The following is a 121,813-nucleotide window of genomic DNA, read 5'->3' as shown; positions in this document are numbered from 1 at the left end:
TCACCTCATATGTATATGCTGTCTTCTATACTATCTATTGCATCTTAGCCAATGTCGCTCTGACATTGCTCATCCATATATTTATATATTCTTATTCCATTCCTTTACTTGTACTTGTTGTGGAATTGTTAGATATTACTTGTTAGATATTGATGCACTGTCGGAACTAGAAGCACAATCATTTCACTAAACTTGCAATAACATCTGCTAACCATGCGTAGGTGACCAATAAAATTCGATTTGAAGTGGATTTAACAAGTTACATTAATAAGGGATCATAGCGTTCACCTGGATTCACCTGGTCAGTCTAAGTCATGGAAAGAGCAGGTGTTCTTAATGTTTTGTATACTCAGTGTATAGCCCTGGTCTATGATGTGCTTCTCTATATATATTAACTTTAAGGTTATGGTGGATGACATCAAAAAATATATATAATTGCCCAAAGGGGTGAAATAAACAATGCCACGCAGAATTAGGCCAGGGCTATTATGTTTTATGTTAGGATGGCTTACCCAGTACCCTCACCAACCCTGAACAAAATGTTATCAGCACATTGTTTAGAAATGTCCTTGCTTTGTCTATTTTGGTTGGCCTTCCAGCCCTCCACCGGCACCCTGGGGTGATGCAGGAGAAGACAAGGGAGCTTTAGGGGGCCCTACTGATGGGCGAGTAGCTCATACAGGAGGAGGAGTGATATGGGGATGAGGGAGTTCTGGGCTACATGGACATCGGCGTTGGGATATAGCTGTCTGACCTACTGCCGTTGGCTGGGGATATGGTCATGTTCATGTTGCTGTTAACTATAGGCTGATATGCTCCTACTTATACTGTATGTATTCTTTTATATATGATATCTGTAGATAGTACACCGAAGTTTTCTGAGTTCCCAGAGTTACCAGCTTTAATGCTTACTTACAAGCCCTTAACCAAAAAAGCAGTTTTAAGAAAAATACCTAAGAAAAGTAAGAAATAAAAGTAACAAACTATGAAGGAGCAGCAGTAAAATAACAATAGCGAGGTTATATACAGGGGGTACCAGTACAGAGTCAATGTGTGGGGGAACCGGTTAGTTGAGGTAATTGAGGTAATATGTACATGTAGATAGAGTTATTAAAGTGACTATGCATAGATAACAGAGTAGCAGCAGCGTAAAAGAGGGGGGGGGGGCGATGCAAATAGTCTGGGTAGCCATTTGATTAGATGTTCAGAAGTCTTATGGCTTGGGGTAGAAGCTGTTTAGAAGCCTCTTGGACATAGACTTGGCCCCCCCGCTTGCTGTGCGGTAGCAGAGAGAACAGTCTATGACTAGGGTGGCTGGAGTCTTTGACAATTTTTGGGGCCTTCCTCTGACACCGCCTGCTATAGAGGTCTTGGATGGCAGGAAGCTTGACCCCCGTGATGTACTGGGCCGTACGCACTACCCTCTGTAGTGCCTTACGGTCAGAGACCGAGCATTTGCCATACCAGGCAGTGATGCAACCAGTCAGGATGCTCTTGATTTTGCAGCTATAAATCCTTTAGAGGATCTGAGCACCCATGCCAAATCTTTTCAGTCTCCTGAGGGTGAATAGGTTTTGTCGTGCCCTCTTCACGACTGTCTTGGTGTGCTTGGACCATGTTAGTTTGTTGGTGATGTTTTGTACGCTAAGGAACTTGAAGCACTCAACCTGCTCCACTACAGCCCCGTCGATGAGAATGGGAGCAGGCTCGGTCCTCCTTTTCCTGTAGTCCACAATCATTTCCTTTGTCTTGATCACGTTGAGGGAGAGGTTGTTGTCCTTGCACCACACAGTCAGGTCTCTGACCTCCTCCCTATAGGCTGTCTCATCGTTGTCGGTGATCAGGCCTACCACTGTTGTGTCATTGGCAACCTTAATGATGGTGTTGGAGTCGTGCCTGGCCATGCAGTCATGAGTGAACAGGGAGTACAGGAGGGGACTGAGCACGCACCCCTGAGGGTCCCCCGTGTTGAGGATCAGCGTGGCAGATGTGTTGTTACCTACCCTTACCACCTGGGGCGACCCGTCAGGAAGTCCAGGATCCAGTTGCAGAGGGAGGTGTTTAGTCCCAGGGTCCATAGCTTAGTAATGAGTTTTGAGGGCACTATGGTGCTGAACGCTGAGCTGTAGTCAATGAATAGCATTCTCACAAAGGTGTTCCTTTTGTCCAGGTGTGAAAGGGCAGTGTGGAGTGCAATAGAGATTGTATCATCTGTGGATCTGTTGAGGCGGTATGCAAATTGGAGTGTGTCTAGGGTTTCTGGGATAATGGTGTTGATGTGAGCCATGACCAGCCTTTCAAAGCACTTCATGGCTATAGACGTGAGTGCTATGGGTCGGTAGTCATTTAGGCAGGTTAGCTTAGTGTTCTTGGGCACAGGGACTATGGTGGTATGCTTGAAACATGTTGGTATTACAAACTCAGACAGGGGGAGGTTGAAAATGTCAGTGAAGACACTTGCCAGTTGGTCAGCGCATGCTCGGAGTACACATCCTGGTAATCTGTCTGGCCCTGCAGCCTTGTGAATGTTGACCTGTTTAAAGGTCTTACTCACATCGGCTGTGGAAAGCGTGATCACACAGTCGTCTGGAACAGCTGATGCTCTGATGCATGTTTCAGTGTTACTTGCCTCGAAGCCAGCATAGAAGTAATTTAGCTCATCTGGTAGGCTTGTGTCACTGGGAAGCTCTCGGCTGTGCTTCCCTTTGTAGTCTGTAATAGTTTGAAAACCCTGCCACATCCGACGAGCATTGGAGCACGATTCGATCTTAGTCTTGTATTGACGCTTTGCCTGTTTGACGGTTTGTCGGAGGGCATAGCGGGATTTCTTATAAGCTTCCGGGTTAGAGTCCCGCTCCTTGAAAGCGGCAGCTCTACCCTTTAGCTCAGTGCGGATGTTGCCTGTAATCCATGGCTTCAGATAACCACCTGCTTGTGTGCGTGCCCTTGCCCTCTCCCTTCTGCAGGACTGCTAACTGTATGGATCCTGGTGTGACTATCACAGCTGCAACATAACATTTCAACATGACAGAGTGAGTAGTTATTGGACATTGAGTGCGAATTGAACTATGAACTATGAGTACTGCTCCAGGGTTAATGTTATTGTGTGGCAATGGGTGTGCTGTGTTTTGGTAGCTTTCGTTATATTCAGGTGACCTGATTCGGATGCAGTGTGGCAGCCCTACCCACCTGGTGGCATGTAATAACAAACAAAAAAACAGTCAGGTGTAAATAGTGCACCCCCCCTTTCATGGGAGAAATTACATGGAATTGTTCACTATGGTGATAGCCGGAATGAAACTCCTCCTGAAATACTCAGTGCACCACAGAATCAACCGGTTTCTTTGACCTAATGGGAGGAGATCAAAGCAAAGGTGATGATCAAAGCAAAGGTGATGTGGGTGGTCCGGGCTGGAGATTATGTGGCGGGCTTTGCGGTGGATAGGGCGATTATTTAGAAGGGAGAGTTAAGGACTTGGGGTGGCCAATCAGTTTAAATTCTTCAGTTTGTTGCATTGTGAGACTCTGAGAGTATTGTGATAACAGATGCTGCCGTAGATGAGTAGTGGTTCAATTATGCTCCGGTATAGTAGCTGAAGGAGTTTGAGTTTGACGGACAGGTTGCACATACGTCTGATGACAGACAGACATTGCTGTGACTTCTTAGTTATTTCAGTGGTGTGTTATTCGAAGGTGAGTTTGTGGTCTATTGTTATTCCGAGATATTTGAATGAAGGAACCACTTCGATGGCCTCTCAGGTGATGAGGAAAGGGTTATCATGTTTTTTTTGCGGAAGTCGGTTGGTATTTATTTTGTTTTGGAGATGTTGAGATCCAGGTAGTTATTGCGACACCATTCACTGAATTGGGTAACGGATTATTGATATTGCTGGAAGGAGAGGGGGTGACGTTCACAAGGGACAGGATGTCTGTGTCATCAGGGTACTTGAAAAGGAGTGTATTGTGGTCCATGCTTTGGCAGTCATTGGTATACAGGGTGTAGATTAACGGACTAAGAACCTAACCCTGTGGCGCGCCTGTGTTGGTGATGAGGACAGGGTGTCATCTATCCTCACGGCCTGAGGTCGATGGTGGGAGATACGTCCAGGTTATTGAGCTTCTGGATTATAGTATGGCGTTGGATGGTGTTGAAGACAGAGCTGAAGTCCACAAACAAGATGTGTGCGCAATTCCCTGTTCCCTCCAAGTGTTCCAGGAGCCTGTGCAGCATGCAGACCACCACGTCATCCGTTCCTCTCCCCGCTTTGTAAGCAAACTGGTAGAGATCAAGGGAGGAGTGAATGGTGGACAGTATGATGTTAAGAACCAGTCTTTCCAAGCATTTCATGATCAGTGAAGTGAGGACAACAGGTCGGTAATGGTTGAACTCAGTCTGAGGAGACTTTTTGGGAATGGGGACAATGGTAGATGTTTTTGTGCTAATGGATAGTGATAGGTCAAACAGTCTGTGGAGGATGGGGCTGAGCTCAGCAGCGCAGGCTTTTAGGACTCAACGGAGTAGCCTGCACACTTCCTGACTTTTTGAAAGGCATGCTTAGCGTTCATGTTGCTGAATTCCTCCTCCATCTTGTCCTTGTACCTTAGTTTGGCTTGTTGAATGGCATGTTCAGTTGGTGTAGGGACTGCATATCCCAATGGGAGAATGCAATCTTCATGCGTAATGCGTTTTGATCTCGCCATTTATCCATGGTTGTTCTCGTGGGGATCACACAGTGTATACAGAACTTGATATAGTCCATTATTGTGGTAACCATTTAATCAATATTGTTGTTGGAACCAGACACGAGTGCATCCCATTTCATACAGGCGAGGGACCCCTGGAGCTGGGCAGAGGTGTCATCCGTCCATTGTTGGTAATAGGTGCCAGGCGCACCGGTTTGAGTGTGTCAAGAACTGCAACGCTGCTGAGTTTTTCATGCTCAACAGTTTCCCATGTGTTTCAAGAATGGTCTACCACCCAAAGGACATCCAACAAATGGCCGGCCAGTGGTCGAAAATGGGTCATTGACGAAAGAGGACAAACGAGGCTGATGCGATTTGTTTAGAGCAACAGACGGGCTACAGTTAGTCAACTGACAGTCCAGTACAATATTGGTGCCCAAAGACCCATAAAAGAATGCACAACTCATCGCACCTTGAAATGATTGGGGTATGGTAGCCAACAACCTTACATAGTTCCACTTCTTTCAGCAAAAAACAAGAAACTGCAATTGCAGTGGGCTAAGGAACGGAAACACTGGACACAAACTATTTGGAGTAGAGATCCACTACCAGCCAACTTGACAAAACTGTAGGAAGCATTGGCGTCAACATGGGCTAGCATCCCTGTGGAACACTTGACACGTTGTAAAGTCCATGCCCCAACTAATTGAGGCTATTCTGAGGGCAAAAGGGGGTGCAAGTCAATATTAGGAAGGTGTTCCAAATGGTTTGTAAACTCAGTGCAAGTGGGCGTAAGGAAACATAACAGCTAATTGGGCAGATTGGTTGCCACTCAAGACAGTTTTGTGTGGCTGCTTGCTGCTTCCTTGCAGCTGTTTTAGTAATTCAGTTCAACCATTTATCGCGACACACTCCACAACTCCCATGATGCTCTGTGGCACAACCCCAATACACAACAACTCCTCCCATCCTAAATTAACTGTTGGGAGAGTCTGTTTCAGAAGTCCAAGCATCTAGGTGCCCAACTATCTCTCGTATGGTAACAGTAGTCAACCTAACTATCAACAACATCTTTAGACTGTGGTGTAGTCATGTGAGCAGCTTGTGTCACTGCCGGGTCAGCGTGTCACCTGGACACAGGACCAGTCTGAGCAATGACTGTAGCAGGAACCCACTTGGGTCCGTTGAGGTAGCTCCTAGCTTGCCTGACAACTGAAACTTAATTCTTCCACTGCGTTCGCTACATACTACAGTCTGAGACTGCCATCATTGAAGTCGTTTGTGGTGAGGTCAAAATGAGGAGTGTTGTACAAAACAAAGTCGTCAGCAATTGGATAATCTCTAACCAATCAGAGTTTCAAAGCCAATGACGAATTTTCAAACATCGCTATACCACGTGTGTTCTGGCTCTGGGCCAACCCATCGGTTTTTGGGACCAATCAGACGATCTAGAATGTGTTTGTGTTTTAGAAATCTGAGGGAAATTACTCAGATCCAGACTCATTGTGTAGGAGAAACTAACGTCCGTAGCCTTTGGCCGGAGCAAGGAGTTTAGGTAGCCAGGCAAGTTCCTAGCTAAAACAATTTCTCCAGGATTGAAAGCTCTGTCCTTTGCTGTCAGTTCACAACTTTTGACTTGGCTCTCCTGTCTTCTTTGCGTTCTGAGGTTTGAGTAGGTCGGAATTTGTGTGTAGCTCTCTCTTCATGAGTAACAATACAGGCGAAGCTTTGGTGGTTGCGTGAGGTGTATTCCTTTAGGATAACAGGAAGCTGTTCAAATGTTGGTGCTATGTTCCTTGACCCTGAGATGCTTTTAAGGCATGTTTCATGGTCTGTGCAAACCTCTATGCCAGCCTGTTGGTTGATGGATGATACGGTGCAGACCTGATTGGTTGTACGCCATTCACCTGTAGGACCGTAGCCATTTCTTGGGACACTAGCTGCGGTCCGGTGTCGCTAAAGAGTTAGAGTGGCAATCCAAACTCACTAAACACTTCTCTATGCTTCTCAATGGTCTCTCTGCAGTAGTAGACATCATGAATGCAACCTCTGGTCATTTGCTATAAGCAGCCATGACCACTAGAAACATTCTGTCTTCAAATGGATCTGCAAAGTCGATATGTATGCGTTGCCATGCCTCATCCTGCCAATCCCACGGATGAAGAGGTGCAAGTTTAGGTACGTTGAGCACCTTCTGACATGAGGAACATTTCGTATTTCTCCTCAATGCTTCCATCCAATCCAGGATGTCCTTAATGCAAACCATTCCACAATGAACTGAGTGTTGCTGTTGCAACACTCGTTTCTTCAGTGAAGGCGGAAAGATAACTCTCCTCCCCCACAGCAGACAACTGGACTGTACTGGCAGCTCAGTTCTCCTTGAAAGGTAAGGTTTCAGTTTTGGAGCAACTTTACCTTTGATAATAATGTCTATCACTTCAGATAACACTGGGTCTTTTCTTGTGTTTCTCTGTACTTGTGTTGAAGTGACTGATGCATTTTCCACTTGTCTGAAGTAGAAGATGTCCACTTGGCGTGACTCTGGTTTGTCTACAGGTAGGGGTAACCTGGAAAGTCCATCTACGTTGCATTGCAGTTCTGACTTGCGGTAGTTGAAGTCATAGGTGAATGTCATTTGTCCTGATAACAACAAAGCTCACGTTTGCATTCTGGTTGCAACAAGTCACGGAATTCCAGTATGCGGTCCAAAGATGCTCGTCAGCCGATGATGATCTATAAGAAGGGTGTACTTCCTCCAGATGCTGGTGAAACTTACACACTCAGAAAATGCTGCCTAGGGCTTCTCGTTCTATTTGTGCGTAGTTACTATCTGCTTTGTTCAATGTCCTCAATGCGAAAGCGATCGGCTTCTCTTACCGGAAGGCATAATATGGGACACAACTACTCCCACACCATATGGACTAGCATCACAAGCTATTTGGATGGGCAATGACGGGTCGAAGGGCATCAGTGCCTCAGATTTCACGAATGCTTCCTCGCATTGTTCTGTCCATTTCCATGTTTTGTCCTGACACAGCAACTGATGCAGCTGTTTCAGCTTTGTTGCTAAACTCTGGATAAAGTGTCTGTAGTAATTCAGTAATCCCAGGAAAAAACTTAGTTGGCTCACTTTGAGGAGCTGGGGCGTCCAAGATAGCCTTGACCTTTTGAAGGCCCTTGGCGTTGATTACGTGTCCTAGGTATTCAACCGATTATTGAAAGAATGCATATTTTAACTCGCAGTCTGTAGTCCTTCAATCTCTGTAAGGTCGCATCAAAGTTTTGTAGATGGTTTGTTTTCGTCTTTCCCAGTAACGAGGATGCCATCCAGGTAGCATTGTACTCCTGTCACTGGCATTAAACAAAGCATGCGTGTCCATGTATGCTGATGATTTAACCATATAGGCATCAGCAACCACAGCTAATGAGTCACTGAAACCCTTAACAAAGAGTGACCAGTAATAAACTGGTCCTGAACATCTCTAAAACTGAGAGCATTGTATTTGGTGCAAATCATTCCCTATCTTCTAGACCACAGATGAATCTGGTAATGAATGGTGTGGCTGTTGAACAACACATGGTTAACTGTGACTTTAGGAGACTAAATTACTTGGCGTTACCTTAGATTGTAAAATGTCATGGTCAAAACATATAGATTCAATGGTTGTAAAGATGGGGATAGGTCTGTCTGATATAAAGAGATGGTCTGCTTTTTAGACACCACACTCCAAAAAGCAAGTTCTGCAGGCTCTAGTTTGGTCTAATCTTGATTATTGTCCAGTCGTGTGGTCGAGTCCTGCAAGGAAAGACCTAGTTAAGCTGCAGCTGGCCCAGAACAGAGCGGCACATCTTGCTGTTCATTGTAATCAGAGGGATGATATAAATACTATGCATGCCAGTCTCTCTTGGCTAAGAGTTGAGGAAAGACTGACTGCATCACTTATTTTTATAAGAAACATTAATGTGTTGAAAATCCCCAATTTTTGCACAGTCAACTCACACACAGCTCTGACACACACACTTACCCCACCAGACATGCCACCAGGGGTCTTTTCACAGTCCCCAAATTCAAGAAAGCGTACAATTTTATATAGAGCCATTATTGCATGGAACGCTGTTCCATCTCATATTGCTCAAATAAACAGTAAACCTGGTTTAAAAAAACAGATAAAGCAACACCTCACGGCACAACGCCTCTCCCCTATTTGACCTAGATAGTTTGTGTGTATCTATTGATATGTATGCTACGTGTGCCTTTGCAACAGCTAATGGGGATCCTAATAAAATACCAAATACCAAACTGACAGTGCTCTGATAGTAAACCTTTTTCTCCACAATTTTGATCTCGTCTCATCGCTGCAACTCCCCAACGGGCTCGGGAGGTGAAGGTCGAGTCATGCATCCTCCAAAACATGACTCGCCAAACCGCGCTTTTTAACACCTGCCCGCTTAACCTGGAAGCCAGCCGGCGCCAATGTGTCAGAGGAAACACCGCTCACCTGACTGCCGAGGTCAGCCTCCAGGCACCCGGCCCTCCCCAAAGAGTCACTAGAGCGCGATGAGCCAAGTAAAGCCCCCCCAGCCAAACCCTCCCCTAACCCGGACGACACTGGGCCAATTGTGCGCCGCACTATGGGAGTCCCGATCACGTCCGGTTGTGATACAGCCTGGGATAGAGCCTGGGTCTGTAGTGACGCCTCTAGCACTGCAATGCAGTACCTTAGTCCGCTGCGCCACTTGGGAGGCCCAACAACACAATTTCTTAAAACTTTGGAAAAGGGTAAAGTCTACAAAACTTAGTTCACTCTGTTTGCAACAGAACTGTATTGAGATCAAATGTCTCATTGATGAGTAAATGAACAGAATGTCGGTCAAAATCCATCTCGTTTCATCTTCTCCCACTGCTGGCCACTGCGGTTCCTCTCACTACAATATTTAGTAGTGAGTGGAAACGCCAACCGGTTATGTCACATTTATACATCCAGTGAAATATCTGTCTCATTGTTCTATATGTGATTCTAGCCAATGAGAGGGCACATATCCGTGATGGATAGAGGGCTCATCTTTGTATCTGTGCCATTATAGCGTCTGTAACTGCATGGACAACGTCATTGAGGCTATCACAATTTTAAACTAGTCAATTATCTTCTTATTCATTTGCTGATTGCTCCCAACTCATAGGAATCCCCACCCAGTTGCCTACTTAAAAATGGTGGAAGCCCTCAATGGCAATGGCCATGCTAACACAGGTCATATCCATGATGAGTCCTCTATGTCTTTTTTTCAATGTTACCAAAATGCCACTATATCAGTGTATTGGTAACAACCTAGCCACTACGACATTTCTATTCTATTCTAGTCAATATAATAGCATATTACCAACTACAGTTTTGTTGACCAAATTCGACACTCTCTCATTGGCCTCCATACAAAAATGACTCACTTCGTGGGCTTATTTTGGTGGACATATTTTGGATGGAGTAAAACCTCTCGCTTCTCCGCTTCCTCTTTGACATTAGGGGGCATGATATGAAAGTTACGCGGAAGTGAAGCAGTTTCATTCGGTCGTCACGAGTTATTACAGCCACAAAGTTATAAACCCCGCCCATTTCTAAAATGTGTCTTAATAAAATCTGATTTTAAACCTAAACACACTACTAACCTTATGGCTAACAAATAACCTTAATTTAAGACCAAAAGGCTATTTTTTAGTTTTCACAATTTTTCACGATCTAGCCAATTTTGACTTTGTGGCTGTAGTAACTAGTAACAACCGTTCGTTTCACAGGGAAATTCCTACCCGTCACCTCAGTTTCTAAACCATACGTTGCTGTCACCGTGCAGTGCGCCCCGTGTATCAAACGCTGCCTACAAACTTTTTCCAGGCTGGGAAACGATACATTAAAACGGAGAAGGAAGCTCCATCGACAGAAGAGCGGGGAAGAAGTGAAGGGGAAACCCTGTAACACTGGAGGTAAACGAGTTATCTATCCCCTGCTATGTTGGTGTTTATTAGGCCGCTCTAGTTCAGTTACCCGCTAATCACACATATATAGTACAAAAAAGTGTAACTAATGTTAATTACTGGTAGCTAGTAAAATCTTCTAGTTAACGTTAGAAACAAAGGCAGGCGTTAGCAAGCTAGCTAGGTAATGTAGCTTCTTTAATAATTTGAGGCAGGGTTTTCTTGTCAAAAAGGGCCCCTGCTGATGAGGCAGTCTGTAGTGTAAACTTGTTGGAGTTATTCAGCGACATTGGCAGCCACACCTTTTTTCATAGTAAATAGGACGATAACGTTCGCTAGTGTTTAAAAAGTGGAGCTGACTAACGTTAACTTCCCAGCTGATACAATCAGATGTTTGAAGAGGGCTTTGATAGTCAAAATGGATAAAATGTAATTAAGTTAGCAACCAAGCTAGATAACGTTACTAGCTAACAAACGCTATAGCAGCAGCCAGCGTTTACGACCGTCGTTAGAATTTGGAACTGCTGTATAATAGCTTAGCTAACTGCTACTCAATCTCATGCAAATTACTACCGTTTATTTAGTTAACTATAGTAGCTAGCTACATATGTGTTGATAGGTACCTTTTTTTTCTCGGAAAAAGTAATATTCAAATCGGTCATAATGAAAAGGAAACTAAAGTTTCTGGAAATGTATAGCAAACTAGCGAACGTTAGCTATATTTGCCATTCACCAATAGCTTTATTATGTCAACAGCCAAGCCAAGTCTGGAATCATTGGCTGATTTCCACATCCAGTAGTTTTTGTTATACCTCACTGATCCAGTATCTCACTTTGATTTCCATAGAGGTGCACAACTAACAAGATACAGCCTGGCTACAAGTTGTCCAAAAGTGTTATTTTTATTTTATCTTATATGGTCAAAGTATCACCACCTCAAGTATTTATATTAGTCATTCATTCTTAATTTTTTTCCTTACAGCGATCATGTTTGGCGAACGCCGCAATGGAAACCTGCTTGTCCAGCTGGGCCCGACGCTGCAGGCCTACCCAGAGGAGTTGATCCGGCAGCGGCGGACTCATGATGGCCAGACAGAGTACCTGATCCGCTGGTGCCTGCTGGCCATAGAAGACGGTAGTGGCTCAGGTGGAGGGAGCAATGAGACAGGAGGAGGAGGAGGGGGAAGCAGTTCAGGGGTGGGCGGTTCAACCTCAGGCGAGAGCAAGACGGAGAACATCCTGATGTGGATGTCAACGGAGGACGTCTACGCCAACTGCCCCACGCTGCTGGGCAAGCGCAAGGCAGATGGCCAGTGGCCCCTCCAGGAGGCAGAGGAGAGGCCGGGCGGAGATTTCCCTGCTGATGTCACCTTTGATGAGGTGGAGCTTTCTGACATGAAGGACGATGTCAAGAACTTGGTCAGGAGGGCCTGCAAGCAGATGACCAAGAAGAGCGACTTTGCCATCAGCATCACACACACCATCCATGTGCTGAGTGCCTACGCCAGCATCGGCTCACTGGTGGGTGTCTTCAAGGAGACGGGTGCCCTCGACCTGCTCATGGAGCTGCTCTGCAACAAGGAGCAACAAACCCGCAGAAGTGCTGGGAAGATGCTCCGGGCTCTGGCCTCTCATGACGCAGGTATGGTGGGGCTTTGATCACTTCATTCTTACACTGTCCCAGTGTCAGCCATATTGGAAATGAGTAGAGAGACTGAGGCAGTAGTAAGTGGTGGTAATACATTCTATACTTATCACCTTACTTTCTATATAGACCACTGATCTTAACTGACCAGACAGAAAAAGCAGGCTTACTGGTAGGCTAGGCAGGGTTTCTGCCCTCTTGCTTTCACCTAGACTGTCCTTTACCACTATTAATATTTCTTTATCAGTGATGAGCTCTGAAAAGTCAGGGAAAATATTTTGTGTAGACTACTTAATATGTGAGGACTTGGCCCCTGTCTGTTTTACATCTGCACACAGTTCCTGTACTCTGTTAATTAATTAGGCTATGGTCCCTGATGTTTTTGGTGTGTTGGTGTGAAACATGACCCATCTGCCTGGAGTTCCACTCCCCTTACTATCCAAAGCGCGTTTATAGTTCAGGACAGTTTGTTTTCGGTTATGCAGTTTATTGAGTGTGGTTGTTTATTGGATTACTGAGCATGTGTTGCAATGTAAAACACAGACCCCTATTAGGTAAATCAGTCACTAGGTATGTGTAATATTCTTCTGTTAGCATCATTGACCTGAATAATGGTATTTCTGCATGACTCGTAGCTTTATTTGCCAAAAAAAGGCTTAAATTCTGGATTTAGCCACTGGTTAATCTTTCCTTTGGCTGATAGCTTTAGTTTCCCTAGCATTTTCTATTGTCATTGACTGACAATACTTCCCATTTTAATTTTGAAAGTGAGAGTCTGTGGGCAATGGTAAGCCTAACTAGCAGGTTGGCATTTATTATCATGAATCTTGCTCTGGATGCAGCTCTGCAGGATAGTCACTAGCTGGCACAGCCACTAAGTCATAAAATCTGATTTTAAAGCTAAACGTAACCCTAACCACACTGCTAACCCTAATGCCTAACCTTAAATTCAGACCAAAAAGTTTGTTTTTGTTTTCCTGAATTTTTACAATAAAGCCAAATTTGATTTTGCAGCTTGCCCATCTAGCGGAAATTGCTCAGTTCTGCCTCCAATGGCAAGATTTATGACAACAAACATCAACCTGCACCTAACTATGGGAACCTGTGTAGTGAGTGCCTAAATTACATGATTAAATATTTGTGCTGTAGTCCTTAATACTTGAGGGATGCTGCTTGTTTACTTTCCCTTTAGTCATGACATGTAACTGTAATTCTGTGCAACTAGTCTGGATTTGAACCCAGACCAGTGGCAGGTAGCCTAGTGGTTAGAGCGTTGGGCCAGTAACCGAAAGGTTGCTGGATGGAATCCCCGAGCTGACAATGTAAATATCTGTCTTTCTGCCCCTGAGCAAGGCAGTTAACTTCTATGGGCTACTTGGGATGCTTGGCGGCAAATTCAAAAACAACAAAATGTCATAATTCAACTTTCTCAAACATACAACTATTTTACACTATTTTAAAGATACACTTCTCCTTGATGTAACCACATTGTCCGATTTCAAAAAGGCTTTACAGCGAAAGCAAAACATTAGATTATGTTAGGAGAGTACATAGACAAAAATAATCACACAGCCATTTTCCAAGCAAGGACATGTGTCAATAGAACCCAAAGCACAGCTAAATGAAGCACTAACCTTTGACGATCTTCATCAGATGACACTCCTAGGACATTATGTTACACAATACATGTATATTTTGTTCAATAAAGTTAATATTTATATCCAAAAACAGCATTTTACATTGGCGCGTGATGTTCAGAAAATGTATTCCCACCAAAACGTCCGGTGAATGTGTACATCAATTTACAAAAATACTCATCATAAACATTGAGAAAATATATAACAATTATTTAAAGAATTATAGATGGACTACTCCTGGATGCAGCCGCTGTGTCACATTTTAAAATAGCTTTACGGAGAAAGCACATTTTTCAATATTCTGAGTACATAGCTCAGCCATCACGGCGAGCTATTCAGACACCCGCCAAGTTCGGGGCACCCTAAACTCAGAATTAGTATTCGAAATATTCTCTTACCTTTGCTGATCTTCGTCAGAATGCACTCCCAGGACTGCTACTTCCACAAGAAATGTTGTTTTTGTTCGAAATAATCCATATTTATGTACAAATACCTCCGTTTTGTTCGTGCGTACAGATCACTTATCCAAAGGCATAACGCGCGAGCGCGGAACCAGAGACGAAAAGTCAAAATGTTCCTTTACCATACTTAGAAGCATGTCAAACGCTGTTTAAAATCAATCTTTATGGTATTTTTAACGTAAAATTCCGATAATATTCCAACCGGACAATAGCATATTCATTCAAGAAGAAAAAGAAGGAACGGTGCGCTCGTGTGACTGCGCATATCCAATCCCTTTGTTGCCAGGCAGACCACTCAGTAACTGAGCTCCTATTATCTGCCCAGTGACAGGAGAAAGCTATAACCACTTTCTGAAGGCTGTTGACAGCCAATGGAAGCCTTAGGAAGTGCAACGTCACCCCCACAGACACTGTAGCTTCGATAGAGAATCAAAATAACTACAATTCTCAGACTTTTCACTTCCTGCTTGGATTTTTCTCAGGTTTTTGCCTGCCATATGAGTTCTGTTATACTCACAGACACCATTCAAACAGTTTTAGAAACTTTAGAGTGTTTTCTATCCAAATCTACTAATAATATGCATATTCTAGTTTCTGGGCCAGAGTAGTAACCTGTTTTAATTGGGTACGTTTTTCATTCGGCCGTGAAAATACTGCCCCCTAGCCCAGACAGGTTAACCCTGTTCCACAGGCACCGAAGATGTGGATGACAATTATGGCAGCCCCCTTGCATCTCTCTGATTCAGAGGGGTTGGGTTAAATGCGGAAGACCCATTTCAGTTGAAGGCATTCAGTTGTACAACTGACTAGGTATCCCCCTTTCCCCTTTCTTAATTTGAATAAACTTTCGGAATGTGTGACATAAGTCTGTAGCAATTGACAGGCATGATGACAGTTGGCCAGTGGCGTTTCACTGATGCAATGGCAATCTGTACAATCCAAAACACTTACCACGATTCCATCCAGACTTATTAAAAATCCATTATCTCATCATGTAGCCTAGCCTACCTGCACTGAATCTGTGAGCTGTTGTTGGCTAGAGTGCACGTGCCAAGACCAGAGAGACTATTTAACGCAACAATTTTTGCCAAAACTATCGGTAGAGTTGAAAACTTAAGCGAAAAATAACATTTTGTGTGCACTACCTCATCACGCAGTCTTTATTTATTTTTTTTTCATAGATTTTTATCCGCAACAAGTACGTTAGGAAAAACACCATTGGTGGGAAAATCTGCGGATTTTTTAATATTTGCATGAAAATCTGTTGACAATTGGATGGAAATCTAGCTAGTGAAAAATATTTGTGGTATTGGTAAAGCATTGTACTAGGTCCCACAAAGCACTTCTTTCCCATGTATTTTTTTTTTGCCTTCCCACTGGCCCTTTCTTAGTACAGGCACTTGGGAACCAGATCTGCCCACAGGGGAGCCACGCCCAGCCCATCAGAATCAAAGCAAATTTATTTATAAAGCCCTTCTTACATCAGCTGATATCTCAAAGTGCTGTACAGAAACCCAGCCTAAAACCCCAAACAGCAAGCAATGCAGGTGTAGAAGCACGGTGGCTAGGAAAAACTCCCTAGAAGGGCCAGAACCTAGGAAGAAACCTAGAGAGGAACCAGGCTATGAGGGGTAGCCAGTCCTCTTCTGGCTGTGCCAGGTGGAGATTATAACAGAACATGGCCAAGATGTTCTAATGTTCATAGATGACCAGCAGGGTCAAATAATAATAATCACAGTGGTTGTAGAGAGTGCAACAGGTCAGCACCTCAGGAGTAAATTGTCAGTTGGCTTTTCATAGCCGAACATTGAGAGTATCTCTACCGCTCCTGCTGTGTCTAGAGAGTTGAAAACAGCAGGTCTGGGGACAGGTAGCACGTACGGTGAACAGGTCAGGGTTCCATAGCCGCAGGCAGAACAGTTGAAACTGGAGCAGCAGCACGGCCAGGTGGACTGGGGACAGCAAGGAGTCATCGTGTGTGTGTGAGCGAGTGAGAGAGGACTGACTGACTGACTAAATACAGGAGGGGTCGGGAGACACTGTGGCCACATCCGACGATACCCTCGGACAAGGGGGAATGCCTTGCCATTCACCTTCACACTCCTGGGCCAGACTACATTCAATCATAGGACCTACTGAAGAGATGAGTCTTCAGTAAAGACTTAAAGGTTGAGACCGAGTCTACGTCTCTCACATGGGTAGGCAGACCATTCCATAAGAATGGAGCTCGATAGGAGAAAGCCCTGCCTCCAGCTGTTTGCTTAGAAATTCTAGGGACAATTAGGAGGCCTGCGTCTTGTGACCGTAGCGTACGTGTAGGTATGTACGGCAGGACCAAATTGGAAAGATGGGTAGGAGCAAGCCCATGTAATGCTTTGTAGGTTAGCAGTAAAACCTTGAAATCAGCCCTTGCCTTAACAGCTTAAACCAGCACCATCTTCAGATTAGCCTTAACGTCGGTAGCCCTGCCCCCTGGTAAACAGTGTATGATCGCTGGATGATTTGTTTTAAGTTTAATACTGCGGGTAATGGAGTTGCCAGTGACTAGGGTTTTCAATTTGTCAGAGCTAATGGTGGGAGGCTTCGGTGTCTCAGACCCCGTAATGGGAGGAGTAGAGACCAGAGAAGGCTCGGCCTCTGACTCCGACTTGCTGCTTAATGCGGAGAACCGGTTGAAAGTTTCTGTCGGCTGAATGAGCGACACCGGTTGAGCATTCCTACAGCATTTCCCTCCAGAAGCCATGAGAAAGTTGTCTGGCTGCGGGGACTGTGCGAGGGGATTTATACTACTGTCTGTACTTACTGGTGGCACAGACGCGGTTTCATCCTTTCCTACACTTAAATTACCCTTGACTAACGATTGCGTCTGAAGCTGGGCTTGCAGCACAGCTATCCTCGCCGTAAGGCGATCGTTCTAATATATATTATGAGTACAGCGACTGCAATTAGAAGGCATCATGTTATTGTTACTACTTAGCTTCGGCTGGTGGAGGTCCTGACGAACCACGTCCAGATAAGGCGTCCGGAGGGAAAAAACAAAAATATAAACGGTAATTAAAAAGTAAAAACCGTCAGGTAGCAAAGTAAGGTTAGCAACAAAACCCACAGCAGCACGTAAACAAGTTTGCAAGTTGTGACCGGAATGAGTTTTTCCCCACAAGGGCTTTATTACATACAGAAATACTCCTCAGTTTCATCAGTTGTCTAGGTGGTTGGTCTCAGACCATCCCGCAGGTGAGAAGCCGGATGTGGAGGTCGTGTGCTGGCGTGGTTACACTTTGGAGGCGGCTTATGGTAATTTTAATATTAATTTATCTGCCAACAGCCCCGGTGGACATTCCTGACGTCAGCATGCCAATTGCACGCTACCTCAACTTGAGATATCTGTGGCATTGTGTTGTGACAAAACTGCACATTTTAGTGGCCTTTTATTGTCCCTAGCACAAGGTGCACCTGTGTAATGATCATGCTGTTTAATCAGCTTCTTGATATGCCACACCTGACAGGTGGATGGATTATATTGGCATGTTTTTAACTGCACTGCCACCTTTTAAGCTTTCTTAGCAACTTTCTGCTGGAGAGGAAATTTAGAAATATATTACCTTTTTTAAAAAGAATCCACAATTTCGTGATATCCAATTGCTACATTTACATTTACGTCATTTAGCAGACACTCTTATCCAGAGCGACTTACAAATTGGTGCATTCACCTTATGATTATTCACCTTTTTTTTCCAAGATGGCGTAGCAGTTCAGACGTCCTCTACCCTCCTCTTGTCGTGTCCCGTGTATATATATATTTACATATTTTTTTTTTCTTCACTTATCTTTATATATATATATATATATATATTTTTTTATTCTAAATACTCAACCTCAAAGCACTCTCCTGCAACCCGCCTCACCAATTTAAAAAAGAAAGTATTATTTACCTCATCTGAATTCCACAACAGAAGCTAGCAAGTGTTTAGCCATTTTCACTGGCTAACGTTGAAGTTCAGCTAGCCACGGTTAGCTGTCCTCAGCTATCCATTAGCTCGAAAAGCTATCGCCAGTTTTTTGTACAGCGCGACTCAGACCAGAGCATACCGGACCTATTCTCTCTCCTTTCCCCGATTTCTACCGCAGGCTCTGGACATTTACACCTGGATCTTGCAGCTAACTAGCTGCTACCTGAGTGACTATTGGCAACGTCGGTCACGGAATTAACACACATTATTACGGAGCTAGCCAGCTAGCCAGCTGAAGAGTTCCGTCAGCCACTCCTGGGCTATTCATGAGCTAGCCAGCTGAAGTGTCTCCTGGGCTACAACTCACCTATCCTGACCCGTTTTACTGCCGATGCGGAGCCCCATCGGGTCTTCACGACTGGACCACCGACGTTATCTGCCCGAGGGAGTTATCCAACTGGCCCCTCCGTCGCGACGTAACCTGATCGCCCATCTGCGGCCCGCTAATCGTTATCTGTCTTTTCGGCTGCGATCTGAATAGGTCTATCGGACACTTTTCTTGGGCCACTATAACTAACTATTTTGCCAACTTGGACTGGTCCCCCCTTCCACACGGAACCCCACTAACCCACAGACGGAAACGCACGAGGTGGCTAAAAACAGACCTCTCTCCCATCTTCCACCAGCTTGCTACCTATGGCCCGGCTAGCTGTCTGAATCTCACTGGACCCTTTGATCACTCGGCTAAGCATGCCTCTCCTTAATGTCAATATGCCTTCTCCATTGCTGTTCTGGTTAGTGTTTATTGGCTTATTTCACTGTAGAGCCTCTAGCCCTGCTCATTATACCTTATCCAACCTCTCAGTTCCTCCACCCACACATGCTATGACATCTTCTGGTTTCAATGATGTTTCTAGAGACAATATCTCTCTCATAATCACTAAATGCCTAGGTTTACCTCCTCTGTACTCACATCCCACCATACCTTTGTCTGTACATTATACCTTGAAGCTATTTTATCGCCCCCAGAAACCTGCTCCTTTTTCTCTCTATTCTGGACGTCACAGACGACCAATTCTTATAGCTTTTAGCCGTACCCTCATACTTATTCTTCTCTGCTCCTCTGGGGATGTAGAGGTGAATCCAGGCCCTGCAGTGCCTGGCTCCACTCCTACTCCCCAGGCGCTCTCTTTTGATGACTTCTGTAACCGTAATAACCTTGGTTTCATGCATGTTAACATTAGAAGCCTCCTCCCTAAGTTTGTTTTATTCACTGCTTTAGCACACTCTGCCAACCCGGATGTCCTAGCTGTGTCTGAGTCTTGGCTTAGGAAGTCCACCAAAAACTCTGAAATCTTCATCCCTAACTACAACGTTTTCAGACAAGATAGAACGACCAAAGGGGGCGGTGTTGCAATCTACTGCAGAGATAGGCAGCAGAGTTCTGTTCTGCTATCCAGGTCTGTACCCAAACAATTTGAACTTCTACTTTTAAAAATCCACCTCTCCAAAAACAAGTCTCTCACCGTTGCCGCCTGCTATAGACCCCCCCTCGGCCCCTAGTTGTGCTCTGGACACCATATGTGAACTGATTGCCCCCCATCTATCTTCAGAGCTCGTGCTACTAGGTGACCTAAACTGGGACATGCTTAACACCCCAGCCATCCTACAATCCAAGCTTGATGCACTCAATCTCACACAAATTATTAATGAACCCACCAGGTACAACCCCAAAGCCGCAAACACTGGCACCCTCATAGATATCATCCTAACCAACGTGCCCTCTAAATACACCTCTGCTGTTTTCAACCAAGATCTCAGCGATCACTGCCTCATTGCCTGCACCCGTAATGGGTCAGCGGTCAAACGACCTCCACTCATCACTGTCAAACGCTCCCTGAAACATTTCAACGAGCAAGCCTTTCTATTCGACCTGGCCCTGGTATCCTGGAAGGATATTGACCTCATCCCGTCAGTAGAGGATGCCTGGTTATTTTTTAAAAATGCCTTCCTCTCCATCTTAAATAAGCATGCCCCTTTCAAGAAATTTAGAACCAGGAACAGATATAGCCCTTGGTTCTCCCCAGACCTGACTGCCCTTAACCAACACAAAAATATCCTGTGGCGTTCTGCATTAGCATCGAACTGCCCCCGCGATATGCAACTTTTTAGGGAAGTTAGAAACCAATACACACAGGCAGTTAGAAACGCCAAGGCTAGCTTTTTCAAACAGAAATTCGCTTCGTGCAACTCCAACTCTAAAAAGTTCTGGGACATTGTAAAGTCCATGGAGAATAAGAACACCTCCTCCCAACTGCCCACTGCACTGAGGATAGGAAACTCTGTCACCACCGATAAGCCCACTATAATTGAGAATTTCAATAAGCATTTTTCTACGGCTGGCCATGCTTTCCACCTAACTACCCCTACTGCATTCAACAGCACTGCACCCCCCACAGCTACTCGCCCAAGCCTCCCCCATTTCTCCTTCTCCCAAATCCATTCAGCTGATGTTCTGAAAGAGCTGCAAAATCTGGACCCCTACAAATCAGCTGGGCTTGACAATCTGGACCCTTTCTTTCTAAAATTATCTGCCGAAATTATTGCAACCCCTATTACTAGCCTGTTCAACCTCTCTTTCGTGTCGTCTGAGATTCCCATAGATTGGAAAGCAGCTGCTGTCATCCCCCTCTTCAAAGGAGGTGACACTCTTGACCCAAATTGCTACAGACCTATATCCATCCTACCCTGCCTTTCTAAGGTCTTCGAAAGCCAAGTCAACAAACAGATTACCGACCATTTCGAATCCCACCGCACCCTCTCCGCTATGCAATCTGGTTTCAGAGCTGGTCATGGGTGCACCTCAGCCACGCTCAAGGTCCTAAACGACATCGTAACCGCCATCGATAAGAAACAATACTGTGCTGCCGTATTCATTGACCTGGCCAAAGCTTTTGACTCTGTTAATCACCACATCCTCATCGGCAGACTCAGTAGCCTTGGTTTCTCAAACGATTGCGTCGCCTGGTTCACCAACTACTTCTCTGACAGAGTTCAGTGTGTCAAATCGGAGGGCCTACTGTCTGGACCTCTGGCAGTCTCTATGGGGGTACCACAGGGTTCAATTCTTGGGCCAACTCTTTTCTCTGTATACATAAATGATGTCGCTCTTGCTGCTGGTGAATCTCTGATCCACCTCTACGCAGACGACACCATTCTGTACACTTCTGGCTCTTCTTTGGACACTGTGTTAACAACCCTCCAGACGAGCTTCAATGCCATTCAACTCTCCTTCCGTGGTCTCCAACTGCTCCTAAACACAAGTAAAACTAAATGCATGCTCTTCAACCGATCGCTGCCTGCACCTGCCCGCCTGTCCAGCATCACTTCTCTGGACGGTTCTAACTTAGAATTTGTGGACAACTACAAATACCTAGGTGTCTGGTTAGACTGTAAACTCTCCTTCCAGACTCACATCAATCATCTCCAATCCAAAGTGAAATCTCGAATTGGCTTCCTATTTCGCAACAAAGCATCCTTCACTCATGCTGCCAAACGGACCCTCGTAAAACTGACCATCCTACCAATCCTCGACTTCGGCGATGTCATTTACAAAATAGCTTCCAATACCCTACTCAACAAGCTGGATGCAGTCTATCACAGTGCCATCCGTTTTGTCACCAAAGCCCCATATACTACCCACCACTGCGACCTGTACGCTCTCGTTGGCTGGCCTTCGCTTCATAATCGTCGCCAAACACATTGGCTCCAGGTCATCTACAAGACCCTGCTAGGTAAAGTCCCCCCTTATCTCCGCTCACTGGTCACCATAGCAGCACCCACCTGTAGCACGCGCTCCAGCAGGTATATCTCTCTGGTCACCCCTAAAGCCAACTCCTCCTTTGGTCGTCTCTCCTTCCAGTTCTCTGCTGCCAATGACTGGAACGAACTACAAAAATCTCTGAAACTGGAAACACTTATCTCCCTCACTAGCTTTAAGCACCAGCTGTCAGAGCAGCTCACAGATCACTGCACCTGTACATAGCCCATCTATAATTTAGCCCAAACTACTACCTCTTCCCCTACTGTATTTATTTATTTTATTTATTTTTGCTCCTTTGCACCATATTATTTATATTTTATCTCTGAACTTTCTTCAAACTACAAATCTACCATTCCAGTGTTTTTCATGCTATACTTTATTTACTTTGCCACCATGGCATTTTTTTGCCTTTACCTCCCTTATCTCACATCATTTGCTCACATTGTATATAGTCTTATTTTTTATTTTTTTTCTACTGCATCATTGATTGTATGTTGTTTTACTCCATGTGTAACTCTGTGTTTTTGTATGTTGTCGAACTGCTTTGCTTTATCTTGGCCAGGTCGCAATTGTAAATGAGAACTTGTTCTCAACTTGCCTACCTGGTTAAATAAAGGTGAAATAAATAAAAATGATATCCAGTGGAACAACCACTTTACAATAGTACATCTATATCTTTTTTGAGGGTGGGGGGGAGGGTTAGAAGGATTACTTTATCCTATCCCAGGTATTCCTGAAAGAGGTGGGGTTTCAGGTGTCTCCGGAAGGTGGTGATTGACTCCGCTGTCCTGGCGTCGTGAGGGAGCTTGTTCCACCATTGGGGTGTCAGAGCAGCGAACAGTTTTGACTGGGCTGATCGGGAACTGTGCTTCCGCAGAGGTAGGGAGGCGAGCAGGCCAGAGGTGGATGAACGCAGTGCCCTTCTTTGGGTGTAGGGACTGATCAGAGCCTGAAGGTATGGAGGTGCCGTTCCCCTCACAGCTCCGTAGGCAAGCACCATGGTCTTGTAGCAGATGCGAGCTTCAACTGGAAGCCAGTGGAGTGTGCGGAGGAGCGGGGTGACGTGAGAGAACTTGGGAAGGTTGAACACCAGACGGGCTGCGGCGTTCTAGATGAGTTGTAGGGGTTTAATGGCACAGGCAGTGAGCCCCGCCAACAGCGAGTTGCAGTAATCCAGACAGGAGATGACAAGTGCCTGGATTAGGACCTGCGCCGCTTCCTGTGTAAGGCAGGGTCATACTCTGCAAATGTTGTAGAGCATGAACCTACAGGATCGGGTCACCGCCTTGATGTTAGCGGAGAACGACAGGGTGTTGTCCAGGGTCACGCCAAGGCTCTTAGCACTCTGGGAGGAGGACACAATGGAGTTGTCAACCGTGATGGGGAAATCATGGAACGGGCAGTCCTTCCCCGGGAGGAAGAGCAGCTCCGTCTTGCCGAGGTTCAGCTTGAGGTGGTGATCCGTCATCCACACTGATATGTCTGCCAGACATGTAGAGATGCGATTCGCCACCTGGTTATCAGAAGGGGGAAATGAGAAGATTAATTGTGTCGTCTGCGTAGCAATGATAGGAGAGACCATGTGAGGATATGACAGGGCCAAGTGACTTGGTCTATAGCGAGAATAGGAGAGGGCCTAGAACTGAGCCCTGGGGGACACCAGTGGTGAGAGCACGTGGTGCGGAGACGGATTCTCGCCACGCCACCTGGTAGGAGCGACCTGTCAGGTAGGACGCAATCCAAGAGTGAGCCGTGCCGGAGATGCCCAACTCGGAGAGGGTGGAGAGGAGGATCTGATGGTTCACAGTATCAAAGGCAGCAGATGGGTCTGGAACAGGGGTGTCAAACTCAAATACCCAGTGGGCCAAAATGTAAAACCTGAACAAAGTCGCGGGCCAACATTGAACAAATGAACCTTTTTAATATGGACCCAAACAAGTTTTGCTTTAACATTGAATATGGAACAAGCATCGCCTATTACCATACAATATATAATTTCATAGTGGAGACATGCAAAATCGAATTTCAAATGAAAAAACACATCAATGGCATTCATTTATTAAATAACATTTAAATAAAAATCGTATGCCTCTTTTCTATTTGCAGCCTTCTGATTTAAATACCAAAATAAACTTTTTCCACTGGCTAATAATTTTACAAATAAAATGATAATAAATCAATCAACCATTCAAGCCCATGCCTTGTAGCAAGAAAAAGTGCACAAAGAAAACGTTAGTTATTGCACACTGATCTAATCTGATGTGCCCAAGCCAGATACCTGGCATCTCTTCTTGGATGCTAGTTCATCAATGTCTGGGCTCAGGCTCTGAGCTGAAGAAATCCTCAGTATCGAGCGAAGGTGTTCATCAGTCAGACGTCTCCTGTGAGTTGTTTTGGTCATCTTCATCGAGGAGAAAAGTTGCTCGCATAGATAAGTGCTGCCGAACATGGAGAGCATCTGAGCAGCTTGGGTGCGGAGCTGAGGCGTTGTGTCAGGGATGAACCGTGGAAACTGTGCGGCGCCCACAGCATCATACTTTGACTTCAGCGTGTCGTTGCACTGGAGTTCAATCAGCTCCATTTGGATGTTGGTTGGTGCATTTTCCACATCAACTGCGAAGGGATTACTAAGCAGTTCAAACCTACATTTCTGGACATTGAAGTCGGCAAATCGCCGGCTAAACTCAGCGGCGAGAACACTGAGTTTTTCAGCAAACTGTGCGCATGGGAACTCGGCGGTAGAGATCTGCGCTTTTATGGTTTGGCAGCAGGGAAATGGCAAGGGTTTCCTTGCAGCATCTGATTCTCCCACAGGCACAGTTTAGTTTAAAGGCCCTCACTGCAGCGTACATGTCTGTGATGATGCGCCCCCGCCCCTGAAGCTGCAGGTTCAGCGCATCGAGATGGCTCGAGATGTCTCAGAGAAAGGCCAGCTCACACAAACCTTTGCTCCCGGAGCTCTGCTGTATCCTTCCCTTTGGTTTCCAGGAATTGACATATTTCCTCACGCAGCTCGAAACATCTGTTCAGTACTTTTCCTCTGCTTAGCCATCTCACCTCTGTGTGATACGGCACGTCTGCGTATTCCGAACCACACTCCTCTAGAAATTTTTTTTAACTGCCGGTGATTCAGACCTTTGGCTCTTATAAAGTTAACTACCTGTGTTACTGTGGTCATAAAATGTTCCATCTTTAGGGCTTTGGCACACAGTGATTCCTGATGTATGATGCAGTGGTAAACAGTTAGCTCACCTGCACAGTTCTCTTCCTGCATCTTCTCCCGAACCATGCCCACCAGTCCACTCTTTTTACCGCACATCGCTGGCGCACCATCTGTCGTTAATCCAACGAGTTTATCCCACGGCAGCTTTATTTCAGTTACACATTTGGAAACCTCCTCAAAGATTTCCTTTCCTGTGGTTGTGCCATGCATTGATTTGAATCCCAATAGCTCCTCCGTAACACACAGATTTGAGTCCACTCCACGGATGAAGACTGACAGCTGAGCAGTATCAGATGCGTCGCAGCTCTCATCCACAGCGAGGGAGAACGCAACAAAATCTTTTCCCTTTTCCATCAGCTGGTCATACAGATTGGTGGCAAGATCACATGTGCGATCAGCTACTGTGTTCCTGCTCAGGCTCACGTTTGAAAATGCTTGCTTTTTCTCTGGGCATACGAGGTCACAAACTTTCATCATGCACTTTTTAACGAACTCTCCCTCATTAAAGGGCCGGGCTGATTTTGCAATCTCTGCTGCCACTATATAACTAGCCTTTACAGCAGCCTCACTTTGATGTGGCTTTTTTGAACATATTCTGTTGTGAAACCAAACTTCTTTTCATCTCCTCTACTTTCTGGCTCCTTTGAATCATGTCCAGGTCCTTGTATTTGTCATGGTGTTTCGTTTCATAGTGTCGTCTAATGTTGTACTCCTTACTTACAGCCACGTTGACTCCACAAACAAGACAAACAGGTTTGTCTTTTACATATGTAAACAGATATTCTGCCTCCCACTTGTCCAGAAAGCTCCTGTTTTCTGCCTTTCTTTTCGCCATTTTTGGGAAGGGATAGCGCGCTCACAGTTGTAGCGTCTATGTTGCTATGACTACTGTCACAGAGGAGAGGGCGTTTCTGGGTCCTGTCCTGATTGGCGCGCGAAAACAACAGCAGAGCATTATGGGATTCGTAGTATTAGCGGTGAATGCGCTGTATAATACCGGCGGGCCAGCTCTAGTAGTAATTTGGTATTGTCTCGCGGGCCAAATATAATTACCCCACGGGCCAAATTTGGCCCGCGGGCCAGAGTTTGACACCCATGGTCTAGAAGGATGAGAGCAGAGGAGAGAGAGTTAGCTTGTCTCATCGCTGCAACTCCCGTACAGACTCAGGAGAGGTGAAGGTCGAGAGCCGTGCGTCCTCCGAAACCCAACCAAGCCGCCCTGCTTCTTGACACAATGCCCACTTAACCCGGAAGCCAGGCACACCAATGTGTCAGAGGAAACACCGTACACCTGCGACCGTGTCAGCGTGCACTGCACCTGGCATGCCACAGGCGTCGCTAGCGTGCGATGGGACAAGGACATCCCTGCCGACCAAACCCTCCCCTAACCTGGACGACGCTGGGCCAATTGTGCGCCGTCCCTTGGGTCTCCCGTTCGCGGCCGGCTGCGACAGAGCCTGGACTCGAACCCAGAATCTCTAGTGGCACTGCGATGCAGTGCCTTACACCACTGCACACTCAGGAGGCCTGAAATGTATATTTTTTAACATGCTTTATGAAAAGAGTAGAACATTCATTGCATTTGGCTGTGTTTTATTTTTTTATTGTAGGCTACTTTTTCTTTATTAAGCCACTCGCAATGTTTTTATTATAACAAACATTTTTCAACCCCTTTTTTCTCTGCAATTTTCGAACTTGACTCATCACTGCAACTCCCCAACGAGCTCGGGAGAGGCGAAGGTGGAGTCATGCGTCCTCCAAAACATGACCTGCCTAACTGCGCTTCTTAACACCCGCCAGCTTAACCCGGAAGCCAGCCGCACCAATGTGTCGGAGGAAACACCGTCCAACTGGCGCCGTAGGCAGGCTGCAGGCACCGGCCCGCCACAAGGAGTCGCTAGAGTGCAATGAGCCAAATAAAGCCCCATCTGCCAAACCCTCGCCTAACCCGGACGATGCTGGGCCAATTGTGCGCAATCCTTTGGGGCCATGGCCGGTTGTGGCACAACCTGGGAATGAACCCAGGTCTGTAGTAATGACTCTAGCACTGCGATGCAGTGCATTTAGACCGCTGCGCCACTAGGGAGGCCAAAATAAAACATGTTTTAATGAAGATCTGAATGTGTGTGCTCTGGTTTCTTGTATAGAATTGCCTCTTGGTTTCTGTACATTTTTCATTCCCTCTCCTTAGGCTATGAGGCTCACAATCCTTGTGGAATTTTATCTGATGTAACTCCTATCAGGAAGGGCTGAGACCTTTGACATGACGCTAAGGGCAGCTCTGCATTCCCGTCAGTGTCTGTCACTGACTGATGTTTGTTTTCATAGCTAAGCCCTGTTAAGGAAACGCTTGAGTACACAGATCTCTTGAATCCTGTCTGTGTTTACAAGTTTGCCGTATTCTGAGGTGAATGGGAGCAGATATGGTTGTAAAGGCCTTTGCTTTGTCACAAAGGCTGCGTTTTCACTAATTGGTCTTTTTGACCAATAAGGTCAGCTCTGAAAAATATCTGATGTGAAAAAATGTGATTGGTTAAAAGACCAATTAGTGGGAAAGCATAATTGGGCTGCCTGTAAACCTAGTCACACTTCTGCACTTAAATATATTTGTTCACATGGATTTCTTGGTGCAAGTGCAAAAACAAAGCACATCATTTGAAGTACTATTACCATGCCAGGATTTTAGGTTGTCTTGTAAGTGCAAATTGATTGAAACGGAAATGTATTGTTAATCAGGCGATTAAGCTCTGGTATATCTCAACTCTCCTGGGACACTGGTAACCACCTCATTAGATACTAGATTACCATTTTGCTTAACCTCTTACATCTAGACGTTCCGCTAGCGGAACACCTGCTCCAATATCCAATGATAGGCGTGGCGCGAATTACAAATTCCTCAAATACAAAAACTTCAATTTTTCAAACATATGACTATTTCACAGCATTTTTAAGACAAGACTCTCCTTTATCTAACCACACTGTCCGATTTCAAAAAGGCTTTACAGCGAAATCTAATGTTTTGCTTATGTCAGCAGAGTACCAAGCCAGAAATAATCAGACACCCATTTTTCAAGCTAGCATATAATGTCACAAAAACCCAGAAGACAGCTAAATGCAGCACTAGCCTTTGATGATCTTCATCAGATGACACACCTAGGACATTATGTTATACAATACATGCATGTTTTGTTCAATCAAGTTCATATTTACATTAGCATGTGACGTTCAGAACTAGCATACCCCCCGCAAACTTCCGGGGAATTTGCTAACAATTTACTAAATTACTCACGATAAACGTTCACAAAAAGCATAATTATTTTAAGAATTATAGATACAGAACTCCTCTATGCACTCGATATGTCCGATTTTTAAAATAGCTTTTTGGTGAAAGCACATTTTGCAATATTCTAAGTACATAGCCCAGCCATCACGGGCTAGCTATTTAGACACCCGGCAAGTTTAGCACTCACCAATATCAGATTTACTATTATAAAAGTTTGATTACCTTTTGTTGTCTTCGTCAGAATGCACTCCCAGGACTGCTACTTCAATAACAAATGTTGGTTTGGTCCAAAATAATCCATCGTTATATCCGAATAGCGGCGTTTTGTTCGTGCGTCCCAGACACTATCCGAAATGGTAAATCAGGGTCGTGCGCATGGCGCAACTCGTGACAAAAAAATTATAAATATTCCATTACCGTACTTCGAAGCATGTCAACCTCTGTTTAAAATCAATTTTTATGCAATTTTTCTCGTAAAAAAGCGATAATATTCCGACCGTGAATCTCCTTTTCGGCAAACAGAGGAAAAATCACAAAGACGGGGGCGGCCAGGGCACGTGCCTAAGCCCACAGTCCCTTGATCGGCCACTTGAGAAAGGCGATAATGTGTTTCAGCCTGGGGCTGGGTTGACGACATTCAGGTTTTTCCCGGGCTCTGAGTGCCCATGGAAGACGTAGGAAGTGTCACGTTAGAGCAGAGATCCTTTGTAAAAGATAGAGATGGCAAAGAAGTTCAAGAAATGGTCAGACAGGCCACTTCCTGTAAAGGAATCTCTCAGGTTTTGACCTGCCATTTGAGTTCTGTTATACTCACAGACACCATTCAAACAGTTTTAGAAACTTTGGAGTGTTTTCTATCCAAAGCCAATAATTATATGCATATTCTAGTTACTGGGCAGGAGTAGTAACCAGATTAAATCGGGTACGTTTTTTATCCAGCCGTGAAAATACTGCCCCCTAGCCATAACAGGTTAACGTTTAAATACCCATTTTTTTTCTTCTCATTTGTCCTTAAAAATTATTTTAAAACATCATAAAATTCCACGTCAATTCATAATGCAGAATAATGGTTCTATTACGTATGTATGACCGCTAGAGCCGGGCAAATAACTTTTATCTACCGCAGTTATATACCCTTGAAAGTGCCTCGGTCATGGCATGTTTTTTATGTCTAGGGGAAACTACAGCTTTTTAAATGCCGACACAAAACCTTCTCTGGAGATGGTTTCGAAGCGCCACTGAATGGGCATTTTACTTGTTTGTAAAAGAAGGCCGCTTCTGAAGCGGGACCGACGTCCATCACTAGGCGACCAGAACTGTCAATTAAATAATCTTGAGCTACCTACGCGCAGCCTGCCTGCCCGCAGACCACACCTAAAAAAGTACTTTGAAGGTCATGAGATAATATTTAGTTGAAAGAACATTCTGTTAGGAATTGACTCCTAAGATTCAGTATTTTTGGATTGGAGGAGACTGATTTAGTTCTGTACTTCTGAGAACACAAACACTCGCATATTTCATAGCAAGTTAGCAAAGGACTAGGGAGAGGGGAGGGGCACCGTATAAGCAGGTCGGCCACCAGGCAGACAGTTAGAACCTTGCACTAGGGCTGTCTATTGGCAATCAAAAGCTGTATCTTGCAATGGAATGCTGTATTTTGCAATTTATTGGCTTGCAATGTCTCGCAACTGTCACAAACCGGCTCGAAGTCCGTAACAAAAAGGAGATAACGTGGAGATTAGAATAACAAAAATATATTTATTAACTGAGGTAACGTAAATACAATTAACAATGGTGTGTGTGTGTAATCAGTAGTGTACGTGAGTGGTTGCGTGCATAAATGTGTTGAAAGGTGCTAAAGCAAACAAACAAAACGGCCACACAAATGCCACAACCAAAATCTAACAGTGTGTCTGTCTGCATGGAGAGAGTCTCCTCAATGAATGGGGAAGATGTGTATTTATCCCGGGACACACCCGGGCCCAGGTGTGTCCCATGTCGCTGACGACCATCCCAGCTCCTCCCGCCGAACATCCTAATAAGGAAAACAAGAGCAAAGAGAAAGAATACGGCAGACCGAGTGGGAGGGTCGTCACACAACTTCAGTAAAGCAGGGCCTATCATCAATGAATAGGCTAGGATATTCTACATGCAACAGACCAGACTGAACACAGTCTCACATCATTAGCGACGAAAAAGTGCAGGTGAGCCAGCTGCACTGTGATTTAAATTGTGTGGGGGGGGTGGGGAATGATGTTTTCTTAACGTTAAGGATCCCAATTTTGTTTAAAAATTCACACCCCTAATACTAGGTGTCATGACAGACCAACCAGTGAAAGCTCAGAGGGGTAGAGAGCACGAGAGAATGTGTGTCCACTTAAAATAACAATGGTGCTTCTGTCTTCCCCCAGGGAGCCGTGCCTATGTGCTCCTGTCACTCAGCCAGCAGGACGGTATTGAGCAGCACATGGACATTGACAATCGCTACACCCTCCTGGAGCTGTTTGCAGAGACCACCTCCTCTGAGGAGCATGGCATCTCTTTTGAGGGAATCCACCTCCCTCAGGTAGGTACCAAATCACATTCTATGTCTATGTACAGTACTTTTACTTACCAATGTGTTCCTACATGTACCGCTAGATCAGGGCTCGCCAACCCTGTTCTTGGAGAGCTACCGCCCTGTAGGTTTTCACTCCAACCCTGCTCCTGGAGAGCTACCGCCCTGTAGGTTTTCACTCTAACCCGAATCTAGCGCACTTGATTTTAATAATTAGCTGGTTGATAAGCTGAAGTTGGCGCGAAAACCTACAGGAGGGTAGCTGTCCAGGAACTGGGTTGGAGAACCCGGTCCTAGATCAAACCAGCAAATTACCTATCGCTAAGATGTAAAGTGACGTTTCCCGTGTGCTCCAGATCCCAGGGAAGCTACTGTTCTCCCTGGTGAAGCGGTACCTGTGTGTGACTTCCCTGATGGACAAGCTCAACACGGCAGGGGTGGAGTCAAGCTCTGAGCGGCAAGACGCAGCAGGCTCCTCCTCAGGGGCAGGCCACCAGCCAGAGAACCTACGTGTCCAGCGAGAGTTTGAGTTCACCATGGCCATGGCTAACCTCATCTCTGAGCTGGTTCACGTCATGGGCTGGGACCACAACCGGCAACCGCCACAGTCCAGCAGCCTGGCCGAGGGCAGGGCCTGCGGGGAGGACCAGGAGGACGTGCCGCCCCGCCGCATGCTGCGCTCCATCTTCCAGCCCCGCTTCTCTGCCTCTGCCTTTCCTGTCTTTACCACCTCAAGCATGGCAGCCACCACACCACCCAAGAAGACTGGCAGCGGCTTCAGGACACGCACAGACTTTGCCAGCCGCTCTGCTTACGTGGAATACGTGCAGGACAACCTGAAGAGCGGCATGTTGGTCCGTATGCTGGAGGACTATGAGGAAGTCAGCGCTGGTGATGAGGGGGACTTCCACTGCAGTAATGACGGCTCGCCACCAGTGCAGGTACAAAACATCACACGTTGTATCAGCACACAGCTGGCTCCTGAGATCTGATTAAGGGTTTAGAGTGATGACGGAGTTACAAAAACTTTATTAACAATATCAGATCAGCTTCAATGTGATTGGCTTATTGCTATCTGCTTCTTTTTATGGGCACAGGTGTACTGGAACTCCCTATCTCGGACCTACTGGGTGCACTGGCACATGGTTGAGATCATGGCCGCTGGCACCAGTGGACAGGGTGAGAAAGACGTCCAGGAGAAGGCCTCCTCCCTGACTGAGACCATCAAGCTAACGGCTGGTAAGAGGGGGTCACCTGCACCCACAGACTCGCACTTAAGTGACTTTCAACAATAACTTGGCTCCGAAAGCATCAAGGCTCATGAACTTTGAGTCCTAATGCACTTGCAGGTTATTCTGTAAATTCAACAAAATGCACAAATATTGTTTTATTAGAAACTGTCTAATATTGTTGGTGTTGTGCTCCCTTGTATGTAGTGAGTCAGACATTCTTCTCCAAGCCTCCTGGTGGGCTGTACTCGTTGCCTTACCTGGCTGAGGGGCTGCATGCTGATGGTGCCACCCTGAGCCGGGCTGAGTGGTGGGAAGTGCTCTTTTTCATCAAGAAGCTGGAACCAAAGCAACAGCAAGAGATCAACAACATCCTGCGTCAGAGCCTCGATGAACAGGCAAGTGCCCATCACTCCATCCTCCCCTCTGGCTTCAAATCCCTCACTCTCTAATCTAATCATTCTTCCTGCTCTTTTCATGACTCTCAGCCCCCATGGAAGTTTACCGTAGATTTCATGTTTTTGACTTGCTTCTCTCTGCTTTGTCAGATGTCAGACGCAGACGAGGCCACTCTTATCCGGCTGTCGGTGCCAGGCGAGGTGGCCCGTAGGCTGCTCCACTACCTGAAGCAGACCCTGCAGAACTCGTGTCTGTGGGACCTGCTCTGCTCCCACTCCTTCTCTAAACACTACATGCGGCGCGGTGGGGGAGGCCTGGAGGATGACGAGCTGCTGCCCGACGACTGCCCGGGCTCCTCTGGCCTGGGAGGAGGACAGAGCACCTCTTCATCTGCTGCCACTGCTTCCTCCTCTGTCATGGGCTCATTTTCTAAGAAGCCTAAGAAGGAGAGTCCTACAGACTATTGCTCTGACACCGAGTCTGAATTGCCCATGGAAGAGTCTAATTACTCAGAAGACCTGGAGGAGAAGATGAAAGGTGTGTTTGAGCTTTGTTTGTTTTTTCAGTTGGAAAACTACCTCTAGCTGTAGCCAACACCTTTTTTTCAGAGAAAGACAAGTGCAACTCTAACATGCTTTGCCTTGTGTTTTCCCCACCAGTGTTCAACAACTCCAAGGTGCAGGGAAAGAAGACGGCCTTGGAGAAGCTTGGGGAGGTGGTGGACATCATGAAGAAGAGTGGCTCAGATCCAGTCCAGCAGCTGGCTGGGATCAAGTTTATCACCAAGGTCCTAGAGGACGAGGGGCCTCAGGAAAGGAGCAACCTCAGGACAGACGCTGTCCAGACCATCCGGTAAGGCTGCTGCCTGCACACTTCATCTCTTATAGGGTCACATTTGACATTTGTGTCCTCCCAACATGATCTTTGACTTTTCTCTGCCCCCCCAGGGATAAAGTCCTGAAGCTTGTGGTCGACATGCTGAGTGGGCAGCCCAAGGAGAATGTGGTCAGCACCCTGCGTCTCACCCGCACCCTCATGGTCAAGTACGAGTGCAGGGTCTCCTTTGCCACGGAGGGGGGCGTCAAAGCCATCCTCTCTTGTATGCAGGAATACCCCACTGTCCCACAGATCCAGCAAGTTGCCCTGGCGGTGAGTTCTCAATCACTTTGTTGTGAGTTGTTTTTACTCCTGCCAGTTATGTAATCTAGCTAGATTTCTTACACATTTTTAGGGGATGACAAGTAATGAGAACTCTACAGCTGTAAAGGAGAAGCTTTCTGTCATGTTTCTGTCCACGATTGGTTTCTTCCCTCCGCTCTAGAGTCTGATGGTCATCACAGGCGCCAGTAAGTATAACCTTAGCAGCATGAGCAGCTGCTGTCTTCCTCTTTCTGAGTCTGGCACACCCGTGATGCTCGGAGTCTTTGCCAGTATTGGCTCTGCCACCCCCGAGGGCTCCAAGGGACTGCTGGCTGCCATCCCTGCTGCCATTGAACTGATGCTCAACACACCTGGGTATGTCATTTGCACCTCGACCGGCTTTCAAAGGGAATGTTAACATGCCCAACTCCTATGATTAGACTGCTTTGTTACAGTAGAGGCTAAGGGATATGTGCTCTCTCTTCTACCAGGTGTATGTTGTCGGTAAGGAACGGTCTGTTGGTGATCATCATGCTGATCTCTAATAGTAAGAGCTTGGCGGAGCAGCTGGTGGCCTGTGATGTCAGCACCGTGCTCAAGAAGTGCCTCGTGGCCTCGCCGCCAGAGAAATGGCTGGCCATCATCGCCCTCAACCACATCTCCATGGACCACAAGCTGGAGAAAAAAGGTGTGATTTCACTGCTCATCTGAACACATTCATCAATAAGTGCGGAGGTCGGGTTATGTATAGGTGTTCCTAGCTGGCCAGTTGCACATGAGCTTTTTCTGCCACGCCTCTTGTATAACTATGATAGTTCCTTCTAACAATAAATAACAAAGAAAATGACATTCCGTTCTTGTGGGCTTAGGTCCCAATGTAGACAACAGGGTTTTTTTGGGATCAAAATTGGGTTTAGGTGTTGGTTCTGGTGGGGGCATGGCCATTTTAGAGGCTCTCCTGTTGGCCACAGTAATACAATTTTGCTTTTTTAAAGCCAATTTTATGCAATTCTACACATTTTGCCATGAGACAGAGAAATCTGCAGAAAAATACAATTTCCTGCAATTCTACACCTTGCCATGAGGCTGAGAGGAAAATGTGCAGTTTTAAAGCAAATTTCCTGCAATTCTACACTTTTTGCCGTGGCTATCAGAGTGACTCAAACATTAAAGCAAAATCAATGGGGGGCCCAATGCCATGACAAAAATACTAGAATTTGGGATTCTCCCTGACTGTCTAGCTTTTATTTTGGTGATTGTTAGTTCTTAAAGATCTTACAAAAAAAAGATATAGGTCCATTTATCTTTGTATAGTCGTGGCCAAAGGTTTTGAGAATGACACAAATATTAATTTCCACAAAGTTTGCTGCTTCAATGTCTTTGGATATTTTTGTCAGATGTTGCTATGGAATACTGAAGTATAATTACAAGCATTTCATACGTGTCAAAGGCTTTTATTGACAATTACATGAAGTTGATGTGAAGAGTCAATATTTGTAGTGTTGACCTTCTTTTTCAAGACCTCTGCAATCCGCCCTGGCATGCTGTCAATTAACTTCTGGGCCACATCCTGACTGATGGCAGCCCATTCTTGCATAATCAATGCTTGGAGTTTGTCAGAATTTGTGGGTTTTTGTTTGTCCACCTGCCTCATGAGGATTGACCCCAAGTTCTCAATGGGATTAATGTCTGGGGAGTTTCCCGGCCATGGACCCAAAATATCGATGTTTTGTTCCCCGAGCCACTTAGTTATCACTTTTGCCTTATGGCAAGGTGCTCCATCATGCTGGAAAAGGCATTTGTTCGTCACCAAACTGTTCCTGGATGGTTGGGAGAAGTTGCTCTCGGAGGATGTGTTGGTACCATTCTTTATTCATGGCTGTGTTCTTAGGCAAAATTGTGAGTGAGCCCACTCCCTTGGCTGAGAAGCAACCCCACACATGAGTGATCTCAGGATGCTTTACTGTTGGCATGACACAGGACTGATGCTAGCGCTCACCTTGTCTTCTCCGGACAAGCTTTTTTCCGGATGCCCCAAACAATCGGAAAGGGGATTCATCAGAGAAAATGACTTTACCCCAGTCCTCAGCAGTACAATCCCTGTACTTTTTGCAGAATATCAGTCTGTCCCTGATGTTTTTCCTGGAGAGAAGTGGCTTCTTTGCTGCCCTTCTTGACACCAGGGCATCCTCCAAGTCTTCGCCTCACTGTGCGTGCAGATGCACTCACACCTGCCTGCTGCCATTCCTGAGCAAGCTCTGTACTGGTGGTGCCCCGATCCCGCAGCTGAATCAAGTTTAGGAGACGGTCCTGGTGCTTGCTGGACTTTCTTGGGCGCCCTGAAGCCGCCTTCACAACAATTGAACCGCTCTCCTTGAAGTTCTTGATGATTCGATAAATGGTTGATTTAGGTGCAATCTTACTGGCAGCAATATCCTTGCCTGTGAAGCCCTTTTTGTGCATAGCAAGGATGACGGTACGTGTTTCCTTGCAGGTAACCATGGTTGACAGAGGAAGAACAATGATTCCAAGCACCACCCTCCCTTTGAAGCTTCCAGTCTGTTTTTTGAACTCCATCAGCATGACCGTGATCTCCAGCCTTGTCCTCGTCAACACTCACACCTGTGTTAACGAGAGAATCACTGACATGAAATGCAGTGGAAATGTTTTTTGGGGATTCAGTTCGTTTGCATGGCAAAGAGGGACTTTGCAATTCATTTCAATTCATCTGATCACTCTTCATAACATTCTGGAGTATATGCAAATTGCCATCATACAAACTGAGGCAGCAGACTTTGAAAATTAATATTTGTCATTCTCAAAACTCTTGGCCACGACTGTACATACTATAAGTTTACACTGAATGTTTTTCCATTATTTTCAATTTTAATAAGTTATTTGTGGCCCATTAAAAACACTTAGGCGGGCCGCCCAATACTTTTCTATGTACAACCCTGGAGAAAGAGGATTAAGTAAGTCCATTCCTGAATATGTCCCCTCAGAGTTGATGGAGGAGTTGGACTTCAAGGATGCGGAGCTAAAGATGCTGGTGGTGAGCCTGAAAGAGATGACAGCCAACAAGGAGGTGATCCTGATCCTGGAGCAGCTGCTGTGTGACAACTCCTCCCAGCTAGAGGAGGAATGCAACCAGGTGACCCGTAGCCGAGAGACCTACCAGGACCTGGTGCGCCTCATGGACCAGCACCGGGCCGACCGGGCCACACAGCTCTCCATCCTCAGGTGAGACGGAGCTTTTTCGAAACTATAACATGAAAAATGGTTCGGTACTAGAATTTGTTACTGTCGGTCCTTCTGTAAAGTGTGTCTCACATCATATACGGATTGAGTCTGTCTAGTAATTTGTCTGAATCTTCTCAAGCGAGCAGAATAAGCTAGCCAGGATGCTTGCGCATGCAGAAGACACTTTTGCGAGACACTTTTGAGAAGCGAGAGGAGAGAGAGGGAGAGAGAATGCCGACAGCATGGCTTCTTCAAACGACAACATAGTACCTCCACGCCCGTAGCTTGTTGACAAAATTGGCTGCAGAATGTAACTATACGAATGCTTTGATTACAGAGCAGATGAGACAGCCTACCAAAACAACGAAGCGAAAGGTGTTACAAATCAGTGCAGTACAAGGGAGCTTTATTTCCAAAACGACATAAAAAAACTATTTTACAGATGACATTTTCATTGTAACGTCGTCGTTACTCAACGAAATGTTGATATTTTTTTGGAGTGACAATGACATGAACATATATTCAACAAGACATTCATGTTAACATTATGTGATCACACAACCCAAAAGTAATGTGAAATGCACTCATAGCTTAACAGCAATATATTTAGACTACTTAGAGTTTCTTGGCTTGCTACTAGCAGTAGCCACTAGCCAGCTAACAGCCCTGGGGGGGTGCATTGCACCCTGGGAAGTGAAATGCAATCTGGAAATTGTAGTATGCTGTGTGAAATCGATTGTATTTCTATGGTGTGTAGACTATTGCAATATACAAGCTTCAGAAATTAGCTTGTGTTTTTGTCATTTTGGAACTTAACTATTTAATTCATTAAATTATTTAGCTATAATGAATCATAGGTCTGTCATTTGACCCAATATTATGGCCATAGATGAGCAAATTAACCATGACATGTATCAAATTACATTTTTTAAAGTTTAGATGTAATTGTAAAATAGTTTTGTCTGCTCTGAGTCTCTAAGGTTTTGCGTAAGGAAATTGAAGGTATTCTTCTGCTCTTTAATATGGTGTTTTATTTTTGAAAGAAATTGAGTATACACTGGACAAAAGTATAATTGCAACATGTAAAGTGTTGGTCCCATGTTTCATGAGGTGAAAAAAAGTCCTATACATTTTTATTATGCACACAAAGCTTATTTCTTTCAAATTTTCTGCACAAATTTGTTTACATCCCTGTTAGTGAGCATTTCTCCTTTGCCAAGATAATCCATCCATCTTACAGGTGTGCCATAGCAAGAAGCTGATTAAACAAGCATGATCATTACACAGTGTGCACCTTGTGCTGGGGACAATAAAAGGCCACTTTAAAATGTGAAGTTTTGTCACAGAACATAATGCCACAGATGTCTCAAGTTTTGAGGAAGCGTGCAATTGGCCTGCAGACTGCAGGAATGTCCACCAGAGCTATTGCCAGAGAATTGAACATTGATTTCTCTACCGTAACGCCGCTTTAGAGAATTTGGCAGTACGTCCAACCGGCCTCTCAACCACAGACCACGTGTACCCATGCCAGCCCAGGACCTTGACATCCGGCTTCTACACCTATGGGATTGTCTGGGGGGGGGGGGGGGGGATTTCTGTCTGTAATAAAGCCCTTTTGTGGCAAACTAATTCTTATTGGCTGGGCCTGGATCCCCACCCTTGGCTGTGCCCCTGCCTAGTCTTGTAAAATCCATAGATAAGTGCCTAATGAATTTATTTCAATTGACAGTACTTACGTACTGTAACTTAGTAAAATCTTTGAAATTGTTGCATGTTGCGTTTTATTTTTGTTCACTATAGAATAGAAATTCTGTTTTATTTGCTCTACCAGTTATCAACATATTGTTCAATGTTTAAAAAAAACTAAAGCCCAGTGGTTATTCTGTGACTAACTACAACGCTTTCTTATTTTTTTTTCTCCATAGTATCGTTTCGGTATCGAGTATCATGATGCTTAACCTGGTATCGAAGTAAAATATCTGGTATCGTGACAAAACACTAACTACAGGGTTTACTTGTTGGAATGTCATGTCAGTGCCTAGAGCCTGTCATCAATACTGTGTAATGAACCTCAAAGGGCAGTAGGTTATGTACAGTGCCTACGGAATGTATTCAGACCCCTTTTCCACATTTTGTTACCTTAAAGCCTTATTCGAAAATGGATTAAAAAAAATGTATCCTCACCAATCTACACACAATGACAAAGCAAAAACAGGTTTTCAGAAATGTTTGCAAATGTATAATAAAAATATCACATTTACATAAGTATTCAGACCCTTTACTCAGTACTTTGTTGAAGCAGCGATTACAGCCTCGAGTCTTCTTAGGTATGACACTACAAGCTTGGCACACCTCTATTTGGGGAGTTTCTCCCATTCTTCTCTGCAGATCCTCAAGCTCTGTCAGGTTGGATTGGGAGCGTTACTCCACAGCTATTTCTCAGTCTTTCCAGAGATGTTAGATTGGGTTCAAGTCCGGGCTCTGGCTGGGCCACTCAAGGACATTCGGACACTTGTCCCGAAACCATTCCTGCATTGTTGGCTGTGTGCTTTGGGTTGTCTTCCTGTTGGAAGGTGAACCTTCACCCCAGTCTGAGAACCTGCTCCAGAGAGCTCAGGACTTCATAAAGGATCTCTCTGTACTTTGCTCTGTTCATCTTTGCCTTAATCCTGACTAGTCTCCCAGTCCCTGCCTCTGAAAACATCCCCACAGCATGATGCTGCCACCAGCATGCTTCATCGTAAGGATGGTGCCAGGTTTCCTCCAGACGTGACTTTGGCATTCAGGCCAAAGAGTTCAATCTTGGTTTTGTCAGACCAGAGAATCTTGTTTCTCATGGTCTGAGAGTCTTTAGGTGCCTTTTGGCAAACTCTAAGCAGGTTGTCATGTGCCTTTTACTGAGGAGTGACTTCTGGCTGGCCACTCTACCATAAAGTCCTGATTGGTGGTATGCTGCAGAGATGGTTGTCCTTCTGGAAGTTTCTCCCCTCCACAGAGGAATTCTAGAGCTCTGTCAGAGTGACCATCAGGTTTTTTTCGTCACCTCCCTGACCAAAGGCCCTTCTCCCCTGATTGCTCAGTTTGGCTGGGCATCTAGCTCTAGGAAGAGGCTTGGTGATTACAAACTTCTTCCATTTAAGAATGATGGAGGCCAAATGTTTTTTTTGGGGACCTTCAATGCTGTAGACATTTTTTTGGTACCCTTCCCCAGATCTGTGCCTCGACACAATCCTGTCTTGGAGCTCTATGGACAATTCCTTCGACCTCATGGCTTGGTTTTTGCTCTAATATGCACTGTCAACTGTGGGACCTTTTTTTATAGACCGGTGTGTGCCTTTCCAAATCATGTCCAGTCAATTGTATTTACCACAGGTGGACTCCAATCAAGTTGTAGAAACATCTGAAGGATGATCAATGGAAACGGGACACACCTGAGCTCAATTTTGAGTCTCATAGCAAAGGAGCTGAATACTTACCGTAATTTCCGGACTATTAAGCGCACCTGAATATAAGCCGCACCCACTGAATGAAAAAAATATATATATTATTTTGAACATAAATAAGCCGCACATGTCTATAAGCCGCAGGTGCCTACCGGTACATTGAAACAAATGACCTTACACAGGCTTTAACGAAACACGGCTTGTAACAAAAATAAATGGGCTTTAACGAAACACGGCTTGTAACAAAAAATTAAAAATTAGCAGTAAGCTTTAGTTGTCTTTTTGCACTGAGTCAATTCCTCACGCTGCTGTTTCCAACGTCTTATCATCGACTCATTAAGACCAAGCTCCCGTGCAGCAGCTCCATTTCCTTTTCCAACAGCCAGATCAATCGCCTTCAACTTGAAAGCTGCATCATATGCATTTCTCCGTGTCTTTGCCATGATGAGGGTGACAAAATGACTGCCGTAATCAGAATGATGGGACGTTTGAGAGCGCTCGATTTAATCTAAACAGTAAACAAAAAAGTTGTTTGACCTTAACCCGTTCGGCAGTTTCATTGGTCTAATGAAGGCTTCATGCCGCCAAAAAACTGAGCATGTCACAATGTGTTTTTTTTTTTGAAAAAAAATTGTAAGCGGGAAAAATCCATATATTAGCCACGTCATTGTTTAAGCCGCAAGGTTCAAAGCTGGGAAAAAAATTGCGGCTTATAGTCCGGAATTTACGGTATGTAAATAAGCAAAAAAAATGTTTTTTACATTTGCAAAAATGTCAACCTGTTTTCGCTTTGTCATTGTGGGTTATTGTGTGTAGAGTGCTGAGGAAATTATTATATTTAATCAAATTTAGAATAATGCTGTAACGTAACAAATTGAAAAAGTAAAGCGGTCTGAATACTTTCCGAACGGCACTGTATATATGCAATGCGTGTATTGTGTCAGGTGGTTACAGTTGTGACTTTTTATATTCTCTCCTGTAGAATATTGAACAAGGTCTTGGACAATTACCAGGAGGATCTGCTTCCATGGCATGAGAGCATAGAACCATGCTTGTCTTCTATGACCACATTCATCAATGACCGTGAGGTAGGAAAGATCTTCCCACATGTGGCTGATGGCACCTTAATTGGGGAGGACTGGCTCATAGTAATGGCTCAAATGGAATGGTATCAAACATATGGTTTCAATGTGATTGATTTCAATCCATTCCAGCCATTATTTTGATCTGCCCTCACCAGCCTCCTGTGGATCCTCCATGATTATAAACGCATAGCTATAATCCTGTGTTTCTATTTTAGCTAATGGTCATGACACAAGTTTATTTTATTATTATTTTTTCTAGGTTGTCCAGCAGCTCATCCGCTTTCTGTATCGCCTGGCCTCTCTGAACAAAGACTATGCCGTGGTGATGTGTCGTCTGGGCACAAAGGAAGCCCTGGTCAAGGCGCTGGACAAGCACAGTGTCAACCTGCTTATGGTCACAGAGCTGCGGGACTTAATCACAGACTGTGATAAGTACGCCAGTCTCTACAAGAAAATGACCACCAGTGTTCTGGCTGGTTGCATACAGGTTTAGTAAAAGTGCTACTATCTAACTATTCAGCAGTTATATTTTCTCTCCACATTGTTTTTTTTTCACAGCTAAACCTATTGTTCTTCAATAGAAAATAATAATTACCTTGACATGGTCAAATAACTCAAGCATAGATTGTTAACTTTTGAGTACTTGGTCAAAAAGAATGGCATCGATTCGCTATAGGTGGCGCTGTCATGATCACTCATTTAAATCATATCCACCAACCCGTTTGACCTAGTGACTTGAAACGTTGTGTTTAGTTGTCTTTACTCATGCTGAACAAATTTGCCTCAAGGACCCATAAGGTTCATTAGTATAGATTTCCCTCCATCTTTGACATTTGCAAGATGTGATAACATGCTAAAATGTGCAAAAAAATACTTTAAATATCTTCTTATGAACCATATAACCAAATAACACAATTTGGGATGTAGGCCCATGGTAAAGATGAAGTCGGAAGTTTACATACACTTAGGATGGAGTCATTAAACTCGTATTTCAACCACTCCACAAATTACTTGTTAACAACCTATAGTTTTAGCAAGTCTGTTAGGACATCTACTTTGTGCATGACACAAGTAATTTTTCCAACTATTGTTTAGACAGATTATTTCACTTATAATTCACTCTATCACAATTCCAGTGGGTCAGAAATACACTAAATTGACTGTGCCTTTTTAAACAGCTTGGAAATTTTCAGAAAAGGATGGCATGGCTTTAGAAGTTTCTGTTAGGCTAATTGACATAATTTGAGTCAATTGGAGGTGTACCTGTGGATGTATTTCAAGGCCTACCTTCAAACTCACTGCCTCTTTGCTTGACATCATAGGAAAATCAAAAGAAATCAGCCAAGACCTCAGTAAAAACTATTGTAGACCTCCAAGTCTGGTTCATCCTTGGGAGCAGTTTCCAAACGCCTGAAGATATCACGTTCATCTGTACAAACAATGGGACCACGCAGCCGTCATACTGCTCAGGAAGGAGACACGTTCTGTCTCCTAGAGATGAACGTACTTTGGTGCGAAAAGTGCAAATCAATCCCAGAACAACAGCAAAAGACCTTGTGAAGATGTTGGAGGAAACGGGTACAAAAGTATCTATATCCACAGTAAAACAAGTCCTATATCGACATAACCTGAAAGGCCGCTCAGCAAGGAAGAAGCCACTGCTCCAAAACCGCCATAAAAAAGCCAGACTACGGTTTGCAACTGCAAATGGGGACAAAGATCGTACTTTTTGGAGAAATGTCCTCTGGTGTGATAAAACAAAAATAGAACTGTTTGTCCATAATGACCATCGTTATGTTTGGAGTTAAAAGGGAGAGGCTTGCAAGCCGAAGAACACCATCCCAACCGTGAAGCACGGGGTGGCAGCATCATGTTGTGGGTGTGCTCTGCTGCAGGAGGGACTGGTGCACTTCACAAATAGATGGCTGCATGAGGAAGGAAAATGATGTGGATATATTGAAGCAACATCTCAAGACAATAGTCAGGAAGTTAAAGCTCAGTCGCAAATGGGTGTTCCAAATGGACAATGACCCCAAGCATACTTCCAAAGTTGTGGCAAAATGGCTTAAGGACAACAAAGTCAAGGTATTGGAGTGGCCATCACAAAGCCCTGACCTCAATCCTATAGAAAATGTGTGGGCAGAACTGGAAAAGGCGTGTGAGCAAGGAGGCTTACAAACCTGACTCAGTTACACATGCTCAGTCAGGAGGAATGGGCCAAAATTCACCCAACTTATTGTGAGAAGCTTGTGGAAGGCTACCCAAAACGTTTGACCCAAGTTAAACAATTTAAAGGCAATGCTACCAAATACTAATTGAGTGTATGTACATTTCTGACCCACTGGGAATGTGATGAAAGAAATAAAAGCTGAAATAAATAATTCTCTCTACTATTATTCTGACATTTCACATTCCTCTTACATCTAGACGTTCCGCTAGCGGAACACCTGCTCCAATATCCAATGATAGGCGTGGCGCGAATGACAAATTCCTGAAAAATACAAAAACTTCAATTTTTTAAACATATGACTATTTTACAGCATTTTAAAGACAACTCTCCTTTATCTAACCACACTGTCCGATTTCAAAAAGGCTTTACAGCGAAAGCAAAACATTAGATTATGTCAGCAGAGTACCCAGCCAGAAATAATCAGACACCCATTTTTCAAGCTAGCATATAATGTCACAAAAAACAAAACCACAGCTAAATGCAGCACTAACCTTTGATCTTCATCAGATGACACACCTAGGATATTATGTTATACAATACATGCATGTTTTCTTCAATCAAGTTCATATTTATATCAAAAAACAGCTTTTTACATTAGCATGTGACGTTCAGAACTAGCAAACCTCCGGTGAATTTACTAAATTACTCACGATAAACGTTCACAAAAAACATAACAATTATTTTAAGAATTATAGATACAGAACTCCTTTGTGCAATCGAGGTGTCCGATTTTAAAATAGCTTTTCGGTGAAAGCACATTTTGCAATATTCTGAGTAGATAGCCATCACGGCTAGCTATTTAGACACCCACCAAATTTAGCCCTGACCAAACTCCGATTTACTATTAGAAAAGTTTGATTACCTTTGGTGTTCTTTGTCAGAATGCACTCCCAGGACTGCTACTTCAATAACAAATGTTGGTTTTGTTCAAAATAATCCATAGTTATATCCAAATAGCGGCGTTTTGTTCGTGTGTTCAAGACACTATCCGAAGTGTAAATAAGGGTCACGCGCACGACGCATTTCGTGACAAAAAACCGTACTTCGAAGCTTGTCAACCGCTGTTTAAAATCAATTTTTATGCAATTTTTCTCGTAAAAAAGCGATAATATTCCGACCGGGAAAGCGTGTTTACGTACAAAAGAGAGAAAATAAAAGCATGGGATCCCCTCGTGCACGAGCCTGAGTCTCATAGTACTGTGACTGGCCACTATCCAAACGCGCTAATGTTTTTCAGCCAGGGGCTGCCTCGATATCATTCAGCTTTTTGCCACCTTCTGAGAGCCCATGGGAGCCGTAGGAAGTGTCACGTAACAGCAGAGATCCCCTGTATTGGATAGAGATAATCAAGAAGGCCAAGAAATGGTCAGACAGGGTACTTCCTGTACAGAATCTTCTCAGGTTTTGGCCTGCCAAATGAGTTCTGTTATACTCAGACACCATTCAAACAGTTTTAGAAACTTTGGAGTGTTTTCTATCCAAAGTTAATAATTATATGCATATTCTAGTTTCTGGGCAGGAGTAATAATCAGATTAAATTGGGTACGTTTTTTATCCGGCCGTGAAAATACCCCTAGCCATAACAGGTTAAAATAAAGTGGTGATCCTAACTGACCTAAGACAGGGAATCCTTACTAGGATTAAATGTCAGGAATTGTGAAAAACTGAGTTTAAATGTATTTGACTAAGGTGTATGTAAACTTCTGACTTCAACTGTATATGTTTTAACTTAGTTTGAGAAAAGCTAATGGATTGGTCAAAAGATGGCTGGCAGATTATAGACAAATCAAAAATCAGGTTTTACTTGTCCATTTTAAATCACTGTAAATCCACTTCACGGTGGCCTATCAACTTCAATCGCTATCATGGACGTCTCTAAGATGAACAACACTGAATTTGGAAGAAATCTATGAACTCATTCTTTGCATATGTAACGCTAATGCTCAATCATCTGCAGACATCTTCATGAAACATATCAGATTCATTCCAGATGTTGTATTTAGACTCATGAATGAACATAAAGGAAGATGGTTCGTACATGAGAGTGCTTGCTTTGTTATCCAAATTATCTTGTCCTTTGTCATCCTGTGAACCCTGTTCATTGCTGCTCGCAGCTATATTTTTACTTGTGGTTTTTAGAAGTGTTACTTCAATAGGGATGTCACACTTTGGCTTGCAAGTGTCATGCCACTCTGTTGCTAATAGCTCATTTGTAATCCATGCTGTCCTTTCTAACCAAATACAGATGGTTTTGGGCCAAATAGAGGAGCATCGGCGAAGCCACCAGCCAATCAACATCCCCTTCTTTGACGTCTTTCTGCACAATCTGTGCCAAGGTACATTTACTTTTAGCTGACTCAAAGCACAGCTAATTCCAGACATGCAAATAAATGGTGCCTAAATCATGGCTCCAAACTAACATTTCCCCTAAGTTTTTCAGTTGGTGGCATCATCCCATGATTTGATTGCACCCAAAAAAATATATATAATTTCAGCGCTACAAAAAGTTATCTTTTAAAGTAATTCTAAAGTAATCCACAATGCTTTATTAAGAAGTGTAATAGACCACTGAGATGGTAATCAATAAATAAGTTAATCCAGTGATTATCAAATCAAAATCGAATCATTTTATTGGTCGCTTACACATATTTTGCAGATGTTATTGCAGGTGCAGCGATATGCTTATGTTTCTATTTATGTTTGGGGCGGCAGGTAGCCTAGTGGTTAGAGCGTTGGGCCAGTAACTGAAAGGTTGCTAAATCGAATCCCCGAGTTGACAAGGTAAAAATCTGTTGTTCTGCCCCAGAACAAGGCAGTTAACCCACTGTTCCTAGACCGTCATTATAATTAAGAACTTGTTCTTAACTGACTTGCCTAGTTAAAAAAAAAAAAAAAAAAAAAATCTAGCTCCAGCAGTGCACTATGACAGAAAAATACAAAACAATTTACACAAATCGGGCTCCCGAGTGGCGCAGCGGTCTAAGGCACTGCATCTCAGTGCAAGAGGCTTCATTACATTCCCTGGTTCGAATCCAGCCGTGATTGGGAGTCACAATTTGTTAAATGAAGGTTAATAATATAAATAAAATAAAAATATACATTGCCTTCAGAATGTATTCACACCCCTTGACTTTTTCCCACATTTTGCCTACACACAATACCCCATAATGTCAAAGTAGAATTATGATTTTGGCTAATTTATTAAAAATAAAAAGCTGAAATGTCTTGATTCAATAAGTATTCAAACATTTTGTTATGGCAAGCCTAAATAAGTTCAGGAATAACAATTTGCTTAAGTTACATCAGTTCAGGAGTAACTATTTGCTTAACAAGTCAATTAAGTTGCATAGACTAGTGTTTAACATATTTTTTGAATGACTACCCCATCTCTGTACCCAACACATACAATTATCTGTAAATTCCCTCAGTAGAGGGAATTTCAAACACCGATTCAACCACAAAGACCAGGGAGGTTTTCCAATGCCTCGCAAAGATGGGCTCCTATTGGTAGGTGGGTAGAAAAATGTAAAAGTGGACATTGAATATCCCTTTGAGCATGGTGAAGTTATTAATTACACTTTGGATGATGTATCAATACACCCAGTCACTACAAAGATACAGGTGTCCTTCCTAACTTGGTTGCCGTAGAGGAAGTAAACCGCTCAGGGATTTCTCCATGAGGATAATGGTGACATTAAAAACATAAGAGTTTAATGGCTGTGATGGGAGAATACTGAGGATGGATCAAGAACTTTATTGTTACTCCACAATACTACATGTAACCTAAATGACAGAGTGAAAAGAAGGAAGCCTGTACCGAATATAAATATTCCAACAATGCTCTAAAGTAAAATTGCAAAAATGTGGCAAAGAAATATACTTTATGTCCTGAATACAAAGTGTTTGGGGGAAATCCAACACATCATGGAGTACCACTCTTCATATTTTCAAGCATGGTGGTGGCTGCATCATGTTATGGGTATTCTTGTCATCGGCAAGGACTAGGGAGTTTATATACTAAGCACAGGCAAAATCCTAGAGGAAACCTGGTTGTCTGCTTTCTAAACAGACACTGGGAGACAAATTCACCTTTCAGCAGGACAATAACCTATAACACAAGGCCAAGATGACATTGAAGTTTCCTGAGTGGCCTATTTTACATTTGACTTACATCGGCTTAAATCTATGGCAAAAAAATGGCTGTCTAGCAATGATCAACCAACTTGAAGATTAAAAAAAAAAAAAAGTCAAGGGGTGTAACTATCGCTCAACCTGTTGAACACATCCTGTGGAATGAGGGAGAGCTCGGTTTGTTGTTTTGAAAGTGTTTTGGAAAGTTCCTTAGTTGCTTGCTAACTTTTTAGTTTGGATCCCGCAATGTATTTGGCATCAATTGCTGGGACTGCTACTCTCTGTCCAGTGATCCTGCCGACCATGGCCGGGTCTGAGCTGTTTGGCGTAGCAGTTAGGCAGCTAACTAGCAGCTAGGCTATCAAGCTAGCAGGGTTCCTTGAGTGCTTGAATGCAACTCGCGAAGCGGTTAGCCATTGTGGCTGGAACAGCGCATTGTCCCGGGTTTGTGGCTGTCTAGATCCCTGCTGTTTGTTGTGCTGAATCTTCCCTGTGACCCACACTGTCTGGAACTGCGAGGAGTAACAGTGTAACCTACGTTGCTAGCTACCATGACAAAGACCAAAGCCAGCCGTTGAGGACAGTGGTGTCTATCACAGGTGAAGGATATTTGAACTGAACAATAAGACTTCTACAAGCAGTTGTTACAACAACAAGAAAATAGCTGTGTTTTTTGGTCCAAATACTGGTGGAGGCGACTAATAAAAGAATGGACGACCTGACCCAGAGAGATCCAGGACATGAAGAACAGTTTGCTGTTCTCCCAGGGTCAGCTCGATGAGATGAAACAGGAGAACGGCAAGATGACAGCAATCTGTAAGTCATTGAGTTCTGTGTGTGAATCCATGATAACAATGACGGCTAAATCAGATTGTCTCGAGGGACAATCAAGGCAGAACAATATGGTTGTGGACAAATCCCCACATGAGACCTGGATGGAGTCTGAGGACAAAGTGAGGGAAATTATCTCTGAGAAATTGAAGATGGACCACCGGAAGATTGTGGCGCGCACCCACAGGACTGGAAAACCGGCCCAGGTGACAGGCCCAGGCCGATAGTGGTCAAGTTCCTGAGGTTCAAGGACAAGGTAGCTGTTCTGGAAAGAGCCAAGAACTTGAGAGGAACGCATATCTTCCTCAATGAGGACTATCCTGAAGCTGTGCACCAGAAAAGGAAATAACTTATCCCAGCCATGAAAGTTGCCAGATCGCGTGGGGACATTTCTTACATCCGCTATGACAGGCTCATTGTCCACCCTCCCTCCCAGAAGCCTGGAAGGGACGAGAGAGCCAAGCATGTTGGTTTGTAGCTTCAACCCACAACACACACACCAATTGAGTTAATGGAGAGCTGAATGTATATATTGTTTTGTCTTGCTTTGTTTGCTTTTTTCCATATTATGTTGATCTCTGGTAAGGTACCCAGGAAAGGGCTGAAAATAGCCCATATTAACACATGTAGCCTTAGAAATAAGGTTAATGAAATCAATAACTTGCTAATAACCTGCTGGGGCGGCAGGTAGCCTAGTGGTTAGAGCGTTGGACTAGTAACTGGAAGGTTCCCCGAGCTGACAAGGTAAAAAATCCTAGGCCGTCATTGAAAATAAGAATTTGTTCTTAACTGACTTGCCATCAAAAAGAAAAAAAATAACATCAGATAACATTCAAGTAAATGTTAGCCATTTCTGAGACTCACTTAGATAATTAATTTGATACAGCAGTAGCAATACAAGGATATAACATCTATAGAAGAGACAAACGCTTATGCGGGAGGTGTTGCTGTATATATTCAGAGCTATATCCTTGTCATGCTTAGAGAAGATCTTATCTCAAGTGTTATTGAAGTGTTGTGGTTGCTGGTTTACGTGGCACATCTGAAGCCTTTTCTTTTGGGGTGTTGCTATAAGCCACCAAGTGCTAACAGTCAGTATCTCAATAATATGCGTGAAATGTTTGATAGTGTATGTGATGTAAATGGATGTCTACTTTCTTGGGGACCTGAATATTGACTGGTTTTCATCAAGCTGTCCGCTCAATAGGAAGCTTCTCACTGTAACCAGTGCCTGTAATCTGGTTCAGGTTTTTAATCAACCTACTGTACCAGGGTGTTTACAAACACTACAGGGTCAAGATTATCCACATGTATCGATCAAATTTTTACTAATACTGTATAACTTTGATCTAAAGCTGTATCCGTACCCATTGGATGCAGTGATCACAATATTGTGGCTATATCCAGGAAAGCCAAAGTTCCAAAAGCTGTCCCTAAAATAGTATATAAGAGATCATACAAAAGATTTTGATCTGACTCTAATGTGGATGATGTAAAAGATATTTGTTTATCTAATTTGATTAATAAGGAGCATCCAGACGCTGCATTTGATGAATTTATGAAATTGCATCTTCCAATTATTGATTAACATGCACCTGTTAAGAAACTGACTGTTAGAACTGTTAAGGCTCCATGGATTGATGATGAATTGAAAAACTGTATGGTTGAAAGAGATCGTGGAACAGAAGGTGTGGCTAATAAGTCTGGCTTACTGAAAATTGAGAAATTTTGTGACTAAACTCAAATCTATTTTTTTTCTCCTTTTTTTTTATGAAGCCAAGGTCAATGATATAAAGAATGATTGAGGTAAAAGTACTTTAAATTAAGTTATGGGCAGAAAGACAAATTCAACTTTTATCAAATCAGATCACAAAACCATTTGATCTTGCCAATTATTTTAATGATTGCCCACTTTGCCAATTAAGTAAACTTATGCAGGAAATGCCAACAACGAACAGTGAGCCATCGTATTCATGCAACAACAAAAAAATTATGAAAGAAGAGCATTGCAAGTTTGAATTTTGTAAAGTTATTTGGGGAGAGGTGGAAAAATGTATCGATCAATAATGACAAACCTGGCATTGACAACTCCGATGGAAAGCTACTGAGGATGGTAGCTGACTCTATAGCCAGTCCTATCTGTCATATCTTTAATCTGAGCCTAGAGGAAAATATTTGTCCTCGGACCTGGAGGGAAGCCAAAGTAATTCCGCTACCCAAGAGTGCTAAAGCAGCATTTTACTGGTTATAACAGCAGACCTATAAGCTTGCTGCCAGCTCTTAGCAAACTGTTGGGAAAAATGTGTTTGACCAAATACAATGCTATTTCTCTGTAAACATATTAACAACAGACACTCAGCATGCTTATAGAGAAGGGCACTCAACATGTACTGCACTGACACAAATGACTGATTTGTTGAAAGAAATTGATAAAAAGATTGTGGGAGCTGTACTGTTAGATTTCAGTGCAGACTTGATATTATTGACCATAACCTGTTGAAAAAAACTTGTCATGGCTTTTTAACCTCTGCTATATCATGGATTCAGAGCAATCTATCTTATAGAACTCAAAGGATTTTCTTTAATGGAAGCTTCTCACATGTCAAACATGAAACTTTGGTGTACCGCAGGGCAGCTCTCTAGGCCCTCTACCCTTTTCTATTTTTACCGATCACCTGCCACTGGCATTAAACAAAGAATGTGTGTCCATGTATGCTGATGATTCAACCATGTATGCATCAGCAACCACAGCTAATGAAGTCACTGAAACCCTTAACGAAGAGTTGCAGTCTGTTTTGGAATGGGTGGCCAGTAATAAACTGGTCTTAAACATCTCTAAAACGAAGAGCATTGTATTTTGTACGAATCATTCCCTAAGTTCTAGACCTCAGCTGAATCTGGCAATGAATGGTGTGGCTGAACAAGTTGAGGAGACTGAATAACTTGGTGTTACCTTTTAGATTGTGAACTGTCATGGTCAACACAGATTCAATGATTGTAAAGATTGGGAGAGGTCGGTCCATAATAAAGAGATGCTCTGCTTTTTTGACACCACATACCAAAAAGTAAGTCCTGTAGGCTCTAGTTTTGTCTTATCTTGATTATTGTCCAGTCGAGTGCTGCAAGGAAAGACCTAGTTAAGCTGCATCTGGTCCAGAACAGAGTGACATGTCTTGCTCTTCATTGTAATCAGAGGGCTGATATAAATACTATGCATGCCAGTCTCTTGGCTAAGAGTTGAAACGTGTTGAAAATCCAAAATTGTTTGCATAGTCAACTTACACACAGCTCTGACACACACACTTACCCCACCAGACATGCCACCAGGGGTCTTTTCACAGTCCCCAAATCCAGAACAAATTCAAGACAGCATACAGTATTATTTAGAGCCATTATTGCATGGAACTAAGTTCCATCTCATATTGCTCAATTAAACAGCAAACCTGGTTTAAAAAAAACAGATAAAGCAACACCTCACGGCACAACGCATCTCCCCATTTGACCTAGATAGATTGTGTATGTATTGATATGTAGGCTACGTGCGCCTTTAAAAAAAAATAATAAAAAAAAATGTTGATGTTCTATCCTTGAGCTGTTCTTATCTATTAATGTTCTGTATTGTGTCATGTTTTGTGTGGACCCAGGAAGAGTAGCTGCTGCTTTTGCAACAGCTAATGGGGATCCTAATAAAATACCAAATAGAAAAGATGTGTACAGCAGTAGTGATATAGGATGATCCTAGACTATATAATACAGTATGTGACGATTATTAAAGTGACCAGTGTTCAATTTATTATGTACGTAAGGCAGCAGTGTCTAAGGTGCAGGGTACATTACTGGGTGGTAGCCGGCTAGTAACAGTGACTAAGTTCAGGACAGGGTACTGGGCGGGCCGGCTAGTGGTGACTGTATAACAGTCTAATGGCCTGGAGATGGAAGTCATAGGTTGACAATATGGCTATTTTTTTTGTAATTTTACTTTCAAAATAGAGCTCCAGAATCCTGATTTTGTTTTTGTTCAATAGATATGAATTTGCCTTCAACTTTATGTGCACTATTACATTTAGAGAAACATTTTAGAATAGTCCATCTGATTTAGAACATAGTTGTGACAAAATGGTTGCAGTCTGGAGCCCTGCAAAATGTATAATAATGTAATTCCTTTTTTTAGTCTGTTTTCATAAAATCCAGAAATATAGTACTAGTACTGGTAGATTATTTACTTGACCTAATCATCCCTTAACTTTCAGAAGCTAAATAAAAACTTAAAGTACATTGTCTTAAACTGTCCTGTTCATCTTGTGACCGTTAACAACAGGATCTAGTTTGGAACTCAAGGAGGACAAGTGCTGGGAGAAAGTGGAGGTTTCCTCTAATCACCATCGAGCGAACAAGCTCACTGACAAGAACCCTAAAACATACTGGGAGTCCAATGGCTGCACAGGTTCCCATTTTATCAACATCTACATGCACAAGGGGGTGGCGATTAGGTATGTCCACACATCACTTTGGCCATACTGAGGGTTTATAATGTTGGAATGTTTACTCTTTATCTATGCACAATATGTAAAGACAATTGAAAATGAAGCACACCTGTGTTGCTCACTGTTCCCTTGCCTGTATACTGAAACGTTTGTGTTATTGCCTTGTTCTTGCATCTGTGGATTATTATGCTAGACTGCATGCTGCATCTTAAACAACTGCTGCGTTTACTTCAATGGCATCCATATTTGTACTATTTCTTACTGTAACAATTGGGCACTTACTGTAAGCACATTTTCTCCTGTTCTTGTTAAACCAAGGCAATTGGCAGTTCTTGTGGCCAGTGAAGACTCCAGCTATATGCCTGCCCGCATTGTAGTACTTGGAGGAGACGACCCCACAAATATCAACACAGAGCTGAACACAGTAAGTAGCTGTATAGGCAGGCAGGCATGAGTAGGAAAATCTTTGGAAGTAGGTTAAATGTATGATCTTGTCTTTTTAAGGTTTAAGCCCCTCCCGCAACTCTTTATGTTTACAGGTCAATGTGCCTCCGTCAACCAATCGCATTGTGTTGCTGGAGAACATAACCCGCTTCTGGTCCATTGTGCAGATCAGGATCAAGAGGTGTCAGCAGGTGGGCTGTGGCATCATGAAAATTGGAATTTCAATTGCATTTTACTTCCTGAATTGAAATGGTATTGATCCCAACCCTGGTCAGCAGGGAGTCTACTTTAAAATGTTGAACCTGCATTAACATCATTTTCTCCACACCAGGGTGGCATCGACACGAGGGTCCACGGTTTTGAGGTGTTGGGGCCCAAGCCCACCTTCTGGCCCGTTTTCAAGGAGCAGCTCTGCTGTCGCACCTACCTCTTCTACACCATCAAGGCCCACACCTGGTGCCAGGAGATCCTTGAGGACAAGGCCCAGCTTCTGCAGCTCTTCAACAAGTAAACCTGTCTCTACTATACACACTACTGCTAACTGCACTCACCCCCAGACTGCTCTAACCTGGTGTGTGTGTCTGCAGACTGAACAGCGCTCTGCGACATGAGCAGATGTTTGCTGACCGCTTTCTGCCCGATGCCGAGGCAGCGGAGGCTCTGGGACGCACTTGCTGGGAGGCCCTCATCACCCCCATCGTACAGAGCATCACCATCTCTGGTAACTTCCGGAGTCTCTGGATGTTTCTCAATATGCATACTACCGTGCGCCACACTCATGCGCCAAGTTTATTCTCCGAAGACGTTTGAGAAGAACTCCCACTACTGTATTACCTCACATTGCACCTCATTCACTGAACCTTCTTCCAGCCAGAACAATGGCAACAATGGAGACGAAACCAGATATACACAAAGCAAACGTTTTACTTCATAATTATCAGCTAGCTGTATGGAAATCGTAATAATCTAGCTAGCTAGCCAAATGGGGAAAAAATGACCTAAAACTAATGTTATGCAAGGTAGATGTACATTTTTCGTGGGTAGCGAGCGACCAATTCTTCATGGCTATCTGGCTAGCTAACAGTAGTAGCTTGCCAGTTAGCCCTATTGACTGTCTATGGGCTTAAGATCTACGCACACTACCGTGGGTTTTGTGGGCAGGTAAACATGCCAAAATTAACACAGCATGTATTTATTAATGTATTAAGATACAATATTGTTGTCAGGCAACATATGAGATGTGGCTATGCAACATTTCATTTTCTCTCGCTACAGTTCAAATAATGACATTTTGTAATTTTTACGTGGTTGCGTAATATTTCTGTGCATACTTTATGTTGCATGCTAAAAATATGTTCAAATGGAGTAAGCATTCGACAAGTGCCCTCCGTGCTCCGTTTCGCATACTTTGATTTGGAATCATACTCCAACCGTCCCATGTACCAATTTGCGTGCTCAGAGCACGGTAGTATGCATTTTGAGAAACACCCTCTCTCTCTCCCAGTCTGCCTCTCTCACTTCCTGCAATTCAGCTACGTTCTGTCAGCCATACATTTTCATCAACTAAGATGATTTTCTGTCAGAGTTGTAGTATGCCAACCTTGCTTTTCTCCTCCACTCCCAACAGAGACCCAAGTCCTCAGTCCCCTCTCCTGGCTACTCACTGAGTACCTGGACAACGCAGAGTCAGCCAGGCGCTGCAAGAGTCGGGCCGCCATCTTCAACTCCCGTGTCCGTCGCCTCACCCACCTACTGGTCCATGTGGATACCAGCCGAGTGAACACAGAGGAGCTCAAGCCGCCCATCAAATGCAGTGAGTAATCCTGTAACCCTATACCCTACCACCTCTTTACTTCTGATAAACACTCAAGTCTTTTCTCTGTCCAGCTGTGACTGATATTTCATTAGGCATAGTGGGACAAAATGTGGGCCTCAACCTTTTTGAATAGTATTTTGGCAATTATTGCCCCTAAAATTGGGTGCGGAAATCCTACAGGAATTGCTAATCAAAATGAGCGGCAAATAAATCTCAGTAGTCTAAAGACTAGATTTTGCATGGTAGTATAATATTTGGAAATGCGACGGTATTGATACTTTATTCATAATATTTGGTCGACAACCCATCACGTCTTCCGTATTTCTTTTGTTTTCAGAAGGTATCAACCGAAGCAAAGTTTTAAAGAGTAAGTAAGAGCTTAGAGGCTAATGTACTGCATTTAGTTATTCTTCCAGCATCTCCATTTTTATATTACTAATGACTGCGACGTTCCGCTTTCCCCCCACACGCAACCCTCCAGTTTGAATTGAAAATGCTCAGGATGATGTGTTACTCCTTTGTTTCTTTCAGTTGTTTTTGGCTGCAGTTTCATACATTACATGACCAAAAGTATGTGGACACCTGCTTGTCAAACATCTAATTCCAAAATCATGGGAATTAATATGGAGTTGGTCCCCCCTTTGCTGCTATAACAGCCTCCACTCTTCTGGGAAGGCTTTCCACTAGATGTAGGAACTTTGCTGCGGGGACTTGCTTCCATTCAGCCACAAAAGCATGCATGAGGTTTGGCACTGATGTTAGGTGTGGAAGACTTGTCGCCCGTCTCGACAAACAGTTTTTGTATGGACCTCGCTTTGTGCACGGGGCATTGTCATGGTGGAACAGGATAGGGCCTTCCACAAAGTTGGAAATACAGAATCGTCTAGAATGTCATTGTATGCTGTAGCGTTAAGATTACCTTCACTGGAACTAAGAGGCCTAGCCCAAACCATGAAAAACAGCCCCAGACCATTATTCCTCCTCCACCAAACTTTACAGTTGGAACTATGCATTGGGGCAGGTAGCATTCTCCTGGCATCCGCTAAACCCAGATTTGTCCGTCGGACTGCCAGATGGTGAACCGTGATTCATCACTCCAGAGAATGCGTTTCCGCTGCTCCAGAGTCCAATGGCGGTGAGCTTTACACCACTCAATCTTACGTTTGGCATTGCGTGTGGTGATCTTAGGCTTTTGTGCAGCTGCTCGGGCCATGGAAACCCATTTCATTGAAGCTCCTGCTTCCAGTGGCAGTTTGGAATTTGGTAATGAGTGTTGCAACCGAGGACAGACCATTTTTACGCCCTACGTGCTTCAGCACTTGGCGTTCCCGTTTTGTGAGCTTGTGTGGCCTACTACTTTGCGGCTGAGCCGTTGTTGCTCCTAGATGTTTTCACTTCATAATAACAGCACTTACAGTTGACCGGGGAAGCTCTAACAGGGCAGAAATTTTACAATCTGACTTGTTGGAAAGGTGGCATCCTATGACGGTGCCACGTTGAAAGTCACTGAGCTCCTCAGTAAGGCCATTCTACTGCCTATTTTTGTCTATGGAAGTTGCATGGCTGTGTGCTCAATTTAATATACCTGACATCAACGGGTGTGGCTGAAATAGCCGAATCCAGTCATTTGTCCACATACTTTAATATATGCAGTGTATTTTTTTTTACTTTGAATTTCTCAAACCTTTTGCTTAGAAGATAACTGATTTTTGTAAATTTCTTTCAGATGGTAAAGAAGGAAAGAACAAAGATGCAGCTGCTGTGTCCTCTTCGTCCTCCAACTTTGTCAAGCCGAAGGGGAAGAACATCAGCAGTATTGCAGGGATAGCACTATGTTGGCAGGGCGTGGTACAGAGACAGGTTAGCCACTCTTACTTCTCTAAAAACACTGAGGCCCATTATAAACCTACTCTGATCTAATGTTCTTGAAGTAAGTAGGCGTAGTAATTCGGATCTAAAGTTTGTCTAGATGGCATCAGTAAATTAATCTCAGGCCGGATTGAAGTTATTTTTTTTTATTATTTTTTTTTAAACACTTGAGAGTGATTACTCAACCCATGTTTAACAGGTGAAGAAGTTCTTGGACTCGACGTGCAGTCTGTCAGACTTTGTGGAGCGTTACAGGAACATGTACCTCCGTCTGAAGAATGCCATGGAGGAGCTGTTTGGCCAACAGACAGCATTTATGCTGGCTCTCCGCCATGGCTTCTCTGCTGCTCTCCTACAGCTCTCCATCCTCACCGCCATGCATGTGAGTTATACTGGATGACCTGTACTCAATATTACTGGGTCATGTTCATTAGGGCAAGCAACGGAAAACGCCAATAGTCCAAATGAACGTGACCTGGCAGTGTACCTGTAACACATCTATGCTACAAATCACTGCTGTCTGTGTGGGTTACATTCGCTGTCTCTGTGTTTGCAGATGAGTGAGCGGTTTGCCCAGTACATCGACATGATGATCCAGGAGAGTGGAGTGGATTCTGGCAATGTGGAGACTCTTAACCAGTTGCAGCAGTTTCTAGAACCTATGCTCTTCCTCTCCGGCCTGGAGCTTGCCAACACCTTTGAGCACTGTTACAGGTAAGGCCACATTTCTTTATCTCTAGCAGATTCCTGCACGGTTCAGTTTTTTGGAACCGCACCTGCCCCGCGCCTGCCACATAAATTCCAAGCCCCACCCGATATCTACCTAGAATTGTTCCTGGAGCCGATCTGTGACCCGCCAAATAACATACATTTATTTCATTATTTTTAAGACTCCAGAGTAGTACACTATTATAATGAATTAGTCTGCATATGTCTATTCAACATTTGGATAAAAGGAAACATGTCATGAATTAAGAAGGATAGGCCCATCTTGTTATTTTCACAATGTAATGCTGCACAACTCAAATTGCTTTTAAAAAAGAGCCTTCTTATTAGCCGCCTCATTCCCTACTGAAGCTTATAGCCGACATAACAATATCCTTACATTCAGTATTGTTTAAATAATCTGTTTAATTTAAATAAACAATTCCCAGAATCGAATATGCTGTAGATTATTGGTTACTCAAACTTTTACCAGCCTCATAGGTTTAAACTTTATATGGGCTGCGTATTGTTCTAAATGAACGAAAAACCTGAATTCATGTAATAATTAACCAAATTATCGTAAACTAATACCTACTTGCACTTTTGCCAGTTGGGTATCCATCTACCGGGTTGTTGCTCTCGTCCACTGACTGGAAAAATTATTTGTGCAGCACCTGTTTCCACGATGGTGTATTCCACCATCATAACCTTTTTTTTTTTCTCCTGTTACGTTAGCCATTTTCACCTGAGCTAGAAGTCAGGGAAAAATAAACTTGGAAATGTATTGTCAAGAGGTGGAAGGGAACATAAGCTCTGCACATGGACAACTTAGGAATGTTTCAACACCACACACATAATGGACAGTTCGCTGCGCCACTCTCTCTCTGCGTGGTTAGTAGCCTAGGCTATGTCTGTCTCACTGCTCACATAATAGAATTTGCAACACAATTCACCATAACAACCTCATTTGTTCAAATAATATTATCTTGATTTAAAACGTTACCGACCTGCAATATAATTGTTCTGAACCGTGAGCCGACCCTAACACCATTTGTCATTCATAAAAGGACCATATTGTAGCATTGTCTAGAGTCTCAATCCATCTCTTTTCCCCATCCCCCTCCTCCACAGGTACTACCTCGGTGACAGGCTGCTGGGCCAAAGCAAGGTGTGGCTGGAGACTGCTGTCATAATGCAGATAGGCACCTGCTTCCCAAACCGCTTCCCCCAGCAGATGCTGAAGAATCTCAGTGAGTCTGAGGAGCTGCAGCAGGAGTTCCACCTCTACCGCCTCCAGCAGCTGGACAAGACCCTGCAGGATGTCGACGAGGAGGTGAGCAGAGAATGAAAACCACCACTTCAATGTTTTCTATGTATGTACAGTGGGGAGAACAAGTATTTGATACACTGCCGATTTTGCAGGTTTTCCTACTTACAAAGCATGTAGAGGTCTAATTTTTATCATAGGTACACTTCATCTGTGAGAGACGGAATCTAAAACAAAAATCCAGAAAATCACATTGTATGTTTTTTAAGTAATTAATTTGCAATTTATTGCATGACATAAGTATTTGATTACCTACCAACCAGTAAGAATTTCGGCTCTCACAGACCTGTTAGTTTTTCTTTAAGAAGCCCTCCTGTTCTCCACTCATTACCTGTATTAACGGCACCTGTTTGAACTCGTTACCTGTATAAAAGACACCTGTCCACATACTCAATCAAACAGACTCCAACCTCTCCACAATGGCCAAGACTAGAGAGCTGTGTAAGGACATCAGGGATAAAATTGTAGACCTGCACAAGGCTGGGATGGGCTACAGGACAATAGGCAAGCAGCTTGGTGAGAAGGCAACAACTGTTGGCGCAATTATTAGAAAATGGAAGAAGTTCAAGATGACGGTCAATCACCCTCGGTCTGGGGCTCCATGCAAGATCTCACCTCGTGGGGCATCAATGATCATGAGGAAGGTGAGGGATCAGCCCAGAACTACACGGCAGGACCTGGTCAATGACCTAAAGAGAGCTGGGACCACAGTCTCAAAGAAAACCATTAGTAACACACTATGCCGTCATGGATTAAAATCCTGCAGCGCACGCAAGGTCCCCCTGCTCAAGCCAGCGCATGTCCAGGCCCGTCTGAAGTTTGCCAATGACCATCTGGATGATCCAGAGAAGGAATGGGAGAAGGTCATGTGGTCTGATGAGCCAAAAATTGAGCTTTTTGGTCTAAACTCCACTCGCTGTGTTTGGAGGAGGAAGAAGGATGAGTACAACTCCAAGAAAACCATCCCAACCGTGAAGCATGGAGGTGGAAACATCATTCTTTGGGGAGGCTTTTCTGCAAAGGGGACAGGACGACTGCACCGCATTGAGGGGAGGATGGATGGGGCCATGTATCGCGATATCTTGGCCAACAACCTCCTTCCCTCAGTAAGAGCATTGAAGATGGGTCGTGGCTGGGTCTTCCAGCATGACAACGACCTGAAACACACAGCCAGGGCAACTAAGGAGTGGCTCCGTAAGAAGCATCTCAAGGTCCTGGAGTGGCTTAGCCAGTCTCCAGACCTGAACCCAATAGAACATCTTTGGAGGGAGCTGAAAGTCCGTATTGGCCAGCGACAGCCCCGAAACCTGAAGGATCTGGAGAAGGTCTGTATGGAGAAGTGGGCCAAAATCCCTGCTGCAGTGTGTGCAAACCTGGTCAAGAACTACAGGAAACGTATGATCTCTGTAATTGCAAACAAAGGTTTCTGTACCAAATATTAAGTTCTGCTTTTCTGATGTATCAAATACTTATGTCATGCAATAAAATGCAAATTATTTACTTAAAAATCATACAATGTGATTTTCTGTATTTTTGTTTTAGATTCCGTCTCTCACAGTTGAAGTGTACCTATGATAAAAATTACAGACCTCTACATGCTTTGTAAGTAGGAAAACCTGCAAAATCAGCAGTGTATCAAATACTTGTTCTCCCCACTGTATGTATACACATACACACAGTGCCTTCGGAAAGTATTCAGACCGATTGACTTTTCCCACATTTTGTTACATTACAGCCTTATTCTAAAATGGATTTAAAAAAAAGAACCTCATCAATTTACACACAATACCCTTTAATCACAAAGCAAAAACAGGTGTATAGACATTTTTGCAGAAAATACCAAAAATAATATCTGAAATATCACATTTACGTAAGTATTCCTACCATTTACTCAGTACTTTGTTGAAACTTTGGCAGTGATTACAGCCTCGAGTCTTTGGGTATGACGCTACAAGCTTGGCACACCTGTATTTGGGGAGTTTCTCCCATTCTTCTCTGCAGATCCTCTCAAGCTCTGTCAGGTTGGATGGGGAGCGTCGCTGCACAGCTGTGTTCAGGTCTCTCCAGAGATGTTAGATCGGGTTCAAGTCTGGGCTCTGGCTGGGCCACTCAAGAACATTGAGACTTGTCCCGAAGCCACTCCTGGGTTGTCTTAGCTGTGTGCTTAGGGTCGTTGTCCTGTTGAAAGGTGAACCTTCGCCCCAGTCTGAGGTCCTGAGCGCTCTCTGGAGCAGGTTTTCATCAAGAATCTCTGTACTTTGCTCCGTTTATCTTTCCCTCGATCCTGACTAGTCTCCCGGTCCTTGCCGTATTGAAAAACATCCCAATAACAGGATGCTGCCACCACCATGCTTCACCATAGTGTCATGACTCTCCTGACAGTGGATCAAAAGACCCATCAGCAAGGCAAATGTTTGAAGATAGCCAGACCTCCTCTCTCCCACAGAAGAGGGGAAGGGGGGCTGTGCCGGTCTTGACACCTTAACACTGGGTCATACATTTTGAGAACTTTCTCTTTCTTGCCCTACATTATTGGGAAAGAAATCCGTTTGCTGCCAAAAACTCTAACGGACAAAGAATGTATGTTGGCACAATATTCAAAAGATTGGTCCGTGGGGATCTAAAGAATAATCCTGTCATATGGTTTTATTTTTTTGTGATGTCATTAAGGATGGTATAACCTAGTAACTGTAATTCTTAGTGTACGCATTCTATGTATCAAGTTTGCGTCTAAATGTTGTATAAAATATATGAATAAATGGGAAAATACTTTTGTGAAGATAGCAATGTGATTTTAGCCTTCTAAATGAGGTAATTGCGTTTCATATAAACTTGTGCCCAGTCAGTAACCACTCCCAACTGAGCACTGACATGTCGGTGTGATGGAACACCCCTTTTGGCCTGAGTGCTTAAAAGGCTTAAGGATCGGTGTCCCGCTAACGGGACAACTTCCGGTGAAATAGGAGGGCGCGTAATTCAGATAAATAATCATACATATTATGGATTTTAAACATTTAGCTACATAAGTGTCTTATATCATCTGAAAGCTTAAATTCTTGTTAATCTAACTGCGCTGTCTGATTTACAGTAGTTATTATAGCGAAAACATGCCATGTGATTGTTTGAGGACGGCTCCCCACATCAAAATATTTTTCCACCGGCACAGGTTTCATACATTCACGTATAATGATTAAATATTCACTTACTTTTTGAAAGTCTTCCTCTGATTTGTCATCCAAGGGGTCCCAGCTATAACATGTCGTTTTGTTAGATAAAATCCTTCTTTATATCCCAAAATGTCAGTTTCGTTGGCGCCATCGATTTGAGTAATCCACTCATTCAACTTGCTGAGAAAGGAATCTAAAAATCTACCCCTAAACTTTGTTTCAGTAAGTCAAAATACATTTCTATTTACTCCTCAGATACCCTAAAATGTAATCAAAACTATAATATTTATTTCGGAAAGAAGTATGTTCAATAGGAAACAGGTACGTAAGCAGGTACGTAATGTTGCGTGCAAACACAAATTTCCAAGACTGTGTCCTGCTAAAGCTGATATTTCTTATTCGTTTTTGAAGTTACAAGCCTGAGACCTTGAACATAGACTGCTGACACCCCGTGGAAGCCATAGGAATTGCATCCAGGGAGTTAATTTTCAATATGATCTTTCTCTAGCATTTCTAAGTGGATGGTCTCTCAACAAAAAAAAAAGTCTGGTTGGTTTTTCTTTGGATTTTCTAGTACCATATCTATTGTGTTCTATTCTCCTACATTATTTAACATTTACATTTAATTTAACATTTCTACAAACTTAAGTGTTTTCTTTCCAATGGTACAAATTATATGCATATCCTGGCTTTAGGGCCTGAGCTACAGGCAGTTCACTTTGGGCACGTCATTCAGGCAGGAAGTAGAGAAAAGTGGCCTAGCCCTAAGTGTTAAAAGGAACCGCTAACAAAATGTACATTAGACCAGCCTGACAGACAGCGTGAGCTGAATGTTACAAAATGGGTTAAAACTGAGACCAAAACATGCCTGGTTGCTGCTGGCGTGTAGTGGTCGGCAGCCTGAACCTGAAGAATTAACCTTGAGACCACTACCAGACCAGCCGACGTACAGCGCGAGCTGAACGTTACAAATGGTTTAAACTCTGATCACTGCGAGACCAAAAGACGTGAGACCATGGTCTACACGTTGAAATGGTTAGAAACTTGGAAGCTCTCAACCTCAACATGAGTGTGAAGATCACCTAGCAGCTGTGCATGTAAAAGTGGTCCTAGAACGTTTACTTTAGACAAGGTGGGAAGGAGAATCCCAACACACAACCATTGGTACATCTGAAGTATTTGTTCTAACAAACACTCCACTACCAGAGAAGCTCTACAAAGAAGGACATTGTGACCTCTGGTGGACAACCAGAGCCTTACATCGAGCGACTACCCAGAGACAATCAATTGGTTTCAACAGATGGATGACGATCAGGTACAACTACGCGTAAATGTGACTCACCACCTGGATTTGATCTTATGTAGCAAAATGTAAAATGTTGTTTTTACATTGGATAAAAGTAGAGACTCAGAGCTACAAAATGGTATATCATACACTGCATTTGAGGAACAATTTTGCTTTGAAAGTTGATCAACTTGTATAGTCTTGAGAAAATCACCTTTGAATGTTTTGGTATCTAGTGATGAGCTCTTCTTTCTCTACACCCATTCAGCATCATTCACACCTTAAGCTTTAGCACCACCCATCTTGTTTCACTCTTGGAGCGCACACTTGACACTCTGGCCGATTTGTTTACCTCTGGATAACATGAAGACAGCCTAACCAGCTCTGCTGGCAACAATTTCATTACACTTTTTTGCAGATGTTTAGAGAAACTGGCCATATTCAACGGGTGTTGTACACATGTCACGTAACGAGCCAGCCAGCTAACGTTAGCTAGTTAAACAAAAATGAACAAAGTGCCATCAATGCCTAACATTAGGCTCTAACTAGAAAAGCTAACAGCTCTGGGAAACAAATAATAATGTCCGCAAGGGAGCTAGCCAGCTAACTTTAGCTAGCTAGCTAACAGTACACTTCAGCTTAAGACATATAGCTAGCTAGGTAAACAATGAACCTAGCTAGGTAAACAACGTTTAAGATCACACACGTAACGTTAGCTAACGAGTCAGCCAGCTAACGTTAAGCAACAATGAACAACATGCCAACAGTGCCACAGTGCAGGGAGCTAACCAACCAGGTCCAATGTTAGCTAGCTAAAATTAGGCTCTAACTAGAAAAGCAAATGGCTCTGGGAAACAAATAACATCAGCCACCTAACGTTCGCAAAGCTAGCTTGCTGGCAGTACACTTTAGCTTGAAATGAAACCACTTTGTCAAAATTACAAACGTGTAATATCTGAATGTAGCTAGCTATCTTACCGGTATACATCATGCATGATGGACGTGTCTCCCTGTCAGGAATGCCATACCACGGTTGCCCTTAGTTTGAAGATGTAATCCGGAGACAGGTGTTTTCTCCATGTGTTTCGCTATCATACTCTAATTCTACTGATTTCAAAACGTGATCCTCCAGAAATTGGAGAGCAACACTTATGCAGCTCCACTACACAATACATTTTTCAAAAAGCCGCTTTCGCACAGGATTACCAACAGACTGACGAGCTCAAATAGACAGAAGCCTTGACTATGGCAGACAAATCCGAACTCCTCTCTACATGTCCAGCCCACTCATTATCTCAGCTGATCATGGCTAATGGGAAGGTTGCCAGCTTTTTCTGTGGCTTAACCAACAAGGCTCTAATCCGTTTGAGAGGTTAGGGTGCTAAGTATTAATATTTCCGTGAGCGTAGCTTCCAAGTGTTCTCTCCCTCTTATTTTTTTATTTTATTTAACCTTTATTTAACTAGACAAGTTTTTATTTTTTTATTTTTGATTTCACCTTTATTTAGCCAGGTAGGCTAGTTGAGAACAAGTTCTCATTTGCAACTGCGACCTGGCCAAGATAAAGCATAGCAATTCGACACAGACAACAACACAGAGTTACACATGGAATAAACATAACATAGTCAATAATACAAGTCAGTTAAATTCTTATTTACAATGATGGCCTACACTGGCCAAACCCGGACAACGCTGGGGCAATTGGGAGTCCCATAGGGTGGCGCACAATCACAGCCGGTTGTGATGCAACCTGGATTCGAACCAGGGTGTCTGGAGTGACTTCTCAAGCACTGAGATGCATTGCCTTAGATCGCTGCACCACTCTTCCCTCCATATGTGTAACAATCCGTCATATCTTGCAGTCCACTAGGGACTATTATCTCATGTAAGTGTGTATTCTGTGTTATTATTTAGTTAGTAAATAAAATAAATCAATTTGTGTAGTACTGAATATTCAGAAGTGCTGGGGTTCTTGCGGATCCAAGGATTATACGACGTTCAGAACTCTTTAGAGTTTATGTCGGGAGAAAGTAACTCGTTAAACTACTTTTCCCGTGGTGCCCCAAATTCCTAATGAGTTAATTGTTAAATGATTCATTTAATTGAGTAATAATTAAGTTAGTTAGTAAAATAGCAGTCATCAGAGTAATGATAGTCAAGTCACGACCGTAGGGATGGTGCCAGGTTTCCTCCAGACATGACGCTTGGCATTCAGGCCAAAGAGTTCAATCTTGGTTTCATCGGACAGATAATCTTTAACCCCTGTGCGGCCTGGGCATCCAGCGAAAAATCATATCGCCATTAGCATAACAAAATTTAATAATTTTTAAAAAATCAAAAAAAAATCCAATTATTTCGTTTTATAGATACACCTCTCCTGAATCGAACCACGTTGTCCGATTTCAAAAAGGCTTTACAGCAAAAGCAAAACATTAGATTATGTTAGAGGAGTATATCGTAAAAGTAGCCACATAGCCATTTTCCGACCAACCACATGCATCACAAATAACCAAAAAACAGCTAAATGCAGCACTAACCTTTGACAATCTTCATCAGATGACACACCTAGGACATCATGTTACACAATACATGCATTCTTTTGTTCGATAAAGTTCATATTTATATATAAAAACAGCATTTTACATCGGTGCGTAACGTTGACTAACTATTTTCCCTCAAATGCATCCGATGAAACAGAGCTACAATTTACTAAATTACTATTCGAAAACATTTTTAAAATGTAATATTGTCATTCTAAGATTTATAGATGAATATCTCTTGAAAGCACCTGTAATGAAAGATTTTAAAATAACTTTACTGGGTAATCACACTTTGCGATAAAAGGGGATGCGATACTCAGAACAATAGGCTAGCAATAGCAATAGGCTAGCCATCTTGGAACAATCGCATATCACATCTAGTCTTGTATACTATTGTCAATAATCCCTTACCTTTGGTTGTCTTCATCAGAAAGCACTTCCAGGAATCCCAGGTCCACAACAAATGTATTTTCGTTCGAAAAAAATGACTCCTTTATGTTCCAAGAGCTTGTTCTTGTTAGCGCGTCTGAAGGCTGATCCAAATGCTTCGTCGGCCACGGGACAGCCATTTCGAGAAAATGCATTTTTTCCCCCATTTAGGTTCGTTCAAACATGTCAAACGTTGTATAACATAAATCTTCATGGCGTTTTTCAACAAGAGAGCCAATAAGATTCGAGGGGGACGATTGCATTGTGTTTCAAAACGTTTCGAAAGGGGAGGGTAACCAGGGGCGCCGGCGTCATAATGGTGATGGCTCTCTCCGTGTGACCACGTTCCACAGCGTCTCATTCATTCAATTTTAACAGTAGAAGGCTCAAACCAATTTGTGAAGACTGGGGACATCTAGTGGAAGCAATAGGAAGTGCTCAATGAACCATAGCTCACGGTGTGATTAATAGGCAACGTGATGAAGTTGAGTTAGCAATTCAGAATTCCACTTCCTGTTTCCATCTGTCTCGGGGTTTTGACTGCCATATGAGTTCTGTTATACTCACAGACACCATTCAAACAGTTTTAGAAACTTTAGGGTGTTTTCTATCCACAAGTATTAATTATATGCATATCCTAGCTTCTGAGTTTGAGTAGGAGGCCGTTTAAAATGGGCACGAATTTTTTTCAAAAAACGCTTTAGCGCCCCCTATCCTAGGGGAACGCCAAGAGGGTAATTAGCCTTTTACTGAGGAGTGGCTTCCGTCTGGCCACTATACCATAAATGCCTGATTGGTGGAGTGCTGCAGAGATGGTTGTCCTCTCCACAGAGGAACTCTGGAGCTCTGTCAGAGTGACCATTGGGTTCTTGGTCACCTCCCTGACCAAGGCCCTTATCCCCCGATTGCTCGGTTTGGCTGGGTGGTTCCAAACTTCTTCCATTTAAGAATGATGGAGGCCACTGTGTTTTTGGGGAACTTAAATGCTGCAGACTTTTTTCGGTACCCTTCCCCTGATCTGTGCCTCAACACAATCCTGTCTCGGAGCTCCACGGACAATTCTTTCGACCTCATGGCTTAGGTTTTTGCTCTGACATGCCCTGTCAACTGTGGGACCTTTCTAAATCTGTCCAATCAGTTGAATTTTCCACAGGTGGACTCCAATCAAGTTGTAGAAACACCTCAAGGATGATCAATGGAAACCGGATGCACATGAGCTCAATTTTATGTCTCATAGGAAAGGGTCCGAATACTTACATGAATAAGGTATTTCTGTTTTCATTTTTAATGAATGTGCAAACATTTCTAAACAGTTTTCTCTTTGTCATTATGGGGCATTGTGTGGTGATTGAGTGAGTAAAATGTTTTATTTAATCTATTTTAGAATAAGGCTGTAACGTAACAAAGTGGAAAAAATAAAGGGCTTAATGGTAAGTAATGTAGTGTAATTTTGGAGTAACCTTTATTGTAAATAAGAATAGACTGTTTTTAAACACTTATACATTAAAGTAGACGCTACCAGGATTACGGATAATCCTGAATGAATCGTGAGTAATGATGAGTGAGAAAGTTAGACGACATTAATATCATACCCCTCAGAAAATGCTAACCTCACCTTCTATTGTAATGGTGAGAGGTTAGCATGTCTTGGGGGTATGATATTTGTGCGTCTAACTTTCTCACTCATTATTATTAACGATTCATTCAGGATTATCTGCAATCATAGTAGTTTTCAAAAGAATGTAGAAGTGTTTAGAAACATTTTCTAATCTTATTTACAATAAAAGCAACTCCAAACGATACTACATTATTTACCATTTATTTCTATTGGGCACAAAATAATCTGAAACAACCAAAACAAACAGCAAATGACTCCAAGTTTGTAGAGTCACAAGCCTGATGTAGTCATTGATTGCTAGGAATATGGGACCTAATACTAAAAACGTTTGACTACTTTAATAGACATACAGTTGAAGTCGGAAGTTTACATATACCGTAGCCAAATATATTTAAACTCAGTTTTTCACAATTCCTGACATTCAATCCTAGTAAAAATTCCCTGTCTTAGGTCAGTTAGGATCACCACTTTATTTTAAGTGAAATGTCAGAATAATAGTAGAGTGATTTATTTCAGCTTTTATTTCTTTCATCACATTCCCAGTGGGTCAGAAGTTTACATACACTCAATTAGTATTTGGTAGCATAGCCTTTTAAATTGTTTAACTTGGGTCAAACGTTTTGGGTAGCCTTCCACAAGCTTCCCTCAATAAGTTGGGTGAATTTTGGCCCGTTCCTCCTGACAGAGCTGGTGTAACTGAGTCAGGTTTGTAGGCCTCCTTGCTCGCACACACTTTTTCAGTTCTGCCCACACATTTTCTATAGGATTGAGGTCAGGGCTTTGTGATGGCCACTCCAATACCTTGACTTTGTTGTCCTTAAGCCATTTTGCCACAACTTTGTCCTTTTGAAGACCCATTTGCAACCAAGCTTTAACTTCCTGACTGATGTCTTGAGATGTTGCTTCAATATATCCACATAATTTTCCTTTCTCATGACGCTATCTATTGTGTGAAGTGCACCAGTCCCTCCTACAGCAAAGCACCTGTACAACATGATGCTGCCACCCCTGTGCTTCACGGTCGGGATGGTGTTCTTCGGCTTGCAAGCATCCCCTTTCCCCCCCAAACATAATAGTCATTATGGCCAAACAGTTATATTTTTGTTTCATCAGAAAGTACGATCTTTGTCCCCATGTGCAGTTGAAAACCGTAGTCTGGCTTTTTTATGGCGGTTTAGAGCAGTGGTTTCTTCCTTGCTGAGCGGCCTTTCAGGTTATGTCGATATAGGACTCATTTTACTGTGGATATAGATACTTTTGTACCTGTTGCTGTTGTTCTGGGATTGATTTGCACTCTTTGCACTAAGGTACGTTCATCTCTAGGAGACAGAATGCGTCTCCTTCCTGAGCGGTACGACGGCTGCGTGGTCCCATGGTGTTTATACTTGCGTACTATTGTTTGTTCAGATGAATGTGGTACCTTCAGGCATTTGGAATTTGCTCCCCAGGATGAACCAGACTTGTGGAGGTCTACAATTTTTTTCTGAGGTCTTGGCTGATTTCTTTTGATTTCCCATGATGTCAAGCAAAGAGGCACTGAGTTTGAAGGTAGGCCTTGAAATACATCCACAGGTACACCTCCAATTGACTCAAATTATGTCAATTAGCCTATCAGAAGCTTCTAAAGCCATGACATCATTTTCTGGAATTTTCCAAGCTGTTTAAAGGCACAGTCAACTTAGTGTATGTAAACTTCTGACCGACTGGAATCGTGATAGTGATTATAAGTTAAATAATTGTTGGAAAAATGACTTGTGTCATGCACAAAGTAATGTCCTAACTGACTTGCCAAAACTATAGTTTGTTAACAAGAGTGGTTGAAAAACCAAGTGTATGTTAACTTTCGACTTCAACTGTAAGTGATTTTGTCCCAATACTTTCGATCTGTTTAAAATGGGTGGACTATGTACAAAAAGTGTTCTAATTTCTAAATGGTTCACCCAATATGGATGAAAATACCCTCAACTTAAAGCTGACAGTCTGAACTTTAACCCCACAGTCATTGTATCATTTCAAATCCAAAGTGTTGGAGTATAGAATGTACTCTTTGCCACTGTCCCAATACTTTTGGAGCTCACTGTATATAACAGATGATCGTTTCCAAAGCAGCATACACATTGTCGTGACGTGACTATCATTGTGATGACTGCTATTTATCGAATAATTATTACTCAATTTAAATTAATCATGTAACATCTAACTCATTAGGAATTTGGGGCACCACGGGAAATGTATGTTTTAATGAGTTGGCGTCTCCCGAATTAACTCAAGAGTGTATAGACGTCGTACCAGTCACCAATTAATTATTTCCTCATATCAGTTTCATTCTGAACGTCGTTGACTTCGTAAATCTGCACAATCCCGAGTCTTACTAATCATTCTGTACAATACATTGATTTGATTATTTACTAACAAGCTAAATGATAACGTAATATAGACACGGTGTACGTTATTGATTAGAAACGTAACACGATGACAAGTCCCTAGCGGACTAATACAATATGACACTGGCTACACAAGATGGAGATTTAAAGAGAGCGAAAGCGACAAAAAGAAGCAACACTTGGATACATTTGGTAACTATACTTATAATAGCCCTAATACCTTGCCCCGAACTGCCGGTCTTATGGGTGAGAAGTAATGCATGTATTTACGTGTTGAAGGTCTTCGTTGGGTGTCTCTGTTAGGCCCAGACCTCCCTGGGCAGAGTTCCGCTCGGTGAGAAGGGGTCTGTTCCTCAGTGTAAGTCTCTGATTGTCCACAAGATGTCACAATGTCCTTTCTCTTAGTTGTCTGTTTACTTGTACTCGTTCTGGAAGAGGGGTCTTCTGAGCCGTGTAGATGATCCCCGAGTAGGGATAAGAGCAGTGTAGACAATGATTTGACGAGAATAACCGGATGGTCCTGCTTAAATTCACCTTCTTAGATGCAGTACTCAACCGTAGCAATGATTAAGAGGTTCCTTTGTCTTCAGCCTTGTTGCGTTTCGGGGTTGTGACTAATCGTAGACCTCAGCTGCCGCTTATGGCCCTTCTAGTCTGATATGTTAATTCTTAACTCAAATGCTTTATACCCTTTGGTAAAATTGAGGCATTTACATCAGGCTGGCACACTCTCTGGGTTCCCCGGGGCGTGGCTAGTTACGAGGCAAGGTATCACAATATGATCTCGTTAGATAACTAAAATCACAATCTTATCGTCATAAAAACATTCTTTATCCTGGATATTTTCCACACAATTTAAAGTATGTAAACATGACATACACATATTAAAACTCTTCAAGTTACAATGTTTTCGTTATAACGTCTTCATGCAACCTTTAATGACATCACAAAATAGACATTCATATTCCATCTCTCATCATTCCCAATATTCGGATATTGAAATATATTGTCCATGGTTTGATGTGGAAGTTCTTGGGCGGCAAACTCTTCTGTAACACAGATGCATTCCATTTGCCCAAATTAGGCCCCAAAAGGAATCGTCTGCTGCCTATTGTTAACGATCCATGTGAGGTGTCATAAAACCCCCACATCATTCCTCTCTCCCTCTGCGGGAGAGAGGGAGCTCTGTAGAGCTGATCCACTGTAATCTGATCCTTTGGAACCTCACAGGAGAGTCATGACAACATATTACCATGTTATATGGCCTATTGGGAATCCAACCCATAACCTCCCAAAAATGTTGTCCTTTTCTGTGCTGCAGATGATGGATGATCAGCCGTCTGAGCCTGATGAGGAGAGTGAGGTGAAGGTGCTGGTCCTGTCTCCTCGCTGCTGGGCAGTCTCCTCACCCTGCTACCTGGACAACTCCAGCAGATACTTCCCCAAGCAGCTCTCTACCTACCTGGCAGAGTTCACAGACTTCTACTCTAACAGTCAGTCCCATTCTGTCATCTGTCTTTTCACAAAGTTTTGGCTCTATGTTTCTCTCCTCATATTGATATACACTGAACAAAAATATAAATGCAACATGTCAAGTGTTGGTCCCATGTTTCATTAGCTGAAATAGATGTTCCCAGAAATGTTCCATATGCACACAAAAAAACGAATGTGTACATCCCTGTTGGTGAGCATTTCTTCATTGTCAAGATCATCCACGTGACAGGTGTGGCATTTCAATAAGCTGATTAAACAGCATGATCATTATACGGGTCACCTTGTGCTGGGGACAACAAAAGGCCACTCTACAATGTGCAGTTTTGTCAAACAACACAATGCCACAGATGTCTCAAGTTTTGAAGGAGCGTGCAATTGGCATGCTGACTACAGGAATGTCCACCAGAGCTGTTGCCAGACAATTGAACGGAGATTTCTCTTCCATAATCCGCCTCCAATGTTATTTTAGAAAATTTGGCAGTATGTCTAACCGGCATCACAACCACACCAGCCCTGGACCTCCACATCCGGCTTCATCACCTGCGGGACCGTCTGAGACCGGCCACCCGGACAGCTGTTGAAACTGTGGGTTTGCACAACCAAAGATTTTCCACACAACTGTCAGAAATCGTCTCAGGGAAGCTCATCTGCGTGCTCATTGATCTTACCAGGGTCTTGACCTGACTGTAGTTTGGCGTCATAACCGACTTCAGTGGGCAAATGCTCACCTTCGATGGCCGCTAGCACGCTGGAGAAGTATCCACCAGAGCTGTTGCCAGAGAATTGAATGTTCATTTCTCATACCATAAGCCGCCTCGAACATCGTTTTAGGGAATTTGGCAATGCGTGCAACCGGCCTCATAACTGCAGACCACGTGTAACCACACCAGCCCAAGACTTCCTTATCTGGTTTCTTCACCTGCAGGATTGTCTGAGACCAGCCACCCAGACAGCTGATGAAACTGAGGAGTATTTCTGTATGTAAGCCCTTTGTGGGGAAATCTCTTTGATTGGCTGTGGCTCATTTGGTAGAGCATGGTGTTTGCAACGCCAGCATGGTGTGTGCAACGCCAGGGTTGTGGGTTCGATTCCCACGGGGGTCCAGTACCAAAAAAAATGCATGAAATGTATGCATTCACTACTGTAAGTCGCTCTGGATAAGAGCGTCTGCTAAATGACTAAAATGTAAATGTAAAAAATGGGAGCCAGGCCTACCCGCCCTGCCCAGTCATGTGAAATTCATAGATTTAGGCCTAATGAATTTATTTCTATTGACTGATTTACTTATATGAACTGTGAAATCGTTGAAATTATTGCATGTTGCGTTTTATTTTTAAGTATATTTTAGATCTTTCGCATAAGCCAAAATCTCGCCAAGTTCCATCAGAGCCAGTCTGTTACAATGTCATCTTTGAGAACGAAGTGCTAGAGGCTGATTGGTGTGTGATGTGTGTTTGTCTGCAGGCCAGTGCATGTACAATCTGACCCACAGTAAGCCCCGGCGTCTGCAGTGGACCTGGCTGGGCCATGCAGAGCTGCACTATGGCCCCTGCACTCTCTACGTCTCCACCCTGCAGATGTACATCCTCCTACAGTTCAACCACCAACAGGTAACTAGATGGGGGAGAAACAGTGCAATGCACAATGGGAAATTGAGTTTAATTATTTCATTTTCTTAATTGACACTAAACTACCTCCTGTTATTCTTTTCAGGATGTATCTGTGGAGGCTCTTCAGCAGGCTACAGGCCTTTCTCCAACAGTGCTGGCCCATGCGCTGTCTCCCCTCACTGCAGAAAAGGGCATTCTCACCACAGACAGCCCCGACAGCAATCTTGTGAATGGTGAGCTCCCGCTCTGTCTTTCCCTGGCTAGCTCTTTCTCTGAGCCTTTCACAAATACATTCTATGGAACTACTGTGGATCCCTGCAATCCAGCAATTTTTGACAAAAAAAGATTCCATCCCCTGAATTGTTCCCGTTAGATGCTATTTACTGTTGGCGTTTGTGGAGTTGGACTGAATGTAAGGTTTTGTCCTTCTCTACACATAGGAGTCCTGAGGTTGAACAAAAAAGCTCTGTCTCAGAGTTTGGAAAACCACAGCTACTGCTACCTGCTACCCAAGCAGACCTACCTGAATGTGGACGAGGACGCTGCCTGCTCGCTGGAGAGGAAGAGGAACTTCATCTACTGCCTCATCATCCAGATCATGAAGGCTGAGAAAGAGATGAACATAGACAACCTGGTGTTCAGAGTAAGGCCTTGTTCCCTCATGTGTGACCAATGGAGATGATCAACTGATCCTATGTTTTATTTTACCTTTATTTAACTAGGTAAGTCAGTTAAGAACAAATTCTTGTTCAGGGGAGAAAGACAGATTTTTACCTTGTCAGCTCGGGGATTTGATCTTGCAACCTTTCGGTTACTAGTCTAACGCTCTAACCACTAGGCTACCCTGTGTAGTGGTAGTGTAAACATTCATCCCTACATGTTTCAGGATCAGCTTTTATTTCGATTCATCTTTATTTGATGTTCCAGATGCTAGCAGCGGGTGTCTTTATGTCCCTTATTTTATCCCTTGTCCTCCCTCAGGTGTTGGACACGTGTCAGAAGCGGGAGGTGACTCGTTCCCCAGGCTCGGTGCGTTTCAGCTGCAGCACTACAGACGTGCTGTCCTGTGTCATGCACGTCATCAGCAAGGGCTACATCAGGCGCAACGAGGACAGCCCCCACATCGTGGAGTTCCTGCCTGAAGACCCCTCCACTCCCCAGAAGGGCCAGGCGAATTTCTCCTTCAGCAAGGCAGAGCTGAAGAATAACCCCAGCAGCAGCAACGCTGACATCAGGTGTGCGGATGACCCTTGACCTAGTGGGGGAAGGGTTTTTAATGTAGATTGCTGGTGTAGTCTCTCGGTTGATTCTGTATCTCAGGGCAAGTTCTTTGTTTTTGAATTGTAGGGAAGGAGAGTAGAATAATTATTAACAGGCCTTCTTTTCCATGTGTATGTCTGCTATAGCCATTGCATAAATGCTTTAATAGCTAACCAATTGGGTTGAGGTCTTCAGCCCTGACGTTACAGCACTTATTTGTGCCATATGTACTCGTTCTGTCCTAGTTGAGCTTTTAAATACACATTGACCTAAACTGTGGCTGCATCGCAATGCCTGACAATGTCAGTCATTTCACATACAGGATGACCATTGACCACTGATGCTGTTTATCTAAGCCATTACCTTCAAAGAAACCCATGGCTCTAATAGTCTAATACATGCAACACAAAGAAATCTAGGCTGTTATGCCATATGTTGAGAAACAGTCAAAAGATGCAAGTGAATGTTCTATTAATATAAATAATAAAGAACATTTAAACTTTGAACCACGTTTGTTGCTTTCTTATTTTGTGTGGGTATAATACAGTAGTCTAGGAATGCTGTGTGGGGTGATCTTTTTTTAATGAAGATACCACAATTTGTCTCTACAGCTCTTTGCCATTAAAATCACACGAACTACTAACCTGATAATTACAAGCTCTGCTTTCCATAAGGATGTTATTCTGCTGCACTGTTTTTAATAACACATGCTTGTTCTCTGAAATGAGAGTATTTCCAATGTAATCATGCTAAACTGTGACCCTCCTCACGTTTAAGAAGTTAAGATTTCCATAGCTGTAAGTTACCTCTTGTGACCCGCTGTGTCTTCTCCTCCAGCCTGGAAGGCATCATTGCAGCCCCTCAGAGTGTGGAAGACGGGGTCCTGGAGGCTGTCCTATTGTCCATGGGCCGGACTATGAACCAGGAGGAGGTCGGGCAGCTGATGCAGCGCACAGTGCAGCAGGTCTCTGGCACCCTGAGTCTGGACCTGGACCAGGCTGAGCACCTGCTGGTCCACTGCAAGTGGAACGTGGATGTGCTAATCCAGCGCTACACAGACGACCCAGACTCCCTGGTCATGGCTGCTGGGCTGAGGGGCTGGAACCCCCAGCCACCCCCCAGCCCTGTGTCCAGCTGCCCTGTGTGCCTCATCTCTCAAACAGGGGAGGCAGAGCCCGTTCCCACCCTCTGTTGCATGCACTACTGCTGCCGGGTCTGTCACTTTACCGATTTAAAAAAAAAAAAAAATTCTAATCCTTTTCCAACTTTAAACTAGTTTAATCTTGTATAGATGCTTTAAAGGGACATTTTGCAGTTGCAATATCATTTTACTTAGAAATTAATGATATGTACCCATTGATTCTTGCTTTCAGAAAGTATTCATATATTTTGTTACAGCCTGAATTCAAAATGGGTTTAATAGATATTTTCCCCGCCCATCTATACGCAGTACCCCATAATGACAGTGAAAACACGTTTTTTTTCCCCCCCACATTATTTGAAATGAGAGTGAGAAATAGACTACAAAGTATGTGGAGACCTGCTTGTCAAACATCTCATTCTAATTATTAATATGGAGTTGGTCCCCCTTTGCTGCTAAACAGCCTCCACTCTTCTGGGAAGGATTTCCACTAGATGTTGGAACATTGCTGCGGGGACTTGCTTCCATTCAGTCACTGATGTTGGGCGATTAGGCTTACCTCGCAGTCTGCGTTCCAATTCATCCCAAAGGGGTTCGATGGGGTTGAGGTCAGGGCTCTGTGCAGGCCAGTGAAATTCTTCCACACCGATCTCGAAAAACCATTTCTGTATGGACATCCGCTTTGTGCACGGGGGCATTGTCATGCTGCAACAGCAAAGGGCCTTCCCCAAACTGTTGCCACAAAGTTGGAAGCACAGAATCGTCTAGAATGTCATTGTATGCTGTCGGGTTAAGATTTCCCTTCATGAAAAACAACCCCAGACCATTATTCCTTTTGCACCAAACTTTACAGTTGGCACCATGCATTGGCGTAGGTAGCGTTCTCCTGGCGTTGGTCGGACTGCAGATGGTGAAGCTTGATTCATCACTCCAGAGAATGCGTTTCCACTGCTCCAGAGTCCAATGGTGGCGAGCTTTACACCCCGCCAACCGACACTTGGAATTGTACATGGTGATCTTAGGCATGTTGCTCGGCCACGGAAACCCATTTCATGAAACTCCCGACGAACAGTTATTGTACTGAAGTTGCTTCCAGAGGCAGTTTGGAGCTTGGTAGGGAGTGTTGCAACCGAGATCAGACAGTTTTTATGTGTTTCAGCACTCGGGAGTTCCTGTTCTGTGAACTTGTGTAGTCTACCACTTTGTGGCGGAGCCATTGTTGCTCCTAGATGTTTCCACTTCACAATAACGGCACTTAAAGTTGACTGGGGCAGCTCTAGCAGGGCAGAAATTTGACGAACTGACTTGTTGGGAAGGTGGCATCCTATGACGGTGCCACGTTGAAAGTCACTGAGCTTTTCAGTACGGCCCATTCTACTGCCTATGTTTGTCTATAGAGATTGCATGGCTGTGTGCTCGATTAGATACACCTGTCATCAACGGGTGTGGCTGAAATAGCCGAATCCAGTAATTTGAAGGGGTGTCCACATACACTATATATACAAAAGTATGTGGACACCCCTTGAAATTAGTGGATTCGGCTATTGTACAATATTTGCACATTATTCTTACAGAAATTCCTCAAGCTCTGTCAAGTTGGTTGTTGATCATTGCTAGATAATCATTTTCATGCCGATTTAGGTTAAAACTGCCACTCGGCTTCTCAGGAACATTCGCTGTCTTCTTGGTAAGCAACTCCAGTGTATTTGGCCTTGTGTTTAAGGTTATTGTCCTGCTGAAAGGTACATTTGTATCCCAGTCTGTTGGAAAGCAGACTGAACCAGGTTTTCCTCTAGGATTTTGCCTGTGCTTAGCGCTCTTCCATTTAGTTTTATCCCCAAAAAAAAACGATGACAAGCATACCCGTAACATGATGCAGCCACCACCATGCTTGAAAATATGAAGATTGGTACTCAGTGATGTTGGATTTACTCCAAACATAACACTTTGTATTCAGGACATGAAGTACATTTCTTTGCTACATTGTTTGCCGTTTTACTTTAGTGCCTTATTGCAAACGTTGCATGTTTTGGAGGGGAAAAAATTCTGTACAGGTTTCCTTCTTTTCACTCATTTAGGTTAGTTTAACATTCACTGCTCAACTGAGGGACCTTACAATTATCTGTATGTGTGGGGTACAGAGATGACGTAGTCATTCAAAAATCATGCTGTCCATGCAACTTATGTGACTTTAAGTACATTTTTACTCCTGAACGTATTTAGGCTTGCCAAAACAAAGAGGTTAAATACTTATTGATTCAAGACATTTCAGCTTTTCATTTTTTATTACATTGTAAACATTTCTTAAAAACACAATTACATTTTGACATTATGGGGTATTTATTGGGTGTAGGCCAATGACACAAAAATCGAAATATCAATTTTAAATTCAGGCTGTAACACAACACAATGTGGAAAAAGTAAACGTAAATCATTTCTGAAGGCACTGTAACTTGAGCTTAGTTCAACTGTCTTTGCCCCATCAGAACCCAAAATGTACGATTTTTACAACGTTTGTAAAAAAAGAAAATGTAAAACACTACAGCCTTAAAGCATGGTTTAAACTACAAATGTGATATCATGGATGGTCAGTCCCTTAATGGATAGCTCGGTCTATGAATTTGAGCGGTTAGATTTCTCCAACCCCATCCCTCAGCTTTTTACCGAAACCAGGGTGAGGGTGCTTTATTGTTTCAACTGCTGATTGCTGCTTTAAGGATGAATTAGACTGTTCATGTTGAGTCGTTACAGTGAGGGGAAAAAGGTATTTGATCCCCTGCTGATTTTGTACGTTTGCCCACTGACAAAGAAATGATCAGTCTATAATTTTAATGGTAGGTTTATTTGAATAGTGAGAGACAGAATAACAACAAAACAATCCATAAAAACGCATGTCAAAAATTTTATAAAATGATTTGCATTTTAATGAGGGAAATAAGTATTTGACCCCTCTGCAAAACATGACTTAGTACTTGGTGGCAAAACCCTTGTTGGCAATCACAGAGGTCAGACGTTTCTTGTAGTTGGCCACCAGGTTTGCACACATCTCAGGAGGGATTTTGTCCCACTCCTCTTTGCAGATCTTCTCCAAGTCATTAAGGTTTCGAGGCTGATTTTTGGCAACTCGAACCTTCAGCTCCCTCCACAGATTTTCTATGGGATTAAGGTCTGGAGACTGACTAGGCCACTCCAGGACCTTAATGTGCTTCTTCTTGAGCCACTCCTTTGTTGCCTTGGCCGTGTGTTTTGGGTCATTGTCATGCTGGAATACCCATCCACGACCCATTTTCAATGCCCTGGCTGAGGGAAGGAGGTTCTCACCCAAGATTTGACGGTACATGGCCCTGTCCATCGTCTCTTTGATGCGGTGAAGTTGTCCTGTCCCCTTAGCAGAAAAACACCCCCAAAGCATAATGTTTCCACCTCCATGTTTGACGGTGGGGATGGTGTTCTTGGGGTCATAGGCAGCATTCCTCCTCAAAACACGGCGAGTTGAGTTGATGTCAAAGAGCTCCATTTTGGTCTCATCTGACCACAACACTTTCACCCAGTTGTTCTCTGAATCATTCAGATGTTCATTGGCAAACTTCAGACGAGCATGTATATGTGCTTTCTTGAGCAGGGGGACCTTGCGGGCGCTGCAGGATTTCAGTCCTTCACGGCGTAGTGTGTTACCAATTGTTTTCTTGGTGACTATGATCCCAGCTGCCTTGAGATCATTGACAAGATCCTCCCATGTAGTTCTGGGCTGATTCCTCACCGTTCTCATGATCATTGCAACTCCACGAGGTGAGATCTTGCATGGAGCCCCAGGCCGAGGGAGATTGACAGTTCTTTTGTGTTTCTTCCATTTGCGAATAATCGCACCAACTGTTGTCACCTTCTCACCAAGCTGCTTGGCGATGGTCTTGTAGCCCATTCCAGCCTTGTGTAGGTCTACAATCTTGTCCCTGACATCCTTGGAGAGCACTTTGGTCTTGGCCATGGTGGAGAGTTTGGAATCTGATTGATTGCTTCTGTGGACAGGTGTCTTCTATACAGGTAACGAGCTGAGATAAGGAGCACTCCCTTTAAGAGTGTGCTCCTAATCTCAGCTCGTTACCTGTATAAAAGACACCTGGAAGCCAGAAATCTTTCTGATTGAGAGGGGGTCAAATACTTATTTCCCTCATTAAAATGCAAATCAATTTATAACATTTTTAACATGTGTTTTTCTGGATTGTTTTGTTGTTATTCTGTCTCTCACTGTTCAAATAAACCTACCATTAAAATTATAGACTGATCATTTCGTTGTCAGTGGGCAAACGTACAAAATCAGCAGGGGATCAAATACTTTTTTCCCTCACTGTAACATCTGCTCCTAATTGATGTGTGAACAGTTTGTCACAGGACTCCCATTTCATGATAATTTATTTTTCCTTCCTAGTCTTGCTGGCAGGAGTACCTCACGGCCAGAATTGAGCAGAACCTGGTGATGAACTGCAACTGTCCAATAACAGACTGCAGAGCACAACCTACCTCTCAGTTCTTCTTCAACATCCTGACCAACAAGGACACCATCGCCAAGGTCTGCCCCCCCCTCCCCACACACACACACACACACACACACACACACACACACACGAGAGCAACACACTTAAAGTGAATTTGGATAGTATTCCGTGTTTGGAGAGTTTCTCCCATTCTTATCTTCAAATCCTCTTAAGATCTGTCAGGTTGGATGGGGAGCATCTTGCACAGCTATTTTCATGTCTCTCCAGAGATGTTTGATCGGGTTCAAGTCCGGGCTCTGGCTGGGCCACTCAAGGACAGTCAGAGACTTGTCCCGAAGCCACTCCTGCGTTGTCTTGGCTGTTTGCTTAGGGTCGTTGTCCTGGCTGTTTGCTTAGGGTCGTTGTCCTGTTGGAAGGTGAACCTTTACTACAGTCTGATTTCCTGAGCGCTCTGGAGCATGTTTTCATCAAGGATCTCTCTATACTTTACTCCGTTCATCTTTCCCTTGATCCTGACTAGTCTTCCAGTCCCTGCCGCTGAAAAATATCCCTACAGCATGATGCTGCCACCACCATGCTTCACCGTAAGGATGGTGCCAGGCTTCTTCCAAATGTGACACTTAGCATTCAGGCCAAAGAGTTTCATTAGACCAGAGAATCTTGATTCTCATGGTCTGAGAGTCTTTAGGTGCCTTTTGGAAAACTCCAAGTCGGCTGTCATGTGCCGTTTACTGAGGAGTGGCTTCCGTCTGGCCAATCTACCATAAAGGCCTGATTGGTGGAGTGCTGCAGAGATGTTTGTCCTTCTGGAAGGTTCTCCCATCTCCACACAGGAACTCTGGAGCTCTGTCAGAGTGACCATTGGGTTCTTGGTCACCTCCCTGACCAAGGCCCTTATCCCCGATTGCTCAGTTTGTCCGGGCGGCCAGCTCTAGGAAGAGTCTTGGTGGTTGCAAACTTCCATTTAAGAATGACGGAGGACCTTCAATGCTGCTGAATTCTTTTGGTACCCTTCCCCAGATCTGTGCCTCGACACAATCCTGTCTCGGAGCTCTGCGGCAGTTCCTTCGACCTCATGGCTTGGTTTTTGCTCTGACATGCACTGGATGATCCATGGAAACAGCATGCACCTGAGCTCAATTTCGAGTATCATAGCAGAAGGTCTGAATACTTATGTAAATAAGGGATTTCTGTTTTAGATTTTTATACATTTGCTAAAATTTCTAAACCTGTTTTTGCTTTGTCATTATGGAGTATTGTGTGTAGATTGAGCATTTTTATTTATTTTATCCATTTTAGAATAAGGCTGTAACGTAACAAAAAATACTTAATGTACTGTATATAAACCCATAAAGTTATGCCTGTCCAGTTGTACATGTTTGCTGATCGTGAGTTTAAAACGGTAGTGCCTATCCATCCTCTGAGGCTCCTGTCCTCTGTTTCTCCCCAGTATGAGAACGCTCTCCTCCGGGGCTACGTGGAGTGCTGCTCCAACCTGACTTGGTGCACCAACCCCTTGGGCTGTGACCAGATCCTGTGCAGGGAGAACATCGGCAGCATGGGCACCTGCTCAAAGTGCTGCTGGTCCTCCTGCTTCAGCTGCAACTTCCCAGAGGTTAGCACTGAGCTGTCATACACGTCTCCTGTCCTCATTCATGTGGTTTATTTGTCTTTTTATTTTATTTTATTTTATTTTTTTATTTTTATTTTACTTCAATGGCATTGAATCAGAAATCCATATTTGTATGGGTACCCATCAGACCTGGTGTAGTGTAACTCTATCTAGTACATACAGTATTTTTGTTCATAGAGACAAGCAAGCAGAGAATAGATTTATGCTGATTTCTTAACCCCCACTATCTCCCCAGGCTCACTACCCAGCCAGTTGCAGTCACATGTCCCAGTGGATAGACGATGGTGGCTACTACGAGGGTATGACCATGGAAGCTCAGAGTAAGCACCTTGCCAAACTCATCTCCAAACGCTGCCCCAGCTGCCAGGCCCAGATAGAGAAGAACGAAGGGTGCCTACAGTAAGTATAAAGCCACTGGACCCGTTTCAATCCTCAGCCCTGTTCTCTGTCGATTTCCATCAAACCATTTCAAGGTTTACCAGAAGTATGTTGTAGGGATTTATAGGCATCACTGTTACTGCCACTCAGTGTACATTTTTTTTTTTTTTCAGTATGACTTGTGCCAAATGTAACCATGGATTTTGCTGGAGGTGTCTCAAGCCATGGAAACCAACCCACAAAGATTACTTCAACTGCTCAGCTATGGTAATTCCAATTGACTTGATTAAATTAAGTTTTTGCTTCATACGATTTTGTACAAATGCAAAGGGTTTCCCCTCCATGTATTTGGACAGCGCATTTTTTATTTGGCTCTGTATTTTGGATTTGATCAAATGTTTCATGAGGCCACTTTACAGAATGTCATCTTTTATTTGAGGGTATTTTCATCCATATCTGTTTTACCGTTTAGAAATGAAAGCACTTTACTTTCCGAAGGCACTGTAAATATTCAGACCCCTTGACTTTTTCCACATTTTGTTACGTTACAGCCTTATTCTAAAATTGATTAAATAAATAAAACATCCCCAGCAGTCTATACACAATACCCCATAATGACAAAGGGAAAACAGGTTTTTAGAAATGTAAAACTAAATAATAAACATAAATACCTTATTTACATAAGTATTCAGACCCTTTGCTATGAGACTCAAAATGGAGCTCGGGTGCATCCTGTTTCCATTGATCATCCTTGAGATGTTTCTTCAACTTGATCCACCTGGTGGTAAATTCAATTGATTGGACATGATTTGGAAAGGCACACACCTGCCTATATAAGGTCCCACAGTTGACAGTGCATGTCAAAGCAAAAACAAAACCATGAGGTCGTAGGAATTGTCTGTAGAGCGCCGAGACAGGATTGTGTTGAAGCACAGATCTGGGGAAGGGTACAAAAACATTTCTGCAGCATTGAAGGTGCCCAAGAACACCGGGGCCTCCATACTTCTTAAATGGAGGAAGTTTGGAACAACCAAGACTCTTCCTAGAGCTGGCCACATGGCCAAATTGAGCAATCAGGGGGGAAGGGCCTTGGTCAGGGAGGTGACCAAGAAACCCGATGGTCACTCTGACAGAGCTCCAGAGTTCCTCTGTGGAGATGGTTGTCCTTCTGGAAGTTTCGCCCATCTCTGCAGCACTCCACCTAACAGGCCTTTGTGGTAGAGTGGCCAGACGGAAGCCACTCCTCAGTAAACGGCACAACAGCCCAAAAGATTCTCTGGTCTGTTGAAACCGAGATTGAAGTCTTTGGCCTGAATGCCAAGCGTCACGTCTGGAGGAAACCTGGCACCATCCCTACGGTGAAGCATGGTGGTGGAAGCATCATGCTGTGGGGATGTTTTTTAGCGGCAGGGACTGGGAGACTAGTCAGGATCAAGGCAAAGATGAATGGAGCAAAGTACAGAGAGATCCTTGATGAAAACCTGCTCAGGACCTCAGACAGGGGCAAAGGTTCACCTTCCAACAGGACAACGACCCTAAGCACACAGCCAGGACAACAAAAGAGTGGCTTCGGGACAAGTCTCTGAATGTCCTTGAGTGGCCCAGCCAGAGCCAGAACAACATCTCTGGAGAGACCTGAAAATAGCTTTGCAGCGACGCTCCCCATCCAACCTGACAGAGCTTGAGAGGATCTGCAGAGAACAATGAGAGAAACTCCCCAAATACAGGTGTGCCAAGCATGTAGCGTCATACCCAAGAAGACTCGATGCTATAATCGCTGCCAATGTGCTTCAACAAAGTACTGAGTAAAGGGTCTGAAAACTTATGTAAATGTGATATTTCATTTTCTTATATTTTTTATTATAAATGAACAAACATTTCTAAAAATCAGTTTTTGCTTTGTCATAATGTAGATTGAGGAAAAGGGGTCTGAATACTTTCTGAAGGCACTGTATCTAGTCCCCCCATTTGAGGAAGTCAAGTATTTGGACAAATTTGCTTATTGTATTAAAGGAGTCAAAGGTTTAGTATTTTGTCTTTGCAATCAATAAGCAAGCTTGTACAAACTTGTTGGATGCATTTGCAGTTTTTGGTTGCGTTTTAGATTCTATTTTGCCCAATGGGAAATTGAATGGTGAATAATGTATTTTCTCATTTTGTAGTCACTTTTATTGTGACTAAGAATAGAATATGTTTCTCAACACTTCTACATTTATGTGGATAATCATGAATGAACTGTGAAAAATGATGAGTGAGAAAGTTAGGCACAAAGATCATACCTCCCCTGTTATTGGTAATTGTGAGGTTGCCAAGTTTTGTTGTAGCCTTTGTAACCTTCTCACTCATTATTCATTTTTCAGTGTTCAGAAACATCTTTATCTACTAACATAGAAAGAAAATTACTCCAGTCATCATTCACCATTCAGTTCCTATTGGGCAAAACCTAACCCAAAACAAATTGCAAATGCACCCGAGTTTGTAGAGTTACTAGCTTGATGTAGTCATTGCGTGCTAGGATAATGGGACCAAATACTCCTCTTTTGACTACATTAATACTCAGTGAATTCGTCAAATACTTGACTTCCTCAAATGGGGGGACTAGATACATGAAGTGCTTTCATTTCTAAACAAAAAAACAGATGAAAGAAAATACAAGGTGACACTGTACTGTTGCCTCATGAAACATTTGATTCCAAAATGCTAGAGTGAGGAGACAAATAAAAATAACTAATAGCTTCACAGTCCACATGCGTATGGAGGGGAGTGTATTTCCCCTTGGTATATAATATGATCATCCATGTCCAATCTAAACCTACTACATACTTGAATACAGGGTTTCCCAAACTCGGTCCTGGGCCCCCCCCTGGCTGCACATTTTACCCTAACACTACACAGCTGATTCAAATAATCAAAGCTTGATAATGAGTAGCTGTGTAGGGCTGGTGGGGGGGGGGGTGATCCAATGCAGCGATCCACTTTTTTTTCTGGCTGCAGGTGAGTAAAGCAGCAAGGCAGGAAAAGAAGTTCCAAGATTACAATGAGAGATGCACTTTCCACAACCAAGCCAAGGACTTTGCCATCAATCTAGAGAGCAAAGTCTCCTCCATCAATGAAGCCCTGCAAATGAAGTCCTTGACGTTTGTTATTGATGCCTGCAAAGTCCTCGCTCAAGCGCACAAGGTAAGAGGAAGTAAACTAATAAGAAAATAACTGTCCAATCTGTAGAGACATTTAAGCAATCACCATGCAATCGCCACACAATCACCAAGCACGCTTTTGGAACATTGACATTTAAAAAAGTATAATAAATCAATTTAATATACTCCATCACAATATATCCTTTATTTTAGGCAGGTCTAAAGAAACATTATGATATGAAGAACATGTATTTTAGAATAACAGAATAGGAGCCTGCTATATGTTATCTGGCTATGCACCATGCCATAGGCTGTATGTAGGCTTGTTCATTTAGCAGACAAGATATGCTTAAGTCGGATGCCATTGTTTTATGTTATATGATTTTATAGTAAGAAGAATATAATTGAACTTATCTGAAATAAATATAAACGGTATTTGTCCCCTTCTGGTGCGAGTGTACATGAGCGTAAAAGGGATCATTTGAAACCGGTCCTATACACTAGATTGAGTTTGCAACTTTAGTTGTACACTGAACAAAAATATAAATGCAACAATTTGTTACAGTTACAGTTCATACAAAGAAATCAGTCAATTTAGATAAATTCATTAGGCCCTAATCTGGATTTCACATGACTGGGAATATAGATATGCATCTGTTGGTCATAGATACTTTAAAAAATGTAGGGGCATGGATCAGAGAACCAGTCCGTATCTGGTGTGACCACCATTTGCCTCATTCAGTGCGACACATCTCCTTCGCATAGAGTTGATCAGGCTGTTGATTGTGTCCTGTGGAATGTTGTCCCACTCCTATTCAATGGCTGTGCAAAGTTGCTGGATATTGGCGGGAACTGGCACACTCTGTCGTAAATGTTGATCCAGAGCATCCCAAACATGTTCAATGGGTGACGTGTGGTGAGTACGCAGGCCATGGAAGAATTGGGACATTTTCAGCGTCAAGCAATTGTGGACAGATCCTTGCGACATGGGGCTGTCTATTATTATGCTGAAACATGAGGTGATGGCGGCGAATGAATGGCACGACAATGGGCCTCACGATCATGTCACGGTATCTCTGTGAATGAAAATGGCCATCGATAAAATGCAATTGTGTTTGTTGTCCGTAACTTATGCCTGCCCATACCATAAACCCGCTGGCTACCATGGGGCACTCGTTGATATTAGCAAAGCGCGCTGTCTGCCATCTGCCTGGTACAGTTGAAACCGGGATTAATCTGTGAAGGGCACACTTCTCCAGCGTGCTAGTGGCCATCGAAGGTGAGCATTTGCCCACTGAAGTCGGTTATGACGCCAAACTACAGTCAGGTCAAGACCCTGGTAAGATCGATAAGCACGCAGATGAGCTTCCCTGAGACGATTTCTGACAGTTGTGTGGAAATTCTTTGGTTGTGCAAACCCACAGTTTCATCAGCTGTCCAGGTGGCCGGTCTCAGACGGTCCCGCAGGTGATGAAGCCGGATGTGGAGGTCCATGGCTGGTGTGGTTGTGATGCCGGTTAGACATACTGCCAAATTCTCTAAAATAACATTGGAGGCGGATTATGGAAGAGAAATCAACGTTCAATTGTCTGGCAACAGCTCTGGTGGACATTCCTGCAGTCAGCATGCCAATTGCACGCTCCCTCAAAACTTGAGACATCTGTGGCGTTGTGATGTGTGACAAAACTGCACATTTTAAAGTGGCCTTTTATTGTCCCCAGCACAAGGTGCACACTGTGTAATGATCATGCTTGTTTAATCAGCTTCTTGATATGCCACACCTGTAAGGTGGATGGATTATCTTGGCAAAGGAGAAATGCTCACTAACAGGGATGTAAACAAATTTGTGCACAACATTTTAGAGAAATAAGCTTTGTGTGCGTATTGAACATTTCTGGGATCGTTTATTTCAGCTCATGATACATGGGACCAACACTTTACATGTTGCGTTTATTTTTGTTGGGCATAAATGATACAAACCTCAGAATGTCTTAGAAATCTAAATATATATATGGGCTGTATGGTGACACTATAGGCTATTGATGTTTTGGGGAAGTTGCAAAAAAAGCTTGCGCTCTGTTCCTTGCCTCAAGCTGCACATGTTGTTCTCAATTTAATCCCATCTTTACTAATATGCAAAATTTGTTTAGATTTAGAATGGCCCGTTTTAAAATGGGCAGGGGAAGAAAGATTGTGTCTGTATGCCCTCGAATAGCAAATGGAGGCCGCTTTCCCACCGGTTCGTTTTTCAATCATGCCGGGTTATTTCACTCCATGCATCAACTACTGTTTTTGTGGAGCATGCAGCCTCTTGCTGCGCGACAGGTGATATTCCGCCCAAACTCTTTACACCATGGGCTCTAAAACCCTGTTCCTGCAGCTTCCCAGTGCTTAATTTGGGAAACCAAGTCAAATCTTTTCATGAACATCGATAGTAAAAAAACAAAAAATCACAACGAGAAACGGGCTATTTCATTGAACTGTTGCCAGCCCCTCTCTCTGCATGCTCGAGAAAGGAATGAAGGATACAGAGAGATGGAAACGGACGGCGGTGAGATTCTGTAGCTAAAGCCTATTACCAGGCTATTCAAATACAAATTCACTATAATTGTAGGCTAACTTTAAGTCGCCCTGCACAATCGATGAATCAATAGCATCTCCTAGGCCTATACGTTCTCTCCCAGACTCATGGATAGAAATTTGGAGTGTAGCATAAGGTAATCAGTCCATCCAGTATGCATAATAATACAGTACACGCTCAAAGGCGATTGATATAATTTTAATTTTGGCGTATAGGCTAAACCAATTTTGAACCAAAAACATCTTAAATCTTTTTTTTTTCTTTTTCTGCCATGTGTAATATGCGGTATGCTATGTATTGTATAACAGAACAATCATTATTTTAATTCAATATTTTTTTTCAGGCTTGGGCTCATATATAGGCCTGTGTATGGATAAGCTCGAATATGCACATGTTTTTTAATTTTTTTTATGAATCATCACATTAGAAAGCGCTGTCGTTTTCGTTGTTAGTCTTTGAAACAACATCCACAACGACCATGTTTTCCACTGCTTCAGCCTGTTGTTGCACTTCATTCTTTAATTTAATCAATCACAGTGAGGTAAGTTTTTTTTTAAAATTTTTAAGCACAATACTGATTTGGTGAGTGTTTGATGGCATTTGCATTGATGTTAGAGGGACAATTGAGCACTGAGTACCAGGCCATTAATGACCTTATGGTCGTTAGTTTGTTGGAGAGTGCATAAGAGGAGATTACCTTGACTCAACGGTCACATGGCGTTTTACTGCAGTCATGACTGCCAGTGTGGCGGTAATACGGTCACCTCGAGCCCTATTCATGATGAAACTTTTCAGCATTTAAAAGATATGACTAATATGGATCCCTTGCCTGACTGTGCCATGTAGGTGCTGGCCTACTCGTGTGTGTACAGCTACTACAACCAGGACACAGAGAAGATGGATGTGATGGAGCAGCAAATGGAGGCCCTGGAGCTTCACACCAACACTCTACAAATCCTGCTGGGTAAGACCTGCAGGAATTACAGTGCCTAGAGAAAGTATTCACACCCCTTCTTAACCATATCCACATTTTGTTGTTACAGCCTGAATTTAAAAATGATTCAATTGAGATTTTGTCACTGGCCTAAACACAATACCCCATAATGTCAAAGTGGAATGATGTTTTTAGAAATTTTTACAAATTAATACAAAATGAAAAGCTGAAATGTCTTGAGTCAATAAGTATTTAACCCCTTTGTTATGACAAGCCTAAATACAGTGCATTCGGAAAGTATTCAGACCCCTTCCATTTTATTTTTTGTTACGTTACAGCCTTATTCTAAAATTGATTAAATAAATAAAAATCTTCAATCTACACACAGTACCCCATAATAACAAAACAAAAACTGTTTTTTATATTTTTTTGCAAATGTATCAAAAATCTAAAACGGATACCTTAAGTATTCAGACCTTTTGCTATGAGACTTGAAATTGAGCTCAGGTGTATCCTGTTTCCACTGATCATTCTTGAGATGTTTCTACAACTTGATTGGAGTCCACCTATGGTAAATTCAATTGATTGGACATCTCTGCAGCACTCTACCAATCAGGCCTTTAGGGTACTGGCCAGATGGAAGCCCGCTTGGAATTTGCCAAAAGGCACCTATAGACTCTCAGACAATGAGAAACAAGATTCTCTGTTCTGATGAAACCAAGATTGAAATCTTTGGCCTGAATGCCAAGTGTCACATCTGGAGGAAACCTGGCACCATCCCAACGATGAAGCATGGTGGTGGCAGCATCATGCTGTGGGTTGTGTTTTTCAGCGGCAGGGACTGGAAGACTAGTCCGAATAGAGGGAAAGATAAATGGAGCAAAGAACAGAGATCCTTGATGAAAACATTGTAGTTACTCCACAATACTAACCTAATTGACAGTGAAAAGTAGGAATCCTGTACAAAACATGCATCTTGTTTGCATTAAGGCATTAAAGTAAAACTGCAAACAAATGTGGCAAAGAAATGTACTTTATGACCTAAATACAAAGCGTTATGTTTGGGGCAAACACAACACATCACTGAGTACCACGCTTCATATTTTCAAGCATGGTGGTGGCTACATCATGTTATGGGAATGCTTGTCATCGGCAAGGACTAGGAAGTTTAGAATTAAAATAATCCTAAAGGAAAACCTGGTTGTCTGCTTTCCAACAGACACTGGAGAACAAATTCACCTTTCAGTAGGACAATAACTTCAAACACAAGGCCAAATATGTTTACCAAATGAAGTTGTATTGGTCACATACACATGGTTAGTAGATGTTATTGCGAGTGTAGCGAAATGCTTGTGCTTTTAGTTCCCGACAGTGCAGCGATATCTAACAATTTCACAACAAATACCTAATACACAACCATCTAAGTAAAGAATGTAATAAGAATATGGATGAGCAATGACAGAGCAGCATAGGCTAAGATGCAATATAAAATACAGTATATACATATGAGATGAGTAATGCAAAATATGTAAACATTATTAAAGTGGCATTAAAGTTACTAGTGTTCCATTTATTAAAGTGGCCAATGATTTCACGTATGTATGTAGGCAGCAACCACTCTGTGCTAGTGATGTTTGTTTAACAGTCGTCTGGTCTTGAGATAAAAGCTGTTTTTCAGACTCTCTGTCCCAGCTTTGATGCACCTGTTGATTGACCTCACCTTCTGGATGGTAGCGGGTTGAAAAGGCAGTGGCTCGGGTGGTTGTTGTCCTTGATCTTTTTAGCCTTCCTGTGACATCGGGTGCTGTAGGTGTCCTGGAGGGCAGGTAGTTTACCCCCGGTGATGTATTGTGCAGACCACACCACCCTCTGGAGAGCCCTGCGGTTGTGGGCGGTGCAGTTGCCGTACCAGGCGGTGATACAGCTCGACAGGATGTGCTCAATTGTGCATCTGTACAAATTTGTGAGGGTTTTGGGTGACAAGCCTTCACCACGCTGTCTGTGTGGATAGACCATTTCAGTTTGTCAGTGATGTGTATGCCGAGGTACTTAACTTTCCACCATCTACACTGCTACACTGCTGTCCTATCGGTGGGGGGGGGGGGGGCTGCTCCCTGCTGTTTCCTGAGGTCCACGATCATCTCGTTTTTGTTGACATTGAGTAAGAGGTTATTTTCCTGACACCATACTCCGAGAGCTCTCACCTCCTCCCTGTAGGCTACCAAGATGTTATTGAATGTTCCTGAGTGGCCTAGTTAGTTTTGACTTAAATAGTCTTGAAATTGGCTGTCTAGCAATGATCAACAACCAACTTGACAGAGCTTGAAGAATTTAGAAAAGAATAATGTGCAAATATTGTACAATCCAGGTGTGCAAAACTCTTAGACCCACCCAGAAAGACTATGCTGTAATGGCTGCCAAAGGTGATTCTAACATGTATTGACTCAGTGGTCTGAATATTTATGTAAATTTGATTTCTGTATTTCATTTTCAATAAATAAAAAATACATGTAAAACATGTTTTCACTTTGTCATTATGGGGCATTGTGTGTAGATGGGTGAGGATTTTTTATTTTAATACATTTTGAATTCAGGCTGTAACACAATGTGGATTGAGTCAAGGGGTATGAATAAAAGGATCATTGTAAGATTGTCAAGGCTAAATTCTATTACGTACAGATTGGCATTTGAAAGGATTTCACTATTAGAGTTTTTTTTTTACTTCAATGGAGACTTGCTCGCGTGACTCGAGAGATAGCCGGTGCGCTGCACTCTGATTGTTTAAGTAGAAGGGTGGAAGAGTTCTTATAGGGGTAAAGTCATACCATATAAAAAATCATGACAGATATGATGGAAACAGGAAGTTTCGATAAAAAATAACTGTTGCGCACTTTGATTGACCGACAATAAGCTTCACGTGTGTAATGCATTTTGGCTACCGGTGTGTCTTTTTTATGGGGCACACTCATAACTCAAACTCTTGTTTTATTAAAATGTTGTATGCAATGGTCTATTCTTGTAGGCTATGTAACAATGTCACATAGGATCATTTTAGACACGGCCTTAAAATGTTTTTATTCCTCAAATACTCTCCCAAGTAATCGAATACTAATGTCTGTTTTGGATATTTGTACACCATGGATGAGTTCTCATTGTCTGTGTCTTTCCCCTCCAGAGGAGACCCTGTTGCAGTGTACGGATCTGGCATCCTGCATCCGTCTACTGAAGCCTGAGCACCTCAACACTGGCCTGGAACTCATCCGCCGCATTCAGGAGCGTCTGGTGGCCATTCTACAACACTCGACCCAGGTAGGGACTAGGGAGGGATTTACACACTCTGAAGAGCACAGCACAAAGTGTGGCGGTAATACTTATTGGGTGCTTTGTGGTCCAACAGCAAGTCATGAGGGTTTCCTCCTGTCTGGTCTCTCCAAACACAGGACTTTCGAGTGGGATACAACTCCAAAATGGGACAGGAACTGGAATCTGCTCAAGCTTCAAATCTTTCTAAGACCACAAACGCCAACAAAGTGTGAGTACAGGAGATTTGGGAAGTGGATCTCCACATTGGTTCCTGGATCTAGTAGCTTATTACTGAGAAAATGTTCTTCCTGATTTGCTGTGCTCACGGTGAGACCGGGTCTTCTCTCTCTGCAGGGCTGAGGGCTCTGAGTCTGACAACCATAACAACGAGGGTGGAGATGAGGCAGAGGTGGATGAATGGTATGACGATGAGTACGTTCCCGAATGGCATGAAGATGACGAGGATGACTTCTTTTCTGATGATGACGAGTCCGAAAACCTAGAGAGGGATTTCAGTTCTTTTGACTAAACATCTGAGAATAGGAACAAAAAAATGTGTCTCAACCTGTGCAGGCACTGCAAGCACCATATAAATATATTTGAAAACATACAGTACTTAATAAACAAACAAAAATCCATCAGAGAGAGCGATGGTGACAGAGAAAAGCCATGGTCTGGTTTGAAGTGAGGCTGGGTGTGATCCTTCATTTTTCCAGTCAGCCTCTTTGCGCTGAGCCTTCACAATTTCAGTCCCATGTCACAACTGCAATTGTTGGATGGGCACACTTACATTGTTTATCACATAGGTTTGAATTCCTAGAGCCTGATTATTTTTCACATGACGCTGTTTTGAAGCCGATGAGGGTTTCATAACTGTCAGACATAATGAAGGATCCCTGTAAGAAAATATTTTGGAGGTGTGACGATATACTTGAGAAAAAGCCAATACTTTGTGTAATACAAATGCTGCTTTTTCATTTACCAGCGTGACGGAAAAGGGATTTTATAATCCAGCGCTAGGAAGGCTGTTAAATTGGCAGAATGTTGTTCATTGCCAAATGGTTTGCCTTGATATATTTTTGTAATACATGGATATATGCCTTCATTCATAACGATAAAGTACTCATTCAGAAAATTTATTTCCATAGTGAAACTTAAAATACTGTTGAATTATTGGATGTTAATTTAGAAGGCTATTAAAGCTCAAAACTGCGGTTAATACATCATGTTTGAGACATTTTCATGGGTTAAAGGGCTGCAAGGGGGAGAAGATTAGGAGGAAAAGGATGTAAGGTATTGGGTGTGCCTGGCAACAGTAGCCTGACGACTCGCAACATTCTTGCGCTGCATTGTAGTTCGCTACATACTTCTTCGGCGATTGGATCGTCTCTTACCAATTAGTGTCAAAGTCAATGACATACTTTCAAACCGCTGCTTTACCCATCGGTTTCTGGACCAATCAGACGGCCTTGAATATGTTCGCAAGTCAGTGAAGGGTCAGGGAGGTACTCCAATCAATGAAATGTATTTTAGAAAGCCCTTTTTACATCAGCAGTTGTCACAAATACCCATCCTAAAACCCCAATGCGCAACCGATGTAGAAGCACAGAGCGACTCATTGCGGAGATTAAACTAACGTCCGTGGGTGTAGCATTTGGCCGGACCAAGGAGTCTGGGTAGTCAGGCAATGAGGGAGTTCTATTAACCTGAGCTGTGGTGCACCATTCTATGGCCCACGACGTGAACGGGCAAAAGCGGTGAGGGAGGAGCGCCATCACAAATCGAACAGTAATCTGCGCCGCTTTCATGTCAACAAGGCAGCATGGTGCATAGTCTAAAACCTACATCTCTTTTCCATTAAATGTTTTAATTTTCAAACTAGTTTTCATTGGGAAGGCACAGAAAGCGTTTTTATCAAAAGCAATCACTTTTGCATATAAAAACATAATCCTACTCATTACTCCACGTGCTTAATCTAGCCTACATCATGCTTTTTTTGGGGGGGGGGGGCATTTGAAATTTTGTCAATGTTTATCTGTATATGGGTTGAGGTATTTGATATCTCAACATAACACTTTGCTGTTGAGAGATCCTTATAGCCACCCTGTGCATCTTCAAGAAATGTATATTTCTGATCTCAATGTTGAACTTGTGCAATGTCAGCTGACTTAATAAATGCGCTTTCTGCTATCATGCTGGAGTGATTTCATTACATTTACATTTTTTTTTTTTTTTACATTTTAGTCATTTAGCAGACGCTCTTATCCAGAGCGACTTACAAATTGGTGCATTCACCTATAATATCCAGTGGAACAACCACTTTACAATAGTGCATCTAAATCTTTTAAGGGGGGGGTTAGAAGGATTACTTTATCCTATCCCAGGTATTCCTTGAAGAGGTGGGGTTTCAGGTGTCTCCGGAAGGTGGTGATTGACTCCGCTGTCCTGGCGTCGTGAGGGAGCTTGTTCCACCATTGGGGTGCCAGAGCAGCGAACAGTTTTGACTGGGCTGAGCGGGAACTGTGCTTCCTCAGAGGTAGGGAGGCGAGCAGGCCAGAGGTGGATGAACGGAGTGCCCTTGTTTGGGTGTAGGGCCTGATCAGAGCCTGAAGGTACGGAGGTGCCGTTCCCCTCACAGCTCCGTAGGCAAGCACCATGGTCTTGTAGCGGATGCGAGCTTCGACTGGAAGCCAGTGGAGAGAGCGGAGGAGCGGGGTGACGTGAGAGAACTTGGGAAGGTTGAACACCAGACGGGCTGCGGCGTTCTGGATGAGTTGTAGGGGTTTAATGGCACAGGCAGGGAGCCCAGCCAACAGCGAGTTGCAGTAATCCAGACGGGAGATGACAAGTGCCTGGATTAGGACCTGCGCCGCTTCCTGTGTGAGGCAGGGTCGTACTCTGCGAATGTTGTAGAGCATGAACCTACAGGATCGGGTCACCGCCTTGATGTTGGTGGAGAACGACAGGGTGTTGTCCAGGGTCACGCCAAGGCTCTTAGCACTCTGGGAGGAGGACACAAGGGAGTTGTCAACCGTGATGGCGAGATCATGGAACGGGCAGTCCTTCCCCGGGAGGAAGAGCAGCTCCGTCTTGCCGAGGTTCAGCTTGAGGTGGTGATCCGTCATCCACACTGATATGTCTGCCAGACATGCAGAGATGCGATTCGCCACCTGGTTGTCAGAAGGGGGAAAGGAGAAGATTAATTGTGTGTCATCTGCATAGCAATGATATGAGAGACCATGTGAGGATATGACAGAGCCAAGTGACTTGGTGTATAGCGAGAATAGGAGTGGGCCAAGAACAGAGCCCTGGGGGACACCAGTGGTGAGAGCACGTGGTGCGGAGACAGATTCTCGCCACGCCATTTCATAACTGTATATGTATTTCATAACTACATTACCTGATTTAAATGAGACATTAATGTCATAAATATCACCATAGGCTGCTAGAGAATACTTCTGTGCAGTGAGGGGGGAAATAGTTTGTCATTCCCTGGCTTTTCCCAAAGAATATCTATTATATTGACAATGGAAATACATGTCCTCAAAGAAGGAAGGCAGGTGGGAGGAGATCAGGTGGGACCATTTTAGCCAATAAGAGGGCAGATACCAGTGGCATAGTACATTTCCTGAGTGTTGTCATGTGTTACTGCCTTGCTATGTTGTTGTCTTAGGTCTCTCTTTATGTAGTGTTGTGTTATCTCTTGTGATGTGTGATTTGTCATTTATATTGTGTGTATATATTAAAAAAATAATCCCAGGCCCTGTCCCCCGCAGGAGGCCTTTTGGTAGGCCGTCACTGTAAATAAGAATTTGTTCTTAACTGACTTCCCTAGTTAAATAAAATTGTGTGTACCGACAGATGTAGCCAATTGAATAGCCTGTCATTATAGAATATGCATAAAATGCATCCTCCTCCTTCAAAACTGTCCAGTAATGGCTGCAATAATACATAGCCTCATACCATTCATTTTCAAAGACACAAGTAGGCTAATATGAGATTTAAAATATGTGATCTCACTGGCAAAATTTTGAATAATTGGAATAGTAAAATACGTGTGGGGAATAACAGTAGTGTTCTTGCTGACAAGCACAGCAATTACCCTATATTTTAGCCCATTGTTAATGAGAATTGTTCCACTGATCAGACTAAATAAAGTAAATAGATAAAATCTACTCTAGACAAGATTACATAAAACTGCCCCTACACCCTAACCAATTAATTGGTATATTCATTGTCTCCCCTCTAGAATCCAACTTACACTTTTAGATTCACAATCTGTTTGAAAAAAATATTTTCATAGTTACAAATAAGGTCACCCTACCACACTTCTCTAAAACATACTGTAGGTCTGTCTGAAGCCTTTTTGTTGTCACTGCCTAAATGCCAATCCCCAAACGATGGGACTAATGCAACTGTGGATTAAATACACTTTAGCGCTACCATGCTGCTCTTTAAACAGTTTTATAAACTCAGCAGAGAACAATCTCGCTCTGCATTCAGCTCCACTCTAATCTTGAGGGGCGTTTCTTTTAAACATGCATCCAATCCCCTTGATCCCTTACATAACTGCACCAATCATATGGTTCAATGTGCCGCAGTTCACAATGCTGTGGCAAGACTGGACAATGATAGAGGTTCCGCTCGTGATGTTAAATTACAGATGCTCCGATTACAAACCGATTTGGAGCACAGTTGAAAAGTTAACGCACTGACTATACAATGGACTAATTAGGGGGGAAAAGCAGTACTTTTCAATGTGTGAGATATGAGTTGTGCCCAGTGACGACCCGTCATTCAGGGCAGGTGGAGCAGAGCTTTCATTGTCTGTTTATATGCCCCCTTTATTTATCATACCGTTCTGACTTGGTGTACAGGGAGAATACTGTAAGAATGGCCCATGTTCTGAATTTAGTTCATGTAATTAGTGTATTTAGTGTTGTGGGTTTGCTGGGATGAATCTAAAAAAAAAAAAAAAATGTCGTTTGCCCCACCTAGATTTACATGATAAAATAGCCCCTGCTAACATCTGAATCTCTGTCGGTGTCCATTTTGAATGTGCTGAACGAATAGACCTACCCGTTGCATCTCATTTGCTTATTTTTTATACTTTTATTTAACTAGGCAAGTCAGTTAAAGAACACATTCTTATTTACAATGACGGCCTACCAAAAGGCCTCCTCTGGGGACGGGGGCTGGGATTTAAAAAAAAAATATATAAACAATATAGCACAAAACACACATCACGACAAGAGAGACCTAAGACAACATAGCATGGTAGAACACAACATGGTACAAACTTTATTGGGCACAGACAACAGCACAATGAGCAAGGTGGAGACAACAATACATCACACGAAGCAGCCACAACTGTCAGTAAGTGTCCATGATTGAGTCTTTGAAGAGATGGAGATGGAAACTGTCCAGTTTGAGTGTTTGTTGCAGCTCGTTCCAGTCGCTAGCAGCAGCGACCTGAAAAGACGAGCGACCCAGGGATGTGTGTGCTTTTGAGGACCTTTTTACAGAATGTGACTGGCAGAACGGGTGTTGGATGAGGGCTGCAGTAGATATCTCAGATGGGGGAGTGAGGCCTAAGAGGGTTTTATAAATAAGCATCAACAAGTGGGTCTTGAAACGGGTATACAGAGATGACCAGTTTACAGAAGAGTATAGAGTGCAGTGATGTGTCCTATAAGGCGCATTGGTGGCAAATCTTATGGCCGAATGGTAAAGAACATCTAGCCGCTCGAAAGCACCCTTACCTTCCGATCTATAAAATACGTCTCCGTAATCTAGCATGGGTAGGATGGTCATCTGAGTCAGGGTTAGTTTGGCAGCTGGGGTGAAAGAGGAGCGATTACGATAGAGGAAACCAAGCCTAAATTTAACCTTAGCCTTCAGCTTAGATATGTGCTGAGAAAGAAAGTGTACCGTCTAGCCATACTCCCAAGTACTTGTATGAGGTGACTACCTCAAGCTCTTATAGAGCTAAGTGTTAATGACATAATAAACAGTTGATGAAACTGAGGAGTAATTCTGTCTGTAATAAAGCCCTTTTGTGGGGGAAACTCATTCTGAGTGGCTGGACCTGGCTCCTACCAGAATGAATCCTACCTTTGAACCACCCGATTCTCCTGAGGTGGTTGTACTTGGTTGGTAAAATTTAAAACGCTGTCTCATGTTTTCAAAGTTCGACATTACCTATACGTTTCTTGGTGATGATGGGTGTGTTCGTAAATTCAATCTGGAGTGCCAGAGTGCGCTCTGGGCGTTTGTAAATTCGGAACGTTCAGAGAGCACACTGGACGCTCTGGCCCAGGAGTAAATATGCAAGCCCAAGAGTTTTAAATCGTCTTACCCGGAACACGTAATTATCATTTTTCACTAGCTTTTTTTCAAGTGTCAAATTTCTTTTTTTTTTTGTACACGTGATTTTTTTTACCTGTCCAGTGTCTGTTTACAGGCGATTTGAACACTTGTAATATGAATTTTTACACCTGTTTAGTGTGCATTTACAGGTGATTAGAACGCTTATGGGCATTTTTACAAGCGTGCATTATACCTGTTCAGGTAAGGAATGGCGTATTTGTAGTTGTTTTTGGATAATTGCCGAAAACAACTTATTTGGTAGCTAACGTCACATTGATTTATGTATTGAAAAAAAAGCACAAAGGCTTCATAATTCATTAAGGTATTTTTTTCCATTTTAATTAGCTATCCATCATTTTTCCTTGTTTGAACTATCAAGCCAAGTATCAAGTGTGTGTGTGTGTGTGTGTGTATATATATATATACACTGCTCAAAAAAATAAAGGGAACACTAAAATAACACATCCTAGATCTGAATGAATGAAATAATCTTATTAAATACTTTTATCTTTTCATAGTTGAATGTGCTGACAACAAAATCACACAAAAATAATCAATGGAAATCCAATTTATCAACCCATGGAGGTCTGGATTTGGAGTCACACTCAAAATTAAAGTGGAAAACCACACTACAGGCTGATCCAACTTTGATGTAATGTCCTTAAAACAAGTCAAAATGAGGCTCAGTAGTGTGTGTGGCCTCCACGTGCCTGTATGACCTCCCTACAATGCCTGGGCATGCTCCTGATGAGGTGGCGGATGGTCTCCTGAGGGATTTCCTCCCAGACCTGGACAAAAGCATCCGCCAACTCCTGGACAGTCTGTGGTGCAACGTGGCGTTGGTGGATGGAGAGAGACATGATGTCCCAGATGTGCTCAATTGGATTCAGGTCTGGGGAACGGGCGGGCCAGTCCATAGCATCAATGCCTTCCTCTTGCAGGAACTGCTGACACACTCCAGCCACATGAGGTCTAGCATTGTCTTGCATTAGGAGGAACCCAGGGCCAACCGCACCAGCATATGGTCTCACAAGGGGTCTGAGGATCTCATCTCGGTACCTAATGGCAGTCAGGCTACCTCTGGCGAGCACATGGAGGGCTGTGCGGCCCCCCAAAGAAATGCCACCCCACACCATGACTGACCCACCACCAAACCGGTCATGCTGGAGGATGTTGCAGGCAGCAGAACGTTCTCCACGGCGTCTCCAGACTGTCACGTCTGTCACATGTGCTCAGTGTGAACCTGCTTTCATCTGTGAAGAGCACAGGGCGCCAGTGGCGAATTTGCCAATCTTGGTGTTTTCTGGCAAATGCCAAACGCCCTGCACGGTGTTGGGCTGTAAGCACAACCCCCACCTGTGGACGTTGGGCCCTCATACCACCCTCATGGAGTCTGTTTCTGACCATTTGAGCAGACACATGCACATTTGTGGCCTGCTGGAGGTCATTTTGCAGGGCTCTGGCAGTGCTCCTCCTTGCACAAAGGCGGAGGTAGCGGTCCTGCTGCTGGGGTGTTGCCCTCCTACGGCCTCCTCCACGTCTCCTGATGTACTGGCCTGTCTCCTGGTAGCGCCTCCATGCTCTGGACACTACGCAGACAGACACAGCAAACCTTCTTGCCACAGCTCGCATTGATATACCATCCTGGAAGAGCTGCACTACCTGAGCCACTTGTGTGGGTTGTAGACTCCGTCTCATGCTACCACCAGAGTGAAAGCACCGCCAGCATTCAAAAGTGACCAAAACATCAGCCAGGAAGCATAGGAACTGAGAAGTGGTCTGTGGTTACTACCTGCAGAACCACTCCTTTATTGGGGGTGTCTTGCTAATTGCCTATAATTTCCACCTGTTGTCTATTCCATTTGCACAACAGCATGTGAAATTTATTGTCAATCAGTGTTGCTTCCTAAGTGGACAGTTTGATTTCACAGAAGTGTGATTGACTTGAAGTTACATTGTGTTGTTTAAGTGTTCCCTTTATTTTTTTGAGCAGTATATATAAATAAATATATATAAATAAATTCTGACTCTTTCCATCCACAAGATGGGATAGTTTTGCGAAAAGTACCTACTTTTCCAAAAACCCATTTGTTTGATGAATAAATTAAAGCACAAACCACAAAGGCTGAATTAAAATGTTTTCTTAAAATGAATGTATAAATTGTTACAGGGGCAGCAGAGGAAGGACCAGGGTGCACAACATTTGAGATAAATAAGCTTCTTGTGCTTATGGAAAATGTTTGGGATCTTTTATTTCAGCTCATGAAACCAACACTTTACATGTTGCATTTATATTTTTGTTCAGTGTATACTACGTCCATGTGAAAATGCGGTGCAAACTGAGACGTCACCGCTCAAGTCGGTAATCCAATGTTTTGAAAAAAAACTGCCTAGCCATCTGTCCAGTACATAACATGCACATATCTAATGTTATCTTAAGGCTACCTCTGCACCGTTTGTCATCGATAGGCTGTACATTTACCTATGTATTCCCTGTCATTGTCCAAGTTCTGATTTCTCATTAATTCTCCCTTCCTCCTCCAATGTATTCCATATCGCCCACTTCCTCACCAGACAGTAGCAACAAACTATTAGAAACGGTGCTGATTTCATTCATCAACATTTTAAAAAGGGGAGTAGACATTTCCCCAATCATAATCTAGGTCAAAACTAATGAGACTGTTTCAGCATGTAAAAAGTAACAGTGCAAAACATAATTATTTTATGTTCACTAAAATAATGTGAGTTGACTAAATAGATATTTAATAAAATGTTTCAAAACAATACATTATACTATAGACCTGCTAAATTACATCCAACAGAATAAACTAAAATAATTCTGTATTTATTTCAGATGTAACAAACATTGTATAACTTGGTGAAGGTGTTGTAGAAAGAAGCGGTCTGTTTTCCTCCCCCTCCATCTGTGTTGCTCGTTCAACAGAGAATTTGTAGATTCCTGTGAACGTCGACAGTCATAAACATGTCATTCTGAACAGCAACATCTCCCTAACAAGAATTTAGACCAGTTGACAATTCAACAGAACTCTGTCTTGTTCACGTTGATGATCGGCACAACATGAGACAGATAGCAAGCCATGGTATATCAGACCGTATACCACGGGTATGAGTCAATATTACTTGTTTACTGTCGTAATTACATTGGTAACCAGTTTTTAATAGCAATAAGGCACTTCAGGGGTTTGTGGTATATGGCCAATATACCATGGCTAAGGGCTGTATCCAGGCACTCCGCATAAGAACAGCCCTTAGCCCTGGTATATTGTCCATATACCACAAACCCCTGAGGTGCCTTATTCCTTAAATATAACAGATACATGCGAGGTTTCAAATAATAATGTTACTACTACTACTTTGCTCTCTCCCTGCTTTTCCTGAACATGTTTATCTGATATAGCTAGTTGTTATTGTTCTTCCTTGCTCATCCAAAGCAGGCTTTTCTCCTCCTCACAAGTCTTCAGATGCTTGCCTACATGATCATCATGTTGTGGCTGTAACATGGACATTGCATTAGAAAAACTAGATACACTCTTAGAAAAATGGGTTAATAATGTAGAACCCTTTTCGGGTTCCATGTAGAACCCTCTGTGGAAAGGGTTCTACCTGGAACCCACAAGGGTTCTTCAAAAAGTTATCCTATGGGGACAGCTGAATAACTTAACATTCTAGATTGCACCTTTTTTCTAAGGGTGTAGCTTTATCAGTCATTTTCAGAAAAAGCAACTCACTTAGCAAGCCAATAAAATACATATTGCATTGGTTCAACCTTGAAATATTGCTAGTCAAGATAGAGATTTTACCTTAATCTCTGTAGCAGTTTGCTCTCACCTAGTCTGGGCACTGCAACAGCCAGATCTTATTCCCCATTCTCTTATTGTCTAGATTATGCAGGGAGCTAACCTGTTCTCCTAAAACATTAGCTAAATTAGCCAACTCGAGCAAATACATCTCAGCTTGCTAACTAGCAAAGCCAACCAATTACACAACAAATATACACAAAGTAAACAATTATGTTCTAAACTAATGTTTGTCTCAAACAAATGACAAGTACAAAGAACTATTGCTCTGTCCACAACGTAACAACCATTAGTTACAGGCTTGACAGAATACTATTGCTAGCTAGCTAACTCGCCATGCTATTTCAATGAAAAGAAGCTAGCTAGCCAGCGTCAGCTTTGTAGTTATGTGGAAAACGTTTTAATTTCTTCCTCCATTTTTCCCAACAACGCCTTGCTGTAGCGTTTACATTCTGTAAATGTAATAACAATTTGAGCCATATTTAGAATAATCTCCTCCTCCCTGAGTAAGCGATTTATCGCAACAGGCCGGAAGTCAAACTCACAAAAAGTTTTCTAGGTTACCCCATTGGCTCACAGCAAATACTTTCTTTTTGTCTGCTTGTTTTAGTAAATTACATTTTAAGCAAAGTATATCATGTATAAAGATTACTTGTCAACATTGCCTGCTCCCTAGTGTCCTCACTACTTAGAAAAACGTAATAGGACTTCCCTCGTGCCCCTTTTCATGGCGCTAACAGCCACATGAGTGAATGCTAGCTAGCTACCATCCCAACCGGAACGTAAACTAACTAAGATCAACAACACAAAATAGACTATTGGGCTACAAGTAGTGAGTGGTGTTACAAACGAACTATACCAAATAACGTAAATGTCTTAGTTGTGATTAAATGTTTTCCACAAACATAGCTGCGTGTAGCGTACTTGGACACCGGGTCCCCACATCTCCCACGCCGAATAGACTGAAGCAACGGGGCTCTTCTCGCAGGCTCCATTTCCCTACTTGGGAGCATTGCGAACCGTAGGTCGGGACTTTTGACCTGGTTACATGTTCATTGAACATCACAACAATTTTTCGGCATGTTTTGTTATTTCCGTACACCAAAAGATCTGACGAAGTTGGCTTTTTTACACTGAAGCTGAATTCCATATTATTACTTGAATATCGTCCCGTACTATGGTTGCCATTTTCACGCTATTCTGGAACTTTTAGATTTTATATGACATAGCACCCTCTATTCATTAAATAGGATCTCAATGGTATAAATCATCTCGCTTAACTTTGGTCGTCACTAGTTCACAAAGCCATACACATTTTACATTAGTCATTTAGCAGACGCTCTTATCCAGAGCGACTTACAGTAGTGAATGCATACATTTCATACATTTTTTCTCTCCGTACTGGTCCCCCGTGGGAATCGAACCCACAACCCTGGCGTTGCAAACACCATGCTCTACCAACTGAGCCATACAGCCCGCCCATTTCTACAATTTACCTAATTCAAATCTGATTTTAAACCAAACCATACTGCTATCCTTATGCCTAACTCAAAATTTAGACCAAAAAACACATTTTTGTTTTCATAAATGTTTACCATGTAACCATTTTGACTGTGTTATCTAGTGGAAAACTTTCGTCTCTCCCTCTCTGAATTGACTATCTACACCGGATATATGTCATGTCTCCACAGTCATAATATCCGCAACAAGTTCGCTGATGTCTAGTGTGAGGTTATGAAGCTAGCTAGCTCGCTAACGTAGGATATAACCAGACGTACTTATTAAACCACAAACTGTGGATACGCAATAGTGAATACATGTACCTTCATATATATATACAGTATGGTAATCTAGCCAGCATTTCAACGTTCGCTTCCCCATTTGAAGAGTTGTTACTGCAAACGTAAGCTTGCGAGCAGCTTTCGTTCAATTTTTCGAAATGGGACGAGGTGGTGGTCGGAAGCGTGGAAAAGGCAATGGACCTCCTCCATTTGATATGGGCCCAAGGGTGCCTGATCCATTTGACATGGGTCCAGGTTGGTGTGGGCCGCCTGGATCTTTTGGTCCTTTTCACGGTGGCCCAGGTCCACATTCTAACTTTATGGGCGATCCAATGATGCACGGCCCCATGCCACCTGAGTATCACGGATATGGGCCAGGCTATGGACCAATGGGTCCAGGTGGCCCCATGGATGGATGTTTTGATGGGCCACCGATGGATGGACCAGGATTCGGGTATGGTCCAGGTATGCCCGGACCATATGATCCGATGATGTGCAATGGACCCGGACCAATGCCCCCAGGTATCCCGCCCCCTGGTATTCCTCCCCTAGATATGCCGCTCATGGTTCCGCCTCCGGTGGACAACCCTGTCTTTTCTTCACCCTGGCAAAACGAGGTAATCTTATAAAGACAACTTGTCGTGCCTTGAGCATATTGTAAATTCTTAATTTAAACTTGTAAAAAAAATGTTTAGTGTTATAGCAACATAACATGGTTTAAATGGCCAATCAAGAACAATTAGTTTGTTCTTCATGAATTAAAAAAGTAATCCCTAACATCAAGTCTGCCTCCTTTAGGCCAACCCTTATGCTGTTCCTCCACCATTGTGGATAAGTGCCACTGTGTCTGTTCTGTCCTGTCATCTCTATGATACATTTTTAATGAAATGTATGTGCTGCTGAGCCTCAAATTCTCACAGGCTCCGTTTCTCTTCCCGACAACAGCCCGTCCCGACAACAGCCTCCCCTCCGACTGAGACGACTGTAGTTCCTGATGTGTGGGGGCTCTGCCTGGGCTCTGAGGTTCTTCAGCTTGATCCACCCCAGACTGATGAACAGAAGACCAAAGACTCAAAGAAGGACAAAAAAGCAGGACAGAAAAAGAGCTACAATGACAAGTAATGATCATTATGTCAACAATTTGTATGTCATCATCACTTTGCGATTAGTGTTTGATTGCATACAGTAGTTTGATCTTCCATACATGAGATTAGCTGTTCAGAATGTTCTGCTTATACATGACGCGCATATTTTTTCCTCTCAACACTTATAAATCATAGGCCTCCTCCACCTGGAAGATCCAAGGGGGTCATCTCATTCATAGGGGTAAGTCCAAAAGCTGAGAATCCTGCTTGAAGGGAAGGTTCTTCATCTCCACTAGTAAACATTGCATTCTCAAGTTTTGCTCTCCCCCCACAGCCAACTTATGGCTACATCGAAAGAGACGATCTCAATAAATATTCCTTCACTTTTGATGCTTTTCTCGGAGTCCCCAAGAACATGATACCTGGGGTCAGGGTGCATTTTACAGCCTACAAGGAGAAGGTGGGTCACTTTAGACATTTTTCGCTATATATAGTTTAACAGACATTTTCAGGAGTTTATGAACCATTGGTTTTCATTGTATTTTAAATAATGCGTCTTGTTTTTTTCCCCGCTTTGTATTGTAAACCCAGGCCGGGGAGTGTGCCACTAATGTGTCTGTACCTCCAGGAGGAACTGAGGAGATTAACTCCACCATTATTGAAGGTTTTGTCTGCAATGTTATCCTGGAGCAGCAGGTGACAGAACTCCATAGCACGCGGGAAAAAATGATTCAGTCAACTTTATTAAAGTTATAATCACTGCCATAACTAGATGTTTATTGTAAGGTAACTTGATTATATGCTTGGCTTGTTATGACTAGTATTTGGCTTCTCATTTAAATATGTCCTTGTTGGTATTAACATAATAATGTGCCCCCACACAGCCTGGTGCAAAGCCGAAACCTGGCCAAATTGAGGCCAACATCGACGGCATGTCAAGAGCACTGCTTTACTCGGAGAAGGATTACACCATCACTCTGTTGCAAGGGGACCATGTGACGTTCAACTTGTTAACCGACATAGTTACCCAAAAAATTAGAGCCACTAATATTCGGCCACAGACACCACAGACTTTTAAGATCACTGGAGAGAAGAGGGAGGTGGTGAGTCTGAAGTCTGAGTGGCATACCTATATTTTTACACCTTCATTTTGGTTACAAATTCTGACATAAACTTTGGTCCTGGGGAGCTCTACGCCATTTTATTCAGCTCAGTATGACCACACCTGAGTCGAATAATAATCTATTCAAGATCTTCAATTGAGACCACCATTTTTTAAAGACATGCTCCAGTACTTTGGTGACTACTACTAAATATTTTTTAAACCTCCCACATTGGGTTGGATGTGTCAATGTGTAGTTCTTACATGCATAATCTATGAGCAAAATTACTGTCTTACCTCAATTAGCCACAAAGTCCCTAGCTTGAAAGCAACTAGCCCCCTAGAAATTCGAGTTCAACTAATGAGCTTCAGCCCCTCGCCATATGAGTGACAGCTAGCAAGATGCACATGATGCACCCACAGCAACGCAAGTGCAATGACATGGTGCACATATGTGACGTAGTAGGCAATTTTCAGGGACCACTTTTGGTTCAAACGCTACTTTCAGAACTACTGGCTGAAAAGTATACAAAAGTAACAGAGAATCCCTTTAAATCAAGTGTGTTGGAGCTGGGCTGGAACAAAATACTGCACACATAGCGGCTCTATGGGACCAGAGTTGGCCATCCCTACTGTAGCTAGTTGTTGATATATTTTTTGTACTCTCCACCAGGGTGTTATAAAGAGTGTGAAGGGTGGTTCTGGTACCATCATGGCAGCGAACCAGAACAACCTGCCCTTTGAAACCACAGAGAACATGAGTGTAACTGAGCTCACCATTATGGATGAGGTGGACTTTACAGTTGTCACAGTGAGTATAGTGTCTTTCCCGTCCACATAATTCAGTGGCAAGTTGCGTTTGTTGACACTGAATGATGATCAGTTTGTACCTGGGAGTGATGTTAGGACCCTCAATGTGCAGGTTCTGATCCTAAGTATAGCAATGTTGTTGAAATTATTTGTTGATTGATTTATACATTTGACGTTAACATAATGTCATTTGTTTTCATTAGATCAAAAATAAGGAGAAGGCCATCAGAGTAAGGAAGCTGAACGAGTGCTCAGTGACACTGGAAGAAACCATGGAGAAGATAGTTGAAGACCCTGCAGGAAAAGACAAGGTGGGGGCACAGTTCAGTGCAAATTATGATAGGTGCCAATGTGGGAGAAAGGTAGACGAGCTAAGGGAAGGAAAATAGAAATACATAAGCTAGCGAAAGAGGAGACTGGCAGCTGACCCTGAGTGGAGATAACAAGTGGCCATAGATCCCCAAGTAGGAACCACGGAACGGCCAGGCAAGCTGTATGTATGGCCATGACTAAATATATGCCAAGCGTAAGCATGCAATGCATGCATTATTTTCATATCCATATGGGGAGAATCCAGCCACTACTATGTTAGAGCAAAAAGCAGATATGGGTGTTATCCAGCCACTACTATGTTAGAGCTAAAAGCAGATATGGGCGTTATCCAGCCACTACTATGTTAGAGCTAAAAGCAGATATGGGCGTTATCCAGCCACTACTATGTTAGAGCTAAAAGCAGATATGGGCGTTATCCAGCCACTACTATGTTAGAGCTAAAAGCAGATATGGGTGTTATCCAGCCACTACTATGTTAGAGCTAAAAGCAGATATGGGCGTTATCCAGCCACTACTATGTTAGAGCTAAAAGCAGATATGGGTGTTATCCAGCCACTACTATGTTAGAGCTAAAAGCAGATATGGGTGTTATCCAGCCACTACTATGTTAGAGCTAAATGCAGATATGGGCGTTATCCATTGGGTTGAAAGAAAATGGTGGCAGAACGCATATGGGGTTTTACTTCATTTACATAAAGGATGGACCTATGTATTGTATGTGCATAAAAGCAGAGCCGGGGCCTAAGGAAGGCAGTTGTTGTCCGCGGACCGGCTCGGCTTTATTACTCTGGATTAAAGTCTATATTGAATTTACAAGTTCTTGTAAGAAGTGTTATTCTTAAGACAATTTTCCACGACACCAACTGGTGGAAAATCTCCTGTCAAAAAAAAAAATGGTGGGAAATCTCCTGTCATTCAGAGTTTAGCACTCTCATCTGTGACATACCCAGGAATGTCCTTATTACTGTGTCTCCAGTGGATGCCAGTGGCCCCAGTGGAGGAGGTGCTTCTCCAGAGGACTGTGGTGTTTGAGGACATTAGCACTGCGCAGCATGCAGGAACGGTCCTTAAGGTCTCCAATAAGCAGCAGGTACGCGTGGTACTGAAAGAATGTACAAATCAAACATGATTGTTATGTGTCCTTGTTGGGAAAGGTTTGGGTGGTCAAATCATGTATTTTAGAATGTGTTATCTCATTTTCCTTCCAGGAGCAGGGCCTTTTGGAGGCATTGGTGGGTGGCACACAGAAGCAGCTATTGTTTGGAGCAGCTGACGTTCTGACTGAAGCCACCATGCTTGTCGGAGACAAGGTTCACTTTAACATCTCCACCAACCGTGAGACCAAGGAGGAGCGTGCCATCAACGTGGAGATTCTCTCTGAGACGTTTGAGGAGTCAACAGAGCGACGCAGAACCGTAAGATCACTTTTAGAATGTGGTACAGGATGCCATTAAGTCTGAGTCTAGTTAGGTTTTTTCCACTTTGATGTATGACAACTTTACACACTGAAGAAAGATGGGATGTTTTATGTAATGGTATTTTTTAAATAAAAAATGCCTTAATATTCTTTGCACAGCATGTTTAAGTGACGCGCTTTCCCCTCTAGGGTGAGGTGGTGCAAGCTGGGGATCTGTCTGGGACCATTAAGTGCCATCAGAGCCCCCAGCTGCTGTTCTTCCATCTGACCGAGGTCATGGAGGAGAAGAAATTGGACATCTCGGAGAAGGTGAAGTTCAGCGTCATTTCGGTGAGTCTCCATGGTGCTGTGATCCGATTGGCACAGCAAAATGAATATCAATTGGTATTCAGTGCCTTCGGTAAGTGTTCACACCCCTCGACTTGTTCCACATTTTGTTGTGTTGCAGCCTGAATTTAAAATGGATTAAATTGAGATGTTTTGTCACTGGCCTACACACAATACCCCATAACGTCAAAGTGGAATTATGTTTTTAGAAAATTTTACTAATGAATTAAAAATGAAAAGCTGAAATATCTTGAGTCAATAAGTATTCGACCCCTAAATAATTTCAGGAGTAAACATTAGCTTAGAAAGGCTCATAAGTTGCATGGACTCATTCTGTATGCAGTAATAGTGTTTAACAGGATTTTTGAATGACTACCTCATCTCTGTCCCCTGCACATTTAATTTGTGTGCTATTTGCCAGCAGCATACCACCCTGCATCCCACTGCTGGCTTGCTTCTGAAGCTAAGCAGGGTTGGTCCTGGTCAGTCGCTGGAAGGGAGACCAGATGCTGCTCAAAGTGGTGTTGGAGGACAAGTAGGAGGCACCCTTTTCTCTGGTCTAAAAATAAATACAAATATATCCCAATGCCCCTGTGCAGTGATTGGGGACATTGCCCTGTGTAGGATGCTGTCTTTCAGATGGGACGTTAAACGGGTGTCCTGACTCTCCGTGGTCACTAAAGATCCCATGGCACTTATCGTAAGAGTAGGGGTGTTCACCCCGGTGTCCTGGCTAAATTCCCAATCTGGTCTTCATACTGTACCATCATGGCCACCTAATCATCCCCAGCTTACAATTGGCTCATTCATCTCCTCTCCCCTGTAACTATTCCCCAGGTCGTTGCTGTAAATGAGAACGTGTTCTCAGTCAACTTACGTGGTAAAATAAACACATACAATTATCTGTAAGTTCCTTCAGTCGAGCAGTGAATTTCAAACACAGATTCAACCACGAAGACCAGGGAGGTTTTCCAATGCCTTGCAGAGAAGTGCACCTATTGGTAGATTGTTAAAAAATAAAGCAGACATTGAATATCCCTTTGATCATGGTGAAGTTATTAATTACACTTTGGATGGTGTGTCAATACACCCAGTCACTAGAAAAGATACAGGCGTCCTTCCTAACTCAGTTGACGGAGAGGAAGGAAACCGTTCAAAGATTTCACAATGAGTCCAATGGTGACTTTAAAATAGTTATAGAGTTTAATGGCTGCTCCAGAGTCCAATGGCAGCGAGCTTTACACCTCTCCAGCTGACGCTTGACATCGCGCATGGTGATCTTAGGCTTGTGTGCGGCTCCTCGGCCATGGAAACCCATTTCATGAATCTCTGACGAACAGTTCTTGTGCTGACGTTGCTTCTAGAGGCAGTTTGGAACTCGGTAGAGATTGTTGCAATTCACAATAACAAAATTTAGTTGACCAGGGCAGCTCCAGAAATTTGACGAACTGACTTGTTGGAAAGGTGGTATCTTATGACAGTGCCACGTTGAAAGTCACTGAGCTCTTCAGTAAGGCCATTCTTCTGCCAGTGTTTGTCTATGGAGATTGCATGGCTGTATGCTCAATTCTATACACCCGTCAGCAACGGGCGTGGCTGAAATAGCCGAATCCACTAATTTGAAGGGGTGTCCACATACTTTTGTATATATAATATATATTAGTGTTTTAATTTTCATTGGTCTTAGACAAATGTTCAAGTTTTTTCTTCCACTCTGACATTAGAGTATTTTATGTAGATCGTTGTAAAAAAAATGACAATTAAATCCATTTTAATCTCACCTTGTAACACAACAAAATGTAAAATATGTCAAGGGGTGTGAATACTTTCTGAAGGAATGGTACATCCAACTAGCTATTTCAAATCAAATTTTATTTGTCACGTGTGCCGAATACAGGTGTAGACCTTATAGTGAAATGCTAACTGACAAGTCATTAACCCACATGCAGTTCAAGAAATAGAGTTAAGAAAATATTTACAAAATAAAATAAAATTAACACAAAATAACAATAACGAGGCTATATACAGGGGGTACCGGTACCGAGTCAATGTGCGGGAGTACAGGTTAGTCGATGTAATTTGTACATGTAGGTACGGGTAAAATTACTATGCATAGATAATTAACAGCAAGTAGCAGCAGTGTAAAAACAAAGGGGGTGGGGAGTCAATGTAAATAGTCCGGGTGGCCATTTGATTAATTGTTCAGCAGTCTTATGGTTTGGGTGTAGAAGTTGTTAAGGAGCCTTTTGGACCTAGACTTGGCGCTCCGGTACCGCTTGCCGTGTAGCGCCTTACAGTCGAATGCCGAGCAGTTGCCATACCAGGCAGTGATGCAACCGGCCAGGATGCTCTAGATGGTGTAGCTGTAGGACTTTTTGAGGATCTGGGGACCCATGCTAAATCTTTTTAGTCTCCTGCCCTCTTCACGACTCTCTTGGTGTGTTTGGACCATGATAGTTTGTTGGTGATTTTGACACCAAGGAACTTGAAACTCTCGACCCGCTCCACTACAGCCCCGTCGATGTTAATGGGGGCCTGTTCGGCCCTCCTTTTCCTGTAGTCAACGATAAGCACCTTTCTCTTGCTCACATTTTAGTTTTATTCATATTTTTGTTGTTTTTATGTTTTTCTTTAACTCTTTCAATTTTCTCCTAGCTTGAAACCGCTGAAGGAGGCAACCAAGCGATTAGGATCAAACGCCTTATCGACAGTGTTCTTACCCCTGTTCTTACTGCTATGCCCAAGCTAAGGGGCGTGGCGGCAAGAGAAAAGGTTGGTTTATGATGGAACAAAGGCCAGTGACTTTGGGGGATGTCATAATCACTTAAGGGATAGACATGTGGCTGTCTGTATGTTGTATTAAACTGTCTATTGCCTATTATTGTCTATTACAGAAGATGACCATCAAACTGATGAGAGACCCAAATGACCTCATCAAGGGCACAGGTGTTGAAGTAGAGAACAAAGATGAGGATCCCACGTGAGTTTGATTGAAATTAGTAGTAGTATTGGTTTCAACATGAAGTCAAGGTAAAGTATCATTGTGTGATGATTTTGGATGTCATTTGTTGACACAGCCACAAGTACCCTGAAATCTAAAAATGTATCCACCTAGAGTCGATGTCCTCGCCCCTGTGGAAATATAATTTAAAAAATCCCTATCAAAATCCATCAGTTTAAGTTTCCACCACACAGTTTAAGTTTTTTGCATGGGATGCGTCTCAATCCACTGCATCCGCCGATGTCGCCCTTCCGCATCTGCAGTGAAAGATGGCAGAGCTAGAGCGATGTTTGTCAGACCATGAGGCATCCCGAAAATTGGTCTTCTCACACAAACGTCTGTAGCATCCGAACGGTTTGGCCCGCAAACTATTATGACTCCTATATGGAAAGATGACTCTCACAAAAACGATGGTGTTCTCTGTTTTGCTCTACGACCCCCAAAAGCGTCACGGAACTCTGTCTGAACCGTTTGGGCTACACACTAATATGAACCCTCTGTGGAAAGGTGAGTCTCTCACGAACACTTATGTCGGTTGTTTTGCTCTAGGATGCTCACAAGACTAGTCTGAAGGTATCCAGGTACAAGTTTAAAAAAAAGAATGGAAGTATATATGTAGTTAAGAAGTATATATGTAGCTAGTTTAGTGCCTAAAATAAGGGGTTAAATCAGTGTTTTCCAAACTCGATCCTCAGGACCCCAATGGGTGCACGTTTTTTTTGTTTTTAAGCTTTAATGATTTGAATCAGCCATATCAGATATAGGATAGACACTTCAGAACAAACTTCCTTTTAGATTTTGGGGGGGACTCTCTGTTTGTCCATGTATGAAGCTTATAATGTGTTTCCATGGGCTACTAGCAGTAAGGCCAAATTACATTTTTCATCCATTCTTTTAAAATATTTTTTTTGATACCTTAAGGGGTCCTAAAACTCCAAATCAAATAGCTAAATGATCCTTGGTATGACCATCTTTAATAAACAATTCCATATGTTAGCATAGTAGGACCCCACCCCCTCCCACACCCCCAACCGCTTAGACTCCAGAGGGTTAAGAGATGTGCTCGAAGTCATTTCCCTCATTCTTTTGTGCACCAGCAATGACAAACCTGCCTCGGAGAAGTCAATCAAGATGAAATCGGTCATAAACATTCTGCGGTCAAAACCTGTGGGCTCTGGATCTGGTGGCAAGGACTCCGACAGCAGCCAGCGGAGATACGGACGCAGGAGCCCCAGCCTAGACCAGTTTGACCGGGTGAAGAAAAGGCGGAGCACGAGCAGGGAGCGCAAAGAGTGGGGCGGTAGATGCAGGTACAGGCGCAGTCGCAGCATGAGCCGGGGCAGGGAGAGGAACAGGAGACAAAGCCACAGTCTGGAGAGAAAAGATTACAACCACAGGAGCGGCAGCAAAAAGAGGACTTCCTCGAAAAGGAGCCGCAGCAAGGAGCGAGATGGAAGCAGTCAGAGGAGCTCCAAGAATGATTCAAGCTCAGTAAGTAGATCTCCAGATAGAATGAACGATGAGCTAGAAAGAAAGAAGAGGGAACTAGAGGAGCTCAATGAGTTGATATACCGCAAGAGAGCCATAGTTGCCATGGAGAAACATGGTGGAGTTCCCAATTTCTTCTCAGAAGTGAAGCCTAGGGAGAAGACCTGCTTTGACTACAATCATGGAATGGCAGAGCTTCCTCCACAACCTAAACCACCCACTGACATCAAACCCAAGTGCATTCTGAAGAAACGCTCAGACCATGTCGCAGGTCCACTTTTCCCAATTCAGGTCAGTTGTCATTTTTAAACTTTTCAATCATGTAGATAATCGTTTGTTCACTCTCAATAATTTTTAAGAGCTGGTTATATTCCATGGGAATATTCCACCATGCCGGTGCTTTTTATAGTTATCATATATTGGTAAAAGAAACATATTAAATCATTAGCATGATGAGCAATTTGTCAATCAAATCATTTGTATGAAATGGGGGGGGGGAGTCCAATTATAAATGTTTTGTTTATTCTCTCCAGACTGAACTCTTTAAAGCTCAACCTCTTGATCAAAGGCTTGTGGAACAGTACGGTTATGACGTTGAGACACCCTATAAACCACACTCTGCCCAACCACCCTACACCCAAACATCCAGTCAGAAGTCCTATTATGAACATTCACTTGCTGGGCATCCTGTTCCTGACTTATCTACCAAGTATGATCCATATGAGCAGACTTCTAGAGAGCACCCGTCGCAACCTTCTCCAGTTCGCCAAACACCTCTTGACCCTCATTCTTCAAATCGACCTCCCATTCGAGAGTCTCAGGAAAAGAACCCTAACCTGAACACCCAGCTCGCCCGTTTCCTCAACACCCTCAACAAAGGTGTGGATGCCGGTCTGCTGTCAGCTATGGTCAAGGAGTCGCAAGAGGAGATTGCTGGTATTCAGGAAGATAGTTCCATACTTCAAAAGCCTTATTGCAAATTTCTTGACCGTGGGGATGAAGATCAGTACAGAGATGAGCCCTGTACAGAGGAGGAGCCAGAGTGCCCACACAGGGGCTTCATCAGGGAGCGAGTGAAGAACTCCGACTATGACAACTCCAGAAACGAAGACTGGCTGCTGCCTCATGAGAGAGCAATCCAGGAAGGTGGTGGCTTTCCCGGAATTCTTGGAATGATGTCCCACAGCAAGCTATTGGGAGAACCTGAACGTGTGGAAGAAGAGGACTTCCTCTATGGGGGTAAAGCCCCTGCAGCGGCTGAGAAGGAGCGCTGTGAGAAACCTGGGCGGTCAGACAGGTACAGGGATAACAAGAGGTCCTGCTCAGCCAGAGTCCCGGTGGAGGAGACCAGGGAGCAGGAGAGTCGGGAACAGACGCAGCACTTCGACAAGATCAAGAGCCTGCTCCAGGCCATTGGCTTGAATCTGGACACCTCAGAGGTCACCGAGCTGGCAGACAGGACCCAAGAGCGCCCCTATGGGACAAAGTCATCCAAACACTCATCCGATTCCTCAGAGAGAGAGACGAAGCACTCATCTAGGCGGGGAGATCGGCATTGGCACCGCACCACCGATGACTCTGATTCCAAACTCTTCCGGTCAGCCAAGCCATTCAGGTCTTCCCAGCGGGAGGTGTACCTCAGCCCCCAAGACACCTCAGAATATGGAGGGTTCCTTGACCCGGAAGAGGAAGCAGCCTTAGAGAGGGCCAGGCAGATGCAGAGCCTCACCAGGACAGTGAGCGTCTTGCCCCCCACCCCCTCCTCACAGCCTGGCACCTCCTATTCCACCACACAGTGGAACTGTCCTGAGAAGACACAGCCCATCACGCCTAAGAGTTGGCCTAGCAAGGGTTGTAGTACCAACTATCTTTTATCACTGCCACCCGGTTCCTCAGGTCCCCCCGAACAGATTTCCCCGGTTTCATCCATGACAAACACGCCTGATGTTCCAGCTGGTCAACAAGCAGCCGGGGTGTATACTTTTACTTCACCTATGGGACAATCCCCTGACCTACTCACTGCCTTGCCCTCCTCCACTCATTATGGGCAACCTAGTTCCCCCATGATACCGTTTGCAAAGACTCAGTTCACACAACTATTGAATCAAGTGACTATATCAAATTCTACAAGGGATGTCTTGAGTCAAATCCTCCAAGTCACCAACCAGTCTAGATGCCTCAAGGTGATTGAAACAGTCAAAAGTGTGTCTGGTGCACAGCAAGATTCACCAAGACAAAATATCACCATACCTCTCCAGATCAAAACACAAAGCCCTGATTCTGCAGGTGGACAGCCCTCTCCTCCCCCTCAATCACCAGAGACTCGGCATCCACCAGTGACAGAAGACGATATCAAGGCCAAACAGAAGAAAAGGGTATGTTGTGGGTTTTTTTCATTCCGTGTGTAGAAGTTAGGAAACGTTTTACCTGTCTGATTGTGTTACATTTGTGTATGATATACAAGCCGCACCTTCAGTCCTTGGTGTTGTTTACATTTGACTTACAGTATAGGCCTACAGTATAGGGCAGTTATCAGGAATTTACAATTACACACAACATAAGTGCTCTTGGGAAAAGTGCAGTGTGTACAGAATTTTTGGAATCCCAATTCTATTCAATTGCTTCTGATAACTTCATGTTCTGGTTTTAGTGCACGCTGGCAAGTCAGTCCCAATCTGCTTAATTTAGGACTTGTACATTGGATAGACTTTGTGTGTGTCTCAATTTGTCACTGTTTTGTAGCTGGAGCAGTTTAACCTGCGGATGAGACGGAAGAATCAGGAGAGGAAGAACGATACTCGTGACACTAGGAAAAACACAACAGGTACCAGATAACCCTTGGAGTAAGGTTGAAATGTGGCAATATGGCCAGCCACAAATTGTCGCTTAGGTTAAGATTAGGTGATGCCAGAACAAGTCAAGAGCTGTACATACCTGGCACTAAACACAAATTAAAGTATAGGACGAGATGATACCATAGGTGTCAAGAGACTGCTATGGAGGAAACATAGATAGGTTTGAGTCTTCACTTCAGTTTTACTTGCTCTTATTCCAGCCATAGTTAATCAGGTTTAAGTGATATCTTAGATTGCTTTAGCTATGATATTTTCTGTAATGTAAATATACATTTTTTTATTATTGTGTTGGGGCTTGGTCTCGCTCAGAAAGTTTAGGGAACATTTTTATTTAATGTCTACCACATTGCTTCACAAAGCATAGCCTTGTGTCTTGGAAGACCACATCAATGCCTGTTTTATTTGCTTTGAAAGCCCTGGCCTTGTAACAATTGACCAGTTTGGTGCTTGTCTTAAAATTGTGTAACGCAAGTATGTCCTAGTAGGAAAGTGCCCATGCTTGGTTTATGCTCACATAGAAGCATTTAAAAGAAAAAACTATTTATTTTCCACTGTGCATGCAATACCATTTATGAACATGGTGGTCTTCAAGTGCTTTTGCACAGACAAACTAATAATAACAGAAACAATAGACCGACGTAGACTCCCAATGTTCCTTTAATCTGGACAGGAGTTGCTCTAAATACAGATATTCATGTTCGCTAGCTTTAACATGTAATGTTTTCTCCAACAGCTAAAGGTAAGTATTTTAGCAGACTTTGCATCGATAGGTCTTCAGCTGTTGAATTGCATTTTTGTTTGTGTAGTACAGAAACGGGGATTAGAGGAGCTTTAGGAAGGCTGCAATACTTTTAGGACTTTTTTAGAATTACTGTACGCTTCTTGATTAGGGTATCTCTACTGCTAGGGAGAATTTTACCTGAATAGGGGACTTGTTAGTGTTGTTATCACTCCAAAACAGGGATAAACATTGTCAATCTGACTACTAGCTAGGGCCTGCATAATGAGGGTGTGGTCTGGTAGTAGTACACAAACAAGATCAAGCTAGGTCAGTTAGTGTGTAAGGTGTCTTTGGTGTCATGTTTCTCATACCGCAGTTCATTAGGAGAGTTCTGTTATAGCACGAGACTAAGTTAACTAACTGCTGGAGAACATAGTCTTGAGTGTCAGCTCTGTCAGTTCTGGGCCAAAGGTGGAAGAAAAACAGCCAGCCTGCAGAGACCCAAGAGCTGGAGCACAGGTCAATCCTCGCGGTAACGTCAACCTATGAGAGCCCCTGTGAAGCTAACCCATACATTTAACCTGTCTCATTATTGCGTTTTTACAGGAAAAATTCCCAAAGTTACCTTTGCCAACACTGAGCCTAGGAACGTGTGGATCTGTGGACACTCGCTTATATATTGGGCAGAGATGAGGGCCAAGTCGCCTGAGATTGGCATGCAGTTGGGCATGGACCCCAGCAGTGTGCGGGTGTGGTGGAAGGGCACACAGGGCATGACGTGGGCCCAGCTGCTGCCCCAGTTAGACCAGCTGAAGATCAAGTGGCCCAAACCGGACGTGGTCATCCTGCACCTGGGTGGTAACGATCTGGGTACCCAAAGCCCTGAGGCCCTTATGTCTTCTGTGAAGAAGGACCTGACCTCCATGAGGAGCATTTTCCCACAATGCCGGTTGGTCTGGTCCGACATCTTGCCCCGGATGTCCTGGAGGCAAACGGAGGACAGCGAAGCAGTGGACAATGTTAGGGCCGCCATCAACAGAAGAGCTCACGCCATCATCGCTGAGCTAGGTGGCACCGCTCTGACCCATGAAAACATCACGTGTTGCTCAGACGCAGGCCTGTACAGGCCAGACGGGGTTCATCTGTCTGGTAAAGGTATTGATACTTTCAACTTGAACCTGCAGGACTTTTTGGAGAAGTGGGAGACCGAGGCAAACGATGTTCCTGAGATGACTTAAGAAATTTCCAATGAATGTTTGTTTTTTTATGGGGGGGGATTTTAATTTCTCTATTGTAATCGTTTCCTCTCTGTGCTGGATACCAACCTAAGGGTTGATTTAGATGTAATGTAACTTCATTGCAAATAATACATTCTGTTATCGGTGTATCCACTTTGATTAAATGCTGTATGTAACCGTACATTTTTAAGTTTTAGCATACTGATGATTAGCATGTTCTGTTTATCCACGAAGTGCCAGGCTTTTACTTATTGTATACATTTTGTTGGGCAAAATACAAATAAACTAGACAATTGGGAAATATCGTGTCCCTGGCATTTTCATTCTGCTCCAAATCCTTTGAGATATGAAATTGATGCTTGAATGCCTGTTACTAGGTAGTGCCTGTAAATTATGGTGGTGAAAGTGTGCCAAAAGGATACCAGAGAACTAAGGAAAAGTCTTCAGTTTAGTGGAAATTCTTACATAGTCTCTGTCTTGTCTAAACATATACTCACTCGATTTTTAAGTTAATTTCTGAAGAAAATGTTATTGTCCAAAGTGTACACATCCAACAGAAATTCTACACGTAAACAAGAGGTTTATTTGTACACTGCTGCTAAAGCTTTTCTAGTGTTGTAGTTAGCTAGCAGAAGATAACTTAATCTTGTCCATTTGAGTTTTTTCCCCACTGCTTCCAAGCTGTTAGGTTGTCTGTGGCTGACCAGCGGTTTGCATTTTCCTCCAATCTATCCAGGAGTCTCTCTACTCTTTTCCTAGGATGACCTCAAGACTAGGTTTTGAACATCCAACAAGAGCAAACATGAAGTACATTTTACATTTTTGTCATCTTTGGAAATGATACAGCATTCTGCAACTTCAATAAAAGATCTGTGAAATCAAGTGTTAATGTACAGTGTACCATATTGCAGTACCATATTTTGTAGCTATGTCACCATTATTTTGTACGTGTATTGTGTTTTTGTATTCATTTAATCAAAATATTTAAGTCTGTACCATAGGTGACATTGAGGTGTGCATGTTGTGACATCTGACATTGTGTGCTTGTTGAGAGGAAAGAGACGTAGCGGACAGAGTATCAAGAATAATGAAAATGCATCCACTTTGTTTTTCAGAACTGTAAAAAAAAACGTTGGATCAGGGTATGTGTTTTGTGGATAGTCTCTGTTTGAAATGTTTCTTAAAAATAAATGTACACCGCTGTCATAAGGCTTGTTACTAAACTTACTGGTATTCCTATCTTTTCACTCCTAAAATATCATTATGGTGTGACAATCAACACCAGCCTATTATGAAGATATGACTTGTGTCTATAATTTTACATTAGATTGATAGGCTACCAAAATCCATACCATGGTATCCACTACTTAGACCCAAGCTTTTGATGCAACATACATTTTCATTGTAGCCATGCTAATAAATTGTTGAACATACTCAAATGAATTGCAAATCTAAATGGACATGGCAAAAGCTGCTCGTCTGAATTCAACTAGTCAAGACAAAAGGAAGCTGATGATTACACAAAAGGCAACTCAAACCCAGTGCTTTCAGAAATGTTAAGCCTTCAGACTCGAGGCGCGTTCCTCTACCCAGGTGTTGCTGCAGCATGCCAGATATCACAAAGCCTGGATGGGTAATTTCTGTATCAGCTAATCACAGAGATGTGTTCCTATGCTTAGATGTTGCTGACGCCTGACACATCTTACTACATCTGGATAGGTATTTAAACTACCAGCTAAGCCAGTGTTTCCTAATCCTGGTCCTCGAGTACCCCTAACAGTGCACATTTTCATTGTAACCCTGGACAAGCACACCTGATATAAAAGGGTCAACGAATCATCAAGCCCTCAATGAGCTGAATGAGGTGTGTTTGTCCAGGGATACAACAACGTGTACTGTCGGGGGACCAGGGTTATATAGCAATTTGTCAGTCGATGATAGTCGATGACGTGGCACGCAACCATTAAATAAAGAATGAGTAGGTGTGTAAACATTTGACTGGTACTGTGTGTGTATTTATATATATACAGTTTACATACACTTAGGTTGGAGTCATTAAAACTCCTTTTTCAACCACTCCACAAATTTCTTGTTAACAAACTATAGCTTTGGCAAGTCGGTTAGGACATCTACTTTGTGCATGACACAAGTCATTTTTCCAACAATTGTTTACAGAGTATTTCACTTATAATTCACTGTATCACAATTCCAGTGGGTCAGAAGTTTACATACACTAAGTTGACTGTGCCTTTAAACAGCTTGGAAAATTCCAGAAAATGATGTCATGGCGTTAGAAGCTTCTGATAGGCTGATTGACATCATTTGAGTCAATTGGAGGTGTACCTGTGGATGTATTTCAAGGCCTACCTTCAAACTCAGTGCCTCTTTGCTTGCCATCATGGGAAAATCAAAAGAAATCAGCCAAGACCTCAGGAAAAAAAATTGTAGACTTCCACAAGTCTGGTCCATCCTTGGGAGCAA

General features: G+C 43.2%; 2 protein-coding genes and 1 long non-coding RNA gene across 6 annotated transcripts; 2 read left to right on the top strand and 1 right to left on the bottom strand.

Annotated features, from left to right (window-relative positions):
* Positions 1–10,329: 10,329 nt before the first annotated feature.
* LOC106576725 (cullin-9) lies at positions 10,330–95,177 on the top strand. 4 transcript variants are annotated; one of them, XM_014154070.3, is made up of 41 exons: positions 10,330–10,657; positions 11,631–12,290; positions 31,082–31,236; positions 31,584–32,168; positions 32,325–32,466; positions 32,664–32,854; positions 33,005–33,392; positions 33,515–33,707; positions 33,803–34,004; positions 34,177–34,370; positions 34,487–34,683; positions 36,998–37,235; positions 41,661–41,766; positions 42,023–42,250; positions 46,239–46,329; positions 53,274–53,445; positions 53,758–53,863; positions 53,979–54,074; positions 54,215–54,390; positions 54,471–54,604; positions 55,511–55,696; positions 56,037–56,066; positions 57,426–57,559; positions 57,768–57,950; positions 58,125–58,282; positions 59,405–59,606; positions 72,345–72,516; positions 73,982–74,127; positions 74,231–74,360; positions 74,568–74,770; positions 75,109–75,362; positions 76,225–76,600; positions 80,955–81,095; positions 82,472–82,636; positions 82,890–83,053; positions 83,206–83,299; positions 86,027–86,212; positions 89,597–89,714; positions 92,860–92,993; positions 93,125–93,216; positions 93,342–95,177. In XM_014154070.3, the coding sequence occupies exons 2-41, from the start codon at positions 11,636–11,638 to the stop codon at positions 93,514–93,516; spliced, it is 7,692 nt and encodes a 2,563-aa protein (XP_014009545.2). In that variant the 5' UTR covers positions 10,330–10,657; positions 11,631–11,635; the 3' UTR covers positions 93,517–95,177. The 4 variants fall into 4 exon arrangements, with proteins under 4 accessions (XP_014009545.2, XP_014009549.2, XP_014009550.2 ...); XM_014154074.3 differs by having other exon boundaries at positions 93,082–93,216; XM_014154075.3 differs by having other exon boundaries at positions 10,331–10,657; positions 76,225–76,351.
* Positions 95,178–101,590: 6,413 nt separating this feature from the next.
* Positions 101,591–104,728, bottom strand: LOC106576726 (uncharacterized). Its single transcript, XR_014381359.1, has 2 exons — positions 103,206–104,728; positions 101,591–102,315 (listed from the first exon to the last, which is right to left on the bottom strand). It is a non-coding gene; the product is annotated as an uncharacterized LOC106576726 (long non-coding RNA).
* Positions 104,729–104,880: 152 nt separating this feature from the next.
* si:dkeyp-121d4.3 (uncharacterized) lies at positions 104,881–120,555 on the top strand. Its single transcript, XM_014154077.3, has 17 exons — positions 104,881–105,572; positions 105,901–106,073; positions 106,236–106,281; positions 106,375–106,500; positions 106,632–106,736; positions 106,925–107,143; positions 107,816–107,953; positions 108,156–108,263; positions 109,262–109,375; positions 109,494–109,700; positions 109,892–110,032; positions 112,685–112,801; positions 112,924–113,009; positions 114,128–114,809; positions 115,052–116,893; positions 117,261–117,342; positions 118,701–120,555. The coding sequence occupies exons 1-17, from the start codon at positions 105,114–105,116 to the stop codon at positions 119,330–119,332; spliced, it is 5,277 nt and encodes a 1,758-aa protein (XP_014009552.3). The 5' UTR covers positions 104,881–105,113; the 3' UTR covers positions 119,333–120,555.
* Positions 120,556–121,813: the final 1,258 nt, after the last annotated feature.

The sequence above is a fragment of the Salmo salar genome, chromosome 18 (genome assembly GCF_965601325.2).
Source record: "Salmo salar chromosome 18, fSalSal1, whole genome shotgun sequence".
In the NCBI taxonomy this organism is placed as follows: domain Eukaryota; kingdom Metazoa; phylum Chordata; class Actinopteri; order Salmoniformes; family Salmonidae; genus Salmo; species Salmo salar.
The sequence above is the reverse complement of the archived record's forward strand: the minus strand, read 5'-3'. Positions and strand labels throughout refer to the sequence as shown.

Bases quoted from the DNA above. Each gene is read 5' to 3' on its own strand.
- LOC106576725 (XM_014154070.3), top strand. From the start codon at position 11,636: ATGTTTGGCGAACGCCGCAATGGAAACCTGCTTGTCCAGCTGGGCCCG. The intron at 53,446-53,757 runs GTATGTCCACAC...TGTTAAACCAAG, and splicing joins CACAAGGGGGTGGCGATTAG to GCAATTGGCAGTTCTTGTGG. The intron at 93,217-93,341 runs GTGAGTACAGGA...CTCTCTCTGCAG, and splicing joins ACCACAAACGCCAACAAAGT to GGCTGAGGGCTCTGAGTCTG.
- si:dkeyp-121d4.3 (XM_014154077.3), top strand. From the start codon at position 105,114: ATGGGACGAGGTGGTGGTCGGAAGCGTGGAAAAGGCAATGGACCTCCT. The intron at 106,737-106,924 runs GTGACAGAACTC...GCCCCCACACAG, and splicing joins ATGTTATCCTGGAGCAGCAG to CCTGGTGCAAAGCCGAAACC. The intron at 113,010-114,127 runs GTGAGTTTGATT...TTTGTGCACCAG, and splicing joins AACAAAGATGAGGATCCCAC to CAATGACAAACCTGCCTCGG.